This window comes from Peromyscus leucopus, chromosome 1 (assembly GCF_004664715.2).
Source record: "Peromyscus leucopus breed LL Stock chromosome 1, UCI_PerLeu_2.1, whole genome shotgun sequence".
NCBI lineage: Eukaryota > Metazoa > Chordata > Mammalia > Rodentia > Cricetidae > Peromyscus > Peromyscus leucopus.
In genome coordinates this window covers 11,700,893-11,845,071 of record NC_051063.1, presented here as the reverse complement: position 1 = coordinate 11,845,071, position 144,179 = coordinate 11,700,893, and the positions used below count along the sequence as shown (strand labels likewise).

The following is a 144,179-nucleotide window of genomic DNA, read 5'->3' as shown; positions in this document are numbered from 1 at the left end:
ACACCTGCATTCTTTTTTTTTTTTCTTTGAGACAGGGTTTCTCTGTGAGCTTCGCCTTCTGGAACTCACTTGAGACAGGCGCCCGAATACAGAGATCCGCTAGCCTGCTCCGAGTGCTGGGATTAAAGGCGTGCGCCACCACCGCCACCCTGCCATTCTTTGGGTGTCTGTTTGCTTAGCCTCTTCTTTGCCATGAGATAATTTTTATCAGTCTAGGCACAAAATTCAGAGCTTCCAATTATGAGAGAACGAAGTGATTTCTTCACCTTTCTGGTTTTTGGCCATGAGGTGAGCATGCACTGGGTGTCCCTGCCACATGTGCTGGTGCAGCACATCCCCCAAAGGATTGGAGCCACTGACTAGAATCAAAGATTCAAAATTTCTCTTTCCAAAAATGAGAAATGCAATTAAAAGCTCTTTGAGACTCCATCTCATGAGTCACAATGATGAGTATTAAGAAAACAAAGGATAGGGCCGAAGAGATGGTTCAGCCATTTTGAACACTTGTGGATTTTGTAGAGGACCCAGGTTCAATCCCTAGCACCACCTGGCAGTTCAGAACCACCTGTAACTCCAGTTCCAGGTGATCCAATACCCTCCTTTTGACCTCTATAGTCATAAGGCATGATACACAGACACATATGCAGGAAATACATATGCAAAAAAATCAGTAAATCTAAACACGTAAAAGCAAACAAAGGCTGGTGAGAGCATGAGGAAAGAGGAACATTTATTTACTGCTGATAGCCCTGTGAACTGGTGCAGCCACTATGGAAACCTGTGTGGAGGCTTCTTAAAATAAGAAGTAAAGAAAGATAGAAAGAAGGAAAGAAAGAAAGAAAAAAGAAAGAAAGAAAAAAGAAAGAGAGGGGGGATGAGGGGGGATGGAGGGAGAGAGGAAGGGAGGGAAGAAGGAAGGAAAGGAAAGAAAGAAAGAAAGAAAGCAAGCAAGCAAGCAAGCAAGCAAGCAAGCAAGCCCTAAAACCTTAGAACCATAAGATGCAACTACACCATTTTGGAGCATGTACACAATAAATACCACAGAGAAATTTGCCTATCCACGGTTATTGGTGCTTTCTTCACAATCACTGGAAAATGGGACCAGTCTACATGTGTATCAACTGATGAATGGATAATAAAAATTTGGTAAATATACACAAAAGGACCAAAAGAGGGCCCAAAAGTCCTTTCCCCTTTTTAGTCTGATTCCTTCAGATTCTTTTTTATAAAGTGGAAAACAAATTAACACTCTCTTGTTTTCTAGGGTATTTCCTCAAATGACTAGATAGAAAGTGTGTGTGGGGGGTAAGAATCCTCTACCTCTCTAAGTTGTGTCTTCATGCAGACTGATGGATTGGCGGGATGGTCATTGCAGGACTTGCACAGCATTGTTTAGCTTTCTGCAAGCAGCTGTTCATGAACTGCTGGAGGCTGGTACTGTTGGTATCATTTCCACTCATTTATCTGAGTCTTGAGAGACCCACTCAGACAGTGATCTGCATTCTTTGTTCTAGAAATTTGTCTTGTTTTCTGAAATGCCTCCTTCCATCCTCTCTAATCTATCTTTTGAACTTCTATCAGCCAGATACTGGATCTCCAAGGTAAATCCTCATTGTCACCCTTTTCTATTATATTTTAAATGCTCATATATCTTTGTTCTGGATCCCTAGTAGTTTCCACCATTTTACCTCCCAAATGTAGCTATTAACATATAACAGCTGAGGTCTCCCTTTCCCCTAATCAAAGGTGTCCAATAATCATGCTGACTCTTTAACTACTAACCCTGAATTGAAGCCTTCTGGGTAGCAAATCCTATCCTTAGGAATAGAGCTCTCCCATCACCTCATTCTTAGAACAAATGTCAACAAGCTAACTAAAACTGAACTCAGTTGAATCATCCAGAAAGTTGACTGCAATGTTAAGAAATAATAAAGAAAACACTAAGGTTAGAAATGAATATATTTTATTTCTTTTCATCCAGAAAAAAGCAGTGGATAGTAGTCCAAATACAGTGTCATTGTTTTTTTGTGTGGTTTTTTGTTTTTGTTTTTGTTTTTTGTTTTTCTATTCTAGAATCCAATACTTCTTTGGGATTGTGCCTGGTTTAATTCCTTCCTTGAAATACTTGTGAAACTACACTTTTTCTGGAAGGTTTGAAAACTCACCTCTTCTGATACTGCCAGCAGGACCATTTCCTTCATGATTATTTTTGTTTTGTTTGAGACATAGTCTCACCATGTATCCCTGACTGGCATGGAACTCACTATGTAGACCAGACTGATCTTAAACACATAGAGATCCACCCATCTCTCCTTCCCAGTGCTGGATTAAAGGTATGCACCACCACGTCAGGCTCCTTCATTGTCCAGGAGAAAAAAAAATGTCTTTGTGTGTTTCTTTGCCATCATTTCAAAGGTTATATGGGAGAAAACAATAAATATATGTACTCAGTGCAAAACTTGAACTGTTGGGATAAGACCTGAACAGTGAACAAATTCAGATTTTAATGTATGGTGGGTTTTTTTTTTTTCATTTCATTAGCCAGTTGATGGCCCATCTATTCCCCAAAAGAGAATTCCTTATTTCCAAGAATTAATTAAAGTGCTATGATACCAAATGCCCCATAGTTAGCAATCTCCATCTGAGAACTACATGATGATTAAAAGTCAGTATATAGCTGACTCTATATCTTGCTCTTTACAGAGTTAATGGTTACTACACCAGACAACTGGCAGCATGTCAACTATGACTAACTGAGGCTATATCCAGCATGATATATTGTTAGGAGACTAGATAAGAGAGAACCAGGTAAAATTTATTTTCAGATCTGGTGACATCTTAGTCATTGTTCAATTGCTCTGAAGAGACACCATGACCACAGTGGCTCTTATAAAAGAGAACATTTTACTGGGGCTAGTGTACAGTTTCAGAGGTTTAGTCCATTATCTTCATGGTTGGGAACATGGTGGCATGCAGGCAGGCAGTGTAGAAATAGCTGAGAGCTATGTCCTGATCTGTAGGCAGGCAGAGACTCTGGGCTTGGCATGGGCTTTTGAAACCTCAAAGCCCACACCCAGTAATATACTTCCTCCAACAAGGCCACACCTCCTAATCCTTTCAAATAGTGCCATACCCCAGTGACCAAGCATTCAAATCTATGAGCCTATGAGGTCATTCGCATTCAAACCACTATAGATGAGAAACAAGAATTTGAGGTTTTACTCTACTAAAGTCACAAAAAAAAGAAAAGAAAAAAATGGTTGGGAATGCCTTTATGTGCTGTTTGAGAAGGAGAACTTCTTAGCTGAAGATCATAAAATAATAATAAAAATAATAAATTAAAGATGGTGGACTTATAATAGATTGGGGTTATTTTGAGTAAAATTGGACTGATTGATGATGGTCTTCACATGATGGCTTTCGATCTTTGTAAATAAAACTTGACTCATAGCAAAATTTGAACTTGTGTATATTAAAAAACAGGAGATCCATTTTAAGGTGTTTTGCTTATAATGTAGGATACACTCTCATGCATTCTCTTCTTGCCTCTCTGTTTATCACATTTATTAAAGCAATGCAGTCTCCATGAGATAGAAACCATACCTTGATCATCATGCTTGGATAATCAAGGACCTGAGACTAGATAGCACAGGGACCTACAGTAAAACCAAATATCACTATTCTAAAAATGAAACAACAAACAAACAAACAAACAAAAAAGACAAAACAACAATAAAATGACTCCTAATGACATTCTGCTATCTTCATAGATCAATTCCTGCTCAGCCATCATCAGAGAAGTTTCTTCTTGCAGCAGATGGGAACAGATGCAGAAATCCACAGTCAGACGATATGCAGAGAGTGTGAGACCATAGAACGCTCAGCCTGAATTGGTAAGGTCCCATCAACTTCCTTGCATCAGGCAAGACTCAGGGAATGGAAGACACCAAAAAATCAAGTCCCCCTAGATCAAAATGATCAAAGCTTATATGAACTCACACAGACTAAGGCAAAAAGCACAGGACCTACATGAGTCTACACCAGGTCCTTTGTGCATATATTATGGCTTCCAGTTTAGTGTTTGTATGGGATTTATGAGTGTATAATGAGTAACTCTGTTTCTTGGCCTTCTCTTGGGCTCTTTTCCTTATGTTTGTTTCTTTTGTGCAGTTCTGCTATATTCATTTAATTTATTTTATTATTATGATTTAGAAGCCTGTTTGTTTTCTAATGAGAGGCAGAAAGGGAGTGGATCTGGGCAGGAGGAGAGGTGGGAAGGAACTGGCAGGGGCAGAGGGAGGGAAAATCATAATCAGAATATATTATGTGAGAAAAAAATCTATTTTCAATTAAAAGGGGAAAATCATTTAATAAAAAAAAAACAAAGCAAAACATTGCAGCATAAGAATTACCACTCACTACTGAGCAGTGATCTTCAGTCTGAAAAATGCTGCTCCAATGTCCTTTGAGAAATGGCATTTTTGTGTTAAATTTTTACTTCTAAACACTCCTGAATTAAAGAACATATATTACCTCATCTCTGCTTAGGAGACACCAAGCCATTCACACTCCACCAAGCAACTAGGATCCCTTTGGTGCCTCCTACTCTAGCTGTAGGCACAGTGCCTAGGATTAAATTGTCTCTGGAATGACACAGAATGGTAGTAACTAGGGGGAGTGGGGAGGAGAAATCAGCCAGAGACTCAAAGTCCTCATAAACCAGCTTTTGAATTGATGCAAACCTTCTGTTCTGGGATGACAGAAAATAGGGATGAAATGGGAGTGGACGAGGCCAGGTACTGGGAAGGAGCCAGACTTATGAGAATGGATGACAGAAGTAGAGAGACTGTCGTTGGCTCTTCTTCACACAGATGATTGTCCCAACAGGGCGATGGATTATCTGTGTGCTCTGCACATCTTGCAACCAAGAGCTATCCTCGTTTGCCCCCCTCTCTCTAAGAAGAGAAGTATGTGGAGTTAAACAAGACATCAACTTCCTAAGAATGTTCAGCTGGGCTTGGCTCCAGCTTAGGAGGGTCATGAGAGAACAGACAGGTCATTAGGGCACAGGCCAAGCAACACAAGTAAGTGAACACAATTGACATGGGCTGAGAGAAGGCTGCTGCTGACAAGAAATGCTTGTTAAAGCTACAAGAAAATAGAAATTTCTAAACTGTCGATCATGCTGAGGACATTTTTTAGAAGAATTTTTTAATAGTGACTTTTAAATGTTAAAAACAAAATAAGAAATTATAGGACTCACAATGTTAGCACTTTCAAATCCAACTACGAACAGAAAAGTAGACAATATCTCCCTGCAATATTATTTGGCTGAAGGCAAGACTAGAAAGTTTAGTATTCTGAAAATTTGCAAGCCCTAGAACTATCAGTAAAAAATTCATTGAGAGAACCAAAATGAGAAGAAATATTTGAAAAAAAATTCTTTTGTAACCTACTTGACAGCTGACAAAAGTCGTCTATGACTTGTGCCCAAATTATATATAAGCTGGTTAAGCTTTTAACACCAAAATCAATCAGTATCTCCTCTGTGAGAGAGACTTGACGGAAATCAACATGGCTCAAAGCTGACATCCAGTCAGAGTTGGGGACCACTGCTCTAGACCCTTGCCCTTTACAGTGTGGTCCAAGGCTGAAGAGCAGCATTCTTGCCTGGGAATGTGGTCAAAATATCACATAACTTCAAGTCCTTCTCTAGACCCACTGAATCAGAACCTGAAATTGAGATGATTCCTGTGCATATTATTTGAGAATTACAGATTGAGAGAATACATATACTATTAAATTCTGAAACTCACACTTTTAAATTGATCCCTTTCTGTGATTTTGCATTATAGCACAGGACTTGGAAAGGTTCAAATAGCTGTACCTGCCTTGGCTCATGACCTCTGACTTCACTAACTGTTCTGAGTTAATGCCTCATTCCTTAGAACAAAAGTCCAGTTCCGTTCTTGATCCTGATTATGAATGTCCTTGACCCTACCCTAGGAGAGCTGAACATTACCAGGATTGTACCTATAATCTAGTGTCTGATAACCAGATGCTAGAAATTTTTGTTTATTTTTTCCTCAGGTTAGCCAACAACAATTACACTTAAATGTTGTTCCTCATTTTTTTCCTTAGTTTTTTTTCCCCTTCCTTTGGGTTTATAATGGCATTTAGCATCAGAACCCAGCTCTGAGTTTAGCAGAGTGACTATGTGATATTTGGCTTTCTATGATGAGTCAGTCCTTTGCTTAAGAAGTTCATAAGGTTCTGAAGACATGTAGAACTGGGTGGAGATGCTGAAGGACACAACAAGCATTGACTTTTATAATTAGCCAACTAGTCCATGACTTCATAAGTCCATTTCCTCACCAGGCTACTGGAATAGACTTTTATCCATTAAAAAGACTTTTAGAGAAGAATTCCACCTCATTCCACTGAGAGGCTCCCCACAACAGCAAACTTTTAGTCCCTGGATCTGAAACCAGACTTTATAAAGCCTCTGCTCTGGTCTTCCCTTCTTCCCTACAGTAGGAAGGAAGCTTCAGGTCTTATGTCCTTGTGAGCTCTAACATTATCCATGCTGTACAGATTCACCACATCGTCATCCCAGGACAAAAAGGCTTGTGAAAAAAATCTAGAAGATCTCAATGTATAGGAACAACCAAATAAATGCAAGAAAGACCATTACAAACTAGAGAGAATTTTTCCACCATATTATTTGTTTTGCTGATTATGACAACTTATTCCTATTCCCACCATACTCATATAAACACATTTTGTGGTCCTAAGGTAAATGTACCCTCAGACATAGAGGTGAAATTCCTACAATTTACCTGGGTGGTCATAGATTGGATTTAGGGATATATACAACTCTGGCTCACTAAGGAATTCATTTCTTGAAAGGAGGATGTGAAATTTCCTAAAAAAATAAATAAATAAATAAATAAATAAATAAATAAATAAATAAATAAATAGGTAAAACTCTCCATTGAACTCAAGTCACTGGCCTGAGACTTGTAGTTGCCTTAGAATCAGGGACTTTTGAATTGAACAGCTGTTACCCATTTGGGCAGTTGTGCAAAACAGAAAGTTGGCCGACCAAACACTATTTTCAGACATTCAAACATAAGCTGTTTGGGGCCAAAGCCTGTGATTAAGAAATCAAATGTTTTCTTTCCCCTCTTCCAACCTGTTCTCAAAATGTGGAAAGTTATGTGAGTTTTCTTCTCTGAATCTCTATTTGTGGTTATTGAGAATTGACTGTCTCCTCAGCCAGACTAGATTCAGCCACTGGAGATTGATTTGATTCAATTCTGTACATTCCAATCCAATCCAATCCAACTCAGCCTCATTCACCTTTCTTTGGGGGAGACTTATATAAAAATAACTAACTTCAGTGCCTTGGGGCTGACATACCTGTTGGATGAATCTCAGCTTATCAAATATCTTGACTTTTGTACAATATCACTGCTTTTTGTTTCCACCACAGTCTTATGGATCTGATTTCTAGTCTTTCCTGAGTCTTGGATTCTTCTTTTTCTATATGTCTGAGATAATACACAGTTGGAATTGAGCTAATCTCTTTGGGCAGGGCTCACTTCTTCTGTGCCTAATTCTAACCATCATTTCTGTATCCTAGCTTTCATGGGAACACTTCTCCCATGTTCCTTTCTACATTATGTTTTACTTCATTCTTTCATGTCTCAATTTTTTCCTCCGACAGCTTAGCATGACAAGGTCCAGGTCCTCTCCAAAGGTTTTCTTTCACATATACATGCTGAGATATGCATGAACATCTGGTATGAGCTTTTTGTTCTACTTCAGTTCCTCATGAAATATGGGTAGATGAGAGAGAAAGAAAGTGAGAGAAAGAGAACAAGATTAATGGGAATAGATAGACATGCCTTCGTGTCTAGAAAATATTAAGAGCCTGCTTTGACCCCATTTGAAATGTTGAGTGTCTGGATTGTAACCCATTTCTTTCTGTCCTACCCGCACTCCACCACAGTTCTAAATGGCCTGGCAACAGCAGGCTGGTGAGGGGCATGGGTGGGGAGTGGTTAGTGAAAACTGGCTGCTGTTGCCCCCAGTTGTGAGGAGCAAGAGGGTGGAGCCAAAAGTTCTATTAATCTGGTAAATATCTAGGATGGCTTTAACGATGTCTAAAGTTCTAAAATGTAATGAGTCTTTCTCTGTCCCACCAGCTCCCAAACAGTGACACAGAGACTTCTTATTAATTATGAACCTTGGTCTATAGCTTAAGCTTGTTCCTAACTAGCTCTTATACCTTAAATTAATCCATTTATATTACCCTATATTCTGCCACATGGCTCATGGTTGTTACCTCTCCTTCTGCACATCCTGTTTGCTCTGTGTCTTTTAGCTTTTTCTGCCTACTGGATCCTCGCTTCCTCTTCCTTCCTCTCTGCCTAGAAGGCCCACCTATCTCTTTTGCCTAGCTATTGGCCATCCAGCTTTTTATTACACAATCACAGCAACATGTCTTCACATAGTGTTCAAACATTCCAAAACACTGAAATGCAGTGAGTTCTCAGTGTTTGTGGGTTCTGTTTCAATAGATTCAATGAACTAGAAACAGAATATATGTATTTTTAAATTATGCCTGTTCTAATCCCCTAAGACTCCATCCTTGTCATTCCCTGATGTCCTACTAGGCATTTTGTTTCTGTGATAAAACACGATGACCAAAAGCAACTTGGAGAGGAAAGGGTTTATTTGGCTTACACATCTAGATCACAATCTATGGTGAAGGGAAGTCAGGCTCAAGGTAGGAAACTGAAGGCAAGAAATGAAACAAGAGACCATGAAGGAATGCTGTTTGCTCTCTACAGCTTTCTCTTACCACTTAGGACCATCTGCCCAAGGGTGGCACCACTCTCAGTGGGTTGGACCCTCCCATATCAGTCATTAATTAAGAAACACCTCCACAGATTTGCCTACAAGCCAATTTAATGGGGACATCTTCTCAATTGAGGTTCCTTCTTCCTAAATAAACTAGATGACTCTAGCTTATGTCAAGTTGACTAACCAACACACTTAACAATGCATACAGCTGCTATTTACAAAGCACTTACATTGTAAAGGGTATTAGGAGTAACCCAGAAACAATGTGTATACCAGGGGATATGTGAAGGTATGTGCAAATGCTACACTTTTTAAATGTAAGATATTAACTGTCTGCCATAGCAATATGTGCTTAGATCTTCTTAGGAACCCAAAGGAAAGAAAATATCTTCTTAAGATCGTCTTAGGAAATACTATTCTTGTGACATGGCTTCCAAATGAAACCCTCCTTTTGTTGTTGTTTTGGTTTTTGTTGTTTGGCTTTTTGTTGATTGCTTGTTTGTTTGACTTTCTGTGATGTATCTTTCAGTCTTTGAAAATACATTCCTAAAGCACAATTTCCTAAGCTCATTGTGATCTAATGAGAAACAGACTACCATGGCTGAGCCCACCTCTAAAACTTATTTGTCCTTTCCTCTCTGATCCCATTCCCAAAAGATAATAAAGATTTTCTCCTCCAACCTTCCTTTTTCCAATTCACCCATTATCCCAACTTCTAACCCCAGTAGGCATTCACTGGGAACATACCAGCTGAGCAGAACAGGGAAACAGGTAAGCTAACTGAAAACCCCATTATTCCCTTGTCCCCTCCAAATCCAATCACCCAGTCTCATCCCCAGTGCTGCAACAGAACACCAGATACAGCCTTCCTTCTCCCCTGCCCACATCTCCCATGGACCCCACAGTCCATTTCCTAATACCCCTTCCCTCTCCACCCACTTGGCCACATCTGCCAGAAAACCAGGTAGACTGACCTCAGACTTTTCCTTCTCTGTTCCGCCAGATCCAGCGCCCAGTCTCATCCCAAGTGCTGCACCAGAATACCAGCTGCAGTCTTCCTTCTCCACTGCCCACACTAACTGTGGATCCCAGAGTCCTTACTCCTACTCTCCTTCCCTTCCCAGCCCTCAACCCCAGCAGACACCCCCTGCTAAGCCAAGGGTCACTCCTTCCAGGGCAGCTAATTAGTAGGCTGAAGGCAGGCCTACACTTCTCCTACTGCTCCTGGGCTTCAATTCTCCCAGTCTCATCCCCAGCTCTGTAGCCGGAAAACTGCTATAATGTCCTTTTCCTTTTGGCTCTATACCAAATGGGTTGCAAAGACTTCCCACACAACCTTCCTTTCCACAAATGATCCCAGTATCCCAGCCTGCAACACCAGCAGGCATTCCCTGTAAACACAGCAGCTGAGTAGGCCTGTAAAGCAGGCAACATACAGCTATTACACTCTAAAAATCCAGAGAGGAAACAGAAACTAAGAACAAAAGACCGTCCAAGAAAGACAAACCTAGAAATGATCAGCTAGACCTATAATTACACCAAATCCGTATGCCTAGACACCAGTGTAAAAACACAATCAACAACAGCCAGGACACTATGTCTCCACTAGAGCCCAGCTATCCTACCAAGTAAGCCATGAGTATTCTAACATAGTGGAAGCACAAGAATAAGACCTTCAAACGAACTGCATGAAGATAATAGAGGTCCTTAAGAGGAAATGAATAAATCCCTTAAAGAAAGTCAATAAAACAGAAACAGTAGAAAGCAACAAATAAAACAGTTCAAGGCCTGAAAATGGAAATATAAGCAATAAAGAAAAAAAAAAGAATCAAGGGAATTCTTGAAATAAAAATTTTAGTAATTTGGACAGGAACTACAGAGGCAAGCTTCACCAACAGAATACATAGGATGGAAGAGAGAATCTCAGGCACTGAAGATGTGATAGAAGAAATAGATACATAGATCAAAGAAAATGTTAAATCTAAAAAATTCCTGACACAAAATATCCAGGAAATGTGGAACAGTATGAAAAGGCCAAAGCTAAGAATAATAGGAATAGAGGAAGGACAATTTAACTCAAAATATCAGGAAATACTTTTAACAAAAATCAAAGAAGAATGTTTTCTTTCTTTTATGTTTTCATCAGACATACAGAATGAAGAACAAATATTAAAACCTGCGAGGGAAAGAGACAAGGAAACATATACAGGCAGACTTATTAGAACTACACCCAACTTCTAAATGAAGGCTCTAAGTGTCAGAAAAGCCTGGACAGGTGTCCTGCAGACTCTAAAAAGCTACAGATGCCAGCCTAGGCTAACATACCCAGCAAAACTTTTAATCACCAGAGATGGATAAAACAAGACATTCCATGATAAAGTCAAATTTAAACAACATCTATCCACAAATCCAGTCCTACAGAGCATACTAGAAGGAAAATGACCAAAGAAGGTTAACTATACCCATATAAACACAGGAAATAAATACTCACACACCATCAAAATCAAAAGAAGTGAAACACACACACACACACACACACACACACACACACACACACACACCACACATACACACTCACACACCCCACCACCACCACCATCACTACTACCACCACCACCACCAGATAACAAAATAACAGAAATCAATCATTGGTCATAAATATCTCTCAATATCAATGGTCTCAGTTCCCCAATAAGAAGACACAGACTAACAGAATGGATGCATAAACAGGATTCATCCTTCTGTTGCATCCAAGAAACACACTTCAACATTAAAGATAGACATTACCTTGGTGTAAAAGTTTGGAAAAGATATTCCAAGCAAATGGACCTCAGAAGCAAATGGTATGGCTTTTTAAATATCTAACAAAATAGAATTCAAACCAAAACTAGTAAAAAGGGAAGGACAATTCACACTCATCAAAGGACAAAAATCTACCTAGGTGACATTCAATTCCTAACACATATACCCCAGATACAAGGATACCCACTTTTGTAAAGAAACACTACTATACTTTAAATCACATATTGACCCTTACACACTGATAGTGGGAGACTTCAGTGTCCTACTTTCACCAATGGACAAGTCATCCAGACAAAAACTTAACGGAGAAAGACTGAGCCAACAGATGATATAAACCAACCAGACCTAATAAATATCTTCAGAATGTATCACCAGAACACAAAAGAAGTACCTTCTTCTCAGCACCTCATAAAACTTTCTCCAAAATTGACCATATACTTATACATAAAACAAGTCTTAACAAATAGAAGAAAATTGAAATAACTCCCAGAACCTACCACAGACTAAAGTTAGATATCAACAATATACACAACAGAAAGCTTATAACTCATGAAAACTGAACAGCTCTTTACTGAATGAAACATGAGTCAAAACAGAAATAAAGAAAGATAGTAAAGACTTTCTAGAATTCAATGAAAATGAACACATAGCTCACCAAAATTGATGGCACCCAATGAAAGTGGTGCTAAGAGTAAAGTTCATAGCACTAAGCGCCTACATTAAAAAAAAGGAGAGATCTCTTACTAGCAACTTTGTGGTGGTATTGTGTTCCCTGAAATATTATGCACATAAATAAACTTATCTGGGGTCAGAGAACAGAACAGCCACAATATTAAACATAGAGGATAGGCAGTGGTAGCACATACCTTTAATCCTAGCATTCCAGAGGCAGAGATCTACCTGGAACTCTGTGTGTTCAAGGATACAGCCAAGCATGGTGACTCACACCTTTATTCCCAGAAAGTGAGCCTTTAATTCCAGGAGTTATGGCAGAAAGCAGAAAGGTATATAAGATGTGGAGACCAGAAACTAGAAGCTTTTAGCTGGTTAAGCTTTCAGGCTTTGGAGCAGCAGTTCAGCTGAGATTCATTCTGGATGAGGACTCATAAATTTTCAGTCTGAAGAAACAGGATCAGCTGAGGAACTGGCAAGGTGAGGTATCTGTGGCTTGTTCTACTTCTCTGATCATCCAGCATTCACCCTAATACCTGGCCCTGGGTTTGTTTTTATTAAAAAGAACTTTTAAGATTCTTGCTACACAACTTAGTAACACAACTGAAAGTTCTAGAACAAAAAGAAGTAATTGCACCCAAGAATAATAGAAGACAGGAAATAATCAAACTGAGGGCTTAAATCAATAAAATAGAAACAAAGAGAACAATACAAAAAAAATCAATAAAACAAAAGTTGGTTCTTTGAGAAAATTATCAAGATAGACAAACCTTCATCCAAACTAACTAAAAGGTGGAGAAAGAATATCCAAATTAACAAAATCAGAAATGAAAATGGGGACACAACAACAGATATCAAAGAAATCCAGGTAATCATAAGGACATACTTTTAAAGCCTGTACTTCACCAAATTGGAAAATCTAAAAGAAATGGAGAATTTCCTTGATAGGTATCATTTACCAAAGTTAAATCAAGAGGCCTATAAAGATCTATAATCTCTAGTGAAGCAGAAGCAGTAATTAAAAGTATTCCAACCAAAAGAGCCCAAGGCCAGATGGTTTTAGCACATAATTCTACCAGACTTTCAAAGAAGAGTTAATGCCAATATTTCTCAAATTATTCCACAAAGTAGAAACATAAGGAACATTGCCCAGTTCATTTTATGAGTCCATGGTTACCCTGATACCCAAACCACATAAGGATTCAACAAAGAAAGAGAATTACAGACCAGTTTCCCTTATGAACATAGATGAGAAAAGACTCAATAAAATACTTGCAAACTGAATCCAAGAACACCTCAAAAAGATCATCCACCATGATCAAGTAAGCTTCATCCCAGAGATGCAGGGATGGTTCAATATACAAAAAGCAATAAATGTAACTCCCCATATAAACAAACTGAAAGAAAAACTCCATATGATTAGCTCATTAGATGCAGAAAAGACCTTTGAAAAAATCCAACACCCCTTAATTATAAATGTCCTAGAGAGGTTAGGGATAAAAGGGATATACCTAAATATAATAAAGGCAATTTACAACAGACCAATAGCCAACATCAAATTAAATGGAGAGAAACTCAAAGCAATTACACTAAACTAGGACAAGACAAGGTTGTCTGCTTTCTCCATATCTATTTATTATAATAGAGTCTCAGCTAGAGCAATTAAGACAGTTGAAGGAGTTCAAGTGAATACAAATTGGAAAGGAAGAAGCCAAAGTATCATTATTTACAAATGATGTGATAGTATACACAAATGATCTTAAAAATTCCACCAGGGAGCTCCTACAGTTGATAAACCATAGTTCAGCAAACTAGCTGGATACAAAATTAACTCACAAAAATCAGTAGCCTTCCTATATAAAAATGACAAATAGGCTGAAAAAGAAATCAGGGAAACATCATTCACAATAGCCTCAAATCATATAAAATGTCTTGGAGTAACTAACCAAGCAAGTGAAAGACTCCAGTGATAAAAAAAACTTCAAGTCTTTGAAGGAATAATTTGAAAAAGACATCAGAAGATAGAAAGATCTCTAATGCTCATTGGTCAGTAGCATTAACATAGTAAAAATGGCAATTTTACCAAAAGCAATCGGCAGATTCAATGAAGTTCCATAAATTCCATCACAATTCTTCACAGACATTAAAAGGACAATTCTCAATTTCATATGGAAAAACAAACAAACAAACAAAAAACCAAAAAAAAAAAAAAAACAAGAATAACTAAAACAATACTGAACAATGAAAGAACTCCTGGAGGTCTTGCCATTCTCAATTTCAAGTTGTACTACCAGGTTATAGTAATAAACACAATAAGGTATTAGCATAAACACAGACATGGAATCAAGTTCACACAAATCCACACACATATAATTTTTTATTTAAAAAATGAGCCAGAAAAACATACTGGAATAAAGATAGCATCTTCAACAAATGGTTCTGGTCAAACAAGATGTCAGCATGTAGAAGAATGCAAATAGATCCACACTTATCATCCTTCACAAAACTCAAGTCCAGGTGGATCAAAGACCTCAACATAAAACTATATACATTAAAGCTGATAGAAGAGAAAGTAGGGATTAACCTTGAAGGCGTTGGTACAGGAGATGACTTTCTGTATACTGACAGTGTAATCATTAAGATCAACAATTAATAAATGGGACTTCATGAAACTGAAAAGATTCTGTAAGGCAAAGAACATTGTCAATTGGACACAGTGGCAGTCTACATATTAGGAAAAGATTTTTACCAATTCCACATCTGATAGACGAGTAATATTCAAAATATTTAACTCAAGAAACAATCCAATTTTTAAAGTGGGGTATAGATCAAAACAGGAAATTCTCAAGAGAGCAAATTCAAATGGCTGAGAAATACTTAAAGAAATGTTAAACATTCTTAGCCATCAGGAAAATGCAAATCAAAATGACCTTAGAAGTCTATCTTATATGTGTCAGAATGACTAAGATCAGTAACACAAGTGGCAACTCATGCTGATGAGGATGTGGAACAAGGGGAACATTCCTCCACTGCTAGTGGGTATAAAAAAACTTGCACAGCCACTCTGGAAACTAATATGCTGGTTCCTCAGAAAACTGGGAATCCATTTACCTCAAGACCCAGCTATACCACTCTTGGGCATATACCCAAAAGATACTTCATCCTTCCACAAAGACACTTGTTCAACCATATTCATTGCAGCTTTATTCATAATAGCCAGAAACTGGAAACAACCTAGATGTCCCTCAACAGAAGAATAGATTTTTTTAAATGTGGTAAATTTACACAATGGAGTATTACTCAGCAATTAAAAAAACAACATTACAAAATTTGTGGGCAAATGGATGGAACTAGAAAAAATCATCCTGAGTGAGGTAATCAGATCCAGAAAGATAAATATGGTATGTATTTGCTTATAATAGATATTAGCTAACTAAGCTATAATCTGTAGACCCAGAGAGATTAGATAAAGAGGAGGAGTCTACAGAGGATGAATTGGTCTCCCTAGGAAAGGTAAATAGAATAGATTTTATGGGCTGACTGGGAGTGTATGGGGACAAGAGCAGGGAGGTCAGGTTGGTGGAGGTATGAGGTAGAAAAGAGATTTCAAGGAGAGACAGATGGAATTGGGGGGCTTTGGGTTATGGAAACCTAGTGTAGTGGAAACTCCTGAAATGTATGAAGGTGATCCCAATGAGGACTCTTAGTAATAGGGTATACAGAGTCTCAACTGGCCATCTCTTGCGGGCAGGCAAGGTTTCCAGTGGTGGGATAGAGTTGCATTCAATTGAATCGTTGGCCAAGTGGGTCCCATGGAAATTCCAAAACAACCCAAACTGTAGCTGAGACAATGGGTTGCTCTCCACAAATCTACAGCACCCACACAGCTCATTCAATAAAGAGGAGTAGAGCTGGTGCCTACATGGCGCCTTCACCCTTACATTCTAGACTCTTTTGTATGGGAAGGTACTCTGAATGCTACCAAAAGCAAAAAGTAGATATGAACCCAGCCACAAAACCTTTGATCCACAATCTGTCTTGCATGAAAAATATGCCAGGACAATGGCAGCACAGAACTTGTGGGTGTCGCCAATCAATACCTGGATTTGACTTAAGGCCTGCTCCACGAGAGAGAGCCCATGCCCTACACTGCTTAGATAACCAAGAACAAGAGACTAGATAAGCCCAGATACCTAAGGTAAAACCAACCTACTGGTCTGAAAAATTATCAATAAAGTGACTCCTAATGATATTCTACTATTTTTTATAAATCAGCACCTTGTCCAGTCTTCATTTGAGAAGCTTCTTCCTGTAGCAGATGGTAACAGATGCAGAGACCCTGAGCCAGATATTACATGGAGACAGAGTCTAAATGGGAAGTCTCCATCAAACCCCTCCACTCAGAGCTCAAGGAATGCCTTGGAAGAGGAGTTGGAAAGATTGTAAAAGCCAGAGGGGATAGTGGACATCAGGAGAAAAATGCCCTCTGAATCAACTAAACAAGGCACATATATGCTCACAGTGACTGAAGTAGCAAGCACAAGGCCTACATGGGTCCACACCAGGTCCTCTGTGTATATATTATAGCTATTAGCTCAGTATTTTTATGGGACTCCTGAGTGTGAGAATGAGTGGATCTCTGAGTCTTGTGTCTGCTATTGGGACTCTTCTCCTTCTGTTGAGTTACACTGTCCAACTTCAATATAATAGTTTTTGCTTCATCTTATTGTATTTTATTTTGCCATCTTTGATTGTTATCTCTTAGAAGCTTTCTATTTTCTAATGAGAGTAAGAAACAGAGTGGATCCTGGGGAGGGGCAGGGGAGAGGAGGTGGGTAGAGCAGATCAAGTGGAAACTATAATCAGGGTATATTCTATAAGAAAATAATTTATTTTCAATAAAAGAAAAAATGAGAAAAAATATTTATATTGGTGTCTGAGTATGTTCTCACTGTGATTGACACTTTGATTAAACCTGGAAAGGGGTAGCAGTTTTCAAATGAACATTTGTCTAAGAAGGACTGGGCAGGGATTCTGGGCAGACCAATATGGTATCTGCTAGTGATGTCATCATCACCCTCCTCCTCATATTACTGTTCACATCCATAACCACCGTTATTTCTCTTAGAGAAAATGGACAACCAACTTCAATTGACTGTCAGGTGGATTTCTGGGCATGGAGACATTTAACAGCAGAGGGAAAACTAAGGAGTTCCTTAATGGTAGATTGCCTGGCTTATATGAGGCTGTGGTTCCAATCCTCAGCATAGAAGGGTTGTGATGTGGGAGCAGGAGAGAGAAGGAGATAAGCACAGACAAACAGATTTGGTAAGAGAGAGTGGCACTTGGCCTGTTTGACAGAAAAAGTGACTTGGCATCTCTAACAGCAGCATATATGGATGGCACTTTCTTCCTGGAGGGAAAAACAACTCATCCATAATTTACTGTGAACATTATCAGCCATTTAAAAATGTTTTTGCAAGTTTGGATTAAAGTTTCATAGGAAAATGTTTTAGACATGCACAGAAGTCAGGGACCAAATGCCCCGACAAATGGCCTTCTTACCTCAAAGACACTTGCACGCTGTATAACACAACTGCACCCTCTCTTGCACCAGAAGCACAGGGGCATCATCTCCTAATAGTTTATTTTCTATAAGTCACGTTTTTGGAAATAAGGCACCAACTAGGACATGTGTCATTTGGTTAATGTCACCTCCTTTACATTAGGAAGCATACAGAATACATCTCTAGTTGCCTGTTTTTTGCAGTAACATCTGCTGGTCTTTATTATGTAATTGGCTTATTTAAAAAATAAGAGCAAAAAAAGTCACTACGATAGTGCATAGAATTTGACATGACAATTGATTTTTCTAGTTAATTGTAGGCATGAGGATTCAATAAATTCAGGTGTTACTTAGGCAGATTCACAAAGGGCATCATAGAATTCCTATGGACATATAAATTCCCATCTTACATAAATCAGCAAGTCATTACACCTTGAATTGTTTTTTGTGATGAACTATTAAACCACTTGTGAAGAAATAAATTTTTATTCTCCTAAATTTTATGCATGCAGCTTTCATCATTTCATATTAGCATGCTACTCCTCTTACCAATATCCATTATTTTATGAACAAAAATAATATTACCTTCAACATAACTTTTTTAATTGCAAAAAAAGGACTACTGGCAATGCTACAAGAATTAGGGTCATGTTCAGGTGGTGAGGCAATGTTAATGCCACCTCCTTTACACTTTTGTCCCCACTTATCTTCAATTCCACGTTGCAATAGAATTGATGAATTTATCCACAGCAAAAAGAAAATATCCAGTGAATTTGAATTTCAGGAAAAGAATTTTAATATGTATTCCATGCAATATACTAGATGTGTGAAAAACTATTTGCTGCTTTAATGAAGTTGAAATTTTACTGTACTATTCCTTTTATTTTTCTAAATCTGATGCTCATTCCAAAAATTCAAAGTTCACTCACATATTCATCCTTCTTCGTAGTCCATTTCATATGTCTTCCTGCTAAAATACTCAGGCAGAGTCCTGACATCTTATCTAAGACATAAGCCTACATGCAGGCCTGAAAGCTTTCCTTGGACACTGCAACAGAAATGCAAGTATGACTCAAATCCTGATACTGATGGCAGGAAAATCTTGCCTGGCCATCCTTGAGGTCATACAGTTCACAACACAAGTCTTAGCAGATATCTTCTTCTGTCCTCTTCCAATCAAGTTATCTGTCTCCTAATTCCTTCAGGAATCCTTCCCTCTGTTATGTTTGGTTACTGCATTCCCAAGATTCTGCTGTTTGACTTTTCACCCATACCCTAGAACTATCACAAAATTTAGAGGAGGGAGGGAGTTAAAAGAGGAAATGTGCTAGGTTCATTGATAAAGAACTCGCCTAGCATGAGCATGGCCCTGTGTCTGAGCTTCAGTGTGTGAAAAAATATATAATGAAATATTATGAAAGCAGGCTTATACCTAAACATACCCAAACATCACCAAATAAAATATTAGTTTATCAACAAGGAGACTGAATTAAATTGAACCTTCTGAATTTCTAAAGATGTGCCTTTCCCAGCACTATGTATAATTGTATTGTTCTTCAGTATCTTATGGGATGATTTCTCACATAAAATATACAGGAAGCTCTTTTCCTTATTTTTAGTGTTCAGGGTCATAGAAGAAACCCAGAAATTATTCCTTGTAGGCAGAATTCCATTTTCTGCATCCCTCTAGATAAAATAAGCTGTGTGCAGTATTTTTCCTACATTCCTACACTACACACATATTACAACTGCCATTGCTGGCTATTTTTCCCTGACTCCTCATCACAGCAGCTTCTAAGTATTTTATGGGATTAAACAGAGCCAGCCCAATTCTGTCATTTAGGTAGCTGAAGTCACAAGCCTATGGTGATATTTTAATTGTACTGAAATGTGATTTTATTGGTATGTTAATAAATAAAGTTGCCTGGGGGTCAGAGCTAATAGCAAGCCATAGCAGAAACTGAGTGATGGTGGTGCACGCCTTTAATCCCAGCTCTTGGGAGGCAGAGCTAGGCAGATCTCTGTGTGTTCAAGGATACATTCAGCATGGAGACACATGCCTTTAATCTCAATACCAACCATAGAAGATCTGGAGGTGTGTACAGACAGGCAGTGACGAGGAGGTCATGTGGTTGGGTTTACAACCAACGAGAAGGCAGAATAGAAAGTCTATAAAAAAGATAAGCAGACAGGAAGTAGGTCTCTTGCTGAAGAGGACAACAGCAGCAGTGAAGGGTAAGGTTTTCAGCTCTGACTTCTTGGGCTTTCATCTCTGCATTGGCTCTGTGTTTCTTATTTAACAAGACCATTTATCTACCCAAGCCCAGGCATCAGTATGCACTGGAACAGTGTCCAGAGGTCTACTCATGTTGTTGATCATATGCCAGATCTGTGGGTGGCCCAATTTGGTTTTAAGTTTGGGGAAGGGATCAGGTAGACCACTGTCTAGCAGAAACAGGTAGATAATGGTATTACTAGTTAGAGTTCTTTATGAAGAATCTAACTGAGATTTTATCTAAAAGAAAGTCTTACCCAGTCCATGCCTGGTGACAGTCAGGTTCAGATTTGACAATAGCTATTTACTTTTTCACTTACCCAGAATAAATGAGGATTATTTCTGGTTGTGGAGAAAAATTTTTGTTCACTTACACTTTTGTCAATAAGATAGTCAAAACCATAGCAAAATCAAGAAAAAGCAATGAAGGAAAATCAGGCAAACAACACATTTATTTTTTCAGAGTGGATGATAATGGCAACAACAATAATGATGATTTGATATTAACAGTTAGTATATTCAGTATTTCAAATGATTAGCTATTGTGTTTGAAAATAAGCATAGAGAGACAAATGTGATATCTAAAATTATTTTATTGCTGAAGGATAGGTTGTATTCATCTGGAGAATAAAGAGATTAGTGGTTGTAATTGAAAGCACAAGCAAGCTTTCCAGGGCCTTTATATCCAATTTCTCATTTTGTAACAATGTGGCTCTAATTCTGTAGATGAATTAGGTAGCATCTACACAGTAGAAAAACATCCAGTTGAAAAATTGTTAATTTAGCCAAATGATACTTAAAAACACAGTATAGTGCCAAAATTTTAATGGATTCATTTTCATTTTGTGGCCTTGCTCCACACTGTTGATCAACTATTTCCCTGGTGACCAATCATATTTGGCTCTTCCTGTGGCTAAAAATTACCTTTTTATCTAGAATACTCATTTGCATCATGCAAAGATATCATTTGACTCTGATGATTTTATCTTTCTGAATTGCATTAGTGGATTAGTTTGGTAGAATGTTGACTCCATCTATGTCAATGAGGAAATGTTAAGACAAAAATCTTCAAAAGTTGGACCCTAAGGGAAAATGTGCATGTTGTTTTCAAGTGCATAAAAGTATTACATTCATATTAGTGAAGACAAAAGGTGAATTTTGGGGATAATACTGTAATATTCCTTAGGAGTATGTGTATGAAGGATATGGATAAAGTCTGGTTTACTATAATTTAAGAAATAAAGAAGATTCTAGAAGAAAATCTGTCAGCACAATATTTGTTTTAAGATAAAGTTTTATGCACTAAAAACATGCATATGTAGCCAAAACAATTTATTACTAGGGTGGGTTGGGGATTTAGTGGCTGTACTCCTGAGGGAAAAGAGTAAAGCACAAGATTAATATTTTAAAAGTTTACTCAGAAACAAAACACTACCGGCCTCCAAGATATCACGCACCAGTCTCCCTTCTGAACAGTTTTTACAGACAACTTATAACCTCCCTAAATTACAGGTTGTGCAGAAAAATAGGGGGTTATTGTATAATAAAGAAGGTGACAGATCTTTAACTCTAACTGGACTGGTTGTTGCTACTGTAATTTATGCATAGATACTGATTCTAATTAAGTAATAGCAGAGGTTGCCTTTGAATTTATGAGGCTATAATCAGCTCCCTTGCGCTCAATAAATGCCACAGCTACAGTCTGTGGTGTTAATTTCACACTACAGTGGGAACTAGTGCTTGTTGCCAAATATACTCATAAGTCACAGGCAATTTGGATTATTACTGTAGTGTGTGCTGCATCGAGAAATGAACTAATCATGACCACTTTCTAAAGTCATTATTGAGTGTTTGTATATGAGAACTCTTCTGACATTGATGAGGCATAGTGTGGTAAATGGTCTTCTCCCTCAAATCAATTTCAGATAAAATATATATGCTTAACTCTAATAATAATAATAGAAAATAATAATATAAGAAACTCTGTGAGTGTTTACCTATCTGACTAATGCAGTGCATGAAAATTTTCCTGTGTGTTATTCCTTGAAGGATGGTGCCTGTATGGGTCACTTCAGTATGGATGCTTCATGAGTCAACACAATGAGATTTTATTCATTCCATGAGCTTGCTGGAAAATGTGTTCTATACCTTTCTAATTTCCTGAACCTAGGTGTCAACTCAGGTACTCACACTGACTAGAGTCACTTCCTCAGATTATCACACATGCAAACCTGAACCAACCAATTCAAACAAACAGAGTGTCTACCTTTATTTCACCTCTGACCTTTGTCTCAGAGCAGTTGAGTTTTGTGAAATCCCACTTAAGACAGAGTAGTATTCCAGTTTGTCTTACATAGACTAGTAAAGTGGCTTCTTGCTGCCAGTGGTTATTGTGTTTCAACAGCAGCTCTTGATTATAAGGGGTCTTCATGAGTAAGAAAGCAAACTGGATTAACTCCATGGACAGTATGCTCTGACAGAGACCACAGATCTTTGTTGTGAGTCCATTCATATCATTTCCTGAGGAACCCACGAGGCTTTGGTGCAATCTACAACATATTAAGAGAGTCGTGTTTTCTTCTTCGAAGCAAGCACAAAAGGCAGATGGCTCCTTGTGTGATGTGAAACCTGACAAAATCAAGAAGCCAGGAGAGATGGAAAGTGGTCAAGGATCCACTACCTCATTACACATCTTCCAAAGAAAGTGACAGAAAATATCAGACATTTCCTGTATTGCTTTCCGTGTTCTCCTGAGACAAGACTCTTTATGTACCTGAGATATGGTCAAGCAGGAACTGAAGCCCCTCTCTTGGTAACAGGCTGGAAACATGTATATGGAGTACATGTGCATGTACACATGTATTCATGTGCATATGGAGGAAATTGGGGGCAAGTGTTTATGCTCTGATCCCTTTTAGTAATGCTTCTGGGGCAGATATTATGATCTCAAAGAGACCTAACTTTCAACACAAAAGGCAAAGTCTTCTATTTTTATACAGATACATAAACAAAACTCAAGGTAGCAGCATTATAGGTGAGAGGCCCAGGAAGTGAATAGATGTGTTGTATTACATAGTTGCATTGGTCAGTACAGATGCACAGTCTAATATCTTGGAAGAAAGATGGAGCCCTTTAACAAATCTTGCTTACAGAGTAGTCTGAAGTCACAGTCTATATGTGATGGCCACAGAGGTACACCAGACAGGCCTCTTCTCAAATAAACAACAACAACAACAACAACAACAAGAAATGCTGAAGAGCACTGTTAGCTGGTAGCTTCTACAGCTGCCTCTGCCACCACCCCAATGTTCAGGCCAGGATTCCAGTGTTTCTAGGCACTTCTGAGAATGACTGAGCAGAGGACATCAAAGGAGCCACATGACACCTGCAATCTCTGCTCAGCAATTCCTCAGCTGCTTATCCTGTCCTCTCTCCTTGCCTCTCATATTCCTGAAACCCAGCCCCTCACCATCATCAGAATGTTCTTTCTTCCTTCTTCTATTGGGTCCACATGCAATCTCCAGATATTGTCCATGCCCACTGGAAGCTAAGACCATCCTCTGATTGAAAGCCAGTAGTATAAATCAAGAAAGGTTCCCTGGGGGCTGGAGAGATGCCTCATGAAGTAAAGGTGCTTGTCACAAGGCTGATAACCTTTTTCCATCCCCATGATCTCCATGGTGGAAGAAAGGACCAACTCCCATAAATTGTCTTCTGACCTCTATAGGCATGATGCAGCATATATACAAGATAAATACATAAATAAATTCAATTAATATGCAAGAGAAAAGAAAAACAAGTTTCTCTGGGGAGAGCCAAGTGCTTACTGCTCCAGCTCTTGTGTCATGTAGCTGTCACTGTTCCTGTTAGGGTCCTCCACTGCAGTATAGGCTCCTCCATAGGAATTGTGCTTTCAAACTTACTAGATTTCTCCAGCCACCTTTGACCCTTTGTAAACAATGTTCACTTAAATGTTGACCCAGAGTAAGGAGGGAAAAAAAGCAAAGTGTGTGTGTGTGTGAGGGGGGGCAAGCAGTGAGATAGCAGTGGAAGGTGGGAGAGGGTGACCTCCCAAGCCAGCTTTCTCCCCTGCTCAGTCTGGCAGTCCTGAGTCCATTGTTCCTCACTTGGCCTTGCCATATCTATCCTTTCCCTTTCTTCTGCCTCCCCCTGTCTCTCTCCCTCCCTCCCTTTGTTCCTTCCTTTCTGCACTAACGTTTGTTGAAAAACTGTTCATTTATTATACCCAAAGTGTTGAAATCCTCTTGGGGTTTTGGATCTTTGAAGCCCCTTTCCAGGCAACAGCTGGCTGCTCCTGTTCCTCCCTGATAATTGACAGCAGCTAGCCATCAATTGTGATCTCAGACACTGGGCACTGCTCTAGAGGGTGAGGGTTGTTTTATATTAAAAAGAAAGAAAGAAGATAAAAATCATTATGAATAACACCCATTCCCTAATGAAAGGGTAAATAAAATTGTCACAATTCAGCTTCAGCCCTTTTCCATGCACAGCTATTCTGATGGTGATCAGCAGTATTCCCAGAGCCTCTGGGCAGGTTATTTCATGTTTCTCAAACAATATGATAGCCTTGGAGATTTGGGAAGGGATTTATTTGCTTACTAAAATTATTTAAGACTCAGACTAATCAGAATGACAATCTTCATAGGCACAGAAAGAAGAAAACAAAACAAAATAAAACCCAGCTTGGTCTGTGTCTAGCTCAATTTGGTCTTGAAGCCCATATTTTTCTGATTTTAGAAAATGGACTGATATAACATGATCTTAGGAATGAACCACACTAGAATACTGCCCCCTTACACACACACACACACACACACACACACACACACACACACACACACACACAATATTCACACACTAAATGCTTCTTTAATTCTCCTAAATCTGTTCTCTAGATAGAGGTTTGCCAAGCTTTAATTTTTTGACTTGTAGAGATTTTAGATAAATTTCATAGTCTACATAAGAGCTAAAAATACACTTGACATCCATCTCTGACATCTCTAACACTTTGCCCCAGTCACCCAAACTGGAGTTTCATGGAATCCTAAATTTGTAAGAAATGAATAAATTATTAAACTAAGTGGTTCCCAAAGTTTAGTTAATAAAGCATCTACTGAGAGAACTTGTTAAGAATTCAGATTCTGATGAGATTAGGAAATACACAAAATGTACCTGTTTTTTAGGTAAGGTGTGTAAACTCCACATGATAAATCCACTTATTCGAGGGCTGCAGACCCTTGAATTTTGGTTACGGACACAGACCATGTCATGTGCTGCATCTCCAAGATGCAAAGCAGTTGTGTCATCTAGGTCGTTTTCATGTTCCTTCGTGATCTGTGTCCTTCCCCACTTTCGTCTCCAGCCCTCGGGATGCACTACTTGTCTGTCTTTTGATGCTGTCATTTTGCCTTCTGCAGAGTTTCATAAAAACCAAACCATCAAATATAGAGTCCATTGTGTTCCACTCCCTTTCCTAACACAGTGTTCCTAAGACTGCTCTGCGGTTTGCCATTGGTCTAGCAAGTGCAGATGATCTGTGCAGTTCTGTGGCCACACTTTGGGAAGCGCTAATCTGTTTCAAACTCTTGGTTGCGGAAGTGAGGGAAGTAAGGCACAGAGAATGTGAATGCCTGACTTTGAGGGAAACACTGCTGAGATATCTGGAACTTCCATCCCTTGGAAACATGCCTTTGAGTCACTTAGTTTTCTCTACCCCTCTGCAACAAGAGATTGGATCCTGAGGAAACATCAGGAAACACTTCTTATTTTCAATTCACGAACTAATGAAGGGTGATGCAACACACAGAGGCCCTGGGATTTTCTTCCTTGTGACAGGAAGTTATTATCAGGGATTCCCTTAAACTCATAAAAATTTACAAAAAGACTAATTATTAATAACAAAACAGCTCCATCATATTCTTGACAATGGTGTTTTTGCTGACTTCAATAGACATTTCTCAAAACAATATATGCAATGACCAATGAGTACACAGAATAGCTGCAATGAAGTATCCTCTCAACTCAGAATATCTGTTTAAAAAAAGACATACACTAATAAATGCTGTGAAGATGGAGGAAAGAAGCAGGTAGGAATGTAAATTAATATAGTCATGGTGAAAAACAGTATGATTGTTTCTCAGAAGACTAGAACTAGACTGGCCATAGGGTCTAGCAACCCACCAATGGGTATACACCCAAAGGAAGTCACATCCATGTGATGTGCTGAAAAGACACTTGTACCAACAGTTTCATAGCAGTGACATTAACAATAGTAAGAAGCAGACTCAGTGTAGTTGCCCATTGATGGTTAAATGGATAAAGGAACTATTATTTGATGGACATAATATATAATAGAATAATATACAACCTCCAAAGAATGAAATTAGCATCTAGGCAGAGTGAATGTAACGGAGAACAGTGTGTTAAGAGAGTTAGTCAAGTACAGAGACCAATGCTGAATGTCCTCACTTACAACAACTGACCTCATAAAAGTAAAACGTGGGATATCGGTCACTAGACATTGGAAGGGTATAGGAGAAGGGGGGGATGGAGAAGGACAATCAGCAAGTATGCAGGTGAGAGTGCACAGGAGAAACAACTTTTAATGTTTAGTGTTACCATAGGATGTCATGGTTGACAACAATTATTTGTACAGTTCTACAGAACAGTAAAAAGAATACTAAATATTCTCGATAAAAAGCCCAGTAAATGTCTGAGGTGGTGAACATGCCAGGTGCTCTGATCTAATCATTGCATATTGTAGACAAACATAGAAATGTTACATGTGCCCATCAGATAGATTTGTTTCCCACCTGCCTAGCTCCATGTTTTTCATATGGAAGCTGGTCTCACTAATGTTGAGGGGCCAGAACAATGAACTCTGTCCCCCAACTTTTTTTCCAAATTGCAAGTCTCTGAGAATCCACTTTTGGAGCTCATGACAGAGGAGTTTTGGGGTCAAACAATCTGCTGAGCAAGAGGCAACAAGATGAACAAGCTACAGACAGGGGACAGTTTGGGCAGGCCATGTAGAGCTCAGTGCAGCTCCAGGGAACGCTTCAAGATAGCCAAGGCTGTTTACAGCCGTACTGCTGGCTGAAGATTTGTTTATATACTGGAGACACAAAGTCTGTCCCATAAGACCTATGCCCAGGTGGGAAACCTGAACTACTGAGAGGAAAAAAATAATCTGATTATAGCTATTTCCCTCATTGGTCACACAACTGGTAATCAGCTTAGTCAATTAGCTGGTGGCCTGTCACCCTGAGCTGTTCTCTAACTGGATGGAAGCTCATGTCTACTGCTGGGCAGGGAAGATCTGCAAAGTCCACGTCATCGGACTATCGAAGAAGGACTGTTAAAGGACTGCTAGTGATAGCTTGTGAGTCTGTTTCCCTTTTGCTGTTGTTGCTTCTCTAAAAATAGGAAGTGCATCCAAGTCATAAAAATAAAATTAGTTAGTCGTCCTCCAAAAGTAGTAAAAGGAAGATGAAATGGCAGTGTGTAGCCTTTAAGGAAGCTGGGATCCCAAAGTGGACCCAGACTTTCATTTATAGATTTCTTTTTTTAGGCTTCAGCTCTAAGAGCGGGTATGAGGACATTGCTGACCCTGGTGATGAATGCCCCATCCTGGTCTGCAGGAGGCCTGTGGTCTCTTGCACCACTGGAGTTCAAAGCAAGATAGATGATTCTGTACTGACTGACTTCCATAATCCTGCAGAGCTCCAGAGAGCTGAGGCATGTGCATGCCAAGAAAGTAAACATGCTGAAGGTGTGAATTACTCTTATAATTAAATTATATATTCACTTATAAATTTGTACATTGCAACAAAAATATAATAACTTGGAAGAATTTCTAAATAACACTCAAGAACATAATAAATATGTATTTAAAGTCGCTAAAACAGCCAAGTTCATCAATATTTCTCAGTCTCTTTCTTCTACATCTCAGTGGCTGACTATTACTCCCTTTTGCTTTGAATCCATTTCTTCTTCTTACCCCTTTAGAAGTCTAACCAGTGGTCAAGTTTCTGCTTCAGGATCAGCTACCTTGAACTCCTAGAATGGTGCACATCGCACCATAAGCCTTTCCACAATGTATGTTCTCTTTGTTATTTCTCAGCTCGACTGTGAAGACTCATTTTTTGCCTTTTGAGCATCTGGTCTCTGGTTCAGCATGCTGCTGCTTTATAGTAGAAATATTAACTGCACTCTAATGCCTTCTTGTCTCTGTGCCTACTAACCTGCAGCCCTCCTTGCCTACATCCCCTGATATCCATGACATCTGGCTTTACTTCGCTTCCTCATCCCTTAGCATCACACTGTGTAACTCCATTGGCTCAATATAGCCAGCACCTCTGACAGAGGAGTCAAACAGGATGTTTATAAAGATCCTTCTCCATGAATTCATACTCCTGACTCAAGAATGGTTATTCTCATTATTAAGTGTTTCCTCCTATCCTAGTATCTTCTGCCTACAACTTCCCATTTCTGTCCTTCAGGATTCTCTTCCTTTCATTCCAAGTAAACCAGATTTCAAACCTATCAGGACCTCTAGTTCATTTCTCTGACTTTATGAGATCATCCTTTTCTCATTCCAAGGTCCATGGTTGGTCACATTAGTTATTTTCTCATCCTCAATCTTACTTACTTTCCTTCATCTTTCTCTAATGCTATCCCAGAAAACCTTCTTACTCTGGGGCCACCAATATTGCTGGAGAAAAATAACAGTCTTGGAAATAATTGTCACAATAAAGTTTTAGAATTCAATGAACTGTCAATGCCACTCAAAAGTTTTACTCATTCTCAAAATGAACACCTGACCTTTGAATTCTATTTATTAATTTCAAGTCCACTTCCTATTGCAGACAACTGTCATACATTGTGCTAGAACCTGTGGACTTAACTATGGTCTCTCTATAGTTATATGAGTTGCTGAAGCAAATATCTGCCTTTGGACTCACCATTATCTTCACATAGATGAAATGCTCCCTTAAACTTCTAAGACTTTCCTGGGAACTTAAGGGCAAGTGGGACATTACAAAGTTACTAACACAGGGTAGTTAACAATCTCTGGGACAAATCTATAGACAGTGGATATAGGAATGATAAGGGGAATTCTTATTTCTTTAATGTCCCCTCTGAGTGTTCTGCAGTACTTCACACGTCCTCCGCAGATGGACCTCACACAACAAAACAGCAGACATCACAGAAATACCCCTTCTCATTTCTGCTCCTGCTCCTTCTTAATCTCCTTTCCTTTTTTTTTTTTTTTAACTGTCTCTTGCTTCCTTGGAATTATGCCACATACAATTATGTAAACACACAAACACAAGAAAGTACTAGAAATAAACCTTTTTGCCATAGGCTATTTGCAAACTAATCCAGGATAGGGTATTGCCTATCTTTTAGTAAACTTTCTAGAAAAAAAAGACAATTTACTTCCTTTATAGAGAGATAATGAATGCAACCAAGTGTGGAAATGTTCACCTTTCTCATTCCACAGATACAAACTGAACTACCTCTCTCCATGCTTAGCCACAGTTTTCAAGAGGCTTCATTTCTTCAACCCGAGTCTATTGCTTTTGGTTCAGATCCTTTCTTCTTCCTTCTGAAGAAGAGAATTCTTGACACTTCTCTTCTCATTGACATCATTGCCTCTTTTTCTATTGTTCCTTACCTATGGGTTACAGATGTGTACAGATCTCTTATATCCTAAAAATTCTTCTCTAAAACATACTGCTCTTCTATACTTGCCTTCTATTTACAAGTTAAGGGTCATTAACAATCTCCCCCTTGCCCTTATGTCCTTGAAAATATTCCTCATATAGCATTACTCAAGCAAAGGACAGCAACCATTTCCTATTTGCCAGCTCTGATGGACACTCTTCCATATTGATCTTCCTAGGGTTCTTAATGCCCCAGAATACTCCTTCCTTAACCTTTCCCCCTCCTTGGCTTCTTTCTTTCTTTCTTTGATCCCAGGATCCAAATCTTTTCCAAATTCATGGCCATTTTCTGGCACTTGCCCCTTCCCCCAGATGTCTTTGCTAGCATCATTTCTGCTTTTAAAGATAAGCTTCTGGAAGGCATTCCCACCCACCCCTATTGTCCCTCACTCCATATTCTTTCTGTAGGATCACACCCAATAGCATGATTCCCTTAATGCTGGTGATTTTCAAACATCTCTCTCAGCTAAATGTATGTCACAAGTACCATTTTTACAGGTCTGGTGGCAAATCAATTCAAATGGCAAAAGGCTTGAATGTGTTGTCTTCTACCCACAATGTCCTCCTTTCAAATTCCACCCGTCAAACTTTTCTCCCTTAAGAACCCATTTTAATGTCGTCTTTCTTTTTTAATACCATCTTGGATAAGCCTTCCTTGATGCTGAGCACCTTCTGAGAAAGTTTTCACTGATAACTTCCTCTATATCAGGCACCATACAGAAGGAGCACACACAGCAGCAGAGCTGTCTCTCCACAGGTACATATTCCTCAAGAAATCAAGAGGCAAAAGAATGTGGAAAGGTCACAGTCCCTAAAAAGCAGTTTGTTCTTCTTTTTTGATCTCTGAGATGATTTCAGGGGTAAAACTATTTCTACAATAACATTGAGACACCACCTGGCTTTCTATCTTGCTGGCATTTGTACTGTTGATGCAAAAGTAATACCAGATAAAATTTCTTGACATCTTAAAATGATCCAAAGCAGTAGCATTAAACCAGTGGCTGGAATCTTCACTGCCACCCACTCACAGTAAAATAAATGCCAGTTTCACTTGAGAATGTCCTTGGCAAAGCAGTAAAAAATAATTAATTTAAAATCTCAGTCCTTGAGTGTTCGACATTAATAGTCTATGTGGTGAAATGAGAAATACAGTGTGCAGAGATTTTCTCTTCTGGAGAGGAGGGAGCCTCGTAAGATTCAGGAAGCTAATGAAGCTCAGACTCAGGGGGCTAAGAAAGTCATGAAACTAAGTAGGCCCCTACCCAACGTTCTATTAGTAGGAAGTAAGCCCTGGGAGTAGGCAGAGACTTTGATGGGGCTGCCTGCAAGTTGGGCAGGGACTTCCAGGGATGTCATTTTAGAGAACTGTAAACTGTGTGGGCTTCTCCATGATATAACCCATGCTCATGTTGGCTACACCTCATCTATGCTCCTGAAGTAGCTTCTGAAAACACACTGAATCACAGAACTAGACTTGGCTGTCCGGTCTGGGATGAAGAAGCTCTGTTGATGCCTTTCCCTGGATAAGTCTCACAACAAATGGTTAAGTCAGGCAACAAACGTTTATCTCTAAGGAGAGGCGCTTCTGCAGTTTTTGAAGTTGTAAATAGGATTAGCTTTCTTTATTTGAAAAGCCAACTTTACTTAAAAGAGGCAAGATTGATGAGCAAGCAACAGTCATTTAGACCTGAGCAAATATTTCCTAAGAGTTAGTGAGTCCTGCTACTTTGAGGGAAACAGCTCACTGGGTTAGTTGTCAATGAAAACATTTAAGCTCTTGAGTAAAAATTTGGGATTTGGGGAAGCATAGCCCCCTGTAAATTTGCCAACTTTCTGATTTCTGAGGCTTTGATACTAGATTGGTGGTGATATTAACATGTTGATACTATGTATGAAATTTGTCAAGGTTTGGAAGCTCAGTGGACCAAGATTTTTTTCCAATGTCCAATTCATAGACAAGAGATCTTTATGTTAAAAAATACCAGTAATTTTTTAATGTAATAGAGTATGGAAGATTATTGCAATGGTTTCAGATGCATGTGCAGGCAGACCTTTAAAAAGCTAAATCTTGGCAAATTTTGGTGCACATATTAAAGAAGGAGATCAACAATTATCTTAACAGGCTATTAAAGTAGATTTCTTTGTTCCAAATATGTGTGTGTGAGGGCAGATTTTCTTCATATACACCAGCCAAGGCAGCATATCCATCAGCAGATTGACTCCACATCGTATATGGAACACGACTCTCTTATAGCACACATAAAAATGATTCACAAAAGTGCAAAGTAATGCTACTCTTCTCATGAATTAATTTTTTTGTTTTAGAAATTATGGTTTGTTAAAAATAATTAAAAAATAAACTAGCTCACACAGAGATATGGAAATAAACACGGGTTAGACATATTATTCTGCTTGCCAATCACTAAAGGCATTGGGCAGATATCATAAACAGGAGATCAAAAAGGAGATCAATCAAATTTTAACAGGAGGAAGGTGGGTAAAAATGAAATATAAACGAAGGCAAATAGGTTTTCCAGAATAATAGGTTTGAGCCAGACAAGAAAATTTAAGTGTTTATTGGTCATCTGTAATTTACAAAGTTGAAAAATGTCTCAAATAAGAGAAAGTCTAGAATTGGGCAACCATGACAAGATATCATCTCTTAAAGAATTAATGATTTTTTCATGGAAGCAAATCTTCATAAACAAGTTCCTTGTGGGCCTTATAGTACTGTGAGTTAAATTCAGAACTTCAGGCATGCTGTCTCTACACAGCATCCGAGCTTATTGCCAACCCTGCAAATTCATTTTCATTAAGAAAAGATTAGTGATGTTAATAGGAGACAGACTTGGTTTAGTTGTTTTAAGATGATGTAAACTGATACTTTAAAACCTTCTCATCAGAAAAAAAAAAAAAAAAAAAAAAAAGGTCTGGGCGGTGGTGGCGCACGCCTTTAATCCCAGCACTTGGAGGCAGAGCCAGGCGGATCTCTGTGAGTTCGAGTCCAGCCTGGGCTACCAAGTGAGTCCCAGGAAAGGCGCAAAGCTACACAGAGAAACCCTGTCTCAGGGGAAAAAAAAAAAAAAAAAAAAAAAAAAAAAAAACACCTTCTCATTTTTAAATTTTCTGTATCTGATATAGACACATATATATTTGCCATAAAAACAAAACTCTTTGTAAAATCTATGACTTTTAGTAGCGTAAGGATATTCTGTGACTAGAAAGCTTGTAAAAACCACTGTGGTAAGAATTAAAAGCCTTCTCACCAGCTGTGGATGTGGTCCCTTTTGTCCATATCCAGAATTTGTTGATAGCTAGGGTAAGATGAAATCTCAGTGTGGTTTCACTTTGTGTTTTTCTGATGGCTAAGAGGCTAATTTTTTTCTATGTTTATCGGCCATTTTTATTTTCGCTTTTGAGAACTACCTGTTCACTTCTTTATCCTACTTATTGAATGGGATGTTTAGTTCCTTGTTGCTCAGTATTTTGAGGTCTTTCATATTCTGGCTATTAACCTGCTGTCAGATGTTTAGCTGGCAGAGATTTTCCACCATTCTTCACGCTGCCCCTTTGCTTGATTCACTGCTGTATTTGCTGTGTGGGAGGTTTTGAATTTCATGCAATCCCATTTTTCAGTTCGGGGATTATTTTCTAAGTGACTAGAGTCCTACTCAGAAAGTCTTTGCCTATTCCTATATCATAAAGTGTTTTCCAACTTTTTCTGAGAACACTTTCAGAGTTTCAGGTTTAATAGTAATGCTTTTGATTGATTTGGAATCATATTTTAAGCCCAGTAAGAGTTGAAGATAGAGTTCCAGTCTCGCACATGTGAATATTCTATTTTCCCAGCAACATGTGTTGACCTAACTGTCTTCTCTCCAAGATGTGCTTTTGGTACCTCTGTCAAAAACCAGAAGACTGTAGTTGTGTTATTTTATAGCCAGGTAATTTATTCTATTCCATTATCTGTGCATCTGTGTGTGTGTGTGTGTGTGTGTGTGTGTGTGTGTGTGTGTGTGTCAGTACCATGTTATTTTGTTACTATGGCCCTGTAATATAACTTGCAGTGAGGTATGGTGATCTATCCAGCATTATTCTCTTTGCTAGGTATTGCTTTGATTATATGGGGGTTCTTTGTGCTTCCAAATGGACTTAATATCTTTTTCCTGTTTGGTGGCATTCTAATTTCATGACAATCACATTGAATGTATATGTTGCTTTTGGTAGTAGAGTGTTTTCACAATATTAATTATTCCAGTCCCTCAGTGTGGGAGATCATGTATTATCATCTTTAATTTCCTTTATAGGTGTTTTAAAATGTTTACTGTAAGTATCGTTCACTTATTTGTTGTTAAGTTATAGTGCTGTTGCTTGTTTTTGTGAATGAAATTGTTTTTGCATTTTTCTCAGTGTGTCTGTTATTGGCATATAAGAAGATTACTGATTATACAACTATTGATTATATTTTGGTAGGTTGGTTCTATATCCCATCTCTTTGTTGAAAGTTGTTATTAGCTTTAAGAGTTTTCTACTAGGATCTCTGGAGTCTCTTATGTGTAGAATCATGTTATCTAAAAATAAAGATACTTTGATTTCCTTCTTAGTCTGTTATAACTAGGACTTCCAGCTCTATAGTGAATAAGAGTAGACAAATCAGGCACTCTTGTCTTGTTCCTGAATTTAGTGGAAATGTCTTTTTTTCATATTTAATGACTAAATAAGAAATTCATTGACTAATGGCTTGTAACACAGGCTTTATTACATTGAGATATATTCCTTGTGTTCTTAGTCTATCCAGGGCTTTTATCATGAAGGGATGTTGGATTTTTGTCAAAGGATTTTTCTGTAATTGAGGTTATCATGTGACTTCTGTCTTTGCATCCATTCATGTAATACACACTGATTTGCATATGTTGAACCATCCCTGCATCTTTGGGAATGAAACCAGCTTGATTAGAGTGAACAATCTTTGATGTGATCATGAATTTGGTTTGCATGTATTTTATTGAGAGTTTTGCATATATGCCATCAGAGATACTCGTATGTAAGTCTGGCCAATATGGAAATCAGCATAGAGATTCCACAAAAAGCTAGAAATAGACCTACCATATGACACAGTTATACCACTGCTGGATATTTACCCCAAAGACTCCAAGTCCACATACTACTAAGATACTTACACATCAGTGTTTACTACAACAGTATTTGCAATATCTACATTATGGAACAACCCAGGTGTCCATAAAGAAGGGAATGAATAAAGAAAGTGTTTCACAGATACACAGTGGAATTTTTTCAGCTATAAAGAACAAAGTTATGTCATTTGTAGGAAAGTGGATACAAGTGGAGACAATCACTTCAAGTGAATTAAACCAATCTCAGAAAGATAAATATTGTATGTTCTATCTCATTTGTCCTTCTTATATTTTATATAAATACATAAAATTATGTATGTATATATGGAGTAAAAGTATTTTTTTTACAATTTCATTTCTTTGGAGTAAAAATATGAATCAAAGCAATATGTCCAGGAGAGCAAGGGACAGAAGAGAAGAGTGAGAAAGGAGAGGGCAGAGGATGCTCAATGTACATGACACACTTGTAAGAAAATGACCTTATGTGATGTGATGTAATGAAGATGCTCGGTGTGCATGGTATACTTATATGAAAATGTCCTTATGTGATGTGATATAGTACCATATCCAATAATGATACACAATAAACGATTTTTAAATCAAGAGATTAATTCATCCCTATGACTATTTGCGTACTTGATTTGCACTGGATCAGAGGTCAATTAATCCCACTTTCTCATCTAACTTCTCTGGGAGAGAACTTTAACACTGTGTAGCCCTCTCCAGCACTGGATTACACTAAGCTGTCCAAAGACACCATGGCTTGTGATTCTAAAAAGGATCCTGACTAAGATGAATGCTGCTCTGGTCATCTCTTCCCAGTACAACTTTTTCCTAATTTTCACCATCCAAATCCTTTTTCTTGCACCTCAGACTCATAACATTTTTTTTTTCTATTTCTTGACTTCATTTCTCCTGGAATCTGACTCTTTCAAAGTGCGGCTTCCCTGGCAGCTTTATCTAGCAGCAGCTGCTCATTCTCCACACACCTTCAAGTCAGTGGGTAATGTGGGTGTACCTCCCTCCCCTCTTACTGCTTTTATCCCATGTTCCTCCTCCCGAACAAAGCATGTTGCTCTGGAGCCACTTTCCTCCAGCTTCTACCCTGTCTTCAACCACCTGCCCCTTATCTGCTCTAAGCTGCCGAGGGTGGAAGCCAGCCTTGGTTACTCTTGCATTTCTCATCATTCTGCCTAAAACACATTTTCCATTCTTGACTTTCCAACGCAGATGATCTTTGCTCTGTTTCCATGCTCACATCCTAGGGCTTGGCGTTACCAAGGACTCCCCCTTCCACAATCATGCCTTCTCTCGTTACAGACACATGTCCTTCCTATGTCCTTGACCTCTTTCTCTCCACATCATTCCTTCAGCTTCTTTGTGGTCTTCACTTCCTTCTTCCTCCTTTGCCATCCCCCACCATCTCCCATTTCAATGACTCTGTAGCTCCTTCTTTAGTCCCTCTGCTAAACTCTTCAAATCATCCGTGTCTTTTTCTGTTACCATTGCCTGGTAAATTCATTTTATTTTTTTAAGTGAGAGTGTCGGCTATCTTGAGGGAAACTTGGGAGGGTTCCAGCTACTAGATTGATCAATTTGTCTTTTGCCCCTATACCCAGGTCAGAGATTTATAAGCCAGGATTGCTATGGACCTCCACCAGTGTCCCCTGCCCAGGCATAGTTCGGGCCCCAGGGCATGCGCTTCTGCTCCACCTCCCCAGTGCAGCAGGCAAGGCTGTGGTGTGCCCTTGGTGGAGATAAACTGAATTTTATGCCCCTTCACCTGATTGCCCTTTCTGTTCTCTGTCACAGAACTATGTTACCCATAACCCTAATGACCTCACAAGCCCATTTTCTTTGATTCCATCCAGTTTTCAAAGATTAGTTTATGCATTTCTACAGTTAATTCTTTCCATTTTTTCCCCTCATATGTGTTAAGCCCTTCCTTCTACTAATTTCCTGGGTGTATCAGGAATGTACTTATCTTCCTCCGGTAGGATAGTGAGAGAATGCTATCATGTGTGATGTCTGCTATGGCTACCCACAACTCCATCCACACACATCTCTGCTTCCTTCTGTTTGATCGCTATGAGTCCTTTACAAGGATAATCTCTATTCCTTCAAGAAGGAGTACATAGGAACTTGTTTGAAAGATGCAGTCTGCCTGTAGTGACCCCAAAGGGGAAGGCTCAGGAAATCAATACTTCAATCTCACTTGTCTTCTGTCTTTCCCTGTCTCTTGCTAGTGCTTCTTGTTGATCGAAAATAATTAAAAGCCAGATGGCACGAGAGACCATTGATAGAAACGATCTTTCAAGAATAGCACAAAGGGAAAAAGAGCAGCTCCAGAAAGCCAAAAGGAAATGCCTAGCACATCACTGGGCTTTGGAGGAGGAACTGAGAAGGCACTTTCAGCATTTTGCATCCTAATGGAATTCACTCCCCTATGCACACTTCTAACTAATTAGTGTATAGGGTCAAGAGGAGTAGAAGAGAATGTACTGGGCCCAGGTTGTCTATCAAATACTTCAGGAGCGAAGAGGTCTCAGCATCCTTTCAACAGTATCCATTGGAGAAGAGACACCACCCTTGGACTTGCTTTGCCTACTGCCCATGTGACAGCCTACTAATGGGTATTCTGTAGTTATGCCACATAGCTCCCTTTCCAGAGTGATTTTCGGTCTGTGGAGACACCCCTACTTCTACACATGAAGGGGTGCCTCTGAGGACTTCCCCCATGGTTTAGAGGGTTTGCGCAGCTGTTGAATCAATGATTGCTTACCCGAGGGCTCTTTCTGAAATCACCTGGCCCTGATCACCTGTGGGGGTGAAATGTCTAATGGATGATAGCTTCAGAGAGAAATGAGATGAAGATGTCTGCCACATTTTCTATACAGTTAATTTAGCTTCTCCTAACTCTTCCTTGCTCTTGGTAACATCCAGTGGCCCCAACCACTGTAGCAAGGAATTGTTTTGTTATTTAGCATACATGCTTCTCTGTCATAGCAATGTTAATCCATATTCAGTCACTGTTTATGAGAAATGAAACAAGAATTTTTCCTTAGCTCTAAGCTTCATTACAGACAAATATGCACAAGTGAGGCTGAGACCATAAAGGCATATTGTAGTTGATGGAGACAACGAGAATCTGCTCTTCTGATTAGATGCAAAGGTTACATCAGGTAGGTTTGGGCCAGAGTCTGTGAGTCTGGACTACAGAAAAATCCTCTTCAGTTAGATCAAACCTGATCATGGGAAATAAGTCACTCACAGCTAACATAAGCTAAGGCTCTCAAAAGACTTCACTGGAGAGCCTGTTTATCTAGCAAATGATTCACAATGGCGCCTAGGCCACTGTGTGAGCTGAGCTTCTGCCTGCTATTTTTAAGCCAGCCATTTATCACAACCACAGCTTTATTAAAAATGTACCCTCCACTCTTCGGAGAACAAATATGAAAATCTGGTTTCTGAAGATATCAGAACCATTTATTTTTGAAGTTGGCAGCACAGGCTGTGAATGCTGCTCTGGGATGGATCTTTGCTGTGGATCCATATTTTTCTGAACAAGCTATTCTCCTCTCATCTACAAGAAACAATGAAATATTCAATGTGCTATGAAAAAATTAAAATATTTCGAAAGCGCTAAAGAAAGGAAACTGCATACCCTGATTGGAAACTGCTGCAGAGAGCCTCTCTGATGATACAGAAGAGAAACTTGTAGGACCAGGGCCCTCTGGTCCCCATCTGTGCTCAGCTTCCCTACAGAGCCAGTGGTATCACATTAGCTGACTGAACTAGCTGTTCATCCCCAAAGCTAAAACAAGAGCTTTGAGGTAGCTTCCAAGTCTGGCCAGTATATTATTATCAGACAACTAGTGAAGAAGTTAGTCAGCAGGTTAGTTTGTTAACTGCTTAGAATGAGAACTGGCTTGAAATTAGTCAGATCCCCCTTCTCTCACCAGGCATCTTCATTAGAGTGACATCATCTTTAAACCCTGCCTAGCAATCCCTGACACACCGCTGTGATGCCCAGGGAAGACAGGGCCACCTGGAAGTCCAACTACTTCCTTAAGATTATCCAACTTTTAGATGATTACCCAAAATGCTTCATTGTGGGAACAGACAATGTGGGCTCCAAGCAGATGCAGCAGATCCGCATGTCCCTGCGAGGGAAGGCTGTGGTGCTGATGGGCAAGAACGCCATGATGCGCAAGGCCATCGGGGGCACCTGGAGAACAACCCAGCTCTGGAGAAACTGTTGCCTCATATCTGGGTAATGCGGGCTTTGTGTTCACCAAGGAGGACCTCAGGGAGATTAGGGACACGCTGCTGGCCAATAAGGTGCCAGCTGCTGACCGTGCTGGTGCCATCGCCCTGTGTGGGGTCACTGTGCCAGCCCAGAACACTAGTCTGAAGCCCGAGAAGACCTCCTTCTTCCAGGCTTTAGGCATCACCACTAAAATCTCCAGGGGTACCATTGAAATTCTGAGTGATGTGCAGCTGATAAAAAACTGGAGACAAAGTAGGTGCCTGTGAAGCCACACTGCTGAACATGCTGAACATCTCGCCGTTCTCCTTCGGGCTGATCATCCAGCAGGTGTTTGACAACAGCAGCATTTACAACCCGGAAGTGCTCCACAGCACAGAGCAGACTCTGCACTCCCGCTTCCTGGAGGGTGTCCGAAATGTTGCCAGTGTTTGCAGATTGGTTCCCGACTGTTGCCTCAGTGCCACATTCTGTATCAATGGGTACAAGCGGGTTCTGGCTTTGTCTGTGGAGACTGAGTACACCTTCCCACTTGCTGAAAAGGTCAAGGCCTTCTTGGCCGATCCATCTGCATTTGTGACTGCTGCCCCTGTGGCCTTCACCGCTGCTGCTCCTGCTGCCGCTGCAGCCCCAGCCAAGGCTGAAGCCAAGGAAGAGTCCGAGGAATCAGATGAGGATATGGGATTTGGTCTTTTTGACTAATCCCCTCAAAACAACCAACTCAGCCAGCTTAATTTGAGAAACATGGAAATAAATAAAAGCTACTTCGGTTTAAAAAAAAAAAAAAAGGAGAAAAGAAAAAGAAAAGAAATTAGATCCCGAGGAATTCCAACTCAACCAATTATTGGCTGTGTATTTGAAAATGTCTTTTCTCCACTGAAATCTATTTTCATTTACATCAATTAAAATATATATAAGTGTCTATAAGCAGCCTAGAGGACTGGCTGTGACTATTAATGTAAAAAGCAGGCATTTATCATAATAACAGAAGCAAATACTGAAGTTGTACTTAGGCTATGCCCGCACTCAGGATTACTTTGTGCTAACTCATTTAATCCAGAGAATACATACACAAAAAGTTCTATATTCATCACCAATTTACAGATTTAAAAAAATTCTGGAGTTAAAGCAAGGTCAAATAGCTTGTCACATAGAAGATGTGCTTGAAAAGGCAGAGCCAGGATTCAGAATCAGTGGTCTGGTCCTGGATCATAATCACTAGACCTGCACTCTTCTCAGTGTTAAAGTCTCACAAGGATTAATGTTAATTTTTCCCCATCTACAATAACAGGTGGGGTTTATTTCCACAGAAAAGCAGGGGAGGTCATTATTATTAATTTTTTGGGGATGTGACCCTCTGGGATTTTGAGGGCATATCTGACAGTTCTGGAGTTATTTTCTACATAGATTGTCTTCCTTTCTGCTGTCTCAGAAATCCAATACACGGTAGACAGAAAACATCTAGTTTACACTCATCACATTCTCACAGAAGCCAGCCGATTTCATTATACTGATATACAGTGGACAAACAACTGTGGGTTTCGATATTTCTGATTTTCATCAGGCCGTCCAGATTTGTGAAGCTCTTTGGAAGCTGAGGAGTCACACAGCATGAAGATACAATTTCCGTCACACTGCCATCAGGAAGCTGAGGCACCAGTGGCCACCCACAGCCAACTCGGAGGCAGAGCTGAAGCTCGGCCACTTTTGTAAGTGACAACAAAGGGAACCGTGTTGTATCAGAACTTCTTCCAGATTTGTTGTTCTGAATGAATTGGTGTGTCTGGAAGCTGTGGCTGTAAGAGTTATCAATAAACATTTGTTAGTGGCTGAATGAATGAACTGAAAGCTACATACAAAGGTAATGTTGTAAGTAAATCAAAATTTAAATTACTGGAGGAAATCTATCATTTTACAAACTCACCTTAGGCAATGAAGATTTTTTTTTTCTGTGATAGGACATGTTCTGGCTTTTCTATTTCATGTATTTATTATGATGAAGATTCCTTTTTCAACTGGTTATGTTATATGACAATTCTGATCACACACACACACACACACACACACACACACACACACATCTCCCTTCCATCCCTACCAATCTCCCCTACAATTCCTATCAGTCCTCTTGCCTGGTTATTGACTTTTGGTTTTCTTCTGTGACACATTGAATTTAACCAGTGCCATCTGTGTGGCCATTGGATTAAAACTATCCGTTGAAGCCTGGTGGGAAGTGGGTACATAACTGAAGACAATGATTTCCTCTCTCCCTGAATCTATCAGTAGCAAATAGCATAGCAGTGAAAGCTAGGGCCCCCTGAGACCTTCCTCCATCTATGCCTATTGGCAGGTCCATTCATATAAAGACCTAGTCAGGCATCTGAAGCTGCCATGAGTCCATTGTTTCAATGGTTGTATCTCTCCCTGATGATGGCATTTTGCAGCCCTTCTTCCAATCATCCATATCTCATATTCTTTCCATCCTATCTTCCTCTGTATTCCCTAAACCTTAGAAGCTATGGTATAAACATAATCTTGTTTAAGGTTGAACCCTCATCTGCCATTTATTCTTAGCACCTTATATCCATGAGTTTCTGCATTTGAAATTCTATCTATTCCCAGTCAGAAAGGCCATCATCATTAAGACCCAAAAATAGCAAGATAGACTGGTGAAGATGCCAGGAAAGAGGAATCTGTATTCATGTGGGAGTGTGAACTGGTGCAGCCACTTGGCAAAGTGTAGAGATTCCTCCAAAGACTAGAAATGATGACATTTCCTAAAGTGAGTAACACACACACACACACACACACACACACACACACACACACACACACACACGACAGACAACAATGATGCTGGACACATTCCTGGACATCAAGGTGGACCATGAGGAGGTTCTCCATATGCTACGTTTGTTTTTTTCCCTGTGGCATCTACCTGTGAATTGCTGGCAGTGATCCAACAGGCATGAGGCACCACCTATGATTGCTTTTCTGTTTAACATAAAAACTTGACTGGACAGAAATACCTCCATTCTGCCAGTCACTACCCCCTTTTCTACCTCCAACATCCAACTTCAACAGACTTCAGAGCTGCATTCAAATCAGTTTGATGTGATTCATGTGGTACTGAGCCTACAAAACCATAGTAAGTGGAACTTCTCAAATATCTAAGTGTAATCTATATAAGTATGCATCAGTAAAGATAAAATTATGATCAAAAGAAGCAAAGACTTAATTCAGTTCTTAAGTGATGTTTATCCAGAGTTCAGCCTAATGGTGGTTTTGTGTATTTACAGCTATGGCTAAAATTGCAAACAAAAGATCAGCTTTGTGACGGCTATTCTCAGTTGTCAACTTAACTACATCTGGAATTAACTAAATCCAAGTGGCTGGGTAAAGTTGTGAGGGGATTTTTTTTCTAATTAAATCATTAGAAGTAGGAAGACTAACTTTTAATCTGAATCTTTTGAGGTAGGGAGAACCACCTTTAATCTGGGCCATGCCTTCTTCCAGCAGCCTAGATAAAGAACATGGGAAAGGGGCACGCGCTCTCTTTTTGCCTGCATGCTCTTGCTCTCACTAACAAGTCCTGACATTAGAACCTACTTCTTCAGGATTGTGGTGTGCACTAAAGACCAGCTGGGACATCTAGCCTTATAGACTGAACAACTACTGGATTCTTGAAACTTCTATTGGTAGACAGCCATTGTTGGACTAGAAGAACCACGATCTATAAGCTTTTCCCATTCTAATAAATCACCTTTGTGTGTGTTTGTGTGTGTGTGTGTGTGTGTGTGTGTGTGTGTGTGTGTGTGTGTGTGTACACGTGCATGCCTGAGGGGTGTTCATTCTAATCATTAGGTTCCTCTAGAGAACCCTGACTAAGACAAGCACTAAAAGCACACAGACAGTGGCACTTGAAGGGGGTAGATGGTGATTTATGCTGATTTTCAATTTGATAGGACATAGAATCGCCTTGAAGACAAATCTCTGTGCATATCTGTGAGGAGTTCTCTGGATTAGGCTGAGACTGCAAGATCTACCATAACTCCTGGACTAAATTAAAAGGAGAAGTGAGCTTCATTCCTTTACTACTCTGTTTCCTGACTACAGAGGCAACATGACCAGATGGCTCAGCTTCTTGCTACTGTGTCTTCCCACCATGATGGACTGTACCTTCAAACTGTGAGCCAGAAGAAACTCCTTTATGATGCTTTTGTTGGGTATTCTGTGTCAATATGACAATAAAAATACATCATGAGTGGATAGTTCTTACCCAATAATTTCAGTTGTTAGAAGGCCCTGTGTTTATCCACCATGAACACTGAGATGTGATATGCACTTGAAATGTCACATCTGCATACAGAAAAGAGAGGAAGTCTGGTAGAGACTTCAGCAGAATGGTTGCAGACTAGGAGAGATTGGAATTGGTCTGCTGGACTTGAGACTAATTTTAACTTTATGAATATATGCATCTTGCAGTCAGTCCTTTAAAAAGAGGTGTTTAAGTTCTTCCACGTGACAAATACATTTTCTTTCCTCTGAATGTTTAATCAGCACAGTGTTTCTATTTAGTTAAGGAATGACTGCTCATCTGTGCAAAGAGAACACTGTTGCTGAAGCAGAGAAGAGATTTCCACACCCTTCCGTCAAGAATGCAGCTGTTTCATAGGTTCCCATACATTTCCTAAGTGCGAACTGAACTAAATGGGAAAGTTCTCTGTCAATCGGAATAAGACAGAAAGGAAGGAGAAGACCTGAGGACTTGGGAGCTCTGTGAGAAGTGCTCGGTCTGTGTAACTATGCAGAGAACCTGAAGAAACAGAACTGTTCATTCCAACAAGGAATGCTCACAGAGACCAGGGCAGTAGAGAATAGGCTTGGACTGGTGCATATGAGGTAGAGAGGTAACAATGACATGCAAAGATGGTGACAAAGTAGATTTGGAAATCAGTTGCAATAAGAGGACCATTAGTACCCTAAAATGTTCACTTTGGTCATAATCTTAATTTATATATACTTAAAAGCTTTATCTAAGTAGAATGATTTATATTATTTTTAAATATTTTTAAAATTATAATTTAATTTAATTTTACATATCAGCCACAGATTCCCCTGTCCTCCCTCCTCCACCCCGCCCTGCCCTCCCCCTAGCCCACCCCACATTCCCATCTCCTCCAGGGCAAGGACTCCCCTGGGGATTCAGCTCAGCCTGGTAGATTCAATGGAGGCAGGTCCAGTCCCCTCCTACCTTTGCCCAGGCTGAGCAACATGTCCCTGCATAGGCCCCAGGCTCCAAACAGCCAGCTCATGCACTTAGGACAGGTCCGGTCCCACTGCCTGGGGGCCTCCCAAACAATTCAAGCTAATCAACTGTCTCACTTATCCAGAGGGCCTGATCCAGTTGGGGACTCCTCAGCTATTGGTTCATAGTTCATATGTTTCCACTAGTTTGGCTATTTGTCCCTGTACTTTTTCCAATCATGGTCTCAACAATTCTCGTTCATACAATCCCTCCTCTTTCTCGCTGATTGGACTCCCAGAACTCCACCTGGGGTATGGTCGTGGATCTCCTCATCCACTTCCCTCAGTCATTGGATGCGAGTTCTAGCAGGACAGTTAGGGTTTTTGGCCATCCTATCACTAGAGTAGATCAGTTCGAGCTTTCTCTTGACCATTGCCAAAAGTCTATTGTGGAGGTATCTTTATGGATTCTGGGGACCTCTCTAGCACTTTGCATCTTCCTATTCCCATGGGGTCTTCATTTATTATGGTCTCTTTTTCCTTGTTCTCCCTCTCTGTTCTTGATCCAGCTGGGATCTCCCGTTCCCCTAAGCTCTCCCTTGACTCTTGCCCTTCATTAGCCCCCGTCACGTCCAGTTAGCTCATATAGATCTCATCCATTTCTCTGAAAACAACCTAGATGCCCTTCAACTGAAGAATGGATAAATAAAATGTGGGACATATACACAATGGAGTACTACTCAGCAGAGAAAAACAATGACATCATGAGGTTTGCAGGCAAGTGGATGAATCTAGAAAAAAATCATCCTGAGTGGTATGTACTCACTCATAGGAAGATACTAGATGTAAAACAAAGGATGACTAGACTGCTACTCACAACTCCAGGGAGGCTACCTAGAAAATAGGACCCTAAGAATGACACAGGGATTGCCCAACGACAGAGAATGATTTATATTTTTAAATTAGAAAAATAAAAAATAAATTTAAAGGAAAAGAGCATGCATCTTAATTAAAGATTATAGAACATGTGTGTTCAGCTACAGCTACAGGCTGCATTAAAATGCTAATAAAGCTATTTTTATGAGTAGATGGAGAATAAAGATGAGCACACCAGTAAATGAGAGTCCAATAAACTAAAAGGTAAGAAGTGGTTGGAGGTTATGGTGGTTTGAATGAGAACAGCCCCAATGGTTTCATATGCTTGAATACTTGGCTCCCAGTGGTAAAACTGTTAGGGAAGGATTAGCAGTATAGCCTTGGGAGGAGGTGTGTTACTGGAAGTGTGCTTTGAGGTTTCAAAAGCCAACAATTGCTTTCTCTCTCTCTCTCTCTCTCTCTCTCTCTCTCTCTCTCTCTCTCTCTCTCTCTCTCTCTCTCTCTCTCTGCCTCCTACTTGTGGATAAGGTTGGGAGGTCTCAGCTACTGCTCCAGCATCATGCCTGTCCACCTGATGCCATTGATGCCATGCTCCTTGCCTTGATGGTCATGGAATCGCCTTCTAAAACTGTAAGCCCAATGAACTCTCTATTCTGTAAGTCACCTGGCCATGATGTTCCTTCATAGCAATAGGAACTGTAACTAAGAAAGAGATCTAGAGACAAATGGGTGTAAATGGTATAGCCCAGAAAAATTCTCTGAGAGTCAGCACACTCACAAGCACATCAGGGCTAAGAGTCCCAGGACTGATGAAGCATAGGAATGAGTAAAGAGGTAAAATGTGGAGCACTGTAAATACTAACTGCCCCATTTGCCTCTTTACCCCATTAAAACATGATTTCCAGGACCCTTCCTTAAATATTTTGAACAAATCAGGAAAAGTCATAACCTCTTTTAAAAGTTTTTTATGGCTGATGAGTTGAATGCTACCAAATGCCACCATGAGGGACAACTCATGGTGGCATTTGGTAGCATTCAACTCATCAGCCATAAAACTAGTCTTTGAATTCACCCCACCCTCCTGCACAGCCTGCCAGGTACACTTCTCAGTCAAGGAGAAAACAAGTGGGGGAAAACCCCCTTCCTACCTATCGGAGGAAGGAGCTCACATACTTCCTTCATTTTACATGGATTCTCAAAGGAGACACAAACACATGAGAAAAACAAGTCCTATGAAAGAGAAAGAACATAAATGCTAGAGAAAATAGGCATAATTAAGGAAATAGAGGAGGACTTTCCAAATTCCTCCAGCACCCTCAAAGAGATTTGAAAATGCATTAAATCCACAAAACAAAATCAAATTGCTGTGACATGGGAGCACAGAACAAGAGAGCCTACAAATGAAGAATAATTGCTTGAAGATAAAACAGGAAAACTAAAAAAAAAAAAAACAGAAAGATATAAGAACATAAAATTGAAAGATGCATTGGGCATAGAGGCTTGCTTTGTGGTATCACCCTCTAACTAATGAGGGTCCAGGAAAAGTGGGTCTTAATAAAAACCAGTGTGTGCTATTTGCCAGTCTAGCAGAGCAGAGCCCCACGGGCTGCAGGACCTAACTCACAGGTATGAAGTACAAAGTCAGTATGCAGGCGGCCTTGTTTCCTCCGGAGGGCTGTGGGAGATTGTCCCTGGATTTCTTGTAGCTTAGCGTAGATTGTTTTCTTTCCTAGTCCTTGGCTTGTGGAGGCATCACCCTAATTCTGCCTGTTCTCAGCCATGCTATCAGCTTATGTCTGTTTCGATGTCTAGGTTTCTCTTTGTTTAAGGACACAGTCTTCATGGATTAGAGGCCATACTCAGCTTCATCATTTGTACAGACCCTGTTTCCAAAAGGATCATATGCACTGATACTGGGGGCCAGGATTCCAAAAACTTTTGAAGAAGAGGCTATAGTTCAAATCACAACAGGGTGAAAATTCTTTAAAAATTAATAGAAAATACCCCAAGGATTAAATAGACACAAGTCATTGAACTGAAAGAGCATCTTTATGTAATTTCAAAACAGAAGATTAAAGAAAGTCCCCAAGCTTCCAGAAAGGATCAAATGTAACTTCAAGGGAACAAGAATTAGACTGTCACAAAATGTGTCATAGTGTATGTTAGAAATCAGTGACCAGAAGCATTGAAATTCAAAGGGGATTTTTTAACCTCTCATCCCTTCTTTTAAATTGAGGTGTACAGACACAGTGATGGACACACATTGTATCACTGTACAGACCAATATGTATATTATTTCTGTCACCCAGAGAATGATCCTTGACAATGGCCTTCTGCCTAAGTAATGATTTCCATCACACGTTCTCCTGTTTATAAACCTTAGCAACTAAATGTGGTTGTATAGTATATACTCCTTGTATCTTGTATCTTTCTCTTAGTATGATTGTCTTAATGTTCACACAAGTTGTTGGGTAAATTTGTAGCTTTTTCTTTCCAGTTGCTGAGTAGGAAGAACTGAGTAGGATACTAACACCTTCATGTTTACAGACAGAGCCAGTCAAGATCCTGATGGAAAGCAAAGGGAGAAAGTTAGAATGTGTGTCCCGTGCAGACAGAATTGAGTTTTGGTTGTTGTTGTTTGTTTGTTTTTGTTTTGCTTTTTCATGTACAGTTGTGGTAGGGTCTTTTTATTGCTATATTTCTGGCACATAGAACAGCAAATTGGACATGACCTTGATGCCAACTTGTTGGATGAAGCACATACTCAGTTACACATGATTGTTATAAATATAAAATGTGTTGCCTAATATTTGACTGAGACATCTTTGTTCATTCCTTCTGAAATACTAGGTGTGGGGTTCCTGATCTTGCCTTAATTCTAGGAAAGACATACTCATGTGTCTCTCATTCCTCTCTGCTCACTGTGCCTTCTTTTCTTAGTCAGCTTAGTGTCATCATCCAAATTTCAGTCTGGTTGTTGGGGAGAGCTGACCTGGAAGGAGCCACTGTATTTCTTCCTCTCCTGGGGGTTAGTGACTTGGATAAGCCCAGTGATCTGCATGCATCTGCTTCAAGAGGAAGACTGGTCACATATTCAGAAAGAGACTTTAGACACACAGACACTTAAAAGGCCTGTTCAATTAATCAAAGCAACCAGAAGGTAGCATTGGGTGAATCATTTCTTTATTAGATATGGGCCTGCTACTTCCAATGCTCATCTCTCTAAGAGACCAGACCTGAATGAAGCCTGGAGAAAACAGGCCACCTCTCCTTGTAGTTTGTCTCTTGAGACAAAGAACTAGCAACTCCTACTGTGAGCATATAGAAGTCTGTGAGAAAAAAGCAACCCCATCCCTCAAAAAACCGAAGTGACAGAATATTCCTTTTTAGGGGATTTCTCTGAAAGCCCAGTCCCCTGCCATGATATCCATGGTGGCTGTCTATCCTATACTTTCAATTTAAGCTATATATCCTCATGTTCTCACTGATATCTACAATGTTCTCCCACATCAAGGTCCCATCATGCTGCCTCTGATGTTCCTCCTACATGCTCCCACCTCAAGATCCAATCAGGGCCTATGGTCTGGGCTTTCTCTCCTAATAAAGCTCATTTCTAAAGGGTAATTTCATATCAGCTATTTTCTCAAACTTGCAGTTCTGATTTCTATCATTAGGCTGTTCTGTCAAGAAATAAAGGAATGCTTTGCAACCTTCAACTTGACCATGCTCAGCTTTTTAATTCTGACTTATGGTAGAGGGACATGCTGTATTGACTTTAGGAATTGGCTCACATGGGCAAAGTTCTGGAAAGAGTCAGGAGTAAAACAGAATGCTTAGGCAGAAAATCACTGAGATCTTCCTCTCACATTACAGAGGAAGCAAATGGAGTCCAGAGATATTTACAGGCATGGTTGAGATCCAAATGCTAACAAGGCTGGAAGTAACCACCAAAACCTCCTGATCCTTGCCAAGTGCTCTTTATATAGAAATTGCTTCTCTGAATCTTTTGCATGTCCATCCATGGATGACCAAAGGTAATGACTTGATTTTTATTAACCCATTTGAAAAAGCACCATTTTTGCCATCTGCATATAGAACGTGTGACTAAATAGCATCTTTAAGAAAATACTGGAAGGATGCATACCAAAGAGAGTATGTTCAGGAGGTAATGAAGTGAGATGGGAAGACGATCTACTGATGGATGACTTACCCCATGCACAGTAGGAGTGGACCTCTCCCTGGGGTTCATTCACTCTCTGTGCACTTTGTGAATACATCTCTACTTCAGGAAATCCTGTTTAAGTAATGAATCATTACTGATAGGCTAATATGTAAAAAGCATCTAATTCAATCTAGAAATTCATTTCAAGTGGTTGTTTAAAATGTGCTCATTTCACTAAATTCACATCTTTTCCTTTTAAATCATATGAAGCAGAAGTTTGTTTTGTAGCCTGCTGCTGTCCACCATAGAACGGTGGAAAGGTGACCAGGCCTGCCTAAGGGGAGGAGTAGGGCTCAGAGGCAGGAAATGGGAATAACAGACGCATGTTTCAAAGTATGTCATTTGCACATCAAGTGTTAGACCATACACATGAAGTATTTATTCAAGGATTATAAACATAATTTTAATCTTTTAATTCAATAGTGTTTGTGTGTATGCACGGATGGATGCCATAGCATGCATGTGGAGGTCAGAGGACAATTTACACAAGCTATTTCTCTCCTTCTACCATCCACAGGTCCTGGGGATTGAACTCAGGTCATCAAGTTTGGCAACAAGTTCCTTTATCCACTGAGCCAGCTCACCAACCCACATTTTTTTAATTTAAAAAACTAAACTTGGCTGAATTTTGAATGTGGAGTTTGGGGAACACAGTAAGCCATATAATTTCTGTGCTTCTGGGCCTATGATGTCCTGAGATATCTCGAGGAAATTTCTGTAGTCACATCTTAAGGGGCCAGTTAAGCAGGGAAGCTCAGGCTCCTGATGGCCCCTCTGCCCCTTTGTGTTTTATTTATCTTAGCTGCGAGTAGTCTGTGAGGCCCCAGACAGAAAGCTGCACTTCGTTACAGGGAGACTGCTGCCCTGATAAGCTTTGTTCTTTCCCATGTTTTTTCAATAAAACCTGACTTCATGCTTCACTATCTCCACACCCCCCCCCCCAATTCACGGACATGCCAGAATTGCATTCGTGTTTCCAACTATAAAGTTAACATGGCCAGCAAAAGAGGAAGCAGTCTGCTTCCTAGTGCTTGCCTTTGCTGTGGATTTTTAAAACACGAGGCCTTTAATAAGCCTGCTGCATGCAGGATTTCATTTCCTTTAGACGAGACACTACCTCACGGTGTCCACACGCCCTTCCCTTTGCTCACAGCAGCAGCCACATCACACATAACCTACCCAGGTGGCGTCCCACCTCTTCACATGAAAGCCCACGTTTTAAGAAAACAGATGTAGTAGTTAAATTTTTAGTGGCATATGTAGAAGCTTCTCTTTAAAACAGAAAAGTTGTGGATTTGTGTGGTGCTAGGACAGGCTTTTATCACTGTAGGGTCTACATGGGCTGGAGGGGATTTTGAGCTCTGGGACTCAGATCCTTCTCCTCCCCCTTGTCCTGCTCCTCCTCCTCCTCTTTCTACTCCCCCTTCTCCTCTTCTCCCTTTCTTGCTTTCATTGTTTGGACTCCAATGCTTTCCTCTCCAACAACAACAAATCTCTCTTTTTTTTTTTTTCTTGGAACATACATGAAATTTAGAGAAGGGCCTCTACCTCCTTTGGATACCAGCATTTTATTAACTGTTAGGTAGAGTGGAGAGAATATTTTCAGAGACAATTTCCAAAGAAAGGCGGTAAATTGGCATTTTGCAATCTACACAGAGAATCTGAAAAGGCAAAAGCTTAAACGATAGTGCTGAGAACTACAGAGCTCTCTAAAATTGCTTACTGGGGGCATCCACACAGGAGGGAGCCTTTCATTTACTCTTCTAGCCACATCTTTCCTCTGTTTGCATGGGCAGGAACTAGACAGCACCCTACTTGCCTGTCTAAGTTAGAGTTTCTGTTGCTGTGCTAAAACACTGTGACCCAAAACAACCTGGGTAGGGGGATGTTATTTCAGCTCACAACATTCAGGTCAGAACTCCATCACTAAAGGAAGTCAGGCAAGAACTCAAGGCAGGAGCCTGGCATCAGAAACTGAATCAGGGGCCATGAAGGTGTGCTACTTACTAGCTTGCTCTCCATAGCTTACTCAGCCTGCTTTCTCATAAATTCAAGGGGTGGCACCACCCACAATGGCCTGGGCCTCCTCCATAAATCACTAATTAGGGAAATGCCCCCAAAATCATACTTCCAGATCAATCTTATGGGGGTATTTGTTGTTCCTGGAGGGCTTCTCTCAAGGTTCCACCAAGCCTCGCAGTACCACAATCTACGTATAAAATAATCACTCAGACACATATATTACTTATAAACTGTATGGCCATGGCAGGCTTCTTGCTAACTGTTCTTATATCTTAAATTAACCCATTTCTATAAATCTATACCTTGCCACATGGCTGGTGGCTTACCAGCGTCTTTACGTGCTGCTTGTCCTGGCAGTGGCTGCAGTGTCTCTCTCTCTCTCCTTCTTCCTGTTTCCCCAATTCTCCTCTCTCCTTGTCCCACCTATACTTCCTGTCTGGTCACTAGCCATCAGTGTTTTATTTATATAGAATGATATCCACAGCAATTTGTAGTTTGTTTCCTTCTTCTCAGAGAGCTCTAGCTTATGTCAGTTGTGGGAGAGGGAGGGAGGGAGAGAGAGAGGGAGAGGCAGAAACAGAGATAGAGACACAGAGAGAAACAACCAGGCCATTATCTTACACCCACGGCCACCTGTGGAACATGGGCTGTAGGTGGAGTTTTCTAGTCCCGACCACCTCCTCCCAAATAACCAGTAGCCACTTCCCAAATAACTGTATCAGAGACTTAATATAAATTATAAATGTTCAGTTGATAGCTCAGGCTTGTTACTACATAACTCTTATATTTAAATTAACACATATTTCTTATCTGTGATTTGCCACAAGACTCATGGCTTGGTACCTCATTTTCTACGTGTCCTGCTTTCTTGGTGGCTGACTGGCATCTCTCTGACTCTGCCCTTCTTCCCATCATTCTCTTAGCTTGCTTGTCCTGCCTATAATTCCAGCCTGGCTATCAGCCAATCAGTGTTTCATTAAAACAATTTTAGTGACAAATCTTTACAGTGTACAAGAGGATTACTCCACAGCAGTGGGCAAAGGAAACCATTGATATCACTCTGATTCTGCCCTCCTCCCTGCTTCAGAGGAAAGAGAATTTGCAAAGTATGGGTAGGTGGGAAGATGAAAAGACACTATAGGGGATGGCACTCATTATATATGCTTTAGGCCTTTAGGATGTATCAGGATCGGTTTCCATTCTGGTAAGTCTTGATCATGGCTTTTTAAAATAATCAATCTCTGTGTGCTCGATAAACTTAGCATGAATGGGGACAGGGGCTCTGGTACCCCAGTTTTGTTTTGTTTTTGTTTCTTTGGGGCATAGGGGTAGGAAATATGTTGAGACAGAAATGATTAGCAATGTTGTAAAATATATGTATATGTGGACTGTTTTTATATGGCTTCCCTGGGTAGGCCTATCTCTCATACTTAGCAGCAACATTAAGCAAAAACAAAGACTTGGTTTAGATAGAGAAATATTTCCAGAGTTTCAAGGCATCAGTATTTTATTACAGCAGTGTGAGACTCATCTTTCTGGAGAAGGTACAGGCAGATTTCATGTGTTCATACTTCAGTAAAAAGGATAAACGTTGTAATTCACCAATCCCATTTGTTTCTGAAACAAAGGGGGGGACACACTAATTTTATAGCAAGTACCCATATTTTACAGACTATGAATGTTATTGACTATAAGAATTACAATTGCTTTATGGATTGCTAAGAAAAATGCTGTCAGTAAAATTTACATAACACTCTACTCTCACTCAGAGTTTTATTTTCTACTTATTGAAAGAGCTATTTTAGACTTATTTAGGCACAGATTTTTATGATAGAGCACAGAGGTACTTCACTAAAATGAGAAAACGTAACAAATTAAATTGATAAAGATATTCTTAAAACACTCTCATAGTCAGATAATTTCTTTAAAACTTTTCATCTCATAGCAGTTGATGCTGTTTTTCCACATCTTCTGCAGTGCCATGAATGTTGGTGAATTTTATTAAATGTGCTACCATCCCTTCTTCAGCAGTCCCATCCAACTGCCTGTCTCCTATGGCTGTGCATAGAGTGTATCTGGGCAGTTGCTTGGTCAGCAAGGGTTGTTAGACACCCCATTTCAGAAGGGGGAAACAACCAGGTGTTAGAACTGACATTTTGTTCCATAAATCATGATTTGCAAATATCCTTCCATATTCCTCTCATAGTTTGAAGGAGGTACTTATTAATCTTTAACATTTATGTTTTGATGCCCTGATCCAACTATAAGACTCATTGGCATAGCTAACATTTCATCCATGTGCCTAGGCATACAATACATTTATTGGAAGTCAACCTTTTCCCAGACACAATGGAAGAAACTAAAAATACAAATACAGTTAATATAGGATCTTAGCCTTTAATAAATTCAACAAAAGTGGGAAATATTTTAAACCCATAGTGACAACAAGGTATCACCAATGAAGCAATAATGACATGAAGTAAGCATTTGCTACAAAAATAATGTTTTTGATTATGTGGGCTGAACAAACAGTACAACTTCAGTTAATACAGATCATAGACAGGGCATCTCCAGGAGTGTGGGTAGGGGGCAGGGAGACAGGTTATTTTCTTTCACAGGAGGTCGTAGGCATTCCTATCCATATTGACTGGTGTACAGATTTGTTAGAGCCACAACTTCCCTCTTTGGCTGGCCTTTTATGTTAGAAAGTGCAGAAATGCCCATCTCTTTTACAGATCTCTCAAGACTAAAGAACTGTATCCTTAAATAAGAGACTCGTTTCAATAACAGCAAGCCACAGATATCAGAGAAGAGGCTAGAAACGTGTAGGTCACAGTCAACAGGGCTGAGCTAGGTATGCCTCTGACCTCCAAAGCAGCTTAGCCATAGCACCGGGAGTGGTGATATTATCCCAGGAGTATATGATGGAGCTAGTACTCAAGGAATAATGCAAGCATTTTGAGGCCAGCATATCACCATGACTAGGTAGGCACCAAAATCATCTTTACAGTGAAATCCCTTCAATAAGTTTAAGGTGAAACAGATTTTTCTTTCTGGATACCAAATACTGTTTTCTCAGAAGGAACTGAGGTTTGTAGGTTCAGTTACTAGTGGTGGGGTCAAGGAGGGCTTTGGCTTATATTTAATTTTTCTAATTCCAAATTTTCTAAGAGGTGTATTGGTATGTGATGGTAAGAAGATTCCGTCTCCCTTGACAGCATCAGTTTCTGCCCGAAGGAAGACCAGAATTTTGTCTAATTCTCATTCCCCTGGTGTTGTGGTTTGAATATGAAATGTCTTCCATAGTCTCGTGGATTTGAACACTCTGTACCAGTTGATAACATGGTTTGGGGAGGTTATGGAACTTTTAGGATGTGGAGCCTTGCTGAAAGAAAGATGTCACAGTGGTGGGCTTGGAGGTCTCATAGCATGGCTCCACTTCCTGTTCTCTTTCTCTGCTTCCTGTGTGCAAGTGTAATGTCGTCAGTCTGCATCCTGGATTCCAGGCTGGCCTTGCACACCACACTTGCTGCCATGAGTTCCCCATCATGATGAGCTAGATCCCCTCTGGAACATAAACCAAAACTTCCATAACTTGCTTTTTGTCAGCGTATCCTATCACAGGGGCAGAAGAGTGGCTAACTGGGGGGATGGAAGGAGAGGTATCGAAGGAAGGATGGGGAGACTGGAGCTCAGTTTTCACTCATCACACTTCCCCATAGAGAACAGCTGAGCTGCACCATCAGTCTTTGTTCTTGTTTATGATGGGGGAAAAAAAAAAAACCTTACTCACAGTTTCTCTTTCCTGGGCTTTCTCTCAAGCTGCAGAACCACCAGGCAGGGCCCTTGACCCATCTTGCAGAGGCAGGCTGCTCCTGCTCATTGCTTTCCCTGACTCTCTGCACTGTTCTCCTTCATGTCCCCAGTCTCCTATCAGTTAACTGCTGGGGAGGTGGTGCTGGGCATGCAAGGCAGCAAGGCAGCAGATGTGGTGATAAGTACTAAAAAGGTTTTTATTGTCTTCTTTTTCATTTCTTTATCACTCTAGATGTGTCTCAGGAGATGGGTAATGATATAAGCTGAGACCTTATTTAAGCTTCTTAGTTTTAGTTTTGCTGTAGACATTTTACTAGAAAAGTCCTAATTAGTAGGTATTTTCTTGATTTAGTTCCATTAGCTTAACACTTGCAAGATAAAAGAAACAAGAAATAGAATCTGATCCTTTAATTTACACTCGATCACTTAAAACAGCTCCATTTGTGACCTATAGTAGTTATTCAATCAACAGATCAGTATTAAGTAAATATTTGATTGTCAAAAATAAATAAACAGTGTCTTGGCAGATGATCATTTATGCAATAGTGGCAAGAATTATGAGGATAATCAACCATTCTATGATTGGATTTGAAGTCCAATCCACAAAAGGGATTCAATACCTGGTACTATAAGTGTATTCAAAAGCCCATGGTTAAGAATAACTTAGATATCTTAGTTCTTTTGTTTATCTAAATTGCATAATGTCAAACAACCTTCTAAATATACATGGTTTTACCCATAGACAACACTTAATCAGAGAACCCTCTCTTTGCAGTGAACTATAATGAAGTCAGAGACATAGAGCAACACAAGGTGCTGAGAATAAGTGACAATTGAGTGTTCAGCCCTCAACCCCTCCAAGGTTTAGGGAACATTGCAGAAGATGAGCAAGAAAGGCCATTAGAGCCAGAAAATAAGGACAAGGGCTACAATACACAGCCATTGCAATCACAATCTCTCAACCACTATGAATGACTGTACTAGGTCTTCAAAAGAATGGTCCCATCAATAGCCAGGCAAGAGTCTCAGGAGGGCCCTATCCTCACTGCTAAACTCTTTCCTATGGATGGATTCAGGGAACAGAAGAGTTATTGCCTTTAGTTGTATACACACTAGTAACCTCATTAGGTTCCACTGGACAGTCCCAACCCAATGGTCACACAGAAGGCTTTGGTTAAAAATAAATGGAACACACAATAAAACCAAAACTCATGAATCTGGTATTGGGAGAGGTAGGGAACCTGGGAGAGATGGGAAAGTTTGGAAGGGGATAACAGAAGGTGTAGTGAATAGCATGAATTATATACATATAGCATCTGTAGTGTGTGTGTGTGTGTGTGTGTGTGTGTGTGTGTGTGTGAAATCATCAAAGAATTGATCTAATATTTTACAAAAACCTGGTGCTTCTTGGTCATTACTGTGCGTGCCTTTTCTTCTGCAGAGCCCTTTAGTTTTCTGTATTTCTCGTCAATTAGTCCACCTTATCCTAGACACTGCAAATTGCCACTTATCTGTACTAATTCTATGTGCAGGCAAAGCAGCCGCACTTCTAAAGCCCTATGTACTATTATGAGACATTTCCATTCAGAGGATTCCAAGATAAACAGGGCATCTTCCTGCCTTTTGACAGGGATCGTTTGTCTGGAAGAACGTTTGCTGGGGTAATGTGGCATGAAAATAAAATTACGACAATTGGAAAACTTTACAAGCTAAAGAGGCAGAGAAGGGAGAAAGGGAAGGAGGCAACAAGATGCTGCAGTTTTGAAAGCAGCTCTGCCATACAGTTGTGAAATGCCAGATAGTGAGACATCCCACTGCTGGAGAATAGTTTCATCTGGTAAGAGCTGCTGGCACAACTGGACTTATATTTCGTGATTAATGTTTCTTACATCAAAGTCCTTTCTTTTGTAGTCATGAAGCATTTTTGAGACTTAAAAAGAAGCGAGTGTTTTGTTTTATGACAATGTCCTCAGAAGAGGGCTAAAATATTTCTTCAATTTTAGACAATTGTTTGAGTTGATATTTTAAACAACAGTTTGAGTTGATATTTTCAAGTTGAACGGTTCCTACATGAAGTTGTTTGACCAAATTAATGTTCCCAAACAATTTACAATCACTGTAGTCGACATGCAACAACTTTAGTTATTTGTCTAGGTGATAATATATGATTAATTCAATTCAATTTTGTACTTTTGACCAGTTATTCACATAGTGTATATTAAAAATCAATTAAAGGAAAAGACTTATAGACCTATGAAGTCTCACCTAAACATACAGTATATTTGGTTAATTTACAATGTGGACTAGTCCACGAAATGCACTCTCCTCAGGTCCCCTCTGGTAGTTGTTCCAGATTTGACCTGGAAGTACTACCCTTAGTGAGGCTTCTGTTAACTACCACGCCTACCTATGACTTGCCCCTGGGGCAGGGCTGAGATGGGAACCCTTAAGACCCAAGATCCGGATGTACTGGGCTCTTGGTTCCTTGTGATCCTGGATGCTGGATAGCAGACCAAGTCAGAGTTCTCCAGAGAACACTGCTGGATTGCACCTCACCTTTCCCAGATCCTGTAACCAACCCTTTTACTGGCTGTAAGTTACCCAAAATAAATCTCCTTTTAACTACATGGAGTTGCCTTGTTAAATTCCCACATCACCCCTCATTTGTATAACTAAGGTGCTAGACAGCCTTGTGGTGGGGGGAGTCTCTCCTTTCTATAATTTTTCCTTGGTTTCTTTTCACCACCTGTTTTGCATGGGAAAGGAAGGTCGTGCTGTATAATTCTGCCAATCAGCTGCAATTACAGTATTGCTTCCCGTTACTCCAACACCCATTTCCATCCTTCGTATTTTGTTGGCTCTGGTTTTGTACCAACAACAGTATGTAGACAAAAATTCTGTGTGATTAAAATGACTTCTGTCAGAGCCCCTTCCTCATCTCTAACCCTGTGCATTAGCAAGGAACCCATGCTTCAGCATTATGTGAGGGCAGGTAACTCACATTTCTGCAGCACTTTGAAAGTCCGGTCATTTTCAGAGGAAAACAGCACAACTCTGATTCATGCTGGCTGGGTATGCAGATCTGAGCCTACATTCTTTGAAATATCATTGACTCAGAACTAATGAGTTCTGAAATGCTTGTGTGTAGTACTAGTTTGCAGATCATGGCAGACAGCTGCCTGGAGATCCATGGGATGATTTAAACTCTTCTCATTAAATAGGGTTGGCCAATGGTAACCAGTAGAGCATTGTGGAATTACTGGTATGTGACTTATGAGGCCAGATAATAAATGACATCTAGATTACTTCTGGGTATTCAACTAGGAAGCAGTCAGGACCATGTACTAAAGACATTTTAGGCACTTTCTGCAAATGTGTGTGCTTAAGTAACACAGAGAAGAACTGATTGACTGTACAGTCTTAGAACCAGAACCCCAGCCCCTGTCAGCTCTTCAGATGCTTACCAATTATATTTATACAGCAAACTCATAGGGGCCCTCATCAGAAGACATTCAACCAAGCCATGCTGCAATTCCTTAGAGACTGTGAAGACAGAGGAACTGCTTTAAGGTATCATATTTTAGAGATAATTCATTAGGCAGTAGTAGAAAAATGATTCGCAGCCCCCAATATAGCGCATACTAATTTTTTAGTCAGTTACTTGTGTGTGAGAAAAAAAACAGTGTTTTTTATTCTTCTATTACTCAATTTAATCTTGATTTTAAATTCTATTTAGTCTGATGATGGGGAAAAGCACCTTAATCCATGCTGGAATAAGTTGGTAACTTCAGATTTTAAGTCAGTTAGTTTAGGACATTTTTCTCTCCTCATTTGCATAATTACAGCATATATAATTGGGGCGGGTGTTTTTAACTCATCTACCATCATGGTATGAGGAATATATGCAGGTATCCATAGTCTTTTTAATCCATCCTCAGCAGCCTCCACTAAAATAGCAAAAAGAAAGCATGGCTGTAGGTATATTACTAATAAGGGATATAAAGACCGACTTCCAATATTTTTTCTAGGTCAGTGCTTTTCACTGTTTTATCAGCTCTAAAATTTCATTAAAATCCAGGGGAATTGTACAGGGCATAGAACAAGCCAATAAAGTCCCACTTAAAATTCTATGGCTTCTTGTGGAGTTAGAAGGCCAATTTTAATTTAAATGTGTGGATCCTTTGAAAGCCCTTTCCTCTACCATATGTTATGGGCTGCCCATGAAGGTTTATTAACACCCAAAGCTACTTCAGAGGTGGAGAATGCCAAGGAAGCTGTTTTAACATGAGTTGATTCTTTCAAAGGGAGGCATGTGTGGGGGAGTTTACACTGAATGCTTCAAACTTTCATTACTACTTAAATTTATTTTTCATTGTATTTTTTTAATCTTTTGGAGTAACTGCCACTGACCTATCCTAGAACCAAGCAGAAATGAGTGTGCTTTATAAATGACAAAACCTGCCAGTAATAGAACTGTGACTTATTAGCTCCCAGGATGGGAGTTATCATGAAGCGAATCACAGTTTTAAATGGGCATGGCACAAGACTTGGGAATAGCTTCAACTATGGTGACAGCCAGGGAGAGCCATAAAGTTTTACATCTTTCCTATGGTGCAGCTCAGAAACAGCGAGTCCACACCTCCACTACACTGCTTTGGAAGGCCTTCCTTTCGAATCCTAGCCTTTGTCTCATTTCAGACTAGAATTTAAATGACTTTCATCACATCCTATGTTCAATTATATCTCTAGGTTTGGACCATTTTGTCAAAGTAACAGCCTAAGACGCATCCCTGCTGCACAGTTCCCCTTTTATTTTTATCACAGCAAAGCAATTCACTTGTTAGCTTCTACAATTCTCATACAAGCTGAAGGATGAAATCAATATACTGAGAGGACAATAATGAGAGAAACTTGATTTTTTTTTCAAGAGAAACTTTCATGGTTCATTTGTCCTTCCTAGTTTTCTTGCTATTAATTTTAGGGTTATTGTTACTTGTTTAACAATAACAAACTGAACCCTCAAGACATACTATCATTCATTCCGTAGATGCCTCTATATTTTTCTAGAATGTAGATACACACACATATTTATTTATTGTGAAGTTGTTTTATCATTTTATTTTATTGATGATTCTGGTGCATTTTTTATATGTGAAATCAAGTAATAAGGGGATATTATGGCATATCACAAAAAGTAATGACAGCTAGAGCAATAGCATCAAGTCTTGAGGTGATGATCCAACCATGGAGAAGTGAAAAAGACCATGTTATAGGAAAGACTGTAACTAAAGTTTTAAAATTAAATGATGTCTATTGTAGGTCAGATATAAAATCAGTTCGGAAAACGAATATAAATTCTGATGTTTGAGGCAAAGCAAAAAGCTGAGACAATGAGCTCAGCGAGTAATTGCCCTTGTAACAGGTGACATGCTGAATTAAGGGAAATGCCGATTACTTTGTCTCTTTGAATTTCCACCAGAGTGTTGGGGACTCTCCATGCAATGTAATCTTAGGGTATTCTACTCAAAGTCAGGAAATTCAACTCTGAACAAGGACATCTTGTTCCCTAAAATAGACTTCACTGAGGTCTCCCACCACCACAGAAACGTTTCTTGATTTGGAAATGTTCGTATTCCTCAGCAATGGCATAGGGAATGTCTGCAAGTAGGTAAGAGGGGAACAATTGTGCTCTGTGATTATCTCCAAGGTCACAGAGGTCACAAGGTCACTTTTCTTCTGGGCCATAGTTTCAGAGTTGGAGCTTCTTAATACAGAAGCTACTCAGCCTATCCTGTTTTCTTCACTGTTGGTAGCAAAAGTATCTTTGAGTGTCTAGGTACTATTTGTCCCCATGAAAATACTATAGTCAACAAAGTATGAGCTATGAACAATAGATAGAACCCTGGGAAATGTAGACTCATGCATTATTTATAAGCATAATAATTTCTCCAAAGCACAGCTGTAAAGAGCCAGAGCAAAACAATGACAAAATCAGAGGCAGTTGGGGCTCAGACAGATACAGCTGATTTCTCCCTGGAGTACAAAGGGTGATCTAACATAGAGTAATTAACCACATCACTAAATTAATGGAAAGGATAATTCAATTAATACAATACCCATTCACTCCAAACTAAGTGATTTGTTAATAGAAGAAAATATCATGTATGGGGTGTTTTATTGACTCGTTCATTGTTAATTATACAAACTAAGGGTTTCGCTAAGACACTTCCATACATGCACACAATATGCTTCCATCATTTTCTTATGCTCTCTCTCCTTCCCTTGTCTTTTCATATCTCAAATAGTTCCTTTTGTACTTTTTTCTCCATTTTATCCCCTTAAATTCCATATATGAGAAAATATGCAATACTTCTTTTGTGAGACGAGTTGATTGCACTTAAAATGATCTCGGCTTTTTCCATTTTCCTGCAAATGATATAATCCATTCTTTATAGCTGAATAAAACTCCATTGTGTATATGCCACATTTTCTTTATTCACCCATCCTGGAGATGAGTCTGGGCTGTTCCCAAAACCTTGGCTGCTGTGAGGAGTATAATAGTAAACATGAGCGTGCTGGTATCTCTTCTGTGACCTGACTTACATTTTTTTAGTATTGATATAGCAACCTTGGCTGTCAACTTGACATACTCAGGAAGAGGTAACCTTCAGTGAGGATTTGCCTCCATCCAATTAGCTTATGACAGTGCAGGGATATTTTCTTGATTGCCAATTGATGTAGGAGGCTCAGGCCTCTGCAAGTAGTGCCATCCCCTTAGAGACAGGCTGTTTAAGAAAGGCAGCTGAACAAGCTAGACCAAGTAAGCCTGTAAGCAGCACCCCTCTATCGGCTTCTTCAGTTCCCGATTCCAGCCTCTTGTTTCGAGTTCCCGCCTTGGCTTCCCTTGATGATAGACTATAACCTGTAGCATGTAATAACACTTCTCCTCCCCAAGTTGCTTTTGGTCAGTGTTTTATCACAGCAACAGAAACTAAACCAGGGCAAGTATGTACCTCTGAATAACAGATGGATCAGATAGTAGTTTTATTTTAAAATATTCAAGGAACTCCTGTACAGATTGCCATAGCAGCTCGACTAATTTACGTTCCTACCAACAGTGCCTGGGTTTTCCTTTTCTCTGCACGTGTTTACCAACATTTAATGTATTGGGATTTCTTAATGGCAATCATTCTGATTAGGGTGAGATGGAATCTCAGTGTCCTTTTTAACTTTGCAATTACATTTTTTAATTGTTTTAGTTGGCTTGCAAAATAATGGATTTCTTTATGACATTTTATATGTGTATGTCAATATACTTTGCTCTTATTCATTCCTTCATTACTCTCCCTCCTCCCTCTTCCTCCTCCCTGTCTTCTCAATGGATCACCCATCAGTCCCTGCCCTATCTGCATTCATGGTGCACATGTATATGTACACACATGCACCTGTGCATGCTCTTACTCGCACACATATACACTTTAATCTAGATTCTATATATGAGAGGAAAACATGCTATTTGTTTTTCTGAGTTTGGCTTGTTTCTCTTAGCAAGATTATCAACAGAGATCCTTTCTTTCTTACACTTCTCAGTCCTGGAGAATTTAAAATCAAAGTGCACTCAGTGTTTGGTGAGATCTTGTTTCCTGGTCCACAGGTGGTCCTTTCCCTGTATCCTCCTATGGGCAAGGAGAAAGTGTTCTGTCTCTGCCTTATTTGTAAGGACACAATCCCATTCATGAGGATTAAATCTCCAAGTCCTTGTGACTTCCCAAGAACTTCAGCTCTCCATACTGTACCCTTGTGGATGAGGATTCCACCATATAAATTTGGAGGGTCATACAAGCAATCAGAATACAGCTGAACTACTTAGACATAGAAGAAAAAACCTGATATATTTGCATACATTAAAGGCAAAGACTTTCTGTCCTTCAAACATTAAAATATAGGAGTAGAAAGCCAAGCCAGAAAAAAAAGGTAAGAAAGTATTTGCAACCAATATAACTAATGCATAAGAAGAGAAGTGCATAAGAGGGCACGGAATTGGAGACATACATAGTTCAGCAGTTAAGAGCACTGGCTGCTCTACCCAGAGGACCCAGGTTCTAGTCCCAGCATCCCCTTGGCAGCTCACAACAATCTGTAACTCTAGTCCTGGGGATCTGATTCCCTCTCATGTCCTCTGAGAGCACTGCATATATGTCATGCACAGACAAACATGTAGGCAAAATACCCATAAAGATAAAATAAAATAATTTTTGAAAATTTAAAAAAGAAAATAAAAAGAAGTAAACAGAAGGATTAGTTAGCAATTCAAGTAAGTATTCACTATGAGAGGAAAGGAGCAAGCAACAAACTTACAAGCTGACTAATTTTAAGAAGAAGAAGAAGAAAAATCCAAAGAAAATGCTATTTTCCATGTACTAAATTGGAAAAGTCTAAAACGCCAAGTGTTAGCAAAAACTTAACAAGTATTATATGCATCTATCCATTGTCTAGAGGAATTTAAATTAATGTGAACTCTGCATCAATTTGTTATCCCTCTCCCCTGAAGAAATTCATGAATGTATGCACCCTGCCTTAAGTAAAAGAATGTTCAGAGTGGGGAAATAAAATCACCCAAGTCTTTACATAGGGAGGAACAGAACTGGACATATTCTTACAGTGGAATATTATGCCATGAAATGATTCATGAATCTTAAAAACATAATGTTAAGTGGAGAAAAGTGATTTCCAGAATACTACATATATTATAAATCTGTATTATGACTAACCAAACCAAACCAAAAAATGTGTACTTTGAAAAAGGTACACACCATATAATTCCATCTATACAACATTCAGTAAAAGACAAAAGTCAGTCATCAAAAGATCAGTGACTTCCAGTGTGGGGGGCAAAAAGGGATAAATGCATAGAATCCAGCCAGATGTTAAGGCAATCAAACTGCCCTATAGATTACAATGGTGGGTGTGTCATTAAAACCCATAGCATGTACAAGGAGAAAGCCCTATGTAAACACCAGACTTGGTGATAACATGTGCTAAAGCCGTCCCTGCATGTGAATTGTAGGGAGGCCTATGCAGAGTGAGCTCAGGAGCACACAGGAAGTCCCAGTACCTTTTTTGATTGTTTTACAACAAACCTAAAACCACTCAAAAGGGAGAGGAGGAAGAGGAGAAAGAGGAGGAGAAGAAGATGTTGTTGTCATTTATTAAAATAAGAGAAAATGAAGAAAGATTTAAAAGGAAAACAAAGGAAGCCAATATTGAGTTCTCCCCTGCTTGCCCCAGCAGAATTCAGAGCAGCAGTGCAGTAGCAGCACACAGTTTTTAACAAAGGAAAGTTTGGCCAGTCCAGTTGCTTCTCAAATTTAAAAGGCACTCTCATTTGTGATTCTGAAAACATTGCACTGATGAGCCTTTCTTGGGGAAAAAAATATCTGCTCAATATCAAAACCCATTCAACTGGAGATAAAGCAAAGACTTCAGATATTGAGAAGTCATTGTAATACAAACAAAAACCAACAACAGAGGGAACTGTAGTCACAAAACAGGAGGTAACTGCTCTAAACCCTGACCCTCTCCACATATGAAAAAGAAACACTAAAAAGAAAAATAAACAGTAATGAGTGTGATAGAAGAGAACAGCTTTCTATTCTTTGCATTTTATAGCAGAGCAACCTATGTCAAAATAAAGTCACTACAAAGATGGCTTATATACACATACACATCCGCACACATGCACATATGCACACATGCGCAATGCACATACAACATACTTGAGCCACTTGGTTTTCATGTTGCAATTTCTCAATGGAAAGACTTTTACAAATCAATACCTCGGATGGTGAAGAAATATTTTTGTGAAAATCAACAACTCTTTCTATATTGCTCCATTTTTCTTTGCCTTTTGTTAAATCAAAGAAATCTAATCACTTTCCAATTTGAAAATGCCTCATTATCCCTTTTCCCTTTGACGTCTGTAATTCACTATCTGTGCAGATGATTACTAGGCAAATGGGCAACACCTGTAGAGGCTTTTGAGATGGTTTGTTACTTGTTTAGATCTTTCCATGATCTTTGAATTATTTATAATGTTTCATTCTTAATATGAAAAGAAAACAATCCTCTCATAATAACTTTATTTTTGTTAAATGGAGAAATAAGATGTTTGAAGGTTCTTCAGTCCAGTGAATGGATTTAATGTTGTAGTAACTCATGGCATGACATCCTTGAGAGGAAGAATTCTATCTATACTGTATTTATGTCCCTCACAAGCTCATGCACATGGTTGTTCCTAAGTAAATTTTTCCTAAGTAAAATTCTGTGCTAAAATTCAATTTTTCCTTTAGATTTAAAAATAATCTGAGAAAAAAATCTCTAAGAAATTTTCATGAATTATTTCTCTAAGGAGAGTCCCTTTGGACTTCATTGGCTGTGTCTTCAAAGAACACCCTCCTCAGTGTGTAGCTCAACACTGAGTACTTAATTGTTATTTGGATCTTCTCTCAGTCAACTTCATTAATTTTCACTAATTCATTTGATCTGTATTTTCAGAGCAGCTTCAAGAGGCAGATGTATTTCTTTGTGCCCATGGTGGCCAAAAAGAGTGTCCCTAACCTGAAAGAGCTTACATTTCAATAGGAACACATCTACTAGAAGAAAGTACATGTACCCTTTCAGATGACAACCAAGTCATGAAAGGATCACACATTTAAGAGGAGAAAATGACAGGATAGGTGGCTTATGGTCTTCTTGAAAGATGCCCCTCTGATAGCATGGCGTTAGCTCTGAAGCCATGAGTGACCCGAAAGAGTAAGGTATGTGGATACCTTGGGGAGGAACCTCACAGGCAAAATATTCACTTAGTGGAAAGTGCAGGGATGGAACATAGGCACTAGCCTGAGTAGATGAGTGAATGGAGGGACCATTTAATGAGATGAAGACGAGGGGAGGCTTAGAGGGGCAGGCATGTATGGGAAGTCAAGGAATTGGTTTCAGATGTGTTTAGTTTGAGACGCCCATTAGGCAATATAAGTTAAGGGCGGGTGAACAATTCCCAGAGGAGTCTGGAGGCCAGAGTCTGTGTTAAATGAAGGGCTAGGTATATGAGTGTGCATGCTTAACTAAATTTGCAGCAATGTGTAAGCTAAATAGGATGCTTCCAGTTAGCAGAGCAGCACAAATCCATCCACATCAAATAGTCCACTGCTTTGAAATATAAAATAGATCTCAAAAACGCTTTTCTTTCAAAGCAACTTGTCTTTCCAATTTGTGTGCAGGAAGCAAAACTTCCGGGGTTGCCTTTGTGAGTGGCCATTTCAAACAGCAAAGCAGGATTTCTCAGGGATTTTGCAGAATAGAGGGGCAGCAGTTGCCTTGCTGAACCCTGGGTTCACTGACCTGGCTGTGCACAGCATCCCACACAGAACATCAGGACTTTTTTCAGGCAAAAAGGCCCTACAGGTGAAGAGTCATTCTGTCCTGAGGCATGGGGCTTTGGCGGGCAGCCTTGCTCCTGCAGTGGGTTTTCAATGGAGTTAAGAGGATGTTCTGCCAATTAGTACATGGCAGCTGAGTGCCAAGCAAACCGTGTCGAGCTCAACAGCAATTGTACCAGGAGACCAGGACACTCTGTGACCTCTCTCCTGAGGTCTTATCATCCTCAAATGCCAGTGTTTCCTGTTGATGAGCCATGAAGTCATCTCACAGCCTGCACACAGCCTTCCTATGACTGGGCCTCCCTCCTGCTCCTGGCTAATGCTGGGATTGTGGGATCAATGGATTTCAGTTACACTGGTGGTGTGGACAGACACACTACATGACACATTTAATTTTGAGTGTAAGTGGCTTTAAATCCTCTGGTCAAGAAAATGAGTGTGCCTCACAAATGTTATGCATTGCATAACATTTCACCACCAAGCTACCTGGTATTTCCCAGTGTTAAGCTGGTGTAATTAAGAAGCTATGCAATTAACTAAGGTGAAAAATTTACAAGTAAAATCCAAGTGTAAACAGGTCTCAAAATTGACCCAGATCCAATTCCAGTCTCATTTCTTATGACCAGAAATGAGACAAACAAAAATCTTCCCCCTATGACTTTGATTAACCCTTAAAACGTATTTTCATAATTCTCTTTGTTGCTGGTATCCGTACCTGCTCAGCCACCCATTTCCCTCCACAACATCCCATACTCAAAACTGACACCTTTCATTAATTTTTGGAAAGGAAAGATTCATTTTCCAAAATATCTAGTGGTTTTCATCGGCTTATTGGAGATTTAAAAGGAAACAAGAAGGTATCTACTGAGTGTCCCACTGGTTTTACCCCCAAAAACTGGCAGCCATCATCCCCTGTGCAGACTCACCCCCAGAAATCTCATCAGCATTTAAACCCCAAGAGAAGATGGTTCTGTCCTTAACTGAAAAACTAAAACCAGATGCCAAGAAATGTAATTTTCCTCATCATTACACCAGACTAGAATTCAATCTCTCCATTTTGTGAAAATCTTACTTCTGTGAGAGAAAGAGTGTGTAAGAGTTTATTCATGATTTTGTGCTATATCCAAAGTTTAAAATCATGGATTCTGCATAAGTGTCACCTGTCTACTGAACCAATGGGTCTCAGTCTGGGGGACTCCTTAGGATAACCTGATATGCTTTCAAAAATCTTTAATGGCCAGGCTCTGTTTAAACAGAAATAAAATTTTCAAGAGTGGGACTCAGTCAGTAACATGCTTTGTAGCTCCCCAGCGATTCTTATGTCTAGTCAAAGACATGATCCATTGTATTGGTTCTTTATAAATTATCTGAAAGGAAGGAGGGTAAAGGAACTAAATTGGAGTTTACTATTTGTCCGTATGACCTTTGTGTAAGAGGAAGAATTTGTGGAATCAGGGCAGATTCAGTACAAAAATATGTTGGTAAGAAATATGCGCACACAATTGTGGCCAAGAAGCCTGCTGGACACCACAGCTCTGTGGTTTCAGTATTTTCATCCCCTAAACTTCAGGCTCATGTGAACTTCTTAGTGTATCAGTACTAAGAAGAGCAGCCTTTAGGAAGTGACTGAGTCACAAGATGCCACCTTTAGAAATGGTACAGACTTAAGAGGCTGTTTGCCACACTCCCTCCTTCCTTCCCTCTGTAACATGAGGCACAGCACTTCTCTTGGGAAGATGTGACAACAAGACACCATCCTGACAGCAGAGGGGCTGGATGTTCACCAGCTGGTGACTTCACTTTCGAGTACCCAGATGCCAGAACTGTGAGAAACAAGGTTATGTTATTTGCAAGTTATCTAGTTTGTGGTATTTTATCATTGTTGGAGAGATAGACTAAAATGAGGCTCTTTGCTAAAATGAAATTACTGTTTTATGAACCCTGTAGGCAGGAAAAAACAGGTACAATTCCTCTGTCAAATCATGTTGCCATCACAGTTAGAATTCAACTAGGATAGGTAATTCTCACCCTTCCTTTGTTCCTTCCTTCCTTCCTTCCTTCCTTTCTTTCTTCCTTCCTTCCTTCCTTCCTTCCTTCCCTCCTTCATTCCATTCTTTTCCTGTCATCAAATTGTTCAAACCTGCCCGAATCTCTCCTGCCCTCCCAAACCCAATCATCATTTATGCTAACAAGAAAATAATTACCACAACAAATACATTTATTCTATTAACCCACCTTAATCTGTTCAACATATCCATGGGTATTTTGATAGCCATTCATGTATCTTCTGTTTGAGAACATCTTCTCTACATTCATGGAATACTTTCTCTTTATGCCATTAGCTTGTTAAATAAAATCCTAACAACACAAATTTAGAAGGGACATAATGACTATAACAAGTCATTGTAATCCCTCCCATGCAAGCATTGGAAAAGTCCAAAAAATGTTCATTTTTCTAGGTGCAGTTCCTTGGTAGAGGGAAAACCTTCAGTGCTGAAGTGGTGGGCCTGTCAAATGCATTGTCTATTTGGATGCATCAGTGAGAGCAGGAATTTATTCCTCCAATTCAAACTTAGCTCCATTCTACTTACCCCAGATTCTGTAATTACAGGTTTGTATGGTGGCTACCACAGTCATCCTAGCCTCATTAGATTTGATTTTTAAGAGCACCCTAGAAGCATTTTAGATGCATTTTTTAGGTACCATGCTGTATTCTTAAGAAACCTGTGACATACCCATTCACCATCAGGATCTTCTTGGAACCCTGTATAAATCTCTGCATTTTGTGACTTGCACATTTAGAAGCATGGCATCTATAGTGCAGCCATGCTTTAGGAAACTGTTTCTTGCTCAATAGTGCTATAGGTTCTCACACTACAACCTACACATGGTTGAGATGTGTCTCTGGGATCCTGCCTTGAAGGCTGAGCATTTCATTTTCCCTTGTAATCAGGAATGCCACTGTCCCCAGTTGATGGTAGTAACTTCACCTAAGCTTAGACTCCTGACTCAGAGGCAGCCCACATCCAGTGATTGTTTGAGGTGTGGCCACAGATGTCTAGAGCACTATCTCTCAGTTCAGAACAACTACAAAGGACAATTCCAACATAAGAATTTTCCATAGTGTAGCTGAGGCAACCTTTGCAACTGTCTTGCCCATCAGCTTCTCAATCAGACTGATCTCCTTACTGTTTAGGAGGTCTCTTGAGTAAATCCCAGAGTCAAGATAACAGATTTGGCCTCATGGTCCTAGAAATGAATCTCTAAAATGAAGAGTTGAAGCTAACTGCTGGATAGGTATTTAAAGCCTCAAAGCCCACTCCAGTGAGACACCTCCTCTAACAAGGTTGTGACTTTTAACAGTTCCACCCACTGGGGACAAAAAATTCAAACACATGAGCCTATACATGCAGGGATTGGGGGCATTCTCATTTAAACCAGTACAATAAGAAGGGAGTCATTGATCACTCAAGTGTCTTAGAATACCTCTGGCTTCTCCTTTGCTTCATGACAAGCTCTACATCTAATAGAAGATGTGTGTGATGACTGTGGACCTTCAACACTGTCATCTACTCAATCACAACCATAACAAGCATATCCTTCTATGTACTCTGAGTTGCATTGAGTTCCACACATGGTCAGCCAGAATTCATGGAGTACTGCAGTCACTTCATGCAATGGGCTGTAAGGAACAGCAGACACACACACTGCACATATGTTCTCTGCTCTACCCTTGAACTATATTTACAAAGCACAAGTTCAAAAACAGCAAGTTATTAAGAATCCCACAATGGAAATAGTAGAGCATTAAACCAAGGTCAGAGCCCTTGTGAATATGAGGCATTGTGTAATTCTACCTATTACATAAAGCAGATGCCAGATCTCTCCAAGTTCAAGTTCTGGCTAAGCCTGAACATGAGTAAACCAGAGGTCAAGCCAGGAAGTAGCTATCTCCCATTGTTTCTTTAGGTTACTGCTTGACTTCCAGCCTTGACTTCCCTCAGTAGTGAACTGTGACCTGTGTGAGTCAAATAAATCCTTTCCTCCCCTAAGTTGCTTTTGGTCAGTGTTTTATTATAGCAGCAGAAAGGAAACCAGAACACTTGATAAAATGCAGACTCAGAGATTCTAAGTGAGAGTCAGGCCATAACCAGAATGTTTATCTTATCAATAACTCCAACCACCAAAAAAATTACAAATTGAAACAGTGAAATGCCACTATAAACCCCCTAAGTTAGCTAAAACACAAAACCAAAACCACACACACAGGAGACACATTTTTGGTAAGAATATGAACGTGAAATTAGAATTCATACACTTGTGGCAGGAGTGTAAAATTGTATAGCCAGAACATTCTTAAAGTTCCTTAAACTATCAAACATGGATTTACCAGAATCCCACTCTTAAATACATGTTGGAGAATTGAAAACAAATGTCCACTACTTGTAGGCAAATGCTCTCGGTAGCATACTTCATAATAGTCCAATAGTGAATGTGGCTGTCAGCTAGTAGAAAGATAAATACAAGCTGGTATAAAGTTACAGTGAAATATTATTCAGTGATAAAAAGAAATAAGTGCTGATACATGCTTTAACATAAATAAATCCTGGAACAATGCCTGCTAAGTGAAACAACTAGCCACACCACATTTTATATTTTATAATTTTGTTCTTATAAAACATCTTGAATAAGTAGGAAAGGACAGAAAGTAGACGAGTGGCTGCTTAAAGCTGAGGGAGTTGGAGGGAAATTGGATAACAGGCTTTTTTGAATAAGGTGAAAGTGTTCTGCAATTGACTGTGCTGGTCACTCTGTAGGCACACTGTGCTGGTGATCAACCTGTGGGCATATTTTGTGGTATTAGCCCTGTGGTCACACTGTGTGGCATTAACCCTGTAAACAGATTGTGTGATATTAACCCTGTAAACAGATTGTGTGATAGTAACTCTGTGAACACACTGTGTGGTATTAACCCTGTGAACACATTGTGTTAACCTGTGTGTACTAACTGTTATCTTGTTGGAAACTGTAAACTATGATTGTACTGTTCATCAAAAGTTCCTATTATCCATGGAATGTTATGCTATATGATCTCCTATAATATGATCTATAACTCACATGTCAACACAATAATCCCCCAATGATATGAATGCCAACAGTCCAATTATCACACTTGACAAATGCCATGGCAACTTTTTGAAACTGATAGTATTTCAAAATAAGTATCAGAACTGGAATAATTCTAATGATTTTCTCTTTATGTTCACCATGTAAAGTCAAACTTAGAAGGCAGTCCCTAGTCTGAAATGACTTTGAAAACATCCAGCTTCCTTGGCTAAGAACTGAAAAGCAACATCAGCACAGACTGAAATGGACTCTCAAGAAGAGAACATGAGTATCAGGAGTAGGAAGCATTCGTTACAAGTTCCTCTTCAGAGGCAGTAAGATGAGCTGTAATTTCTCCAGGAAGTAGCTTTCTCCCTTGTTCCTGAGACACTTCTGGGCCCAGCTCCTGTGCATGGCATGCCTTTGCTTTCCTGCTAAGCTCTAGTGAAATCTCTTATTTCAGCTAAGGACAGCATGATAACAGGAAAATCCAACTCTGATTTGGGGTGTATTGACACCTAGAATTTCACCTTTTGCCTCTAGAGCTTGTAGACAGGACCCTATAACTTTTTAATGGCTCCTGGTCTGTGTCACATGCTGTGTGGATCCTGTGGAGGGAAGGAGCTGAAGTCCTTGTACAAAGACATGTCCCCCAATGACTGCATGTCCCTTCTGCCATCTGTGGAAGATGGGCAGTTGCACTCCTAACCAACTCTTCACCAGAGACTGAACTCTAAAAATGTTTTTTTTTTTTTAAACTAAAAACAGTTTCTTCAAATTTTAACATGAGGTCTGGGGAGATAGTTTAATGGTAAAATCCTTTCTATATAAGCAAGATGCCCTAAGTTCCAATCTCTGGAATCCAGATAAAGGCAGTCACAGACACAGTAGTGAGTCTATAACACTAGTGCTCCTGCAGAGAGATGAGAGGTGGAGTAGGAGGATTCCCAGAGGCTTGTGGGACAGCTTGCTTGAGATATACGACAGCAAAACAAGAGGTCCTGTTTCAAACGAGATGGAAAACAAGGACCATGCTGGTTAGGATTTTGTTCAACTTGACACAAACAAGCTAGTTCTACTGAAAAAAAATTGTTCCCATCAGACTGGCCTCTAGGCAAGCCTGTGGAGCATTTTTTTATTATTATTATAACTGATGAAGCAGAGTCCAAAGCACCGTGGGCAGTGTCACGTGGGACAGGTGGCCTTGGATTGTATAAGATAGCAGACTGAGCAAGTCCAGAGGAACAAGCCAGTAAGAAGCACTCTTCCACTTCATTGAGAAGTGCTAAAAAGACCAGATTTTAGTAAAGACTGGAGTCCATCAGCTTTCCAAACACTTCCACCAGAGGAGGGTTCATGTTCATCCTCACAAATCTGTTAGGTCCATTTAACTGTGGAGCCAGTGATGGGAGGAAAATCTAGGGCCCTTCCTGGTGTTGCTCCCAGATGCCCATTCTAGAGCTCCTGGGAGATTCTAGAGAACAGAAAAGAGTAAAGACTAAAAGTAGAAAACGTCAACAAACAATCCATTGATGTATCCTGTGAATCAATGAGACCTGCTGATTCAGTCAAGAACATGCTGTGGGTGACCAAAATGCCCAGGAATATGGAACCCCAATCAGAAAACTTAATTATAGGTACCCAGAAGTACCTGTGGCTTAAGCTTCATGTGGAGGACATTAGGAAAGGGTTTGTTTTAGCTGAGGAGTCTGCTAGGGCAATGAAAAGCAGTCTATGATCACAGGCAGAATATGGCAATGGCTACCATTTCTCTCTACACTAGTTAACAAATCTGATGAACTTCCTTTGGGAGCCCTGATCAAATGGGACATGCTTATCTAGAGGACCTTAAATCTCTAGTAATGGACAGTTCGTTCCTGGTAGGAGGACCAAGGGGAACTGCCTGGGAAACTTTGTGTGTATGTGTGTGTACATGTTCATGTGTGTGTGACTGAGTGTGGAGGCCAAAGGTCAACATCAGGAGTCATTCTCAATTACTTCTACATGACATTTTGAGATAGGTTCTCTCACTGAACTTGGAACTCACAGATTTAGCTAGACTGACTGCCAGCAATTCCCAGACATTCTCCTGTTTCTGCCTCCACACTCCTGGAATTACAGGCGTGTGCAACCATGCCTTCTTTTCAGGCGAGTTCTAGGGATCACATTCAAGTCCTCTCATGCTTACCAGGCAACCCCGCTACAGACTGAAACATCTCCCTAAAGACTGCCTTGATGTTCTTAAAATCATTTCACTTCTCTTTATTCAGGAAAACATATTAAAGCCACTTTAATTGCAGAGAAATTCCATATAAATTAATAAAAGAAAAAAGGCAGAAGTTAACAAGAAAAAAACCATATTTGGTTTTAGAAGTCTATTGAAACAAGCAGCAGCCACAGCAGCGAGCAGGCTCTTACAGCCACAGAAAGAGGGGTCCTCCAGGTAGCAGACAGACCATGCAGGTTTCCAGGTGGTGCTGAGCCCATATGAATGCCCTCAGCATGCTCTGGTTTTTCTTCTTAATTATATTCTAAGTGTTCAAATCATTTTCTTGATTGAGAACAAAGGAGTGATTTATAGAAAATAGAACTTGAGTGTTTAAGACACAAAGATCTTAGACCAATATCCCTTCCTCCTGGATTCAGTACTCTTCTCTATATGACAAGGAACTCTCAGGAAGTGTCTGAGTCACTCACTATTCTATTGTTGTGAAGAGACACCATGACCACAGCAGCTCTCATTAAAGAAAGCATTTAACTGGGGCTTGCTTACAGTTTCAGAGGCTTAGTCCATTTTCACAATGGCAGTTTGTATGGCAGCGCACAGGCAGGCGAGGTCCTTGAGAAGCAGTTGAGAATTCTACATCCAGATCTGCAGGAAGACTGGCTTGTGCTTTTGAAATCCCAAAGCCTACTCTCAGTAACACACTTCCTCCAACAAGGCCACATCTATTCCAATGAGGCCACACCTACTCCAACAAGGTCACACCTCCCAATCCCTTTCAAGTAGTGTCACTCCCTAATCACCAGGCATTCAAATACACAAGCCTATGGGGGCCATTCTTATTCAAACCACCACAGGAAGCTTTAGAGCATAATGATGCATGTGGCATCATGCCTATCATCTTGACTTTACCTGTTCCTTCTTGTAGTAACTTATATTGAATTAGTTCATTGGAAAGTGTTGTAAAAAACATAAGCACCCTGATCAAACTCTTTGTTGGAATTCCTGTTTGGACCAAAACATTCGTTTAAAATTTCTGAAATTCAAATTGTATTGCTGAAAAGCACCAATCAGCAATTCAGTGAGATAAGATAAACTTTATCTTGCTACAGTAATTGGACCACAATCCACATTCATAGGAGCAATTAGAATCTTTTACCAGACATTGGCTACTACCCATGAGCTGGACCCAGGGTTGTAGTGGTAAACAAAGCCAGACCCATTCCAAAGAGGACCCTAGTCTACTGGGGAGATAAAGGTACACTAATTATTAATATGGTATTTTATAATTTCTGATATGATTGTCTTCTCTATTGGTTTTGCTACTTTTCTTCCTTTTCTTTCACTATTGCAAGCATCAAGGGTTGGGGGCTGTTGGGTTTGGTTCTTTTGTGGGACTGCCTCTGTTCTAATGTCTACTTTCACCGCTTACCTACATTTCTTATTCATTATTCTTGCTCTCATCACCAGCTCAGTTCTGGTTGCTTGAAGTGATCATCTAACACAACCTCCTTTGTTCTACATAGCATCTGCCCCTTTCCATGTGGTATGGCTAAGCAATGGCTTTCTGGGTCTCTTGATTGTAATAAGTTTCCATGACAACATGCGAATCCATTGATAGTTTTAACTCTGTGGAGCTAAATTCCAACATGTGTTCTCTCCTCCATTACTGTATTTCAGTCCTGTAATTTTACTTTGTGTCGACCTATAATTTTCTCTGTAAGGCTTTAAACTCAAGATGCTTGAATATATACATGAAAACCTTTTAAACATAAGATTAATTCTAGGTACTTTTGGGTCATTTTGATTCTTCACAAGTGCAGGAAGATATGCAGGAGTGAACTGACTGAAATTACCCACTAGCAAGCTTTTGCAGACTCACATGATCACATTCGTATCCAAGGATAATTGATGGGTGTATTGCAATGTTCACTAGAATGATGACTCACCTTGTCACTTAGACTCTGTCACATACCCAGCAAAAAAACCTTCATTTTCAGTACTCTATGACTTTTCTTAAAAGAGTTATTGTGGAATGAAAAGCTGAAAGTATTTCTCAGTTCAGGAACATTTTTTTCCTTACTCTCCTTCTGAATTGTTTCTAGTTCTAGGATATTGAATATCATTATAGCTTAATGTTCCACATGAGTTCTGAGGTCTTGATGGGGGCATGGTGTGTTTGAAATTGTCATATGTGCACACTGTTGTTTTTGTAATGCAAGTGAGGAGATGAATTTATTTCAGCAACCACACAAAAGTATACGAGCTGAGGTCAATCAAGGTGTTTGGTTAATAGGAGACATCCAGGTAAGATGGCAGACTAGAATCTGTCTTGGTGTGATCTGGTAAAGGAAAAGAATAAGAAAGAACAGAGACTATTCCAAAGAGAGAAGGGGATTTGGGGACTCCCAAAGGTAAGAACAGCTGAAAAGTGCTGAAAGAAAGACAGCCAGCCCACCAAAAAGAAGTGTGCTAAGCGCGGCATGGCTTGAGTCTTTAGCTTCTCAAGAGGGAAGAGGAAGTAGAGGCCTCACTCAAGAGGTGAATGAGGTCACCCTGCTGAACAGAGACTGACAGGCCTTCCTCAGGATAAACCTACAACTCTTACATGCTGTAAATCCAATTACAAATTTGCCTCACACGTTAGTTCCTCCCACTATACACCAACAATGTACAGGAATCCCATTTTGTCACTCTATATGACTTGGAGGACAGTAGCCAAGTGGCATCTTTAGAGAGAATCTATTGTCTAAAGATCTGCTACTCTGGAAACCCAGAACAGGTGCTAAAATCATGATTTGGGAGCTGGAGTCTAACCTGTCCTAGCCCTGGGTGAAACTGTAGCCCAGCAGACAGTTTTGGAGACTGAGAGTTCTGGAATCTCAAAAATCAAATCATGGTAGCTGCAGGAAGTTTGTCTCAGGCAGAAAAAGGTGGCTCCTGTCTTGGTGGCTAGGGGCAGACCTCATCAACTGAGTCTAAGTATGGACTTTGGTCATCCTGAGCCTGATTTTGACAGACAGGCCAACCTCTGTAGCCACCTTAGATCTCTGACGTTCAAACAGAATATTTGTCAATCACAGCTGCACCCTCTCCTCTAGTACATCTTTCTGTATTTAGTGGGTTTGGTACATCTGAGGACAGGTCCTCATAAACAGATTGCTGTGCTGTGGTGACTTCTCTCCCAAGCCTTGGGAGACACATGCCAGCTATATTCACCACTGCAGAGGCTAGTATCTGGGAGTTCGGGGAAGTGAGAGAACTTGTCCAAACCACATATGACAAAGTGTGGCCAGCAAAGGATGCTGATATGCAAAGAAGGTAAGCCAGCTGAGCATGAGCAATAAGCAAGGAATCCAGCATGCCTTCATTCATTCCCCTTTAGTCTTGATTGTAGATGTAAAGTCACAATTGCTTGAGTCCCTGCTTTGACTTCCCCCTCTGTGATGGACTGTAACCTGGAACTGTAAGCTGAATAAGCCCTTTCCTCCACGACATTGCTTTTGGTCAGCGTGTTTCATCACAGCAACAGAGATGAAACTAGGTCATGGGGACTGGAGAGATGGCTTAGTGCTCAAGGCCATTTGCTACACGAGCAAAGGAACTGAGTTCAGATCCTTGAACTTCCATGAAAAGACATTCTACAAAGCCAGCCTTACCCTACTACCAAAATCAGATCAAATAAAAACCTACAGACCCATTTACTGATGAACATTTATGTAAATAAAAGTTCTAAAAGAAAAACCTTAAAAAATCAGTTTAAGATCTCATTAAGAAGATTGTTTTTCTTGTCTTGAATCCCCCCCCCCTCGCCCAAAGATTATTTTTGAAAGTGGTAAAAAAGAAAAAGACACTTCGCCAATTCCCATGGGGTTGGGGCATTGAGGGCCTCGGGCCTTGACATGTCCATGTTCATGTTAATAACACACATCCACTAGTACTTCACCTGCTTCCCACATCTCCACACTAATTTCTACAGTGGCTTCATCAGTTTATATCATGGCCAACAGCATGTAAGTGATGCAGAGAACACAAGACATCCCACATTTAGAAGGATGAAACCAGATTCATCTCATTGATCTTGCATATAAATCAATTCAAAATGCATCAAAGACCTTCCTGTAAGACCTGAAACACTAATGTTGCACTTCAACATGAAGAAGCAAGTAAGAACATTCCAGAAAGGACTCCAGGAGCACATAAAATAATCCCAAGAATTGACAAATGAAATTTAAAAGCTACTTCTGGACAGCAAAGGAAACTATAGTGAAGAGACTGTTTACAGGATGGAAAAAAATTCTTATCAACTCCCTGTAAGACAGGAAATTAATATCTGGAATACATAAAGAACTGTGAAAAGGGAGGCACATGAAAAAAATCATTTAATCAATACTTGAATTTGATAGGTCTCAAAAGAAGAATTAGAAATAGCCAATAAATGCTTGATATTGTGGTCAACATCCTTAGCCATCAGAGAAATGAAAATTAAAACTGCTTTGAGATTGCCACCCACACAAGTCAGAATAACTACGTTTATAAAAACAAGTGTCAACAGGCGTTGATCAGGATGTAAGATGAATCCTTATATACTGTTGGCCATAATACAAATGGATGAAGCCACTGTGGAAATCAGTGTGGAGATGGGGAAGCAGATGATGTACTTAGTGGTATGTATTAATGACATGAGCAGGGACATGTCAAGGTTCCCAAGGGAATTGGTGAAGCCTTCCTCTGGTCCCAGTATAAGTATTTATGAATGACTGACAAATGTGTTCAAAAGCTAGAAACCACAGCTCCCTCCTACCAAATGACTGAAACTTGAGACTGTTCCCCCACAGAGTCCTCCCACTGATAGTAGCTAGCCTGGCTCCTTGTGCTATCATTTCCAAGTGGTGGCTAGTAGGTACCCTTTTTCAGAGCAAGAACAGACCAACTGATCCCAGTTTTTTTCTGTATGTGTGTATGTCGTTTCTTTAATATCTGTCATTTCTTCATTTCCTCAGCACCCCAGTTAGGTTTCCAGGGCTAAGCCATGCAGGAAGGGTACAGCATGGAAGTTCCTAAAACAAACAAACAAACAAACAAACAAACAAACAAACAAAATCCTAAGAATTACTGTGTGGTGCTATGTACTGCTCCTGGATATACAACCAAAGGATTCTAAGTCAACATATCCATATTGTAGTGCTAATTTACACATGTATGAGTGTTTATGATTACACTACTCAACAGTAGAGGGAAACAGACCCAGCTGGATGTCTATTGACATAGGATAAGTTAAAGACAATGGTGTCCATATACACAATTGAACCTTATTTATCAAGAAGAAGGAAGAGGGGGCAGGAAGGAAGGGAGGGAGAGAGGGAGAGAGAGAGAGAGAGAGAGAGAGAGAGAGAGAGAGAGAGAGAGAGAGAGAGAGAGAGAGAATGAAATTACTATATATGTAGGAAAATGGGTGGAAATCATTATGATACTAGGCAAAACAAGCCAGACTCAGAATTGTTTGTGTATGAGTGTGAGCGTGTGTGTGTGTGTGTGTGTGTGTGTGTGTGTGTGTGTGTGTGTGATGAAAATAAAGAAGGTACTATGGGACAGGAGAAAAATCTTAAGGGATGGGGGAATGGAAAAAAGAGGAAAATGGAAAATGGGGCATGAAAGCAGAAGAGGGGACCATTTGAGAAGAGAAGCATCAGCAAGAAATGAGCTGATCAGAACTTAGACCCAGATCTGTCTAATTAAAAAGCTCACATTGGTCAGCAGTACTTACTTTTCTCTTTGAATTTGAACAACTGGGAAACTCTTATTCATCTTGCACCCTCTTTAGGGTTTCACAACTCAGTCACATGTATTCTTAGACACCTCTCTGATGAAGCCCCAGACTCCTTGGTCTTCCTCTAAATGCCCTCTAATTGAGTCTCAAGCATCACATGCGCTCTCTTATTGATAGTTCTTAGCACTGAATCTTCCTCTGTGAATATATAGGCTGTGGAAACTACTGAAACCAGAAAAGTAAAGCTGAACCATTACCAGGAGAGGGGATGGAGGTAGAAGCAATAGAGAGGGAAATATCAGGGTACAAGCAATCTGATCAAAGAAAATGGGAAGAGGAGATACTTAGGGAGAGGAAGGGAGGTAGTTACAGAAGAAAGGGGGAGGATAAAGGGGACTAGCAGGACACTATTGATCTGATAGAAGTAGGAAATGGGGGATAAGTAAAATAGCACTCTAGATGGCCGAAAAAGTCTCAAGAAATCATACTATTAACTCTTTGCCAAAAAAGTAACCTTATAATTTGCACATAATTCAATATATAAATATGCATACATGATTTTAATGAGCTTTTCTCATCTGGGATGATGGAGTTCCTGCTAAGAGTCAAAGACCACCTAAAAAAACCCAATACCAGACATGAGAAGCCCTCTTTTGATTTGTTAGCCAGGGCTATTAAGAGACTCCCAATACATACAGCCTATCCTGTTGCCATTGGTGACCCAGATGTGGAAGGTAAGTCCCTATTGCTGAAGATACCACAGATTTCAGAAACAGTGCACAGAGGCCTCAGAGTGGGAACTGATCTGAATGTCCCCTCCTTGAATACAAGCTTTCAGGGTACCAGAAGGCACCATGCAAGCTTCCAAATGAAAGAAGCAACCAACAGTCCTACCCAACTATAATGCCTATGATCCACACCAATGACCAGCATGGCAAACTAACCCTACAGAGGCAGTAGTGGCACACATATTTTGGCAGTAACCAGCTGCTGACTAATTGGACTTATGACCCCCTCAACAAAAGGAAAACTATGCCTAGTACTGGAAACCTAGCCAGGTAATCAAAAATCATGGTTATTGGAGGAGAATCTACAACCACTAATTTACTAAGCCAGCATAATCTGTAACAACAATCTAAAAACATTTGTCATTATACCCATAGATAATTATAGTTATCACCCCTCATCAAGGAAACTACTATTTGCCACAGACTTGAGACCACTACAGAAAACAATAACTAATCAATATGCAGAGTTGCAGAGTCCAGTACCTATAGATAAATTCACAAAACTACTCTAAAATCAAGGGCTCAGAAAACATTTTCCAAGAGGGGTGGAGTAAGAGCCAGAAGAGCAGGGATTTTGTTGTGAGATTGTGTATCCTTGTAATATCAGAAGCTGTACCCATAAAGTCTCACCAACATGATCACCCAAATGTGAGCTGAACAAGGTGGACACCAAAGAACATGCCAAACTGCACAGGGAAAAGCCCATGAGGCCTCAACCCTACACAAAGAACTATAAGCAACTGAGTAAAATGGAAAGTGAGAAAGAAAGCCCTTCTCAAGGAAGAGCACACCAACTGGTGATCCAGTGCCAAATGGTCAGCCCTGAAAACACACATATAAGTAACATGGACTTATATGGACTCAACAGGTTATATGTTTGGGAATATATATGTATGTACAAATATTTGTATGCATGCTATAATAATTAATGAAAAAGGAGGCCAAGAATCTGAAGGAGTGTAGGGAGGGATATATGGGAAGGTTTGAAGGGAGAAAATGGGAAGGAAAATGTATTTAAAATACAATCCCAGGGCTGGAGAGATAGCTCAGCAGTTAAGAGCATTGGCTGATCTTCTGGAGAACTCAGGTTCAAATCCTGGCACCCATATGGCAACAACTGACTGTAACTCAAGTTGCAGGGGATGGGACACCATCACACAGACATACATGCAGGCAAAACACCAATGTAACAAAGAAAAATAAATAAATCGTTTAAAAATACAATCTCAAAAATAGACAAAAAATCTTAAAAAGGGAGTCTCATGCTGTCTTGTCTTTTTCTTCATTTTTTAAATGTTATCTGTGAATGATTATTGTGCTATTGCTACTTCTGAAATCATGTAGTCACTTGGTTATGGTAGGGGTTAGTGTGTCTCCTTTCATCACAGTAGGGTCCCGTTTAGCACCTTATAGAAAACAAAAGAAGGAGTGCTTGGTATTGAAGGCACTGGGCTTTCAGCTGCTTCTCCTTTTTTTCTGAACACATTCAAAAGGAAAATCTAACCAAACGTGGTGACTAAGTGTGAAAAAAGAAATGTCAAAGCACTGAACCAAATCCTTTTAGATGTTAGCCTTGGTTCTTCTGGCAGGAATCACCTGTCTTAGTCAACTATGCTACACAAAACCTGCTCCCTGAATTAGAAAGCAATATATGACTGAAACTATTGGAGACATGGTGTATAAGGCCCTAATTTCATGTACCCATGCCCATTTCATGGAAATCCTGCTGAACATAAAAAGAGGCAAATGGGAACATAAATTCCATGATAGACTCCAGGTGATAATGGCAATAAAGACTCTAGAATGACAGCAGACTGTGGATTAAAAGGCAAACCAGACCTAGAAAGGTAGATCAATGGATAAATTCCTTGTCACTGAAGCATGAGGGTCAGCACTCAGATCCCCAGCACCCAAGTAAATTCTGGGTGAGCCTGGCAGCTTGCTTGTAATTCCGACATTTGTGAAAGAAGACATGGAATTCCTAGAGGAAGCTGGCTGGCTAGCTTATCCAAATCAGACAACTCTGGGTTCTACTGAGGGGCCCTGCCTCAATGTGGATAGAAAGGTGACAGTGATTGAGCCAGACACCTGATGTCAGCCACTGTCAATCACATGTACACACACACACACACACACCACACACACACACACACACAAAACGAAGGAAAGGGCAAACCTCTTTGATATGGTCTTCTTTACCTTCTGCATGAATTGAATCTCTTTAAAGTTCTACTCTACTTAGAATATACCTAAAAATAACACCTGTAAGATATGAGATTCTATGAGTTGCCATTGGAAGCTATTGCACAGTTAGAACCAGAAAGCAAACTCCAAGTTGAAGTGTAAAGACATCATATGTACTAGAGTTCATTAAGGAGATTTTAGTTCAAAGCTGAAGGAGCTAACTTCACATCTGTCACCCATGCATGGTTTTCTCATTTTTAGCTCTTTCTGTTGAATTTGGCTCCAATACTCCATAGAAGGTTGTAAAAACCTTCAAACTGATGTAACTAAGATTCATTGTTTCTTATTTCCAACCCTTAGGTGGTAGGCAGGGACCCTACTAGATTTCCAAGGTAGTGTCTTTTAAAGACAGAAGAAAGGACTCCAAGAGGAAGCAATAAGTTGTATTGAATTATGCCCAGGCTATCAAATTAAATGAACTAGTCAGACACAGAAAGAAAAATTAGATGGAGCCATTTAAATACAATGTATGATTATAATGTAAAAATATAATGTATAATTCTTAATGTGTATGGCTTTGCTTTCTGGTGATGTCGCCCTGCTCCTCTGGAACACAAAGTGGTTGCTTTGGTTATACTATAAGAGTTCTTATCCATGAAAAGTTGTGGTTTTTTTCTTTGTATCACACACTGCTGTGAATGAGAATAAGGAAATTCATTTTGCTTTTGTAGCTACAGATCAAGAAAATGATTTGACTGCACATCTCATCAGAAAAGATCATCATCCTACAGTGTCTCCAGCTCTCAGCTTTAGTACTTTTTTTTCTTTCTATAGACTTACATAAGTCCCCTCATGTCATTGGAACCTTTCTTTGTGTGTCTTATTTCTAAAGGACTCATAAGTAGAGTACGAAGGGAAAATCAGATTACTAATGCTACTCCATCTATTTTTATTCACTCAGTTTTCCTTTGGGCTGAGCCTTTGCATTTTTGTTCAATTTTCCCCTCAGAGTCTGAGCTAAATCTATTAATCTCTTTTGTGCATAAATAGAGCTCCTGTGGGAGATTCAGCTACTGACTGGAGAAGGGCTGAAGCTTTAAGAGTTTCAGAAGAGCTTCTGAACATAGACTGTCCTTGTAGATGTAGCATATCCTAAGGAATTTTGTCCATTGAAATTGTTCAAGACAAAAGATCCAGTTGAAAATATATCCAGTAAGTGACTTGGTGATTTCAATTTACATTATGAAGACTTCGTTGTAGCCTATTATATAGCTGCTGAAGAGTTCTGAGGTACCACATTTGAGCCTAAAACTGACATTTTCCATTCTTGTGTCATATTCTTAGACTTAGTATTCAAAAACAATTTTTGTTTATTCTTTACTTAAGAAGCACAATGAAAACTGAAATATTTTTCTCAGCATTCATCATTTTATTAAACCAATTTTTGCAAGGACTTTTTCCCCCTTTATGATTTGCTTTCTCTTTAACTTTGAACACCCCTGAACTGAAACCTAGGGGTTTCCAGGCTGTGCACCCATAACTCAGAGCTGGTTATACACATCTCGGAGTCAAGAGACAACTCTGTGAGAGATAAATGGCCCAGCAGAAGGACAATTACCATTGAACAAAGGAAAGGGAAACTAAAGAGGTGCTATAATGGCGGCATTAGATATATCGAACAAGGCAAGCTGTCCTGGAGACATAGATCTTCCTTGACATTTCCCTTTGATGATTTATGATATGGTTACATTGAGTGTCCTTGTGGCCTTATATGCAGGAGACTTTGCTTTGATTTTCTTTTTTTAAAGCCTCATTTCATTCCACAGAGCACAATCAAAGAAAACCAGAGAGGACCCTGCTTAATGCACCACGTCGTTGGAGTACAGGTCCCTTTGGTAGAGGAAGAAGGAAAGGTAGACTGGCAAATTTATCAAAAAGAACAATGATAAACAACACTAGACCGTTCCTGCCTCCACTGGAGCCCTATCCTTTATCCCCCAACATTATATGGCATTATTTCTTCCAGCTAGATAAGGCAGAGTAGAGATCTGCTCCAAAATCACTTTCTTTAAAGAGAAGCAGAAACTTTGCTCAGTGGTCAGTGACTAGGAGATTGGAACACACGATATGAAAAAGTCCTCTTCTGAGCAGGTTTGGGGTCTAAGTTGTCACCCCTGGATGATATGTGTGGCATGCACACTGTTACCAGAGTTTTGTGAAGAGAAAGAAGATTCTAAGAGGCAGTGTAACATCTTTTTTTCTTCCCTAATTTTGGCATTATCAGATCTGTCACCCACAAATGAGTCTAAGTCATCTTCAGTGTCAACATGGTGCCTGAACAAGAAAGACTCCAGTCTCAGCCTGGGACACTCCTTAGCAGATGACAACTTGTTAGTTGGCATTTGGAGGCATATTGTTAGCTTCATCTAACTTTAACTTTCACAAGCAAGTGGCATATGGAAGCACCAGAGCTGATTGGTTAGCAGGCTCTCAGTAACTGAGGGGTTGGAACTGCTGACAAATCCCTCTCTGTCTATTCCTCTCTCTTGAGTGCTCTTGAGGTGTGGTGTTCCATCCTCTAAAGTTACTTACTACTACTGGGAGTCTCCAGTTATAAGAGTAATTTTTTTTTTCTGGACTAATCTGAGACATAGCCCTCTCTTTTTACAACTTTGAGACATGGTCACCTGAAGTTTGATGATCTTAGCTTTTTTGTTCATAAAAAAGATCAGACAGTTAAGGACACATTATCCAAAGATCAGAAGAGTCAGAGTAGACACCAAGGGACACAAGAGCAACAGAAATTAGGTCATGTTTTGTAGTACATCCTTTTAGCCATGGTCCAAAGACCTTGAGCAGAAATAGCTGGAGCCTAGTCTAAGCACCAGGGTGCCTAAGGTTTTCTAAGGTTCATTGACTTCTTCTGTAATTCTTTTCTCTTTAGGTAGAAACAATAGGGTGTGTTAGATGGGCACCATTGTGTCTGGGTAATCAAAACAGATTAAACATTACATTAAAAAGAATCCAGATGCTCTCAACTGTAAATTGGAAGAACTGGAGTAAACATTGAAATAACTTTTGTCTTCATCGTCTCAATTGAATTGGCTATTTTCTGCATAATAATACTCAGAAGCCCTAAGAGATAGATACAGAAACTCTCTTAGTAGCAGGCAGAATCAGAACAGTCAGAATTAAAACCCCAAAGTCATGTACTATCCATTACATGATGTAAAAGTCTGAGCTTTTTGGTCTAACATATGGCACTACTAAAAGAAAAAAAAAAAAGATTTACTCCCTAACAATTCATCCTGAAGATTCTTCCTTTAAAAACTCCAGTCAAAACTAGACATATTCTTGCACTCTGGACAGCAGCCTCATTTTTTTTTTTAAACTTGAAAGATAATATTCAAGCAAAAGGCTAAGAAAGGGCTTTTTAGGACAAAAAGAATTGTGTTTGCTTTAACTGATGCAGAAACATCATGTCCAAATATAGTCCTCTATTTAAACCAAAGGAAGAAATAGTTTTTTTGTCTTGATGACCTAATGAAACATTATGAAAGAAATCATCACATCACATGACTTACAAAGAAAAAGGCATCCTTCCTCCAGATGAATAGTAGCAGCACAAAATCAGAATTCTTAGATCAGCTTTCCCCCCCCCCCTTACTTTGGTCTGAAATTGTGGGTCTGAATCATGTTTGTTTTTAATTTCTTCTTTCTTCCAAGTTCAAAGTTCCAGTCAGTGGTTTAACATCTAAAGTTTGTATTCCTTTTTTATTGAATTAAAGAGAATGTTTTAACTTGTTTATTGACTCAGTACTAACCCATCCTATTAGTGATACATTTGATGCTTTAATTGGATTCTTCAATGTCTTTGGTTAGATTCTTCTAGAGGTAGACCAGAGGCAAGCATTTGAGAGTGAGTCGTTTATTTGGGGAGTACTCCTAGGAAACATCAAGAGGGGGCTGGAATATGAAGCAGAGAAGTATATAAAGCCAATAATCACCATGGTTAAAACTGGAGCTAATACCAGAGCATTGGTTACAGATTTGGGATGAGACAAATCCCAGTGAGATCAAGTATAAAAAAGCATTTACAGAAAGTAGATACTGAAAGCCGGGCGTGGTGGCGCACGCCTTTAATCCCAGCACTTGGGAGGCAGAGGCAGGCGGATCTCTGTGAGTTCGAGGCCAGCCTGGCTACAAGTGAGCTCCAGGAAAGGCGCAAAGCTACACAGAGAAACCCTGTCTCGAAAAAACCAAAAAAAAAAAAAAGAAAGTAGATACTGACATGATATATAAATAAAATTGTACTACATTTTACAAAAATACATTGTCTAGAAACAAAACACCAGTATGCTTGAAAAACTTATGAGTTATGAAGGAATATAGAGCAGATACCTCTGCACTAATTTGCAGAGTAAGCATGTTATTTGCTATTTATTATTTGAACTGTTGTTGGGAAACATTAACAAGGCATCCCTCCCAGGCTTCTGTATGTATGTATAAAGCAGATGAAAAAACACAGGTATTGGCTTCAGAACAAGGATAGGCCACAGCATCTTCTACTTCTTGTTTGGTTGATCACATGCTGTTTTAAATTAATCTAGAAATAATCTTATGTCCAAGCAGGAAGACCAAATGGCATCAATAGGACAAAAATTCCTTGGGCATCCATTAAAAACTGTTCCTATCTCTTCCTTGAATTTAGCATTTTTAACCTCTTGTATGATAAGTGTGGAAAGCATGCCCCACAGCAGCTACAGAGGAGGTTGAGGGCGGAAGCAACCCAGGCCTTTGGAATTTGCCTCATGTGAGCACCAGATATTGGTTGTAGCATTAAGGCAACTCCACCTAGTTAAAAGGGAGGTTAATTTTGTGGGGTAACTTACAAGTAAAGGGATAGGTTACACGGTCTGGGAAAGGTATATCACAGTCCAGCGGTGTTCTCTGGAAAACTCTGCTCAATCTACCTCCAGTGTCCAGGATCCAGGAACCAAGAGAGCCGACACATCCAGATCTTGGGTCTTAAGGGCTCCTGTCTCGGCCCGCCTTGTAGGTGTAACAGTTACCAAAGCATCAATGGGGGTAGTACTTCCAGGTCAAAGCTGGAACAGCTACCCACTACACTCTTGTTTAGAAAAGCACCCATTCTTGATATGTTTATGAAACAATTAATCTTGCTTTTTTTGCCACAAGTTTATTCCATATTTCTAGGACCATTTGAAGATTTTAAAAGAAAACCACGGGGGTTCCTGCTTCCCATGGCAGCAGAAGCTCCTGGCAACACTCCCACAGAAGAACATCTGTAAACTTGAACAAAATGCTTTAAAAAAAAAAAGTCTAATTGAAGGTTCTGGAAAATTAACAAGTACAGGCATGATTTCAGAGGAGTCAAAACTTAGAAAATGGTATAGGTTTACTATTCCCTACTTGGAACGAATTAGACTGAGGGAAGACTGTAGATGTGACACACAACAGGACATTTGTCACTAGTGGGAAACAACTTGCTGTCTTTTGGCCTGTCTTAGTTACTATTCTGTTTTTGTGACAAAACACCATGACCAAGGCAAGTTATAAAAGGAAACATTTAATTGGGGGCCTGCTGACAGTTTCAGAGGATTAATCCATGATCATCATGGTGGGGATTGTAGTGCTGGAGCAGTAACTGAGAGCTCACATCTGACTGCAAGCTGCAGGCAGAGAGTAGATTGAGGAGAGGAGAGGAGAGGGAGGGAGAGGGAGAGGAGAGGAGAGGAGGGAGAGGAGAGGGAGGGGAGGGGAGGAGAGGAGAGGAGAGGAGGAGAGGGAGAGGAGAGGAGAGGAGAGGAGAGGAGAGGAGAGGAGAGGAGAGGAGAGGAGAGGAGAGAGAAACTGGACTGAGCCAGGTATGGGCTTCTGAAACCTCAAAGCCCACCACCAGTGACATACCTCCTCCAGCAAGGCCACACCTACTCCAATAAAGCTCTACCTCCTAATCCTTTTCAAACATTTCCACTTACTGGAGAATAAGCATACAAATAGATGAGCCCATGGGAGTCATTCTCATTCAAATCACCACATGCCTAAAGAGCCAGAGCTTAAAGCTATGACAGTAACAGAGGTTGGAATGTAAGAAAGAAACCCTCGCCGGGCGGTGGTGGCGCATGCCTTTAATCCCAGCACTCGGAAGGCAGAGGCAGGTGGATCTCTGTGAGTTCGAGGCAGCCTGACTACAAGTAAGTTCAGAAAGGCGCAAAGCTACACAGAGAAACCCTGTCTCGAAAAACCAAAAAAAAAAAAAAAAAACCCTCACACTAAAGGCACCAGGGAAGTGGAATGCTAAGTGTTAAACACAGAAAGACCAGAGTTGCAGTTTGTGCTAAAGAGACTAACCTAAAATTTGACCTGCCTCCCATCATAGAAAACACGAAGGTTCTGGTTTAAATATAGTGGAGCATGCACCAAAACCAGAGAATTAACATTATTCAGAGAAATATTATAAAATCTAGATTCTCTAAAATAGCATATTCATAAGGTCTAGGATATGATCCAAAATGATTCAACACCAGTTAAAAACAGCACATAAGGAAGCATTACTCATAAAAGGTGATAGATGGATACAAGTTGCAAGACACCCCAGATGTTGAGTTAATCAGGAAGGACCTTTAAGTAAGCTATCATGATTGTCCAAGGAGGCACAGGAAAATATTCTCAGATAAGTGAAAAGAAAAGTTTACTCCTCAGAGAATAGACAAGTATCCTTTCCCAGATTCTCCAGTCCTTCTATTGGAAGAAAGAAAGCACACAGTTCAAGCTTACTCTACCAATCAAGGTCCAGATAACATGGGGGTAGTGCTAATATTCTGATCCCGCCCCTTGGCACCACCCTGTGTCCTGACATAAAAGTCTCTTTTTAAGGAAAAACCCTGCCCCTTCCTCTCTTGTTCCCTCTGCTTCTCCTCTCATAAGGTGTGCACCCCTCTCTCTCCCTTCCCCTCTCTCTGTCTTCCTCTTTCTGTCTTTCTGCCCCTTTATCTCTCTATTATAATAAACTCTTCATGTGGATGCAGCATCTGGGTTGTGTATCACTGGCCACAGCCGCCACGCCCACATGGTGTGCATCTGCCCAGCATATTTCCCTGCATGCACGGGAAACCTTCAGGAGGCCTTCCCACCCCTTCATAATAAATTATAATAAGTAGAGCCTACAGAGCACATGTGAAAGGCAATGTAGAGGCACAGGCTCATTGGATGACCAAGACCTCATCACAAGACTACAGGATGCACTCCCTCCCTTCACAACCTGCTACCAAATTGTTAACTCTCTAAGCAATTTCTCTATCTAATACATCTTGTCTTGTCTGGCTATCAAAAACCATGACAAGGGCATACTAAAAAGAAAACACAACAAAACAAACAAACAAACAAACAACACTCCCAAAACTAAACCACCAAAACAAGAACAACAACAAAAACCCCCAAAGAACACAACAACAAAAATCCAGTTTTAATACTCAGTGCATGCATCAGATCTACATATGTCATGGATGATAGAATGATGTAATCCTGAAATTAAAACTGTGCTGTGAATAAGAAGTGTCCCCTGCAGGCTAACATGTTTGAACCCTTGGTCCTGGGTTTATGGTGCTGTTTGAGGAGGCTGTGGAACTTGACATTGTAGAGCCTTGCTGGAGGAAGTGTGTCCCTAAAGTGGCCTTTAAAAGGTTATAGCCTTACCCTGCTTCTATTTCACTCTCTCCTTCCCACATGTGGGTGGAGATGAGATTTCTCTCCATGAGTTGCTTTTGGCCATGATGCTTTTATCTCAACAAGAAAAAGTAACTAGCACACATGCTAAGGGTTGCTTTGATGAAGTACACAGCATGCAAAAATAAGTGATGGAAACTCTAACAAGCAAAAGAGAAATGCAAAAACAAACAAACAAACAAACAAAACCCTGTAACAGACAGGCATGTTTCTGAGGCATACTAGCATGGCTGAGGGGAAAAGTCCAACTTCAGAATATCTCAATAAAATCTTCAGAAATTGAAAAGAAATTTTAAAGAGAACTAAGAGAAAGACTGAAATGAAACCAGAATGGAATTTCCAGAAACTGTGGGACCGTGACAAAAGGCATAACTTCCATGGGAACTAGGACATGAAAGACAGGAATGGAAGAATCGTTTGAGTCAATAAAATCAAGAATTTGCCTCCAAATATTGTCAAACATCAAACCACAGACCCTGGAAGATCAAAGAAGACAGAAAAGGATAAATACAAAAACAAAGTAAACAAAACAAACCTTCACTGAGCCATCTCATGTCACACTTCAATGTCAACAATAAAGAAAAATATCCCAAGGGAGGGCAGAGGAACAAAACACTTCATTATGGAGAAGCAAGAATCGTAATTACATTCAGGAAAAGTGTAGTGAAGTATGTAGTGTCGAGGGGGAGAGCTACTTCTGTCACAATCTGCACTTCATGAAATTGTTCCTTCAAAGTGAAAGATAAGTAAGAACTGACTTAGGCAAACAAGAATGGAGGAAATTTGTTCCTGGTAGGGCAGCCTTACCAGGAACATTCCAAGAAGTGTTTTTCAGAGAAGGAAAGGATGTGCAAAGAAGGAAAGGGCATCAGAGAATGAGCAAAGGAAGGCGTGTTGGGCAGTTTTATGTTAACTTGATTGACACAAGACATAGTCATCAGAGAGGGGGAGTCACAATTGAGAAAATCACTCCATAAGATCAGGCTGTAGACAAACTTGTAAGGCATTTTCTTAATTAGTGATTGACGGAAGAGAGCCTCATCCACTGTGGGTGGGGCCACCCTGGGCTGGTGGTCCTAGGTTCTACAAGAAAGCAGGCTGAGAAAATCATGGGGATTTGAGTTCCTGTCTTGACTTCCTTTGTGATGTGGAAGGGAAATCCAAGTAAACCCTTTCCTCCCCACTTGCTTTTGGTCAGGGTGTTTTATCATAGCAATAAAAATCATAATTAAGATGGAAGGCAAAATTATTTTTCTCATTAACTGATATAATAACCTTTATTCTAAATTATAGTAGGCACAATGTACGCACATGTAATGATTATTTTACTTGCTTGTGATTACATATAGGTGTAACGAGTAACAATGATGCAGTAATTTGTGACATGGCATTCACTCACCTGCGGTACAGTGTGATGTGAATGTGAATGTGGACAGAGGTATAAGTAAGTGGAACACAGAAGACACTTGGGGGACACATATACTACAACACATATACTACAACACCTGAAGAGTGGATCAATATAAAGTATAGGTTTGGGGTGATAATGAGATGTCCAGGTAACTGATGTAGACTTTTCTGGTTGGGGTGTGGATGACTAAGGGGCCAGGGATATATGGGAAAGCTGGTGCCTGCTCAGTTTTGTGGCATATTTAAAACAGCTCTAAAAATAAAACCTAGTAATGTCCTGATCAATAAAAATAGAAACCCAACAGAAATATGAATTTTTTTCAAAAACAAAAAACCTATTTTGGTAAAAGATCCATAAAACTAAAAAAACCTCAGCTAGACTAAGAACAGAAAAAGGAAAGTATTCTGGTGGAAATTCTACTTCAGCCCCTGGCACCCCGGCATCCATATACCCAGAGTCTGGAATGTTCTGGTGGAAGCCCCACCTCTCTGCCGAGACTGCTCCACAGAAAGTCCTGCCAAACATGGAGTCTATAATGTTCTGGTGGAAGCCCCACCTCTCTGCCCAGACTCTGCCCCACAGAAAGTCCTGCCAAACATGGCTTCTCCCCCAGAGATGCTAAAGACCACTCCCACTGGGTATTTAAACTGCACCCTACAAAACAGACATGTGGTCCTCCTCTCTAGGGGGCTGGAAAGTCACTCGGAAGTGCTTTAGCCATTAAACAGGGACTTTTTCTAATTCAGTCTGATTTGGTATGATTTGGATTGCTGCAGTCGGTGGAGAGGCTTATCAGAGTGCAGAAACTTTTCAGAAAGTACCATAAATCACCAACACAGTATCAAGAATGAAAGCTCTTCATTGCAGATCTTTACAATTTTTAAGTGAAAAGACTATTAAAAACTCTGTACTAACAAATTCAACTACCTAGAAGGGACAAGAGTAGATTCCTTGAAATTTTTTACTCATTTGTCATGTGACTTTTTCCTAGGGAGACATGAACTAACATTTTGATCTTCAAATAGTGCCCCAACAGGAAACCAAACTATGATTCCTAACTCTAGTTTGGGGGAACCAATGAATTTGTCCAGCTTACTTAGAAGAACATGGGTAACCCCAAAGCAGCCGTATCACTGAAAGTTTCACCACAGCATGGATGATAACTTTCCCATAGCTACCTAGATGGAGGCCCATCTTCAGTTGCCCTTCTACGGTATTTATGCTCTAGGACCTCTGAAGACCACTGGGTACACGCTCTTAGGGCTGCATTGCATATAGCTGGGTAGGAGGTGCAGGAAGGGGCAGCTTAAATCTCAGATGAGGGCCCAATGACCCGCCCCGCACCTTCCTCCTATGGGGAAATCTCAGTAGACCCCATCTTGAGGGCCTCTTGCAAGTAGCCAAGGTTGTTCTGATAATAAGGATACCTAGTACACTCAGAGGACAGTGATCTACCACATCACCCAAACTAATAGACGATGAGACAGAAGACATGAAGAGACTTCCATCTATTAAGTAAACTCAATTCATTATGAAAAACCTGCCAAGAAATCTATACACATATGGCTTCACCTCAAAATTCTGTAAATTACTTAGGGAAAAAAACTGCCAATCAAATATAGGAAATAGAAGAGTAAAAAAAAAATCTGTCAAATCACATTTGAGAGTTCAGAAGAACCTTAACATCGAAACTTGAGAAAGACAAAATGAATAATAATTATAGACATGTGCACACAAAAATCCTTAACAAAATATTAGCAAATCAATGCTCACAAGAACATATCACCATTGGCTAAAATTCATCTCAGGAACACAAAGCTGACTGATTAAGGGGAATCCACCTTCTAAACAGAATAAAAGTGAGGAAAATATACCATCCTCTTAATAGGAACAAAATGGTATTTGCCCAAATACAATACATATTTAGGATACTGCCAGAAAATTGCAAGCACTGTGTACATTCTGCAATCTAATAAAGGAAATTTACAGAACAACCCCTGAAGCTAATATATTTTAATGAGGAAAATATGAATTCTCCTCCCATAAAATTGGAAACAGAGGAAGGACACCTTTTGTCCCAATTTTTCAACAGTGTATTCGAGTTTTGGGGCAAGGAGGTAAATTAAAAGGCAGAGCAATCAGAGAACAAGTGAGATTGTCTCTATTAATAGAGGTCATGGTTGTTTATATGGAAAATCCAAATGAATGTGTCAACACTTACCACTGTAATGTAATTAAAATCAGGAGAAAGTGAGCAGCAACTACCAATAAATACATACTGTGAAGTGCTGTGCTTTGTCACCAAGGGTAGGAAAGAGTTACCAAGGTGTTTGCAACTAAATCAATTCCAAGTGAGGACTAGTAACTCTCTAAAGGGTACAAGACAATAAGTATAAGGTCAATATAAAGAAGTCAATGCTTTTTATATTATCAAAAAAGGACAATTAAATTTATAATTCTACTCATTTATAACAGAAAAACACTAAGTGCTCCACAGTGGATATAAGATGCTATACTGAAAATAACAGTACAGTACTAAAGAAAATAAATACAAAGAAGAAAGATGTGTTGTGTTCACAGATTGGAACATACAATATTGTTACATGTCAAATTATCCTAAATTCATCCACAAGTTTCACATACTTATTGTGGCTAATTTGATGAGCCAAACTAACTAGGTTAAGAGATGCTCAAAGATCTGGGGAAACATTACTAATGTGCTTGTGAAGGTATTTCTTGCCTATATTAGCATTTGAATCAGTGACTAATACCCAGGCCTGTCCTTATCACTGTAGATAGGCACTATTCAAATCACTGGGGCTCAGCCAGGACAAGAAGGTGGAGCAAGGGCCAATTCTCTCTCCCTCTCTCCTCCCCCAACCTCCTCTGCCTTGAACATTGACATCCCTGGTTCACAGGTGTGGTGGATAGTTTTGTCAATCTGATACAAGCTAGAGTCATCTGAGAAGAGGGGAACCTATTGAGAAAATGCTTCCACCATTAAATTAGTCTGTAAGCAATTCTATGGAGGCATTTTCTTGATTAATGATTGATGTAGGGGACCCAGGCCATGGTAGGCAGTGCCACCCCTAGGCAGGTGGGCCTGGGTTAAGTGAGAGATGGGAAGCAAGACAGTAAGCAGCATTCTTCTATGGTCTCTGCTTCAGTTCCTACCTCCAGGTTCCTATTGAGATCATACCTTATTTTCTTTAATGATGGACCTTGTTATGGAAGTGTAAATTAAACAAACAAACAAAAACCAACAAAACAAAAAATAGCCAAAGCCCTCTTCTCTAGAAAGTACTTTTGGTCATGGTGTTTATCACAGAAATACAAAGAAAAATAGATCACTAGGCTTCTGGATTTCAGGATTTATACCAACCCCTCACTATATCAACCTTTATACTCATAGATTAGATAGATGATAGATGATAGATGATGATTGATAGATAGATAGATAGATGATAGATAGATAGATAGATAGATAGATAGAGACTGGTTTTGCTGTTTCTCTAGATAACCATAATAGACTATCCCAATGAGCTTTTTGAAGATATTGTCAAAAGTACATGGAAATACAAATGAATAAAACTATATACAAGCAGGGCTGGAGAGATGGCTCAGTGAGAGAGGTGCTTCCTTACAGGCATGGAAACCTCAGGTCAGATCCTTAGTACCCACATCAAACCTCAGCAGCCTCAGCTCCAGGGGGACAGACACTGCTTCTGGGTCCCATGGACTGGCTAGTCATCTAGTCTAGCTAAAAGGATGACCTGCGGGTTCAGTGAGAGACCCTTCTCAAAAAGGGAAAGGAGAGCCAACCATTTTCAACATCTGTCCTCTATACAAGTGAGCTCAGGCAAGGTCACATGTTCATACACCACACACAGAGAAAGAGATACACACATAATTTTTATTTTTTCTTATTTTATCAGTTCTTTGAGAATTTCATACCACGTATTTTGATCATAGTCACACACATCCACATTCTTACCAAATCTATAACCCCTGACCTGTTGATTTTAATAAGTGGTGCTGTTACCATGCAAGAAAGGTCACGAGGCATGACAAAACCCAGTACCAGAGCTTTATTAGGAGGAGTGAGGGGACAGAAGAGAGCGTGGCTAGGTCTGTTGGAAAGACATGCAAGGAAGAGGGAGAGTGGGGAGGAGAAGGAGAAGAAGAGGAGAGAGGAGGGGTCTGTAATCCACTTCTTATGGATTCCCCTGCACATGTGCATATGGGCTTACTGAGCTACACCACGCATGCACAGATTATGTAATCATACTGCATGCAAATTATGTGATCATGTAGCACACAGATTACATAGGATGTAAGGCCCCTTGCCTGACTACTGAACTGCACATGTACGGTTACATAGCTGGAGGAGTGGCAGGAATTCCAACATGCCCTACCTAGCAATTTTGTGTCTTCTTTTAAAAAAAATTACATTCAGTGTGTGCTGACCATATACTCTAGAATATGGGACCTTTGGGAAGAGAGAGTCAGTGTTCTTTAATGGCACAATGCCTGATGAGTTGACCACACAAGAATTTTAGGGAAGTATCAAAGCCAAGTTTATCATTGAAGGATGTTGGAAGATATGAACTATCATAAACTGCTTGTAAGGTTTATTATAAAATAGTAGGAAGTAGGATAGTTTGATTTGGAAAAAAATGAATGGAAGAAAATTTAGAGCTGAGGAAATGGAGCCCACACATTCATACTAAATTAAATTTTGACACAGTGTCAAGGCAATTCAATGTGGAAAGATGTCCCTTTCAACAAATGGTTTCAGAATAGCTTGACTATTGGAAAAATGAACACCCATCTTACCTTACAGTGCAAACAATAATTAAGTTGAAAGGCAACTTAGTTTCAAAGGCTACAATCAGTTGAAAGTACAAAACATCTAGAAACAAAAAACAACATAAAATACTTGTAGCTTCAGGGTAAGCAAATATTTTCAGCTAGAGTAAAAACAAACAAGAAATGTAAGAGAGACAACTCAAGCAGTTTGATTCTCATAAACTTAAGGATATTTTCTCTTTGAAAGATCATAAGAGAATGAAATGACAATGTATCTCAGTGATAGAACACTTGCTTAGGATGCCGGAGTCTTTGGGTTCAGTATCCAACATCACAAAAAGAAAGGGTCTGTGAGATGGATCGATAGGTAAAGATGTTTGAATCATGAGAGCAGCAAACTGAGTTTGATTTCTGAATCCCATGGAAGAAGAGAACGCCACACAATTGCCCTCTGACCTCCATTTGCACTCCATGGCACACATTTACAGCCACAAATATTATGCACATCACATATGACAATAAAAAATAAGTTTTAAAGGAAGGAAATGTTTGCAAAACTTGTATTTTATATCTCACTTTGGAGATATGACTTGTAATCATAAATGAATTCTAGCAATTCATTAAGAATAAAAGCAACCTAATAGAACATGGACAAACATGGATTTCAACCTAATAGAACATAGAAACATGGATTTCAACAGCCACAGAGAAGTTATATGAGTGGCTGTTAATTTCAGAATGCACAAAACAATCAATCATAGAAGAAATAAAAATGTAAACCACAACATGGAGTCATTCCTCATCTGCCCATGACATAATCAGTAAACCCCAAAGGACTGAGAGATACTAGAAGTTGTCCAGGATGTGGACAACTGGACTTTCATTAGCTGCTGAGAAAGTGAAGGATGATGAGTCCATGGTTCCTGCAGAAGCCCAAGACGCTCTTAAACAGCAAAGTCATGCCATTCATCTCTCCAAGACAAAAAAGAAAGGTCTCATAACAACTTGGTCACATGTGTTCAGACCATCTCTAATTTTAACAAAACAACTTGGGCATCTGCTTAAGATGCAGACTGCTACAAAGAACACCCTTTATAACCTAGCATGGAGAAATACTCAGATAAAAATGAGAGCCCAGCTTCAGCCCCTCAAAACGATAAAGCTTCAAGGTCAGCAGTAAAGTGATTTCAGAGAAGGCAAGCATCTTTAAGCAGAGATGAACACCTGAACCCCTTCACTTTCCAGTGGGGAGGGTAACTCATACAAGCAGACTTCTAAAATAATCAGCTCAAAAATCTGACAAATTCTTAACAGTCACTTGCAGACTAGAGAGGCAGTTCACAGTAGAGAGGGTAACACATTCCCATTCTTCTCAAGTGAATAAATAATAGAGTGGTCTAACTCCCTTGCCTACGCAAAGGGTTCCTATCTTTACTCTTTTGGGGTCTAATTCTGTGATTCCTTGTTGTACCTGGAAAACTTCTTAAGGTAGTTTCCTAAGACAGCTGGCACTCCACTCTTCTGCTGCCAGCATGTGCTCATGGTTTCCCTCTTTCTCTACCACCTTACAAGGGTCTAGAAAGTGATGTGCCTTGATTGAAGTCCCACTCAGCATCCAGGTAGGAGAATGAAATAATATAGGCTATTCTGTGGAGCATCTCATGGTCTTTGTCTTGTCCTCCAAGAAGCTGAGTCAATTCTGCCAGTTTTTGCTCCTTACTATTGTCCTTTTGAGCTAACGCATTAAGTAAGAGTTGTCATAAAAAGTCTTATGGGGATCAGATGATGTTGATATGAACAGGCTATGTCAAAGACACCAATGTCTCAGATTCACGGGAACAGCAAGGCCTTTCCCTGATCCAAGTACAGTTGTGAACAAACAATTGACCTTCAGCTAAAATCAATAGTATAGAAAGTATCAACCACAGCTTCATCCTCCTGAATGACTGCACCCTGCACTCTGTTCGCTGACAGAGACCTTCTACTGAGGTTAGCTAACTCCCCTCCTGGCTCCTGCTGTATAGAATAAACTAGATGAGTTTCTGGGCTGCTGCTGGTGCATAGCCATCCCAGAGCATGGCTCACCTTTGTGTTACTTAGGTTTGCCATTTCTTCATTCTCCATTGCTTCAACAGACAGGTATAAAGCCATGTGGGTCATGGCAAGGTCTATGAATACCTGGTCCATTACTAGCTGTTGATTTGAAAGGAAAATGTACGTTGACGCTTTCTTTAAAAGATGAGGGATATTAAATACCTGCAAATCTGAGATGGTTGTTCATTGATTAATCATTCTGAGATGGCCTTCAATAAAATAATGCCTTCAATTCTATTTTATTTGATGTTTGTCCAGAATCTATAAAGTACATGCTTGGTAAGTATGAATTTATTGTACAGTGTTGTATAAAGCAGAATTTATTTCAACAGAGCATCGAAGGGCTTTTTTTTTTTTCTGTTACTTGTATACTTTCAATTTTGCTCCAGGTGAGTAGAGATGAATAAGTAACTGTATTTTGAACTGAAAGAGTTATTTGGAGAAAGCAGGGTCTTCCTGGTTTTATATTCTGGACTTTAAAGTTTCTAAATATAAACCCTTAGAAATCATTCTTGGCATCTGCAAAGGCAAGGTAACTCAAGTATCTTTATTTAGTAACATAGGTTGAGTTCAAGTAACATTCTGCAAGTGACCTTCTGATGTGCTCTGGCTTATTTTTGTACTGTAGTATACTGGCAGATTTTAAGTTTGACATTAGGTGTAAATTTAAAGCTAACTATTACACTGTTTATTTTTATATGGTAGATACACAAGGATGAAATTTTTAATTGATGTATGGTAGGATACAAAGTGATGTGCTTCTCTATGGTGTGTGTGTGTGTGTGTGTGTGTGTGTGTGTGAGCGCGCGAAATTATGTTTTCTTCTGATTCATCTTCTTCATTATTTTTGTCTTGTACTCAACATGACCCTCACTGGCTTGATCCACAAATAGTCTCTCCTTCTGCTTTGTTCCATGGGTATTCCACCCCCTTTCTCCCAACCCATCCCTTAAAATCTCTCCCCCTCATGGTTCCCTCTCTGGTTTGCAAAGGTTGACAATTGTGATTTATTAGCAGCCAAGGGTCAATGAAGGACCATTAGACCTCTGTAAATGGAGGAGCTCTTTTGACTTCTCAGATGAGGTAAATGTGAATCCTCAGTTTGTTTGACTCACATTACTGTTTCAGTACTATTCTATGATTACTTAGTTCCGACCTTCAGTCTTCTTCACACGGAACACCTTTGCTTCTCGTGTTTGCCTGTCCTTGTCCACCGGGACTTTTGATCACCTATCCCTTCCTCTCTGCTTAAGGTTTCAAGCTTTTATTTTCCTATTTTTGCATCTGAGTGAACAGACAAACCCAGAGCTAACAGAAGTGGCATGAAGTGAGGGCCATGGGAGGTGAGAGGTAAATAAATACTGCCTTGACCTTCAAAACATACTGAGCTAGAGAGATGACAGTGTAAATGCTGCAAATGGGGCTCCAGGAATGTGAAGCTACGTGTTGGATATTTGTAAAGCTGAGTCATTTGTCTCCTCCATGAAACTAGCCTGTGTTCTGCAGGACTTTGTTCCAAAGTCATGACCTTCTACAATCTTACAGGCACTTCCTGGCATCATCTATTTCCTGATTGCTCACTTCTATTTACTGATAAAACTTGTATAGCTTTTGCCCCATTCCCTCAGAATGCTTATCTTGATGTGTCTCTATTAACAAAGTGATTCTAACTAGGACTACCCATGGTTACTGTCACCTTTCATTTAAGTTTCTTACATCCCAGAAAAGAAGAAGTCTTATCCTAATCACCCCATTCTCAGGAAGGCAAGCAATGGAGGGAAATGTTTGAAATTCCTCCAATGGCTCTCATGCACATCACATATGAAGATACCTAAGGTGTCTACTTGTAGGTACCAGTTTGAGTAGTGTATAGCTCCTTTGTCCCTCCTTCCTTCATGAGAGGACAACTATGTAGCTTGCCAAGAATAGCCTCAGAATGATGCTGACAGTAGATGAAGCAACAGAATTCACTCGTGAGTCATATGTGGATTCTAACATACCATGTTAGGAACCACATATCTAGTGACTACATTGTAAGTTCCAGGCCAGCCAAAATTATCTAGTGTGACCCTGTCTCAGTGCGCGCGCGCGCGCGCGCACACACACACACACACACACACACACACACACACACACACACACAAAACTATTTGACTGTCTCATGACTAATATTTTAATCGAAATGGCCTGAATTTAAATGTTCAAGTTTGATGTTGTATTTCAATATGATAATCTCCACTCCATATCTTCCCTCTTTGGACTTATGGGGTGACAGTTACTATGACTCAAGAGTAAAGTAACTTAATACATGGGCATGGAAAAGGCTAGTCCTATAGGGGAAAAATAGCCGGCATCTGTCTTTTTATTTAACTCAGCTCTTAAACTATGGGTCCTAAGCCCCTATGTGGCATTTTATAACTAAATGCAGTAGTTGGAAAAAAGAATGTCAGAAGTAAGGTTTCTGAATGCACAGCAATCAAAATCTATTTGAAAACCCACCCATGATGAATCTGAGACATTTCTGGCAGGCTTGTCCATATGGTGGCACACAGCTTCGTGGTAGCCTTGCAGCTGAACATACCACATGCATGCTTTTCATGTTCTGTACTGTGCGTTCATTTCACAATGCTCATGTACACTGCCTCAAACAACATGCTCATATTTGAGACTGTTGTATATGATGAATTAGTGTGTCAACTGTACACACAGAATTTTCTACTCTTGCAGAAGCACAGTGCTTTAATTATGGAAGACAAAAACTTTTCATTATTTTCCTGTTATCATTCCTTGGCATGTAACTATTAAATTAGCATGTCTTTAGCTCATATTTTATCAGAACATTTGCTATTAAAATGTACTATTTGAAGTTGGGCTTTGGTGGGGCATGCAGAGACAGGCAGATCTCTGTGAGTTTGAGGCCAGCCTGGTCTACAGAGTGAGTTCCAGGACAGCCAGGGCTACACAAAGAAACCTTGTCTCAAAAACTCAAAATAATAATAGCAATAATAATAATTTGCTGTTTGAGTTATTGACTTGAGTTTCACCTTTTTACAGAATTTTTAAATGAGTTGTGGCTTGAGATTAGAAGAGAACTTCAGACAATTTCTGAGATAGCTCTAAACATGCTTCCACCATTTTGTACTGTATTTTTATATGAAGCAGCACTCTCAGCATTGATGAATATAAAATGGAAATATCAATCAACTCTGAAAAAAATTAAAGTTGCTGTAGGTCCTTTAGGATCAAATATTCAACCAACACTTAACTCATTTCTTTAAAGATTAGTATTATTAATTTGTATGTATGTATATATACATGTACACATACACAGGTATACAGGTGCTTGAAGGGACCAGAAGAGGGCATCAGATCCCCTGGGGCTGACGTTACAGGAAGTTGCGAGCCACCCAATGTGAGTGCTGGGAACCAAATTCCATGATGTAATTCTTTATGAAAAATTAAAGATGCTCATCTACCCCATTAGTACTTGCTTTCATCTTTAATAAATAGCAAACTATATATGTACCAAAGAATTGTTTTAAGATATATTTCTTTAAGGTTTATTAATATCAAATGCTTGCTTTTTATAATTATTTTATATATCTCTATATCCAGAACTGTAGGTGAGAAAAGTTCAACAACTGCTGCCGTCTAAGGACCCACTGTCTCTCTCACCTGGGCAGAACAGGAGTGGAGGCCTACATAGGCCTTCCAGCATGAGTTCTGACTATATAAGTTCAGCTGGTACTGACTATAATCCTGAAGACACAGTTCTAAATGCTATTTTCCCAAATGCTAAAATCCCCAAAGATTCAAATTCCCAAAGCCTAAAACCCCCAAAAGTCACAATACCAAAGGATTAAAACCCAGGCGACTAAATCCCGGGGTTTGAAACCCAGAGAGACGGTTCGTGTGACACCAAAGCTCCGTAGGAGGAGCAGAAAAGTAGAAAGTGTGAGGGAAGATGATCTGGTCGTGGGAGAACAACAATAAAAATCACTTCAGTCTAAAATGTGTTCTTGGCATTGCTTCTTGCTCACGAAATGCCAGGAGCTGTTCATGCCACACTGGCCTGATGAAGGCAGGGAAGTTACTGGCTGGTTTGAAAATAATTATGCACACAGTAGGATAAGAAGATGTGTAGGCAATGGTGTTGCTGGGTAGCGGCAGTACTATTTTCACCAAATTTCCACTCTAAACTTGAATGCAAATAGAATTGCTGTGGATATCACTCTATACAAATAAAACACTGATGGCCAGTGACCAGGCAGGAAGTATAGGCGAGACAAAGAGAGAGGAGAATTGGAGAAACAGAAAGAAGGAGGGAGAGACACTGCAGCCACCGCCAGGACAAGCAACATGTAAAGACGCCGGTAAGCCACCAGCCATGTGGCAAGGTATAGATTTATAGAAATGAGTTAAATTTAAGATATAAGAACAGTTAGCAAGAAGCCTGCCACGGCCATACAGTTTATAAGTAATATAAGTGTCTGAGTGATGATTTTATACGTGGATTGTGGGACTGAGGCACCTGTGGAACCTGGAGAGAAGCTCTCCATCAACAAGAATTGATAACAAATATTCCAAACAGCAAAGGAGCATGGGCAAACCTGACAGGGAAAGATCAAATCCTACAAGAATTTAAAAAAAAGACAGTGCCACATGATGAACATATCTTCTATACAGAGTCATGCCTTGAAGGAAAAACAGCAGTTATTCATTGCGATGCAAACTTTCCGAGTGAAGTTGATGGAAGCACACGTCAGCCAGCTCTCCAGACTGCTCTGAGCAACTGTCTACAATTCAGCTCTGCAGCACCCTTCTGCATATGCCCAGTTTTCTTTTTTTTTTTTTTTTTTTTTTTTTGGTTTTTCGAGACAGGGTTTCTCTGCGTAGCTTTGCGCCTTTCCTGGAGCTCACTTGGTAGCCCAGGCTGGCCTCGAACTCACAGAGATCCGCCTGGCTCTGCCTCTCGAGTGCTGGGATTAAAGGCGTGCGCCACCAACGCCCGGCATGCCCAGTTTTCTTTTTTGGTTTATTTCCCCCATTTTTAAAGCTGTCCTTTTACTATTTAAAATCATCAAGGCCATTTTTTTGATAATTTTTTACACTTGATATTTCATTTTGCATTATCTCGAATATTGGAAGCATAAACTGTGTAAAAACTTAGAGAGTTTGAATTCATTTAATGCTTTCTATTTTGCCACCAAGTTGATTTATCCTGCTGCTGCTTCTGATTTCTGCACTGAGATCAGAATCAACTTCTCCTGGGTTCAATCTTTTGCTAAGGAACAATGGCTCTTCAGGTTCCTTCCAGGTTTTCCAGGCCCCTAGCCATGTGAACTAAGCAATCACTGTATTCTCAACTTCTCCAGTGTAAGACAGACACTTTGGGACTATTCTAACACTTAAGGCACCCAGCCTCAAGGATCAAACAATTACAGGATTTTCAGCCTCTTGGGTATGAGAAAATCGTGTATGTGTATGTGTGTGTGTGTGTGTGTGTGTGTGTGTGTGTGTGTGTGTATGTATGTATATTCATCCTATCCATTGTTATCTTCTAACACTGAAGAATACATGTGTCCCATAAAATTTCATTCACAAGGTTAAAAGAAAAGCGGAAATATGAGAGTGGTTTTTGATATACCACTCAGGACCAATCTGGACTATTTTCTCTTATTTCTGCATAATACTTAAGCTTCTGTGTTATTATCTGGAAAAGGTCATGCAAAGTATTATTTTATCCAATTGGCTAACCATCAGAGGTCTCATTATTATGTAAAATGGTCAGAATGGGTCCCAAGAAGCAATGTCAGTCATGTAGACTGTAGACAATAATGTAGACTGCTATGTAGACTGTTCCTTAATATGGAACTACTGTGATACAGTTGACATTAGCTAGTCACTGTCTTTAAGAAAATGGACGTCTGTTGATCATGACTACTCACTGTTGTCTTTTTGTAAGAACCATGTGTGCTACTAGCTATGGGGTATAGCTGGAAGTTTTCCTGTGTCTCACAGCTGCTTGGGCTCAAATAAACACACAGAGGCTTATATTAACTACAAATTGTTTGGTCAATGGCTCAGGTTAATTATTGACTAGCTATTTCATCTTAAATTAACCCATTTCTATTAAAGTATGTATTGCCATGTGTCTCATGGATTAACCTCAGTTCCATTACATCTTGCTTCTCAGGTGGTGGCTCGCAGTGTCCTCTGACCCCACCTTTCTTCTCCCTGTATCTTTACTTGAATTTCCCACCAGGCTATAACCTGTCTTGTCATAGGCCAGCACAGCTTCTTTATTAACCGATGGTAGCAACACATATTCACAGCATACAGAAAAACTGTCCCACAGCAATTGGGTCTGAAAAAATGGCCTCTAATTTAACCTCTGCCTTCACATTTATCAGGTGGAGGAAAAGCAAGAACCCACCTAAACAAAGAATAGACTTCACTATATCTGAAAGATACATCCCTGAATCTGGTGTCCAGGCATCAGATTTGATTTTTAATGGGCCCAGAAGAATGGCATTCCTATTTCCCCCTGTCTTTCTTCAGTGTCTATGGAGCATATGCCACACCTTGTGAATTTTCTGAGTTCTAGACAAACATTCCATTTGACTCCAGTCCTACATAGACTATTTAAATGTAATGTAGCTCACAGGGCTTTCCTTTGCTACTGATACTCTTTATACCTGTTAATGGTTGTGAACTGAGAGTCAGGTTCAATTCCTATTAAATATAGAAATAGTCCACAGAACATTTATAGAAAAACTTGATGAGTGGTGCATGGACATTTTCATTTGTAAACTTTGCTACCTATTAGGTGTAAGGATGGACTTTCTGAAGCCCTCTACATGCAGACATTGACCTTGGTGCATGACAATCATATGCTCAGTTGCAAAGGGAAAGCACATGCTATGTTAGCCCCACAAGAAACTCCCTGAAGAAGATTTAATCTAACAAGATCTTAGCAGGCATGAAGAACATATTTAGCCATTTCATAAAATATTCTCCTAGGCTCTTTTAAAGATTCTGTCAGTAGATAGGTCTAACAATTAATATCCTGTTAAATTAAGACTATCATGAACAAAAGCATGTTTTATCTTAAAAGAGTATATGCCTACAGATAACAAAAAGGAAATGAGACACAGATGTAGAACAGAGCAGAAGGCTTTTTAATATGCAGCCTCAAAGTGCAGTTCAATGATAAAAAACAGTCAGATATTTACAAAATTGTAATATAAATCTGTTTGATTTGCAAGCAGCATGGAAAACTTGAAAATGAGAACTGGTCTTCTGTAATTCTGTTGCTTGGGGAAGAAGGAAATGCGCAGCCAGGGGTCCCCTGTTTTGAGCATGGTCAGAGCTGGCATATACAGCTCCTATTCAGCAGATCTGCAACCCTGAAATAAACCCTCAATGACACATAATATCCACCAGGGCGAAAGAAAATCGGTGCTGCTTTCCTGTTTTCCCCAAGAAGGTTGGACAATAACCCATCATTTTCCCTTCATCCATCGTCCCAATTTCTATCCCTTCTTTTTTCATAAACTAACCGAGGAAAATATTCTTGGTGTCTAAACTCATTTGGTATTGAGACTGAAATGGTACAAGATGAAATTACTGACCAATGGGAGTGATTAAAGCTCTCCCACCCCGTCTTTGTATTCTCTGGAGAACTGAATGACAAGATGCCACTAATGAAGCTCACTTCCATGTGGACACCAAAGCCGAAAGGTTAGTGACAACCATAGGCCAGTTTCATAAGGGGAAACGCAAATGCATTTCATAAGGGGAAATGCATTGCAAGCTCCTCTGCTTCTAACGGCTGCTAATTACGTGTGACAGGCTGATAGCCGGGTTCCAAGCAAGAAGGGTGAATTTTTCTGGCCTCTTTCTAATACCACACTGCAACCAATTATAAAGAAATGCATTCAAACAGCACTCCTGTTTTTGTCAAGAGAGGAAAAGGAGAAATACAGAGTAATTGGGGAATGTGGTGTAATAGAACAGTAAATGATAAAATGTGATGAACTTTAGGAGGAGGGGAATTATAATGAAACTGTCTTCCAGCCCCAGGACCATCAAAAGCCAATGGAAAAAATCAGGACAACATTATATTTTTAATATCATCACCTACTTAATTAGAAAAAAAGAAAAGCATAAAACAACATCAATTAGCTAATGACAAAGCACTGCCCTCACCTGCTGTCTTATAGAACACTCCCTTTTCAGAAAAAGGGCTATGCTGTGTCAGACGGAGTTAGCATGAAGACGCTAACATTTAGTTATGGGAAACATCCCAAGAGGCAGCCCTGTAACTTGGTGTTTTAAAACTTTCTGTTTAAGCCAGCTGTGTGATGTTTTCAGTTGTGAGCCAATTAGAATTAGGTGATTTCTCTAACTTAGAAAAAGGGTTTTATATTAAGTATTATATTAGGTTTTATATTAGGTATTGAGTATAAAACAGAAATAAAAATAGGGGTTGGAGTGACAGCTCTGCTCTTGCAGAAGACCCAATTTTAGTTTCTTGCTCCAACATCAGGAAGCTCACGACCACCTATAAGTAATCCCAGCTTCAGGGAATCAAACACCCTTTTCTGGCCTCCAAGAGCATCCACACACACCTAAACACAAAGAAATAAAACTCTTTGTGTATAGTCTCAGAAACTCAAGCTGAGATTTAATTGGACATATGGATGTGGAGTCACACAAGCTAAGCCAACTAGAAACTAGTGAACAAAGATGATAACAAATTCATAATTTACTGTGGACAATACACAGCTCTTACAAAGAATGTATTACTGTGTTCCTCCCAGAGCATTTATTTTCTTCCTGTTGAAAAGACAAATAACATTCAAAAATTTCTCTCATGAGTATGGAAGTGAATATGGACAATAATATCCAGCTGCTTCAGAAATTGAAAGAGTGGTGTACTCACACCTCACAGCAGGAATGAGCTGGAGCCAGGATTTCTTTTTGCCATGCAAACAGGATTTTGGACACTGTTTTGTGACCCATTTCTTCCTTTGGCAACTCTCTTTTGTTTACATTCCACTCCTGCCCTTGATTTCTTAAAGTGTGTATGCTTCCTTGGAGATAACACCATTCCGTAACTTTAGCATTGTGTTGTCATTGATGATATCTGTCTTTTACACTGCTTCTACTTCCAGAAAGCATAGTTAGTCTACCATGTCTGCGACTTCTCTTTCTGGGACCAGCAGGATGAGTGCCACTTGGAATCTGTTGGAGATACAGAATCTTAGGCTCCACCCCTCACACCAACTAAATCAGACTACATTTTAATGAGGCTGCCAGAGATTTAATATTTAAAATGTACTACCTTACCTCTTCCATGCCATCTTTGGACTTTTGCCTTTACAACTGGATTAACTATGTTCAACACTGAAGGTGACCTCAAGTAGGTTTCTTCAGGACCCTAGCTCATACCTTTTGAATGTGTATCTTAGGTCTCAAAGCAAAACACTGATTTCACATTTTCAGAGGCCACTTTACTGTTTGTATGGATACAAGCTCTCTTACTATTGGGCCAGAAATTGAATCACACAGCTCCAGTGTTGTGGCTGAGACATGCAGACATAGCTGAGACAGAGCTCTATAATTGAATGAATAATCCTAAATCTACCACTCAGAGATTGCAGAAAAGGAAAGCAGACAGGCAAGTCCAAAACTAGAATAATTACTGGTCCTCAAACCTTCCTCAGGCTGGATGGAGTCTGAACCACTGATGACCCAGGAGCCAAAGAATCATACACCATAGTGGACTCACCAGCTCCACATTGGCTCTGTACTTTCCTCCTGAGAGCAAATGTTCCCTGGGAGAATGGTTGCCAGATTTTTAGCAATTTTCATTGTCTTAACTGGAGTTCTGATATATTTTAGATTAAATTAACTTATTCCATGACTGCAAAGGTCAACCACAGAAATATGAAGATATGTTTATGAAGAGGATTAAAGAGAAGAGAGGAAAGAGTTGGGTTTGGTCAAAGTGTTCTTCACTTCCATCTTGTGCTCACCTCTGAGAACCAGCGAGCTCACTCAGGACTAAGTTCATGATTAGTAGTCACCAAGATAAACTGTCTCTTTTCAATCTTCATGACTTGTATTTATAACCCATTCATTATTTAAATTTCTTTTCCCAGACACAATCTAATCTGGTCTCTAAATAGTTTGCATTATATTTTAGATTGAAAGCAAATAATTTTCTTTGAGATTGTTCTGATTGATCATCACAACATGGAATTAGCTGTTCTGAAGGTGTATGTCTCTCCTTTCTTCCTGACTGTTGATGTGGTGTGACCAGCAGCCCCCACCCCTGCCACCATGCTCTCCCAATCCTATGGACTGTAACTTACCTAACGTTGAGCCAAAATAAACTCTTTCTCCTTGATTAGGTATTTTGTCAAAGTAATGAGAAACATATCTAATACAGGTGCTGTGGTAAATCTCTCCAGAAATTCCTTCATGCGTGTAACTAACACATCACTCTAATGTTGCCATGTCTTTCTTGTCCCTGCTTCATTCTCTCTGGAATGAACCCTTAAATCCAGAGAGCCTTCCTTTGTCCTATGCTTACTTGTAGCCCAAACCCAAAGTACAAGTAAGGATGCTTGAGGGGGGGGGTGCCAGCAGCCCTTCCTCAACTGTAAGCCTGCAGTACAGTTTATATATAATCCCTTGAGCTGCCAGAACAAATCACCACAAATCAGACTGCTTAAAAACAACAGAAACGTGCCCAGCACTGGTGGCACTCACCTTAGTCCCAGCACTTGGGAGGCAGAGGCAGTCAGATCTTTGAATTTGAAGCCAGCTTGGTCTACTACAGACCAAGTTCCAGGGCTGTAATCCATCTGAAATCTTTGGAAATAAATCCTTTTTTTTTTTTTTTTAAACATCTCCTACTGTTTGATGGCTACCAGTACTCACCAGTGCTCCTTGACGGGTGTCTGCATCACTCCAAGTCCCTTGTCTTTGTATGACCTTTTTCCTTCTGTGTGTCTTTTCTCCTTTTCTCTGCCTATCACGAGTCAATAACTGGATCTCCAGTCTATCATAATGCAGTGTGAGCTCACCTCAACTTAACTAATCATAGCTACAAAAACCTCTAATTAGAAATTGAGGTTACATTCCAGATAGAAGTGGGTCTTGGGAGGTGTAAATGAGCCCAGCATACCATGTGCTTCTTTCCCCTTTATCCATGCACACTGTAACAGCACAAGGCTCCCAATTCCACTAAGTCTGTGGATAGAAATACAAGGCATTTAGATCACTTTCTGGGCCCATGGCCCTGGAGTCCTGACATTAGAGTGTATGGCTTACTCTGACACACCATCTATTCCTATCCAGAGAGGCATTTGTCCTGCACACTGTGTCCCCAGTGTGCAGACACTATGGAACTGTGCTTCAACAGCTTGAATTACCACAGTAACAGCCTTGAAACCCCACTGAGCAGCCAGCTAACGAGATGAGGTCCTTCAACTCTAAGGCATAATCCACTTTATCCTTTCCTAAAACACCTCCATGAGCATGCACAGCTCTCCATGATGATGGCTTAAACATTTTTGTAATACTAATAACGGATGAGACCAGTTCACAGGAGTCAGTTTGACTTATTGGTATCTTTCTACGCAGATGTCGTGCCTTGCAAGGCAAATTGGTGGGACTAGATTGAACTTCAAGGCAGAGTCAGCCAGGGGCAGAAGAAATGATATCTTACTGTGTGAACTCCTGAATTGAAAAGTACAACTAAATCAAAGCTTTTTAAACTTACATACCACCAAAATAAGAGAATGATGCCCTGAGCAATATTTACACATCTGCTTCCACTTCCACATATCTGCAATTTTGTCTGGAAAAGCCTAGCTTCAACACTGAGCATCACTGCAGTCTGGCTTGGAGGTTGGATTGCTGGAATTTTGTGTTGATGCCTGCCCTTGCAGTATACTTAAAGACAGGATGCCCAAAAGAATCTCAGCAGGGTCATAACTAAAACTAGTCATTAAGGAATAATCCCATAAGCTTATGGTAGGCATTACAAACAGAATATCTGGTAAAGGCCACATAGGTCATAAAGCAAAAGACATAGGATTTCTGGGGATGGAGAGCTGGCATCTTGATGCTATCAGAAACACTTATATTCAGTAGTGTAGGGGAAAGGGGCTGGCTAAAGAAAGCTACCCTGACCCTGGAGCCCAGAACCAGTGAAAGAAACAGGCTAGATCTGGGACCTCTGCCAGAGAAAGAAACACTTTATCCCTAATCTCAGAACCAAAGAAACATGCCCTGACTCTGAAACCAGTGCCAAAGAAACACACTTTCTCCCTAGAATCAGAGCCAGTGAAAGAAATATGCCCTGGCCTTAGAATTAGAGCCAAAAAGCTAAGAAAGGCCAGTCAGAAAAACCACATTTTTGGCTCTGAAATCAGGGCCATCTCTGCCCCTGACCAACTGACCATGAAACCAACCAATCACAGAGCAGGAAATCAAGTACCCTGACCCTGGAACCCAGAACCAGGAAAAGAAGCAATCTGGATCTGGGACCTGAGCCAGAGAAAGAAATACTTTATCCCTAAATTCAGAACCAAAGAAACATGCCCTGACTCTGAGACCAGTGCCAAAGAAACACACTTTGTCCCTAGAACCAGAACCAGTGAAAGAAATATGCCCTGGCCTTAGAATTAGAGCCCCAAAGCTAAGAAAGGCCAGTCAGAAAAACACAATTTGGCTCTGAAATCAGGACCATCTCTGCTTCTAACCCACAAAACTAACCAATCCCTGAGCAGAAAAAAACTAACCAATCCCTGGACAGAAAAATCTCCTCCCTGGAGAAACTCTGCCCCCAAGAGATCCTATATAAACCACCTGCCTGTTCAGTTATGGGCTGTTCTTTTTCACCCTGGTAGAGCCAGCCACTCTCCTGAACTCATCCTTCCCAAATAAATCTCTTTCTGAAAAGAGTCTTGGATGTGAAGACTTTCATTCACCAGCACAGAGAAAAAGAACTTTGCTAAGACATCCCTTAGTGGACTGAGCAGAACAAACCTTGCAGAGATGTTCCCTTAGGGGGCTGAGCAAGGTGGTACTGAACAGAAGAACCTTGCTGAGAAGTCCCTTAGGGACTGAGCAAGGCAGAGCAGAAAAGTAACAGCTTTTTGCCAGAGCCAGAGGAGATTGCTACATTTCTGCATGGGTTTCCCCTTTAGCAGAGTGAAGCAAAGGAAGCAACATCTTGGGCCAGAGAAGAAGCAGAACTGCTGGGAAGCCCCCTTAAATGGGGGCTGAGCAAAGCTCAGCTGTAGTGGCTCTCCAGGAGAGGAACAGGATTGCTATATCCTGCAGGGAGACCATCCCCCAGTGTACCCCAACTCCAGGCATAGCCTGACTCCCAAACAGTCAGGATACCTTTCTCTCCAGAGCTGAGCTGTCCTAGCAGCTCAAGGTATTGCCTGACTCCCCTGAATAGTCATGATACCTTTCCTTCCAGAGCTGAGCTGTCCCATTTCTGCTCCATCTGTCAGAGCTGTCCTAGCAGCTCATGATATCTGGAATAATACCTTTCCCACCAGAGCTGAGCTGTTCCATTGCAGCTCCAGCTGCCAGAGCTGTCCTAGCAACTCAAGGTGTTGCCTGACTCCCCACACAGTCAGGATATTTTTCCCCCAGAGTTGCAACACTCGCCTACAAATGGTGTCCATCCATCTGAATGTGAAAGTCACTATCAGTAGCCTTTAAAAATTAAAAAAAAAATAACAACTTAAAACATAAACATCCCTCCATTTACAAGTATAGATAACTGATGGACATTGTTTTGAGATACAGTTCAAGGAAAAGAATAATAATCTGTAAAGCTCCTCTTCTGTAAGCATCTGATTCCACGGAGAGTTTCTGTTTCAAGATAACAGAAATGTGTTTTACCTAGGGAGGCTTAAAAAGCCCTTCCTAGTTTTAGACATATTCACAACAGGTCCATGTTTTACACAGGTGAACCTGGGTTAAACTAATAGCTCTGACACTAACAAACTTAAAACCTTTCAGCAGGTCACTTTCACTTCTGGAACCCTAGGACCAGATGTTCTCCAGGTGTCACTGCTGCTCTATCCTGGGATTCTATGATCAGGTCCCTTGGTGGCAGCTATTGTGTCTGTTTCTCTACAGTCCCTCATTCTGAGTTGCCACTTGGTAATTCCTCTGTTATTCAGTTGAGGACCTGCTGTGGATATCGCTCTGTATAAATAAAACACTGATTGGCCAGTAGCCAGACAGGAAGTATAGGCAGGACTAACAGAGAGGAGAATGGAGGGAACAGGAAGGCAGAATGGGAGACTGCTTGGAGCTGCTGCCAGGACAAGGAAGATGTAAGGTACCAGTAAGCCATGAGCCACGTGGCAAAGTATAGATTAATAGAAATGGGCTAAATATAAGAGTAAGAGCTAGACAATGATAGGCCTGAGTTAATGGCCAAGCAGTATAAATAATATAAGCGTCTGTGTGTTTATTTTATAAGTGGGCTAAGGGACTGCCTGGGCTTGGTGGGACCCCGTGAAAAAACTCCAGCTACAAGGACCAACTGAGAGAATGGAAGGGTCGATATTAGCTCTATTCTCAAGAAGGATTAACTAAGTCCCAAGATGGCTAAGTAATCTGCCTTCCTTCCCACCAACAGCAAGGCCAGGCTGAGACAGGCAGCCTTTCCTTTCTGTTTGTGAAGTGCTACAAGAAAAAGCATCAAGCACAGATCATGAAGGAAGACATGCTAGGTACAAGCTCCACCTTGCCTTGATACACATGCAGCTTAGTCCAGCTGCTTGATCCTCATCTCTTCCTCTAATCTTTAAATGATTATTCTTTACATTATGATTCTGATCCACACACATGCGAGCAACCCCAATTAATCCCAATGGGACACCAAAAAAGAAACAAAGACGAAAATAGGAGAGGGACTTGGGAGGGAGAGTTCAAGCAGGAAGGAGGGGGTAACAAGGAGTGAAAATGGCCAAAATGTGTTATATGAATGAGAAAATTGTCGATTTTATTAAGTTTTAAAAGTTGTAATTTACATACAGAAAAATCCACCCTACTTTTAGTACACAATTATGACTTTTGTGAACTTAGTCAAGTACTACAACTAAAAATCAAGATACAGGGAGATGACATCAGAATTGTGCTTGCATTGAGCATCCTTATCTGTCTACAGTTGTTACTCAGTATTTTCTGGAGTCTTTTCTCTCTGTGTCCCCTGTTCAGTAGCCTTATTACTGTGTCATTTAGCCCACTGATACTTTCTGCTACAATAGTATCCTTTTAATGACAACCCAATGGAATTTTTCATTTCTGATATACAATGTTCATACCTAAAGCACACCTGGGATATGTTGTACATGCTCTGAACTCCCTCCCTTACCCCCTCCAGCTTGATCCTGTATTCTTTCCTTCTTGACATTCAGTTATGTTAACCACTTTCTGTATCATTTCTGTTATTTCTAAGTCAGTGCATATTTTTCTGTTTGTAATGAGTCGTGCTTTCTTGTTTTTATCCTATTCCAAATTATTAACTCTATGGTGTTGAACATTGTGTGAGTTCCAAAATTACCCACAGAATGTTTTCTGGGATCAGTATAAATTTCATGGGAAATTCTTAGATTTTGTTTTCTGAGGCTTTCAGACTTTAAGAAATGGAATCAGAAGAATGTGTTATTGGGAAGAATTCTCACCTCCCACCCACACACACATTATTGGAGTCATAGTCCTCTGAGTAATTTACCTGTGCAGCAGTATTAGAAGGCTTATCTCCACTGGATGATGGGAAAAGGCACTAACCCATCCCAGTGTTGTCTCCAGGGCTTGTTGCTCTGGCTCTTACTTGAAAGTTCTTTACTTGGTCTTAGTTGTTTCTTCAAAAGCTTCAGCAAGTTTCTCTCTCTCTCTCTCTCTCTCTCTCTCTCTCTCTCTCTCTCTCTCTCTCTCAGGAGCTCTCATCTTTCTCATTCTATGGGACCAAAATCTGTAAGTACAGCTTTAAAATTTTTCCACTTGCACACCTTAATGGGGGGTGGGGGTAAAAGGGCAAGACTTTCCTGGGGTTCCTCTCCTGCTCTGTAGCCCAATGGCTTTCTCCAAATAGGACAGCTGGAGTGGGTGGTGGGTCTCACTGTATCCACTACATCTAGTTCAGAGAGTATACCAAATGTTTGCTTTTTAAAAAAATCTAACATCAGCCAGTATTTCTTTCATACAGTTTCCAGTTATTTAGCCCTTTGAATGGGGTAGGGTGAACAGAGAATATAAATCAAGTCTTATTCCACTGAGGCAGGAGCAGGTTGTAGATCACTTTGATTTTACCAGCCTCTCATTATGTCACCCTTAGGTAGTTCTTGCAATATTTTTGCTACTGTCTCCTAAATACCTGATTCCAGCATCTTTCCTTGTCACATTATCACTAGTTCTTAAATAAATTGGAAATGGAAGTAACTTTATTATATTATTTCTAGTCAATGACCTTTTCAATTGATCTGTTACTTACACATTGCTGTATCAGCTACTACTTGAGCTGAATATTGATCCTGGCACAAATGTGCAGCTCCCCAAGGGCTGCCTCCCTGGTGTTTGCATCTACTTTTTAACACTATCTCTAGCATTTCCACTGTCCCATTCATTTCAAGATCATTATTTTGTCCACATACATTTGTAAACTTCCAAAAACTACTGTGGAACATCCATACATCGAGTTTCTGCAGTGGGTCCTGGGAATTAAGCTGTGAGCAAAGAAGCCATTGCTGCCATCATCATGAACTTAGCCATATTTCATAAGTTACATATTACAGTCAACTCTCAGTTTTCATATCTGTGACAATACAACTTTGAATAATGTTATCTCTCACAACATGACAGATTATCTGTGCTGAAATATTCTACTACCGAAGGCTCAAAATGCAGCTTAAAATTGTTGTTCAGGGTCTAGAGAGATGGCTCAGCAGTTAAGGTAGCATACTACTTTTGCAGCAGACCCAAATTAAATTGCCAGCACCCATATCAGGTGCCTCACAACTACCAGTAAAACCTCAGGTTTCTAAAGGCACTGCACTCATGTGCATACATCCTCCCACATGCACACAATTAAAACTAAAAATAAATCTTTAAAAAGTACTGTTCAGTGAGTAGAAAATTTCTTAGTAAAGAAAAATGAAAAGAAAAAATAAACAAATATAAAAAATGCTGTTCAGATACCATATTTACATTATAGCTGAGCAGCAAGACAGGAATAGGGGAAAATGCGTGACTGTTCTGAAATAAGTTAGAAGACGCCCTGCAAGGTAGCACCTCTGCTTTCTAGAGGCTTGTTTTCAACAGCCCACACATGAGTGCAGGACAAAAAGCAGACATGGAGCTCACAGAGGAGAAGATGCATTAAGCTTTACGAGAGATAGAATCCCAAAGAGTGAAACTACAAACCATAGCCTACTCTATCTCATGGAAGGAGTCACTTCTGTCCCATTGTGTACTCTACCAGAGCAGAACAAGGTGTCTGAAGTCATTACTACAGCCTTCACTTATCTGATATTGGGTCTTCAATTAAAATGTAAAGACCTATGATCACCAAACCAGAAATCTGATTTTAAGTGTTGCTGGCAAATCACAGAAAAAAAAAAGTTGCGAGTGAATTGAACATACCCCAGGGTGATAAACTAGTCAGTAAAAGTACATGGAGGTGACACTGTGCTGCTACTGCAGTACAGCTTCTTCACTGTTGGGGGCGCCAGAGAAGCTAGTATATGAGGGCCTCACTATTGGTGTTGGAACACGCTTGAGTCAAGAGGAATAGAAAGTGACATTACAGCTATACACTTATCTTTTTACATATCGAATCCACATCTAAGACTCTGTCCTCAAGAGATATCAGAAGAAAACACAAATTGCTATCAGGATATGATAAAGCTTGTATCTATATTTGTAATATCAAAAGATTTAATATAAATTATATTTTTTATATACAGTTTGTAAGAAACATATCAGAAATATAAGAATGTAAAAGGCATAAAATTAAAACAATGAGAAAAGATACATTAAACAAATACAGACCAGAAAAGGGCTTGGGATGGTTAGTCTTAATTGTCAGCTCTACAGGATCTGGAGTTGACTAGAAGACAAGACTCCAAGCACACCTGTGGGGTACTACTGAACCTCTGGCCATACCTGTGAGAGGTTGTGTTGACTGGTTCACTGAGGTAGGGAGGTTCATTCTCAAAGTGGATAGCATTGTTTCTCCTTTTAAGTAAAAAGGAAAAATGAGCTGAACACATTGGGTGCTCTCTGCTTCGTGGTTGTAGATACGATGTGACCAACTCCTGAAACCCTTTGAGTTGCTCTTTCCAGGTTATCTTAACACAGCAAGAAGAAAAGAAGCAGATGAGTGGGCAATGCATGAATGTCAGGGAGAATAGAATTTCATACGAATAATATGAGAAAACAAGAAATCACAGAATATCAGTAAGTGGCTAATTTTAACAAAACTAAAGAGGTATAAAAATTCTTGTGGAAACCCTCTACTTTATAAGTGAATTAAAAATACAATTTTTAAAAAGAGGAGTTTGAACACAGGTACCCTTCATGGGTGGAAACTGCTCTCCCCAGAGGACATGGATTAAATGAAAATCCCAGTGCCAGCTGTTGGATCTTCCTCTGAGTTATTGGTCAGAGAGACCCCAGAGGCCCTCAACAGAACATAAGCTATTGCCATTGCTCCTGGTTGCCCATGATAACTAGATAGTATGATTTATTTCTGAAGACACAATGTGCTTTGGTTGCAGGGAATAGAGAAATAAATATGGAACTGACCTAAAAATTCTCCCTCTCTCCCGAACCCCCTGCTGCTGAATAGCTTTCATAGAGCCAGAGGGTGCTCCATAGGCTGCTGGGGAATAGAGGCATCAGTGGTATGATCCAGCAGTGAGTATGAAATGCTGCACTATTGACCTGCCAAGCAAGATGTGCCTATTGATGCAATAATGGCATGAAGGTTTTAAGGGTAACCAACTGCTTTCAGATTGGATTTGAGGCCTGCTCCACAGGAGGGAGAACTCTTGCAAATATTGTCAAAAATTCATTTCTGAGCATGTCATGAGCCCTAGCATGTTGTTTAGCTAAACTGACATGTCGTCAAAACCACCTTTAGATGTTTATACTCGTAGATTAGTGCTGCATGGAAAACATGATCTTTTATCCAATTGGCTATCCATCAGAAGTTCCATTGTCAATGATGGTCAGAGCAGATCCAGAGAAGCAACTGTCAGTCACTGCAGTGTTGACTGCTCCCTGATATGGAACCACTGCGATGCTGTTAATGTTATACTCTGTACATGCTACGGCCATTGTACCCATTCACTCAATGCAGCTATGGTTACTCTAACAAGAACTGCAAAGGATCAAACCAGCAAGATCAGTCAACAGTCTACCAGGAGAAGCTAATTGAACTCAGTGTGTTACCTTTGCTACCCCCCAAAAATGGAGAAGGCATGAAGATGGTAGGAAGATGTCTTGAGTCATGAAAGGGCACGGTGAGTGTGGATATGATCAAGATACATTGTACACATGTATGAAATTGTGAAAAAATAAATTGAAAATATTTATAAAATAACATAAATGTCAATATTCCCTCAATTAAGAGCAATCTTCCTGTCTGATGGCTTTCACATCATGACGAACATTTTTCCAGTGCTCAGACTCAAACTGAAACACCAGCCAGTCCTTCCCAGATGTTAGCCCATTGGCCCTCAGACTGGGACTCTCATCAACCCTGTCAGCTCTCTAGATTGCATATTCCTTCCAGATTTTGAGGTTTACCAAGGTCCATAATCACACAAGCTAATATTTCATCTTAAATATTTTCTGCTTATATATTTCCTGTTGGTTTCTCTGAAGAACCCTGACTCCTATTTACAATCTTTTTTTTAATGAAACAAAAAATTTTCACAAAAATAAAATGAAGGTAGTGATCACAACTATTCTGGACAATGACAAAGCTACACTTAGGAGGTACTTGGGACATTAAAGTTCACGACAATGCTCTCTCTGATACTTCATGTATGTAGGAAACATTATTAACCTTTAAAATATACCTTCATCTGGAAGTCTTCTTGTTTGTGTAACATACTTCACAAGATTTTTTAAAGTTAAACAAAGTTGGGTTTTGGAAGTCATTGGTTTAAGTTTTCTTGGATGTCTAAAGAAGATCTGTGAACGGGTGTCACTGCTCATTCCTGTCTGCTTTCTGCCTCTGGAACCTTTGTCATTGTGTTCACATTTAGAGTTCATGAAATAATTAGAATTATGGCTTTTGATCTTTATCCACATTCAACTTAAGGGGAAAGAAATGTTTAGTGGTTCATTGAAAATTGTGTAGAGTCAACAGACACCCAAGTGGACAGAGCACACTCATGAATCCCAGTGTTCACTCTGAGGTCATTCCATGCCCAGAAAGCAGCAAAATTGGAAATGTCTTTCCCCGAATTGGTATATACTGAAACACATGTCTAGAGAAGTATATTCAGTTTGTTTGATGTTATTTTGATCTAGTCATGACTCACAAGAGCAGAGTTTAAAATCACAAAATAACTCCATGCCAGTATGGTGTGTGAAGCTAGATATTCCCAAATTCTCCTCAAAGATGAGTGCTCCACAGTCCTTGACTACTCTTGTCTGTTTCTCTTGTTGCCTCCTTCTTATTTCTGTACTTGTTCTACATCTTTAACAGAAGCACAAAGCAAAGAGTAAACTGAGAAGAGGTGAACTCCTAAAGTCTGGCCCAGTGATGTACTTCCCCCAGCAAAGCCACTTCTAAACATCCCAAAACAGCACCAGGGACCAAGTTTTCACATGGCTAAGCCGTTAAGGGACATTTCTCAATCAAACTTCCACAAATGTCTACCTTCACGAAGGATTGTTCTTATAACTTTTGAATTCAATCCTCAGAAGTGGCCCAAGTGATGAAGTCTTAGCTCCTTTCTGCACATTATTCTTCAGGAAGCCCGTGAGAGTCACTTCAGTGATAAATTCCACCTCCTTACCATGACTCTTGTACCATGAAAGTTTATTACAATATTATCCCATTTGCTTATGCTAATTCCACTGTAGGATACTTGAGGAAAAGTTTAACATTCCTTCTCATCATGCTCTAGAAAGACAGCTAAGTATCTCTTTTCTGGAATTCTTGCAGAATGCCACTTAGATGCTTTTGAATACCTTTGTCTGGGAGGCTACGGTCTGCATAGAAGTGGGTAGAGGTGGTTACTAGAAAAGGAAGAATGAGGAGGGAGAAAAAGATGGTGACCCAACTACTCCAGAGAGATAATCATCTCTTGGGTCCTGTGCTGCTGGGGTGCAAAAGAGCTTAAGTAGCCTTCACTTATACTCAAGGCCATAGGAGATGTTGAGGTTCAAGATGCACAGGGACTCTGGAAGGCTTTGTCCTGAGTCTCTAACTAACCATTGTATATGAGAGAAAGTTTCTGCCTATGCGATAGTCCTTGTGGAAGGTGGATGCTGCTGCTCACATGTAGAGTGCACTCCAGAGTGGAGGAGCTTGAGAGAAACTGGGAGGTGAGACAAAGTATCAGTGTGCTCTGCAGTAATAAGTACCCCAGAATCCACAGGCAAGGAGTAGGCAAAGATCACAAAACTGCCACTGAGAACAGACAGCCCTCAATGCATGGCATATAAGTCATTTTTTTTCATACACACAGTAGCATTATTTTTCTAATATTACCAGAGTTCTAGTGATAGTCTCTACCCTCAGCTTCACTGTATTCACTGATCACTTTCTATTTTCCCTTGCTCCACTCTGATTTTACAGTTTTTAAACAACACTACAGTTTCTTTGACTCAAATGCAATAGCATCCTTAGATGGACAGAATAGGAATAGGGTCAGGGGTCGGTGGTGAACCTGCCTGTTTTGTTTCAGATGTTTGGCTAACTAGGAATTTATGCCTGTTTAATTTGGCCACTGCTAAGTACATACAAAAGCATAAAATTTGTTCATAGTATTGATTTGGAAAGCAACAGAAGTGCTAGTAGAGTTAAAAGAGTCTTACAAAAATATGTTTGTACTCAAAGCTGAGAAACACTGTGAACCAAAAGACCGTCACTTGTCTTTGACTGTAAATCTGACGCACTAGAAAGGGCATCGAATTGTTCAGCTGCGGTTACACATCCGTAACACCATCCTCTCTGAGGAGCTGTTTCAAACTCTTTTATATAATACTCATTATAAGTTAATTGTCTCTGACAACTAACTAGGGAAATATTTTAATCTGGGAAGACAGATTCCCTGTCTCCGAAGAAGCAACTGTGAGTTCTCCGGTATGTTTTTAGGAATGATTTCATTAAGGTTCAGTGGTGATTTGCAAGCTGATGTTGTTTAGATGTTTTTGAAACACTGCTGGCTGTTCCCTTTATCTACCAAATAAGTCCCTTGAGTAATCATTACAGAGGGAGCAATCTTGGGGGACAATGAAAGTGAACTTATTTTGTGTTTTGATTACCTGTATTATTATTAGTTTTCCCATGAAAGGCCTTGAAAATCTAAATTGTTCTCAGGAATAGAATGAGAGTAAATATTATCCATCTGTACAGATATACAAATACAAAAGTAACAAATGCTTCAAAGAAACCAAAGACAACTTTGCCCCTGGGAAGTTTGTCTTCTTGTCAAAGGCCTATAGATTAGGTTTGCTACATTAAAATCAAATAATGGATATCTCGGTTGAGGGGATATTGAAAGTAGAATTATATTTCTACATTCTATGCATAAAACATCAGCAAACAAGTCGGTGATTGCTGAACAGTTGTTTCTTTTGATGGAGACTTTGCAAGTGTGTTTTGTTGCTTTGCAATTCTCTGGGGAAGAGCAATAAGCGTGATGAATGTCTCCACTGAGTTAACTCCTGTTACAGCAATCTGTCAGCCGACTCAAGCTCTTTCACTCATGATCTTCGAAGCATCTCATGACTTCTATAAAAATCTGAGCAACTTCCATTTGAAATACTACAATTGGAAGAAGCACACCTTCCTCGAGATAAAAATGTCTTGAAATGTCATTGTCAGGTTTTCCTGGACAGTCTGCAAACAGTTGCTCTCAGCCTCTCCTCTTCATCCTCAACCCCAGTTCCACCCAAGGTCAAGTCTTCAGATGGACAAATTGGAAAAACAAAGTTTTTTTTTTTTTTATATCTCACTAAATCTACTTGTAAAATAGCCTTGACTGATTAAAAACATGAATGTAAATACTATTCGCGGACAGGACATTCAGTGATAAAATGTCTATGAACTAGAAGGGACCTGAAGTATCAATTTTAACCCAAAGAAACTGATCAAAAGGCTCTTGAATTGCTTACTGTCAAAGCACGAGGGCTGAAGTTCAAATCCCCACAACCTATATAAATGCCATCTGGGCATAGCAGTCTATCTGGAATTCCAGTCTTGGAAAGTGGAGACAGGAGATCTCCAAACCAAGCCAGATGGTGTAGTGAGATTAGTCATATCAGTAAGCTCCACTTTGACTGAAAGATGGTGCCTAAAAAAGTAATAATAATAAAAATATGGAGAGGATCAAGGAAGATTCTTTTAATCAACCTTGGACCTCCACATGTGCATACACATAGGTGAACACATACACACACACTAACACCTGTATACACATGTATGCATACATACCACATACTATATACTCATGAAAAGAAGAAAAGAAACTGGCCATAAGAAGTAACATAGTTGGTAGAGAAACCTCTGTGTGTGTGTGTGTATGTGTGTGTGTGTGTGTGTGTGTATGTATGTGTGTGCGCGCGCATGCGTGCATGTATCATGAGTCAGACTTCAGTATGGGCTACATAACATAGTGAGATCTTTTCTAAAAAGAAAATAGATAGATAGATAGATAGATAGATAGATAGATAGATAGATAGATAGAATCTTATTCTCATCAAAGGAGTTCCATCTTTAAGACCTAATTACCTCTCATCACACAGCATATTTGGGTTTCAATATGATTTGGGAGGAGAATCCAAATATTTAGTCAATTGTGATATAGTATAGAATGTTGTTGTATGGTATACAATATTATGATATGTTACAGAGTGTTGACATATGGTATATAGTACATGATATGGTACAAAGTACCTGTCTCAAAAAACTGAAAAAAAAGTATTATGATGTGGTATAAAGTGTTCTGATTTGGTATAGAGTATAGTGATGTGGTGTACAGTTTTGTGATATGGTATAGAGTGTTGTAATATGGTATAGAATGTTATGATGCAGTAAGAGTGTTATGATATGGTATAGTGTGTTGTGGTATAGTATAGAGTGTTATGATGTGATGTAGAGCATTGTGATATAGTGTAGAGTGTTGTGATATAGTATAAAGTGTTATGCTATTGTATAGAGTGTTGTGATGTGGTATAGAGTGCTGTGATGTGTAGAGTGTTGTGATGTGGTATAGAATGTTGTGATACAGGGAAGCATGTTGAGATGTGATGTAAAGTGTTGTGGTATGGTGTAGAGTGTTGGGTTATGCTGTAGAGTGTTATGATATAGTACATAGTGTTATGATATTGTATAGTGTTGCAATGAAGTATAGAGTGCTGTGGTGTGACATAGAGTGTTGGGATACAATGTAGACTGTCTTGATATTGTGCAAAGCATTAGGATATTGTGCAGAGTATTGTGATACAGTATAGTTGTTAGGATATGCTGTAGAGTGTTGTGATACCATATAGAGTGTTAGGATATGGTGTAGAGTATTGTGATACAGTGTAGAGTATTGTGATACAGTGTAGAGTGTTGTGATATGGTATACTGCAGCTACTAAGTCAGTTTTCATTTATCTGTATTTAGAGAAGAGGAAAACATTTAACTTCTTACTATGTGCCAAGCATTTTACAAAGTGCTTGACACTCATACTTTACATAACATGAATGAGATGTGTATTGTGTTTTTTTTAGAGTTTTTCTTCTTCCATTCTCTTTTCTTCCATAAATAAGCCAAGGTTCAGGAAGGCTTTAACTCTGGTCAAAATTACCCTAGACAAAACTACCAAACCAATACTCAAAGAACTGTACTCTGAATATTGGATTGTCTTGTTCTGGCTTGTTTCACATAGGTGATTGAGTCACTAGGAATTTTAACCGACTAAGTTAAAGAATTGAAATATCTACAAAAATGCCTTCAATAAATGCCTGTCACAAAATTCAGATTTACTAATACTAAAAAAAAGTTGGAATAAAAGGTACAAACTGCACAGCTCAGTTTGACTCCCAATTCTGGCATCTTGTCAAACTAGACTAAATCAGAAACTCTCATGAAATAATTGCTTGGAGGACTGGGTCAATCTATTCTTCATGTAATATCCTAGAGGCACTGAACATAAGATCATGCACATACAGTAACACACACAAGAGGAACCATTACAGAGACGAGGAACTCCTATTCAAAATATGCCTTGTGGGAGACTATTAACCAAATCCAATAAAATACATTTTAAAGTCTACTGAGTCATCCATCAGGTATTGCATTCTGGGACTGGTACTTTCATAATGCTCAGTGCTCCTATCAGTGTGGACAAGGAAAGGAAAGCTGGACAGAGGGAGTGAGCAGAAGGCAGGAATTCCTCTGGCAGGTATAATCTTGATATTCACATAATTTCTATCATGCAAGACAGTTTATGACCTAGATTTGAGCTCAAGAATTCTAGGAAATAAATAAGAGGCCACAAGTGAGAGTCTAGAAACACATAACTGGATCCAGAAGTGAATATTTACATCTCTAACCTCCTTTCTAGGAGTCCACATGCATGAGCTACTTATTCACTTACTTATGCTTTAATCTGCATGAAACAGAGCAAGATCTTAAGTTTCAAAGAGAATGAGGGAAAAATCATCTCTTCCAGATGTCTCTAGAAAAACAGCATTAAATGGCAGGATGCTTGTCAGCAAGTGATGTGAGTGCTGCCTGACTGGTTCTTTCCTCAATAATGCTGTAAGGTAGTAAGTAAGGGTTCAGATTCTGGAGGTAAATTGTTACAGTTGCAATCCTATATCAACAATTTATTGTTTGTGTCTCTCTAAAATGCGATTCTACCTCTACACCGAAACTCCCCTGCTTTAAAGAAAAAAGTGGAGCAAAGAAATAAATATCATAACTGCTTCTTGGAATTGTGTTAAGTGTTGGGTGAGTTGATGTGTGTTTTATGCTTGATTGGAGTCTGATTGGTAGCATTACGGAACAGCTATCCCCACTGTTCCCATTGTGCCTAGAATCGATATGACCCCAAGTGCTCATTAACACAGCAAACTGCATTAATAGGAAAGAAACTGCTAGCTCGCTTTCTTTTCTCCTTGCTGCTCCTCTGGATTCTTTCTGAAAAGTCTTTCTCAGGAAAGACCCTTGAGGTTGTGTGTCCCTACTGGAGGGACAGCATGACAGCAGTGTTAGGTTCTCTGGTTTTTTTAGACCCTCTGCAGTGGGTGGCATGTGTCCCTATATGTCAGCAGCAAACATGGTAAGTGATATATTTTGGACAGGCAGCTGTGAAACAACGTTATCTTTACATTTACAAACAGAAACTCGAATGGCTGTTTCATGCTTACAGGATTTTTTTCTTTCTCTCTCCTCAGTAGGCCAATAAGGGGCAACCCAGGCAACCCAGATCACTGATGAAGACTACATGGGTTAGAGATATGGCTAGTATGCAGCTGGCATGAAACATGGGCAAGGAACAAGCCTTTGTGCAGCAAACCCACCAAAAGTCTGGAATCGTCAGTTCAGCGTAATTTCCCTAATTCTTTGATACAAGGAGAGAGAAGAGTGTTAGTTGGGGGTGCACGTAGATGTTGACTATTGGAGAGAAGGGAGAAGTCATCTCAGACTTGGGAAAGATATCCTGTTTAGAGGCCCTTTGCCTCTTTGCCTTACCTCTGCCATTGTTCTGCCTGGGGCAAAGGAGGTATGATAATCAGAAGATTTATTGGAGTAGGAAACGGGTGGTATTGCTTCCTCTCTGCAGATGTGCTTTTGGTTACTAGCCCTGAAGGCCCACCACATTGGCATGGTCTAGAATCACCCGAGAAGAGTCTCAGTGAGGGATTGTCTACACTGGGCTGGTTTGTAGGCATGTCTATGGGGACTGTTTTACCTCAGTTAATTGATGTGGGAAGACCCAGACCACAGTGAGTCACGGGCTCACCTGAGAAACAGAGCTGAACAATCAAGCAAGAGAACCCGGTACATTTATTTTGCCCTTGTTTTGATTATGGATATGATGTGACCAGATGTTTGCAGTTCCTGCCTTGACTTCTCCACAGTGGTGGACTGTAACCTGGAATTTAAACTGAAATTGGTAAGGATCAGTTCCCACCAAAGTACACACATGCTGTGATTGTGTTTTCCTCCTTTATTTTCCTAATCCTATATTTAAAATACTTTCTTGACCCCAATTTAACCTAACAGCCAGTATACCATTCCTCTAATGTTCCTGAATATCAAAACTTCCGAATAAAGTTGAGTGGATGGCAAAATGGTTCAGCGGGTAAAGGCACTTACTATCAAACATGATCTAAGTTAGATCCTAGGGCCCACATCAAGGAAGGAGAAAACAGTTCTGAAAGTTGTTCTCTAGTCTCCATGTGCACAAGGGCACACACACACACACACACACACACACACACACACACACACACACACACACACACACAGAGAGAGAGAGAGAGAGAGAGAGAGAGAGAGAGAGAGAGAGAGAGAAAATAGATGATAGATGGATAGATAGATAGATGATAGATGATAGATAAATGATAGATGATGGATAGGTAGATAGATAGATAGATAGATAGATAGATAGATAGATAGATAGATAGATAGATAGATAGATAAATGATAGATGATAGATAGATAGGTAGATAGATAGATAGATAGATAGATATGTAGATAGAAAGATAGATAGATGTAACATTTTTAAAAAAGAAAGACCATTCTGTCTAATCTTATGTTTAACTCTCACTTCTATCTTATTTCCATTCTTTCACTCAGCTCCATCTGCCCCCCTCCCCCTAATGTCCCTGAAGTTCCCCACATCTCAGCCCTGAAGTTCCATACCTCATTGTTCAGCAGTTACATAATCCTCAGAGACTTAGCTTTCTGCCAGCTCCTCCATTTCTGCCCCTCACACCTGAGCTAGCCGCTGCCTCCTTTCCTGTTCCTTCGCCACTGGAGAATGCCAGAGCTCAGTCCTGGGATCACTTCTGCATTTTTCTTTTCTTCCATTTAGTGATCTCACTCTGCTTCATAGTTTCAGATCGCTGCTCTATGCTGATGATTCCAAAATACTTTTCTTCAGCTTCAGCTTCTCCCCAGCTCACATACACATATCTCCAGTCAATGTCTTCTTGAACTTATCCAAAATAAGAGTGCCAGATGTTACTCATACATTTGCTCTCTCATATTTCACATCCCAGAAAAATCCTTCTCCTGGTCACTGTATCCAACACCTTACAGTACCATTGACTGCCTCCCACTCTTTTTCTCTGACCCCAATCTGCCAGGGAGTTTTGGTGGCTTTATCTCAGATCCAGTCACTTCCTCGTGCTGGTCCAGTTTACCACCATCTCCAGCTAAGGTCACTCTGGATCCTCGCTGGTGTCCTTGCTTTCAAATCCTCCTTTCCAGTGTGAGTGAGTTATCAGCAAAACATCCAGAGTCACCCTGTGATCTCTAGATGATCTGCTCAAAACCTGGTGGAGGCTCATCTTTCAGAATCTATTTCACAATCTGGTCAGTGCACACAGCAAGTGCCACCTACACCCCCATATCTCTCCAGCTTGACCCCTCATTCTCTTGCCCCATCCCCTTAACCACCGTTCCCTCCTCACCACTTCATCAGGCACACTTCCACTGCCTACTCAGTGCCTTTGCCTCCCATTCCATCCCAACTTTCTGCATGTTTCACATTAACCTAAATCCATTAGTCAAGTATGTCCTTGCTAGTGTCCACATAGAACCCAAGCACCTCCATCCAAAGTTAAAACTCCTCTGGCACTCCAGATGTCCTATAGATTTCTCCTACAATTCCAGGAGACCTATCATGTTTTTATAAATCCATCAGCTCTAATTTAAAGTGATCCTTTAAAAAATTGTCTGGATTGCTTTAGCAAAAGTGAGGGGTATAAATCATAGTTTCATCCATGAACATAGAGTAGCAAAGTCAATATCAAATTCTCAATAGCTACTAGCTGAGTTGATTAACAGGTGGGTGAACGAAGGGGAGTCTGGATGCTACAGTTCACAGGACCAGAGTCAAAGCTGCTTCTCTCAGCTTCACTGACCTGTGCTGTGGGAACATGGTTATTATGTTCGGGAGCCTCTGATCTTCCCAAGACTGATCAGATCCTGGCTGACCCAAAGGGGAAGCACCTCCTCACGTTTTCTGACACAGGTGTTTCAGTTCCCTCACGCAGCCCCAGCCCTGGCCAAGTGTGATGCTCTGTTCCTTAGCTGGCATATCTACACAGTGAAAGTGGCAACAGAGCAATGATGAAGCACATCTGAGTGAATTCTAAGGTATATCCCCCCATGATCTAAACACACACCCCCTCCATATTTTAGGGAGTTCTAGCTTTCAGAACAGAGTCAGAGGTGGGGCAATTCATGTTCTTCTGCAGCACATGAGCACCTTTGGGAAAACAATTGTGGCCTCCATATTTCTAAAAGGTTATTTGAATACATAGCAAAAACGTTTTTAAAATTGTACAATAGTTTTATAAAACATTACAGTGTAATTATTTACTTGCGGCTGTTAGACTTAATATTCATTTGGGTTCTGTTCTGTTCAGTTCAATTATTAACACTTTGCTTCTCAAATATGCAAAGGTCTTCTAGTTGTCTAGGAAACTCTGGGCTTCCTGAGTTAATATTCAAAGATTGCTGAGTGCCAGCAGGCTGTAGGCATGTCCTTCACACAAGCAGAAGCTCAGCACTGCTGGATGCTGGCTGGCATCACCTCCTCAATTCAGATTATAACGATGCTGTTTGCTTAGGTTTGAACAGAGTTCACCAAAAAAAAAAATGCACCGCCCCCCTGGAAAAATCCATTGTGTGACCTACTAACTCAGCTGTGTAAAAATATTACTCTCTTCTTGGTATAAAGGCTTCCATGGAGAAAAGGCAACCTTTAGGTATTAATTTATTTATCTGCTTGTTAGTTTCTTCTTTCATAGTAATTGTAGGAATATGGAACTTCAATAAAGAAAGCTCTTTTACCAAATTAAAAGTCCTTCCAATTGCTCTGATGGATATAATTTTACCATGGGCTTTCATCTGAGTTGCAACTGAAATTGACATTGAAAGGGCCAAAGCATTATAATCAGTCATAGTAACAGTGGCAATAACTCAAAAGCAAGACTTGGTGCAGGAGTAAGGAGAGTAGTTTCTCTTCAGGGTCCTCTCCTCAGTTCAGTTCATCATTGAACAGAATGGGTGTCTTTGATGCACACAGTCCTTGTACAGTCCTGTCCATCATTCATGGGTATCCTGGGTAGTGAGAGAAGAAAAGCTGCCTTTATTGACATCATCTTCCACTTCATAGAGTATGTCTAGTATTTGTAGTTGATGAACCAGAGCTGCTCAGAAAGACTGTGGACTGTTGTTGAGAAGGTGCCATGAAGAAGCATCCAGCAGGAGCTGATGTTTATAGATGCTTTTTTATATTTAGAAGTAGAAACGGGTGGAGGGCATGGTGGGGTTATATTTCACATTTGTATTATTTATTTATACATTAAATGCAGAATCCCTGAGAAGAGTGCTGCTTCCATTTCACACAGCAGGCTTGAATAGCCAACTGTTGCCAGCACATCTCTCTCTGCAGACTTGGCAGCTCTGTCACTCCAACTGTCAAGAAAATGAGTTCACCTTCCACATGATCCCAGGTATGTGAGTTTTTTAAAAGGATGTTCACCATAGCCCTGTGCCCACAGCCCAGATCTCAGTACACCTGCTGCATACTGATCTGCTCAGCCTCTTACAAGTTTATGGCTTTGAGCACATGGCTTTATGACTATAAATCTCAGTGTTGTCATATGTACCATAGGGGCAATGAAAGTGCTGTTCTTGTTTGGTTTGTGTTTGGACCTAGTGTATGTACATGTGGCTCATTACTTGGCAGAGTAGATATGGCTGTCCTTTAGTGGGAGATTGGTTCCAGCACCCACTCAGACACCAAATGTGCAGATACCCAAGTCTTTTCTCTAAAATGGCATGGTATTTGCACTTAGCCCACTCACATCCTCCAGTATACTTTAAATTATTCCCACATTACTTATAATATTGAATACAATGCAAATGCTAGCATGTAGTTTTATATTATATAGTTTAGGGAATAATATCAAGACAAGTCTGTTAAGTCCAGATGATATTAGTTTTTTTTTTCTTTCTAATATTTCCACCCCACCATTGGTTGAATCTGTAGATGTGAAACCTGTGATATAGAGGGCCAATTATCCTCACCAGAGACTATCACCATTATCATTATTTCTTAGTAGCCCCATAGAATATCTGCTTCCCAGTTAGTTTTCATAGATAAAATTTCAGAAATTATAGTGAATGCGCAAGATTTCTTGGCTTCTGGCCAATTTGGAGTTGACAGGCGTAGTCAACTGAGGGAAGGATTTAGGTGCAGGTAGTTGATGTGTGATGTGACGCCTGGAAGCAGGGTGAGAAAGGGAAGCAAGATGAGGAAGAGAGGCATGCCAGCATCAGCTTCATAATTGCTACAGTCATGTGCAGCAGTTATCTCATACTGACCCGTGGAAGCCAATTATGAAAGTTTCAGGAACCGTGTGAGCCAGTGTTCAACACAGCCATTGTTACAAATGAAGTTGCCCTGATGATGGGGATGTTTGCTGGGCAAGGAACTGCTGGGCAACTTCATCGCTGTGTGAACATCACCAAGGTGCTCGCTCAAGCTTAGCTGGGATTACCTCCTGCACACCAAAGCTTTCACACAGCTGCTTCCGGACAGGTGGGACATTCACTGGCAGATTCACCCAAATTGTAGACTTGTCCTGGTGATGGTTTCTATCCACGGTCAGCTCTTCTAAAGGTTCCAAGAATTCCTTAGCTGCCTCATCCATTTTTTTTCTCTCTCATTATATAAAAGACATTCATTCTTGAGCTGTGTAAGGTACTCAGAGCTTGTAGTGAACTGCATCTAGAATGGCTTTTCTCTGCCGATTTTCTGTGGTTGTGGAGGGCATGGTGCAGAGGTAGATGAGCATGGCATATGGTCCCCCAGTCCAAGCAGTCAGAGGCTTCTACCCAGGAGGTCCTTCTTGAATATTTATTAGTCCCCTTTCCTTCAGTGAAGCATCCTTTAAGAGTCTCTGTCGTATGTTCTTGTTCCTCAAGGGTAGAACCATGGTGGCAGGAGATACCCCTGGCTAGCAACAACCATTGTTGACTTTCCACCTTGGTGGTCTTTAATCACTTTTAATTTTATTTCCAGTTCAGCTGCTTGACACTAACTCTTAGTGGCACATTAGCTGCAGATTTTGTACACTCTTGCCCATAATTGACAAGAAGATGGAGATTAAGTCAAGCATGAGAAAAAATGGTACATTTGAGAAACATGGTAGATGTGAGACAGAGAAGGCTGCTTTTTACATACTTAAAGATGAGCTCTAAAATAATAAAAAGTATAGTGCTGTGAACATGTATGTTGTGGAATATTAATTTAATATGTGTTATATTTGTTTATGTTGTGGAATATTTGTTTAATGATGCAAAGATGTGTTGAATTCTTTTATGTTGCATTTGTTTAATTCTGTGAAGTTGTGTTACTGTGCCTGTCTGAAACACCTGATTGGCCTAATAAAGAGTTGAATGACCAATAACTAGGCAGGAGAGAGAGATAGGTGGGGCTGGCAGGAAGAGAGAATAAATAGGAGAAAAAAGAGGGAGGGGGAGAGAAAAGGAGAAGGACAGAGGATGCCAGAAGCCAGTCACCCAGCCACATTACCATCCATGGAGTAAGAAGGAAAGAAAGGAATATAGAAGAGAGAAAGATAAAAGCCCAGGGGCAAAAGGTAGATGGGATAATTTAAGTTAAGCAAAACTAGCTAGAAATAAGCCAAGTTAAGGCCAGGCATTCATAAGTAAGAATAAGTCTCTTGTATTTATTTGGGAGCTGGTAAGGCCTCCAAAAAGTAAAAATTAACCAACTACACATGTAAGTTGTTATATAGTCCTTTAATTATCCGCATATTATTATGTGTTATATGTAGTTGTGTTATAGCATATAATACATGCAATTATAAGGCCAGTAGTGTCACCACACACACTAGGAATACTGCATTGTGATGTCACAATGACTGTAGAAGCCCTAGGGGAGAGGAGCTCTCCAGATCCATTATGATCCAATGGGACTACCACTGTAGGAGGACAACATTGACTGAATCAGCATTATATAGAACATGGTTACAAACCTATTTTCAATTAAATTAGCCTTTAAAATGCAAAGATAACAAGCTAGAGATGTAGTCCAACAATATAATGCTTAGCTGATATGTATGAAGCCTTGGACTCAAGTCCCAGAACCCCCCAAAAAGTATAAAAAAATACTCATCATCCCATCAGTGATTTGACCAACATCCATTGTAGCACACACTTGGAAAATATCCTGCAAATGTCTTCTAAACTCTGCATGCAGTAATATCATACTAATGACTTCATGTCGGCAATGGTAGAGATCAGCAAATGTTATTAACAGGAGGCTTTTGTTCAGCATGACTTAAATACTTACTAGCACTCCACTGGTTGTGGCTGCTGTGACAACTGAGTTTCAAGCCCACTGAGAATCTTGATGGACTGTGGGGAATGTGACAGATCCATTGACTTCGACTGAGGGAGAGGAAGCCTGGATATGTTGTCTCTCATCAGATGAGGTTTTCTGCAACACTAAGAACTTAGCTTCCCTATCTATAGCTGGAAATCCTCCAGAATCAGAGACTGGAGGGCGGGCTCTAGAATGGCCCACATTGTGTGCTAGAGACATGTGAGGGTAGCTGTGAATTTTTATTTTCAAACAAGTTTTATTTTGAACTGCTTTGAGACTTAGGGAACCTCTACACAACCCGCACACATCTTTTTTCAATATTAACATTTTACATACACATAGCAAAATTGCCAGAATCTAGAAATCAGGGCCAACAAAATGACTCAGCAGGTGAAAGAGCTTGTAACACAGTAGAATGAGAAATGGACCCTGAGAGTTATTCCCCGTTCTCCACAAGCATGCACGCGCGCACAATACTCCTATACACACACGAAGACAATAATTTAAAAAATCTGAAACTTAAAATGGTACCAGATATTAATTAAATCACATATCAACTTTACCAGTCTTCTCTTTAAAGTTTATTTTCCATTCCAGTATTCTATTGAGTACCTCTACCTACAATAACTGTTTATTTCTCCAACTCTTAGGAGTCCTTTGTTCTTTCCATGTCTTCATCATCTCAATATGTCTCTATGTATCAAGAGTGCTTATTGTATCACAGAAGTATTATCTATACAGTGAAAACCAGATAATTCTATTTTTATATGTCAACCTGACTGGACCAAAGAATACCTACCTATTTAGTCAAAGACTATTCTTAGTAAGAGTAATTCAGGTAGAAGCTAACTTTTGAACTGGTAGACAGAGTAAGGTAAATACCTACAAATCAACAAGAGGAATGAGTTTTGCCTGACTTCCTTCAAGCTCAGACATTGGTTTCCAGCTTTGAACTCCAACAGAAACATGGCCTTTGACACATGGAGTACTGCTGGCTTTCAGGCCATTAAATTTGAATAGAAGCAATATCACCGGCTGTCTTGGGTCTCTAGCTTGCTCAGTCTAATAATCTTTGGATTTATCAGCCTCTGTGGGTTCACGAACCTTCCTTCCTTCCTTCCTTCCTTCCTTCCTTCCTTCCTTCCTTCCTTCCTTCCTTCCTTCCTCCCTCCCTCCCTCCCTCCCTCCCTCCCCCCTCCCTCCCTCCCTCCCTTCCTTCCTTCCTTCTTCCCTCCCTTCCTTCCTCCCTCCCTCCCTCCCTTCCTCCCCACATGTTCTTTAACTAGCTATGTTTCTCTGGAAAATGCTAACTAATACAAGTCCTAGTTGAATGGCCAAGGCTCATTAGTATCATTGGAGGATTGGATGTGTTGATGTTCCAAAACTCTTGCCATGGCATCCTAGGAGGAACATTTCATTTTTACAATATTCTTCCCAAAAGTGCATACCTTCATTTCAAATATGATAAAATATCAGCCAAAATCAAATGGACTTTCGTTTCATGTTTAAATTTTATCTGTGAATCATAAAATCCAAGATTCTTCCTGAATTTCTTCCTCTTCTCCACCCCTGCATCATTCAGGACCTCCTATCCTGGCCCAGGTATCAAGCTTCCTCTTTGGGTAAAACAGAGTAGATGATGGGACAGACTGTTTAAAACACATCTCTACTCCTACTGGACTCTAATCTGTTTCTTTTATCACTGCTAATTTTAATCTCCATGAGCCTTAGGGCAAAGTAGCCCTAGTCTAGACCCTCTAGAGATACTAGTGACAACCCATTCTAGTTCAAAACCCCATTGGGATCTTTTCTAAAATCATACCTGGAGTGCCACAGTTAATGCAACTGGAAGAGAAACAGATTTACATCCAGTGGGTCCTGCTGAGAATTCCTGCTCATCAAACTCCTTCTTTCTGAACTATGAGTTTAGTCTGAAGGAAGATTGGCTTGTTGCTCCTCAATACCTGCTCTCGGGCAAGATTCTTCCATCAAACACCTCCTGATATCTGAATAGCTTAGACTTTTCGAAGATTGACATCCTGGTGTACTTCCCCTCCTCTTCACTTCTTCTCATCAGAAAAACAAAATGAAATCTTTGTGCACACTGATTCAGGCAGGGAGAAAACTACTTAAAACAGAGGCATGCACCAGGCTCTCACCAAGCAGAGAATCCTGGAAGATGCCAAGAGTTTTCCAACAGTGCTTCAGATGAAAGAAACAGACCTGGGGCGGATGTCTCAATGGTTCAATGGTTAAGCACGTGTTCTTCCGGAGGGCTGGAGTTTGATTCCTGGTATCCACAGTAGGTGTCTCATAATTATCTTCAACTCCTCTGGCTACCATGGGCATCTGTACTCTAAGGCACACACACACACACACACACACACACACACACACACACACACACACACATTGTCCTTTAAAAATGTTCCACCATGTCATGCTGTGGGGACCAGGATGAAGAGCATAAAGGAAAGAGCTAGAGGTTACTACCCACTTCTCTCACGGATGCATGAGACAGCACTTCTCAACAAATAATATCTGAATTTTTCTTTTTCTTGTGCAGTTCTGCTGTTCTCCAAATGTCTCCCCACATTCAGCAAGTGCATGGAGTTCAATGGCTTACATCTGCATGTTGAACATCAGTCCTGCCTCATCACATTTCCCTTTGCTCTAGTTTCTTGATTTATATGTGGAATTTTCTTTTACTATATTGTGTGTATTTTTGGAGACAACTCAAATGGCTTTTGCAATAAGATGAGCCTATGACTAAGGCATGGCATTCCAATTGTCCAGATTTCCTTGTCTGGCCCCAGTCCTCACCCTTTGGGCATGACTTGCTCTCAGGTGGTTTCCCTGTGTGACTTGTACTGTTTGTCTCTGTTTCTGCCCCTCTTTACTAATATTTTCAGAGTGCCGAGTGACTTTCCAGACATCCTCTAAAAGTGGATAAATAATTTTTTAAATCTCTTGATCTCATGGTCTAAACACACTGGTGTGCTTCAGTGTCTTGGGCTCGTTATCCTAGTGATCAAGTGGTGTGTTGGCCAATGGGTCCTTCGTCTAGTCAGCTCTGATCCCTTTGCTCTGACCCTAGTAGTCTGATACATTCTCTGCACACTAGCATGTAGTATTCAAGGGTTGTCTTGTAGAGTTTGAAGTCAGCCTTTGTCTAAGACATTCTTGTTTCTTTCCTTAGGAAATAGTATCTTAAGGACTGATCTGGACTTCAGCAATGGGCATGGCCACATGAGAAGTCATTGTTTCTAATTGTTTCTACTAGACAGAGCTAGGATTATTTCTTGAATTCATACTAATACTTCCAATTTTAATACAAGACTACAGGAATTTTACTCACTGTCTTTTGCTTTATTTGTATCACCTTTATTTTATACTGGGAATACTGACTGATAAGTAACAAGAGATGATACAATTTGAATGTCATTCAGTTACTAAGTTGCTTTATTTGTGCATAAAACAGTCGCTACCTAGGGGGAAAATGCCAAAAATATACGTACTGGGCCTGGAGAGATGTCTCAGTGATTAAGAACACTTACTGCTATTCCAGGGGACCAACATTTTGTTCCCAGCACCCACATCATGTAGCTCACAGCTACCTTTAAATCCATCTCCAAGGTATTTTCAGGCTTCCATGGGCACCTATAGGTACCCACAGACATAAACAACCAATAAGATTAATATATATTAATATAATATATGTATGTATGTATAATAACTAGGAAACTCAATACCACAAAATATGTGTGCATGTGATGTCTTCTTTGCACTGTACATAACATACACACACACACACACACACACACACACACACACACACACACCTCATCTGGAGTTTTTACCTGTTTTATTGGTGTGTCTTCTGGAGCACTTTAACTCTCTACAGAGAATCTTTATCCATTCCTTAGCCCCTCTTTTTTATAAGTTTGTAGTAGTACTATACTGACTTCAGTACAGTCCCTGGATCATTTTTCATGAAATGAGTTTTCCTGTGTGTTTAGGGGGTGAGTCTTAGGAGAGTTTCATGCACTCCACATTCTGGAAGTATTCTACTTGTCGTCTGTGTGTTTCAAAGGCAAGAGGCTCTTCTTCTGAGCTCCCCAGCCCTTCCCAGTCACCCTGTGCCATCTCTGCTGCTTGTTTGTTTCACAGACACTCCTCCTCTGTGCAGCTTTGCTCTGGAGAGAATTCCACAGCTAGCTCTGAGGGTAGCACAACTACTCTAAGCCTCCCTGCTCACCTCTGTTACCTCACTCTCCCCTGTGACTCCCTAATCACTCTGGTTACTGCTTGTCATCCTGTAGTTCCCTACTCCTCCCTGTTCACCCCAGTTCCTGTTTGTCGTCCTGTGCCACAATGATCATTTCACATCTAACACCAAATAGAGTCTAAGCCCCAGAATAAAAGCACCTTTTTAAGTGTCCTCGGTGTAAATTGCAATCGGTACAGCTGGTCCTTAGCACCCATCACTGGTCCTCAAGTTCAGGTGGCCTCTGGCTTCCTCTGATTTTGTCACAGATGTTTGTCCCTCAAGGTTATGTACCTCTTGGTGGTTTTGTCTACCAGATAATGCATTCATGTCCAGAGAAATAATTTGTCACCTACATGTTGATCTTGAACTTGAACAGTCTCCATCTATTTTCACAGGAATCCGAGGAGATTTGGGCCTAAGAGACTACACCATCACCCATTTGATGATGTTAACGAGGATGCATTGTGTCTTGACTCCAGCATAGCATTCCAGTGGCACCTCAGTCCGTGACTCCAACCTAGAAAACTCAGACCCACTCATAAAACCGCCTGCCACAACTTCTCCTCAGGTGTGCCCCCAAGGCACTCAAAAGCATATCAGTCTTCCAAACCACATTGTCTTGTGCCCCCAAATCAGAAAATTGGAAATGTGTCAGTCATGACTCAGTTACTCAAACTAGAAACTGAAGGTCTCCCTGAAACCTCTTTCTTTCTTATGCCCAACATAGAACTTCTCACCAAATGCTGTGGTTTCCATGGAATGTTTCTACTTCTTCCCATCTTCCTACCCATATCCTGGCATGACTCACCTGTACCATGCAAACAGTTTCCTAAGGGAAGTCTCTGCCTCTATACATTGCACTTAAGCTCACTCTTTATAGGTTAGTCAAATGGTATGCCTCAAATACAAATAAGGCCATGTCTCTACATTCCACAATCATCAGCTATCCCAAATCCTAACAACCAGGCACGGCTTATCCCTTCAGCCTTATTCTTTCTACCTTCCCCTTACTACCTACTATTTGACTGCACTGAGATATTTTCAGCTCTTTGAATGATTCAGACTCTATTTTTACATACACAACTTCACGCGAATGCCTCTTCTGCATGGAGCTCTCTGTTCTCACTCAACAATGGACTCCTCACAGAGTCCTGCTCATCTTCCCTTCTACTAGGGAATGGGAGTGGGGTGGGATTTCCACAGAAAACAATCTGGCAACATAGTGCCAGCACATATTTTCTAAACAGCAAATTTTGAAGAAATCAGTCTCTGGTCAGACTCCTCTCTGTTGCTGTCCATAAAACGGGTTTTAGCAAATCCTACTGTTACCTTTTCAAAGGAGGGAATGGGGATAGGGTGGGGTGTGAGGCTGGGGGTGCAGCAGGAGGAGAGAAGAGAGGGGGGATCTGTGGTTGGTATGTAAAATGAATAAAGAAATTAAAAAAGAAGGGCTTTAGTGTGACTTCACTTGTCTCTTCAGATCCCAGAACACTAGATAAAAATGAGTGAAGACAAGAAGTCCAGCATCCATTAGCTTCCCTGGCTCCGAGGCAATAAGACAACTTCTCACCAGTGCCAGACTTCAAGGTTTCACACCGTTGACTCAATTTCTATCTACACCATGGAAATGTTGACCAAAATCAATGTGAAGAATTCACATATAACCACTTTGAAAATTAGCCCTTCGCAGACATAAGATTTGGTTAGGACCAGACAAAAGGCAACAGCTTATTTCTACCCATGCAGTATAAGCAACAGCAGCTCTGTGCTTGCTCCTTCTTCAGTTGCAAAGAGAAGCTAGTTCTAAGTACTTTGGAGAACAATGTGAAATCAAAGGACATAAACAACTCAAACTCCAGCAGCTGCTATTTCAAGCTTCAGCTTCCTCTGTTTTCTGAAAATAACACGTTGACTAATCACTAGAGTCCGCCAGAAGACTGGCGCCTCCCAAGGCAGAGGAGTCAACATCAGAGGCAGGTCTTTGTGTGGAGCCTGCTTCACAAGCTTTCCCCAATGCTAGCCATGGCTTCTTCCATCATTCAAAGAGTTCATGATTCAGCTTTCAGGTCACTTTTAAGAGAAAACGTTTATTTTTTATTATTTTAGTTATATGCATATGTGTGCCTGTGTGTGAGTAAGTGTATGTATAACAGGCGCCAAGACTTTTGCACAATTGATGCTATGTGAGAGGCACCATTTTGAACATAGAAGCCAGCACAAAAGCCCAAATCTGCCAAAATAGGACCAGAGATCTAATCCATCAAAGACCTAGTCCAAAGTTCCTGGATTGGGGAAAGTCCCTAAATGTACTAATCTTGGCCTCTGTAATTTCACTTCTCACTAACTGTTCTTGCTAACAGAAGTGTGTTAATGAGTATGAGGCTTCTGTGCATAAAAGATAAAGAAAGGTGAGGGCCAGGGCTGCATGATTTTGGTAAGTTCCTCACACAATCAGCAGCCAGCAATACAGACTTAATATAAATTCAGCTTTAAGAGTGTCTGGTATTCTCTGGTGGAATTACCTTGTAACAGTCTGAGAAGGTCAGAGGCATCAGAACACTCTGGAGCTGGACTCACGGGCAGTTGTGAAGCACCTCATGTGGGTGTTGGGAACCAAACCTGAGTACTCTGGAAGAACAGTACATGTTTTTAACTGCTGAACCATATCTCCACCCTTTAAGACCATCTTTAAAAACATCAAACAATGAGAAACTGTATGATTATTTATGTGGTACTCCCACCTTTTCATGAAATACACCAATTCAGAGTGGGAAACAGAGCCAGGCTTCTAATTCTGCTGCCTACTTCAAGGTTTCTCAAGTATTTATACAAGAGAACTTACAATGAAATCCCACAGCATAGTTGTCTCCATACCCACTTATGGTTTTCACTAATAGGTTATTCCCATTATATTACATGGAAATTATATGTGTGTGTGTGTGTATACAATACACACAAATCCCCCTACTTAAAAAAAAAATCCTGAATGACTGCTACATCCCATAAAAATAACATTACAATGAAAGGAACATAATATTTGTACCAGAAAGGGGTAGAAAAATGGAATCTGCCATTGCTAATTGAGGGGATTTATTCAGGAAAATATTTCATGTGCTTGCATACAAATGTTCTCATCTGTAAAATTGTAATACTGCTGTCCCATTAGAGAGTTAGGAAGGCTAACTGAGGTAGAGTGCTAAACCCTAAAATTTTGTTCATCAAATGTAAGTGAGTTCCTCTGGAACTGGTGGGTTCCCAGGTTCCCCTGGGTTTCTACCTGTAGCTGTGTGGCAGGTGTTATTTGGCTTTACTGATGTGCTGACAAGATGGATATTTTCTCTCACATTTCAACCTTTTGTTTGGTATGCCAGACCACTATTCACTTTGACTGCACTTCCTTTCTATTTATGGGGAGAAGGAAGGGATTATGAAACAGATTAAAGGATCAAAAACAATAAGAAAAAATGCCTTCAGCAGGAGGAAAAGCAAATATTAATTGATACAGTCCAGTAGATGGACAAGCTTGTGGCTGATGCTGAGCCTAGCTCACCTACCTCACCTCCAGCATTGGATACAATATCTACTGTGTGATGCTACTCCAAGGGTTTTAAATATTGAGTATAGCTTTTATTCTTCCTATAATATTGTATATGTTTATATCAGGTACTATGGGATATCTCCCATGTACATTAGGCTGTTAGCATTTTTTTATGAAAGTGAATTCAAGTTCCTATCTTCTCATCTCACTATTTTGAGATATAATATATTATTGTTGTTCATTATAGTCTCTCTACTGTGCCACAGAATTCCAGGATGTATGTGCAGTATCAAGCAATCATGTTGCACATTGATCAACCTCTCCCTTTCCTCCCTCCTGCCTGGCTCTTCAGCCTCTGGTAACTGTAACTTCACTCTCAGCTTCTGTGAGATTAACTCCTTCCAGATTTTCATTATGAATAAGGTCAAGCAGGGTTTCCATTCTGTACCTGGTTTGTTTCACTTGACATAAGTTCTCCTGGTCCGTCCATGTTGTCCAAATAGCAGGATGTAATACTCTTTTTTTTTTTGTTGTTGTTGTTGAATAGTATTTCATTGCTTTCTGTATTTTGTTTTTCTACTTTAAGGCTACCCTATCCCCATTCTTGGTAGAATTTCTCCTTTAATTTTGCTTATTATCCCCTTGTTCTTTCTATCGCATGCTGTTTCTTGGGTACAGACTGCCCTGCCTTCCTCTGTCCTCTTGCCTTCTTCCACCCATCTAAATCATCTCCCAGGTTATGACTTAAATAATGTTCCTGTGTGAAATCTCCTTGCCTGCTCCAAATCCACACGGCTATGCCTCCCTCTGCGTGTCTTGAATGAAATGGACAATTAACATTTGTCACTTGGGATTTTGTGGAAGATGTAATGCTAGAATGCATGTCACTTAGCCCAGTGCCCTGCATTTAAACAATATAACTTTCATGTTATTAACAGACCATGATCACTCTCTTCCTTGCTATTACTATTATGACTTCTACATGTAACATTTTGCTTGTTTTTCCAGTTAGTATATGCTGCATTTTGTCTGACAGGAGAGGAAATTACACACAATTTTCATGTATGGCAGTATGCCCTTCCTGTCATCATAGAGCACACCTCTCTCCTTCAGTGTGGCCAAGGTCTTGGTCAGTGCTTCCTGTAGAAGGGCAGTTATATGTTTATAGGCAAAAAATTAGAAAGTAATTTTAACACATCTTGCCTGTAGTTGGGATTTAAAAATTCTCACTCTAAGTGGTATCTTGAGCATGCAGTGTGATTAAAGAGGATTTTCTTTGTTGCCTTTTCTTTATTAAGTCTTTTACAGTAAATTAGCTTTTCCATTTACAAGGTAGTCTCTAGATATCAAGGATTTGTGTGGTGGTTCAGACTTGGAAATGCCAGACTGTCTTCGCCCAGGCCTGAGTCTCATGTCCAGAATTGGCGAAGCATCTTGAGAGGCCCACCCTACCCTTTCAACACTGCAAGGACCAGGCAGTCTAAGGAATCAAACTCAGAGCTTTGTATGGTGCTGAACAATTTTTAAGAAAATAGCTTGGCTATGTTCATTTTGTTAAAGCATGTTGATCTGCTGAGTTTGTCGTTCATGAACTAGTGTCACAGTTGGAGAGACAGTTCATGTCCTGAATGACATTTCTCTCGTAAGCCTGGGTGGTAGGGCTGGAATTACAGCTTATTAGGAAGGTGCCATGTTATTCTGTGGTTACTATTCTCTTGCCTTTGCGAATGGAGGGAGTCAGAAAAAATGTGGCTTTGGCTAGAGGAGACAATTACTCCCGTTCCAGTTGCCAGTGGAGGAGTGTGTCTCCTGGGGTTTGCTGTGGAAGGAGAGACTGGCCTGCTGCATGAACCTCAGGGCTCAGTACATTTGCATTCTGTCAGGTTCTTTCCTGTAGAAATTGCTGAGGAGAAACCCACAGGTTTGTCCCTGAGCTGCTTCTCTGCTTTTGCATCAGGAGCTCTCCTCTAGAACTATGGGTTTTCCTGGCAACCCCAGGGGCAGCAGCCACCATCTCTGCAGGAAGTAGCTGTAAATACATCAGAACATCCTGTCCTAAGATGGATCCCAGGAGAAAAGCCTTGACTGTGGTGGTGTGAGAACAGCCTGACCATCTTGAGTCAGGTGTCTAGAAGATTGTAATTCCCTCCAGTTTTGTTGAAGGCTGTAGCCTGGTTTGGTGAACTGATTTGAGTGTGGAATTAACAGTCCCTACGTGTAACACACTGGTAATGAAAACAGCTAACACTTGCCCACTTTCACTCCTTTGTTCCATCTTTTCTGAGGCCTTGGTTGTGGCCGCTATTCAAGGAAGACTTGAGTCAATAATCCCGTCAGATAACAGTTGGCAAAGTAAGCGATGCTTGGAAAAGAAGAGAGCAATGATCTGAATTCATCAGCAGCATCCAGGATGTAAGTTGTTTTCTCACTTGATAGCAGGACACCCTTACTAAAGAGTCACAGGCAGACTTGCTTTGCTCAGTTTAATAACTGATTATGTTATCTTAGATGTTGTCTTATTTAGCAATAAACTCGACTGCATTGCTTTAATTAACCAGAGACAATTTCTGTTAATCAGACTTTAACATTTTTCCATATATCTATTTGTAGCAGGCTTTTTTTTTTTTTTTTTTTTTTTTTGGTTTTTCGAGACAGGGTTTCTCTGCGTAGCTTTGCGCCTTTCCTGGAGCTCACTTGGTATCACTTGGTAGCCCAGGCTGGCCTTGAACTCACAGAGATCCGCCTGGCTCTGCCTCCCGAGTGCTGGGATTAAAGGCATGCGCCACCACCGCCTGGCTGTAGCAGGCTTTCTTTTCGGCCACCAACCAGCTCCCAAATCATGACACGGAGACTTATTATTAGTTTTGAATGCTCAGCCTTAGCTTAGCTTTTATTTTAGTCTGTTTCTCTTCATCTATGTTTTGCCTCGGGGCTTTCTTTTTACCTTTCTTTCTTTCTGTATATCTTACTTTCCTGCTGTCCCCATGTCTGGCTGGTAGCTGCCTGGCTTCTAGCCCCAGGCCTGTTCCTCTTTTTCTCCCTCATTCTCTCCTCTCACTCTTCTCTCTTTTTTGCGCCTAGATTTCTCCTCCTATTTATTCTCTCTGCCCTCCAGCCCCACCTATCCCTCTACTGCCTGGCTGCCAGCCATTCAGCTTTTTATTAGAACAATCAGGTGCCTTAGGCAGTCAAGATGAAACAAAAGCAACACATTTTTACATAATTAAAGAAATGCAACATAAACAAAAGTAACACATATTTACACAGTTAAAGTAATATTCTGCAGCATAAACACATATAATACATCTTTACACAGTTAAAGTAATATTCTGCAGCATAAACAAATGTAACACATCTTTGCCTAGTTAAAATAATATTCTACCATTTTTGG

At 40.1% G+C, this 144,179-nt stretch overlaps 1 pseudogene; it reads left to right on the top strand.

Annotated features, from left to right (window-relative positions):
* Positions 1 to 39,095: 39,095 nt before the first annotated feature.
* LOC114696905 lies at positions 39,096 to 40,101 on the top strand (annotated as a pseudogene).
* The last annotated feature ends 104,078 nt before the right edge of the window (positions 40,102 to 144,179 follow it).